Raw genomic sequence first — 144,179 nt, forward strand, 5'->3', positions numbered from 1 at the left:
TGCATTAAAATTACTTTACCAATCTTGCGGATAAAATGTAACTTTCTCATCAGTTTCTGAAGAATAAAGAGAGCCTTTAAGAGCTGGTGTGGTGAAAAAATATACCTACAAGATGACGTGTTCCATTATAGAACAAACCAAGGACAATTATATTAAAGGACAATAAGAGAGGTATAGAAAATTAACCTACCGCGCTTGTCCAATGCCAGCATATGTCCTAGCCGGCGTTACACAGATGCCCGAAAACTCGAATCGAGGATGGCCGGCGGTGGCGGGATGAACTGGACTACTTCTTGATGGAGTGGCCATACACAACACTGGATAGAGATCAGTGGAGAATTTGGAGGAGGCCTTGGCTCAGCAATGGGACACGTCAGGCTCCAAATAATAATAATAATAGTTTTAAACAACATTAAACAAAAGGTATGATCATATAAGTATAAAGTAAACAACTATATTACGTGTGTATTACACACGGTATATAAGTATTTGCAGTATGGTACACCCTTACAGGGCCTATTAAACACCATTCAACACAATCGTCGCCGTAAAAGTAGTCGTCAAAATAACGCGCCATCTTATCGGGATGATTTCATTTCATAATGTTAACGCAGACAATTATTGTAACGATACAATGGTCGTTTTATGTCGTATCGTAAAGCTTTAACGACGGATCTCCGAACCCGTGGGGTGGTTTGGCATCTTATTGCATTCCTATTTTCAGCTCAACTGTGTCGGGCGGGTTTGAGTCGGTAGCCTTATTGATTCAAAAGTTCGGTCTTAGATGGCTAAAAAGTGCCTAGTTATGAAATCTATCTCGCTTTAACACTAATCTTTAGATGGGTGTTCAAAAATAGTTAATAATGATGCATTAATGCGTTACACATTGTATTGCTAGTGATGTAAGAATTGCGATCATACGATCTTATCCTCCATCCGATCGTTACTTAGTAAAAACAATCGTTACTTTTCGAACGTAGTCTGACATCGGAATGATATTTATTATGCTTTTTGCATTTAACGACGCATTTAAATAGTCTTGGATTTTTTTTGTGCTTACGAGTATCTATATGGTTTTTGTGCCGGACGTATAAATAACATTGGTGCATCTTCAAAGTCATTCTTTGTTGCATAAGCGAAGTGAGTTCATGAACCCAACATAGCAGTTGTTACAGGTAATATTTTTTTGGTTCCGAGTTCTATCACACACTGTGTGCGGAATTCATTGTAAATAGGGTTTTTGTTCTCTAGGATACATATTGGCAGTGGTTAGTAAAAAAAAATAACTACTCGTTATTGCTATTTTTCTGTCCGTGTGACAGATATAATAGTATCTTTTCTATAATCCATTTAATACTAGGAAATTGGGTTCATTTTGCGTTGTTTGAAAATTGAACGAAACAATGCAAAAGCGACTCTGTTCCAATTGAATATGATTTAAATTTCATCGAACTGATGAAGTAGGTACTATAGGTAGGACCTTGGGCCTTAGGAAGCTATTGCGAACTTCCACTTGCAGACAGATTTAGTATTCTGTGAGCGCAAACTCAAAACATCCAGGCCAATTCGAACGTACACTGACATTGACATTAGAATGATATCTATAATATGTCATTTAGTTATCGTGCGTCTCGCTCGCGCCAATACATGTACGGACAAAATAATACGAGTGAAATGCACGATAGCTAAACGACATCCTTCCGATATCATTTTGATATCGGTGTATGTTCGAATTGGCCTGATTATTACGGATTTGACTATTTTGTAAGGAACGATACTTATTTACTGTTTATTTAAAAAATTGCGTCAAAATATTTCCTTGTAGTGAAATGCTACATTTTGTGTAGTAAATAAATTTTGTGTAAATATATGACTTTTTCTTCTTTCTATTGGTCGTGGTCTCAAGTCTTACGGTTGATGTTCGTCCTCGGTCTTCTCCATCTTTTACCTCAATTTCCATCTCAAACTTTGTCCCTCAAATATATATTCAAGTACTTTTTCTAAAAACCAATGTCTGACAGTAGCTTTTATTTACTCCTCCGGAATTGCCAAGATATGAATTTCCAAATCAAATTCGTGGTCTTTTGACCTCTGGTACAAACAGTTGTCATCATAATATATAATTGTTTTTTTCCAATATGCTCGTAAAAAGTCGCCTTATTGTATCAAAACGAGTATGAGAAGATGTTCATTATCTAAAAATCACATTAAAAAAGAAAACAAAATCATTACTGTACAGTTTTAGCGGTCGGGAAGTTATTACTGTCACTGTTATTACTTTCAGTTTTTTTCAGGTCAGCAACATTTCAAGCTATAGGATAGAGTGAGATAGTAAGATATAGAGTTAAATGACCTTACATGTCTCGTTCTTACAAGACCGTTGTGTATGATCGTGCGAATACTGCCTAATAAAATCAAAGACTACTCGTATATAACTTTTATATTTTTTTAAGGATCTCATGCGTGCACATACAGCTCATATTGTACAATTATATTGAATTAACGAATATTGAATGGTACGGATTAACAGAATAAGTTTCCTTTACTTTTCAAAAATAATTAAAGAGGGAAATTGTTTTTCACGTTTTTGATGTGATCGTTCTGTTTGAGTGATGGTTGATGCTTAAATTATAATTATTTTACCTCATATCCTCGTATGTTTCGAGAAAAGCACTATATATGCCTCGGCAGGAACAGCAATTCGTGGGCGCGTCTTCTTTTGGAACTCATCCACGTATTGCCCTTTCCCGGCCTCTGCAATAATTTACTATTAACAGTTTGTTTCCTTATTTACGGTTATTTTAACTGATCTGACAAAATAATATCATCTTGTTTGTATTATAAAGGGAAAACTCAATTAGGTATTCCTTAAATAGAAAATAAATAAACTCGCAATTATGATCCTACTGTCTCATACAACCTTCTCTAAATTATCAAATTTGATTAAATATCTCTTGTGGTAAACAAAGGGAAAAAGCTCGTACATCGGAATATTTGTATAGCAAATCAAAATTAAAAATACCAGTCGAGATAGGAACGGAGCGGTTGACTTCTTGCCCTCATTGCGGTAATCTTGTGGGAAATCAAGACAACCGCGACCGAACAATCTGTTATACTCGTATTGCGAATAAACCAGCGGAATGAGATCCCTTCAGCGCCTGTCAACGCGAACAATGACAGCCCCTCCAATAAATACACATGAATTAAGACATATTTCATTGTAAACGAATCCAATTGTACTTTATGTTTAGGAGCCTTTGAAATTAAAAGAGCGAAGAATAATGTAATTAAGTTGTGACTAAATATTAAAAACGACTTAATAAGCAGCCGATTCTAGTGAACGTGATATAAACAATAAACCGGTTCGAACTTTAAGATACGTCAAATATTAGGTCCAGATAAGATATGGATCAGATATGTCAGTGTCAAAAGTGACGTTTTTGTTTGAACAAACGTCACTTCACTTATTACACTGATTTATCCAAGTTAGACCTAATTGACGTATCTTAATGTTCGAATCGGGCTGTATATATTTTATTCGAATTACTAGATACAATTAGGTACAATATATTAAATAGTCAGTTAAAATTTATAATTATTAAATAGTCAGTTAAAATTTAAGGAACGTAAGGACATTGTATCCATGTCTGTTGAGCGGACTATAGAACTAAGTGCAGTAGAATTGGAGCAATTTATTGTTGTCTGTGCGTATAGGCCGCCTTTAAGTAATTTTGAAATATTTGAAAGCATAATGGAATCCGTCCTACTTAAAATATCACCTTCTAGTAAGAAATTACTTATATGCGGCGACTATAAAGTAAATATTTTGGAAAATTCAACAGTAAGTTGTAGATTGTTGAATCTTTTCAAATCATGTAATCTCAAGCACATGTTTATGGAGCCTACTAGAGTGACTGCCACTAGTGCCACCTGTATAGATAATATTTTCACTGATATTTTTCCTACCGCTAAAAATGTAATCAGCAAGTTAGAATCAGACCACTTAGGCCAATTAATGGTGTTTGAGGCTGTAAGGAAAAATACCTTGCGAAAACAAATAACTTTTGTACCAGTAACCTCTGACCGCGTGGAACGAATGAAACAAAGTTTAATTCAGGCGCTACCCTTTCTGTCTTCCAACATGAGTCCTAATGATATGTATAATTCATTCTTTCACACTTTTATGGAAAATTATAATGCGATATTTACTACAAAATCGGTCATGGTTAGTGATGCATCAGTTTTTAGTGAGTGGGCTACTGCAGAGTTACATCAACGAAGACGTGCATTGTATGCCTTGTATGAGGAACGGCGGTTCAATACGAGTGATGAATTTAAGGAATATGTTAAACAATATTCGAAGAAGTTTAAAATAGATTGCCATATCGCTAAGCGTAATTATATAAGTCAAACAATAAAAACTAGCTCTGATATAATTAAAACAACGTGGAATGTAATTAATGTGGAGACTGGTAGATCAAAGCAAAGGATGAAAGATCTTAAACTAAAAATTGATGACAAAATCGTAGATTCCAGTTTAGATGTAGCAACAGAATTTGAAAAATTCTTCACCGAGGTACCAGCTTCCACAACAGAACTTAAATTCATCACCCTCGTCTGCCGTTACACTGTTAGAAGAGAATGTCCCAGAATGTACTAGAAACCTTAATTTTGAACATGTGAGTGCCTCAGATATATTAAAGGCGTTTAAATCAATTAATGTAAAAAAAACTAGTGACCTTTGGGGAGTCTCCGTTCATACTGTCAAATCCTTAATAGAAGTTGTAGCGCCTGACCTGGTAGTTATATTTAATAACAGTGTTGACTGCGGTGAGTTTCCTGATCTAATGAAACATAGTAAAGTCACTCCTTTATTTAAATCAGGTAGCACATCCGACCCCACTAACTTTAGACCGATATCAGTGTTACCAACATTCAGCAAAATTTTTGAAAAAATAGTTTTGAGTCAGTTATTGAAACATTTTAACATTAATAATCTAATGCACAACAAACAATTTGGTTTTACACGGGGTCGCTCAACAACCGACGCTGGTGTTGAGCTAATTAAACAGATCTTCGATGCCTGGGAGGAGTCACAGGATGCTTTAGGTATCTTCTGTGACTTATCTAAGGCCTTCGATTGCGTCTGTCATGAAACATTGATCAGGAAACTGCACTATTATGGAGTAAGAGGCTCGGCACTGAATTTAATAAAGTCTTACTTACACGGTAGAATACAAAGGGTTGATGTGAGTGGAAAGCGATCACCGGGGTCATTGGTCTCTATGGGTGTACCGCAGGGATCAATATTGGGGCCGTTCCTGTTCCTTATCTACATTAATGACCTGCCTTACCTAGTAAAGACCCACCATGACATAGTATTGTTTGCAGACGATACTTCACTTATTTTCAAAGTCAAACGACAGCAACAAGCTTGCAGTGATGTAAACAATGCTATTTCTAAAGTAGTAAATTGGTTTAATGTTAATAATTTATTGTTAAATGAGAAAAAGACTAAGTGCATTAAGTTTGTTACAAGTCACATAAGGAATGAGCAAACAGGTGTCATTGTCAAGGATGAGGAATTGGAACTAGTAGATAGCACAGTTTTTCTTGGTATAACTTTAGATTCTAAACTACAATGGGGTCCCCATATTGCTAATCTCTCGAATAGACTGAGTTCTGCAGCTTTTGCAGTGAGCAAGATCCGTCAGTTAACAGACGTGAAAACAGCTCGATTAGTTTACTTTAGTTACTTTCATAGCATTATGTCATATGGTATTTTACTATGGGGTAGTGCTTCAGAGATAAATACCATTTTTGTTCTGCAGAAGAGGGCTATTCGTGCAATATATAAAATGTACCATAGAGACACACTTAGAGATAAGTTTAAGGACATTAACATAATGACAGTACACTGTCAATATATTTATGAGAATATTCTGTATGTACATAAAAACATTGCCAGTTTTAAGAAAAACTGTGAAATACATAATATTAATACTAGAAATAAGCATAAGCTCGCAGTGCCCTTCACTAGGCTCCATAAAATTAAGAAATCATTCATGGGTAATTGTGTAAGATTTTACAATAAACTTCCTAATATTATAACTGAATTGTCTGTTAGTAAATTTAAAAATTATGTAAAACGTAAGCTTATCTCTAAAGCCTATTATAGCACACAAGACTACATGAATGATGAAACACCGTGGGATTAAGTGTGATTGTAAAGAATGAATTATTTATTGTTATGTTATTAATGATGAAATTGATAATTCAATGTATATATATACCGTATTTTTTGACATTTAGATTTTATTCTAGAAAGGTTCTAGACTAGTATTTTTATACAATTTTGATGTATGACGATCTTTTTATGAAATTCTTATTATTAAGTTTACCATATCTATAATAGTTCAATGTTTTTTTTAGAACAATAATAACTGCATCAATAAATTGCTCTGATATTTAGATTAAGATGATATTTGTAAAATTTGACGAGTGCTTGTTGCTAGGCCTATTTGAATAAAGAATATTTTGATTGATTTTTTTTTTATTTTTGAATAGAATTATTAAGGTTTAACTGACTTTGTAGAATGTCAAATTTGAAAATTATATAAATTGTATTTAATGCGCGATTTTTCGAATTAATTTTATACCACTGATATTTTCAGATACAGAAGTGTAATTAGGTCAATTTTATGTAATAATATGGTAGACTGGGTACGGTTGTAACAATTTCACTTTAATCAGATATATTTTTGCAATTACAGCTTTCGGAAATAAGGAAGACTTTCTACTGAAGTACTTTTTTAAGGTAAAGTTTAATTTTAAATTCAGAACTTTTTTACAACTAGACGTGCCCGCGGCTCCACTCGCATAATTGATAAAGAGTTTGTCTTATGTTTAAATACCAACCTTATATTGTAAAGTATAATTGAAGGGATGTTTACAAACATTACTACATTTGGCATGATTTTCCAGGAGATCGATATGATTAAATTTCTCTTTAAATAATATTGATTAAAGCTTGACTTTCAGGGGCGATAAAGATATGTAGCCACAATTACCTCAAAGTTAGGAATATCTCTTTATTTGTTTGGCAGCTCTTACTTTTTTGGAAATATATGAATTAAGCTTTGAATTCAACCCCACCAAGGTTTATTATGAAAACTAATATTATTCAGGGAGCATTTTTTTTGTAACAGTTGTATGATACTTCTTATTTGTATAGCGCCAATTACACCTACACTTCCCGATAACAGGCCCGAAATCAGTCCCGATTTTGGGCCTGATAATCGTTTTCCGTTTCACGGAATATCACATTGTTAGCAGGTTTGCTAAAGTTTTATGAATAAGGGGTTTGCAAATTTGTCAATAAATGATATGATTAAAAAAACAGAGATTTTATTTTTTTCGTATGGGCATAGACTCAGGTTGATAGCACTTTTGATTTTTTATGTACATAGTAGCCCAAACATCCATTAAAGGCGATATTACATTGGAAGGACGGAATATCTTCCACAAACTATCACACAAAGAGTAAAAATATCACTGATCACACTTATCGTATGGGCATAGACTAAGGTTAATAGCACATTTGATTTTTAATTTCACTTCGAGTAAAAACACCGATAAAATTACATACCAACTTGACAAACATACTTTAGGGTACTTGAACTTACGTCAAAAAAATTTACGGGCTGTTTGGGCATAGACTAAGGTTGACAGCACTTTTGATATTTAATTTTACTTCGAGTAAAAAAACACGGGTAAAAGAGCATACCAACATGACGAACATAATTTGGACTACTACTTAAACTTTGTAGATGTGTAGTGAAACCACCGTAACCAACCGAAAGTTGCCGAAAATGGCCGATCGTCGTAAAATGAAGATTTTTATGAAAATTTCTTTAGCTGATTGTGAAGTAAATACACAACGAAAACGGTAATTATGCTCTTGTTCTATTCTCATATTTAAACAATGTATTTGCATAGTTTTTTCTCATGATACGTGCGCCGTATTAGAGAAACGTGTCACCTAAATTCCTAACATTATGTAAGGCGCCATCTTGCTCCGTCCTTCGTTTTTTTCCCTTTCTGGCATTTTTAATTTTATATAGTAGATAGTTTTTTTTAGCGAGTCATTTATCAATTTTTGTACCATTGTTACAACCGTCCCCATGCCGTAGTCGATTGTAATGTAACATGTACAAATAAAAACCAAAATAAATTATAGGCTAGATGACAATTTATTATTCATGGTATCAATCGATCAGGTTTGTTTTTAGGGTCCAATGTCTATATGAGACCCATCGCATTAAAGCAATATAAAATTCAGGAATGATAGTCAAAGTCCGACAGTCATTCTTCACTCGCGAAACGCTCCTAACGAAACTATAAGTGAACGTGACGTCACGGTCACTTCTCAGTCCAGCCCATCTTGACGTACGGAAAACAATAAAATTGCGATTTTGTCGGTGAAATATTACGTTTATGTAATAGTTGCTATACAATATTTTTTTTGTATAAAATGTTTGAATCGAATCGTACCCTTACTTATTGGTCGTTATCAGAACCTTAAATTTTGAAACTTTCAGGTCCTGCATTTTTTATCATTTACATAATTATATGATTTTAATATCTACATTGTTGTGATAAACTGTTCATTTCACTAGATTTTGTTATACAATTCAACATGTGTCATCATTAATATGAGTACTGACAAAATCGCATGGTACAATTTAAATACCGTACACTATTATCATTTACTTTAAGGCACATTTTGAAGACTATAGTATTTTTAAGCAATAATAGCCTCGTAAGTCGTCGCCTACCTGTAGGTACAGTACAAATACAAATAAAATGTAGTTTTTAACTTTTATAGATAAATAAAATGTTCCAAATTTATGAATGCACAAAATTGTCCTAGATTTTAAATTTATATGGAAAAATTATCGACTTTTTTTATTTGCAACTTCAATTTTTTTTTTTTTTTTTTTTAATTGTTCCTAGGAGGGACTTTCGATTAAGGCGTCATTTTCCTCACTTGAAAACACTTATTTCATGGTTTTAGACGGCTGTAGCATTTGTTAACCTTTTACATTGTTTTCTACAACATTTTCACAACTACAATGTAGACAAAAATATTATTTTTGTTACAACCGTAACCTCAAACATCGTTACAATCGTACGCAACCGCGGAATTGCCATAACGTTTGAAACAAAATAAGAAGATAAAAGTCCGTTAAAGTATGAAGAACACCTATCTTTCTGTCTGTGAACGGTATAATGTTTTGATAATTAAGATATTTTAAAAATAAATCGAAGAAGAATCTTACCTGTGATGCAAAAAATACAATGTAGGTACCTCTCTGCACAAATATTTACCTCTCGTAGGGTGCAGCATCGACAATCATGTTTATGACTACGCACCGCTCCTCTTTCCATTGAAACCATCACTCTCCTATAGATAGTTTCGTAAATATATGCGCTGTTTTAACCGTACCCAATATACCCTATTGTCAAATTATTATTAAGTCGGGTGATTGTTTTAATATTAATACCATATTTTAAGACGAATGCTGCAAAGAACATATTTCCGTGATATTAACTTAGAAATAATTCAGATAGTCATTGGTTTAAAGAAAATCGAGATTTAATCCAGTGAACGGTTTCCTGGAACGATGTAACATGTGCAAAATGTTAATAAATTGGAGCACACCATGTCGCAATTACGTGCGACAATTTTAATATGAATATTTTATTTGAACGGTCGATTGGCTGCCGGACAAACATTTGATATTCCCAGTGAATACGAAAGGTTTGCTTATTAATTGGATTGTCGTGCCACGTACCCGAGGCCGGCGACAGAAAATCGCCCGATGTGAATTGCTCTTAATTCGGCACCAGGCTACCAATAAAATATACGAGGCTTTGCTTCAACCGCCCTGGAACGAGCTCTGAATAATAAATAAAATACATATTAAACGTCAGATTAAAGTGCATGAGATTACCTACTGATAACGAACGTGATTGATAACTATTTATTGGCGTATGAATCATTGTGAGAGCATATACCGACTTTTACAGGGCATACTTGGTATAATGAAAGCTTTGCCTAATACTTCTTTATAGTTCGTTCGCGTTAAGTAACCAACCAAATCGTTCCTGTTTAGAAAATCAAGTTCACAGTGACCAGTTGAAGGCATACTTTCTAATTAGGAACGATTTGATTGATTACGAGCATCGCTAGGCGTACCCAAATGGTAAAATGGGACCCTATTACTAAGATTCCGCTGTCTGTCCGTCTGTCACCAGGCTGTGTCTCATGAACCATGATAGTGTATTTATGTTGCCGCTATAACAACAAATACTAAAAAGTATGAAAGCTTCGGTGGGCGAGTCTGACTCGCACTTGTCCGGTTTTTAATATGGCTTTGGTTCGTGAGAATAGGTACAATACCTTCTTTTCCACAACTACGAGTACTTTTGCTCTAATCGAAATTACTTACTTAGGTACCTATAGTTGCGATGTATTTCTGAATCAGTGATTTAATGAAAAGCCGGAAAATCCCGTAAACTTTTTCGCGGTTTGCCGTTCAATTTAACAATTGACGAATTGCCACAATAAGTCATTAAAATTCCAACGTCAATCTATTTGGAATGAGTGTAGCGACGTAAGGAAAGGAACTCATAAAACTTTTTAATGAGGGTCTCAAGTTCTTGTCCGACCCGCGGTCTCTGGGTTAATTATTTCGACTTGTCATCGTCCATCTTGAGATCTCCCCGTTTATGCCCGTTTTTTTAATGTATAAAATTTACTTCTATTTCTCTGCAGGTGACGATACCTAAAACACTAAGCTCAAGAGCTGATTAAAATATTCGGCCCGATTCGAAGAATAATTAAGACACGTTTTTCCAAACGTGTCTTAATCTGATCTTTAAAAGATCGATAACTAAACGACATGTCAAAATTGACGTTTATTTCGATTCCACTGTGATCCCAATAAAATCTATCTACGATATTTCTAACGTTAAGTGACATTGTTTGCTCGAATCGAGCTGCTTCTGTCAATCATACGACATACAAAAGATATCTAAATGAGAACTTATCTATACCAGCGGCGGTATCATGGTTTCATTTTTATCACTTGTCACTATGCCCGTCACTTTCGCGCTTACATACTTGTTAGAACGTGACAGGTATAGTGACAAATGATAAAGAGCCGACCATCTTAGACCTACAGAACTTATCGTTATCGTATCTCATTCTTCGAATCGGGCCCATTGTTTAAATAGTAGGTCGGGAAACGAAGGGTTGCAGGCCAAGTAGATATAGACCTGTATAGACGGATAGGGATACGCGGCCGGCAACCTTGTTTTGAGATGTGTACAGTGCTTTTCTCGAACCTGTAATGAAAAAAAAATGTAATCAATCAATCAATCAATACGTTTATTTGTAAACACAGGTACAGTCAGCGTCAAATACTTTGTAGCAGTCAAAGTGGCCAAATAGTTCGGTACACCATACTAAATATATGGTGTACCGAACTATTTGGCTACTTTGGTTGCTACAAAGTATTTGACGCTGACTGTACATAATCAGGTAGGTAATTAATTTGTTTTATTCGTAGGTTTACACAGCTAAAAACAAATTACAAATCTACTACCAGGCTGACGCAACTAGGAACGAAAAAAGTTTTATATGGAGTTTGTTTCGCTAATCTTTGCCAACGAAGAAAAATAAAATGTCAGTGCTATTTATTTCGTAAAGTTTACATCAAGTCAATTGTCAGCCTAATTGTTTTATTTGTTATGAAGGCTTCAATGTTTTGTTCGGGTATTTCGTGCAATTTCTTTTATATTTAGTGAAAAAATCGAAAATAGTGAACCGTGATCAGAGTAAAGAGCGAGTTTGTTACAATGCCACCGAGAAAACTGTTTACTAAGTGTGAAATATGTAGCAAGCGAGCCACTCGAGAAAATCATGAAAAAAGGAATTTTATGGCGAAATTTTCCTTGGATAAAGACCGATACGTATTGCTTTAGATACTTTTGACCTTATTTTGGTGCAGCAGGCTTTAAGCACATCGAAAATTTGATATTCTATATTCTTTTTAGTTGTGAACTAGGGATGTCTCATTCAATAGATCTTGGCAATCTGATGATTTGTTACTATGACGAGGATCACCCTATGTATGGGGTTTTCTTGGAAAACTGTATTTTGTTTTTATATATTTTTCGCTCATTTCATTGAAAGTTGCAGGCAGAAGGTTATAGCAATAATGTTCCTACTATACATACATATATTTAGGCCAGACATCTTCGATTTTCCATAACACATCGAGACAAAAAAAACCCACCAAATGAAAAAAAAACCCCGCCAAATGAAAAAAAAAACCGCCAAATGCAAATAAATGTCAAACCTAACTTTTATTCTAAATAGTATTTCTGAATTTTCCTTATCAGAGTATCATTAGGCATACAGAGGGGCTACCGCGAACCACGTTCGACGTGTTGCCTCCCTGTCACACTTACGTAAGAATTTACGAGTGCGACAGAGAGGCAACACGTCGAACGTGGTTCGCGGTAGGCCCTCTGATTTTATTCTGCCAGCAGAACTCTTAAGTAATGTAATATTAGATGAATTTTGAGTTAACATGTGATACTTAAGTGATAATATGTCTAATATGTAAAGTAGTATTAGGTATTGTAGATATAAAAAATATAAACTCTAAGCGAATTTTTGTTTTTCTTTTTTTAAGACACATAGTTTGTTTATTATTGCCAGTAACATAATGTTTCTATAACCTTCTGCCTGCAACTTTCAATTAAATGAGCGAAAAATATATAAAAAGAAAATACAGTTTTCGTATAATACATAAAAAGTTAGAGCATTGATAAAAGGTTGTTGATAATTGGATGCCAAAAATACATGATTTATAATCACTTGATCATCTCATTAGCAAACACTTGGAATATAAAATGTAGATAAAATCATGTTTGTCCATGGCTGTCTGTTTTCAGATGCAGGCAGTGGGTCAGATTTGTTGGGAACGAAGACCTGATACATTTTCCCATAGAAAAGTTCCATTTATTGAAACATGTATGAGCAGATCATTTTGAAAATAGAGCTTTTAATGAATAAAAAAAAATAGCGAAAGATATTATAATTACATTCTGAGTGTAGCGAGGTATTCTAAAATAGAATCCTAGCGTAGTGAGTGTATTGCGTCTCACATTTTGCTTAATTTTCTTTTCCGATCTTTCTCTTTTACTCTCACTAAGACGTAATTAGAGTGACAGAGAAAAATGTCCGCATTCGACGAACTTCGATTTTCGCGGTTATTAGCCCTGGTACTTGTACTCTTGCAATCATGGTTTAGGGCTGGCAATTCAAGTGCTGTTTATGGTTATTACTTCATAGGGCTTTACAGCTGAGGTGTAGAGACAGCAGTAAAGCGGTACTTGTTTAATGTTAGTTTAAATTCAAAACAGCACTTTTATGACATGTACCTACATAACGCTTTTAGGGTTCCGTAGCCAAATGGCAAAAAACGGAACCCTTATAGATTCGTCATGTCCGTCTGTCTGTCCGTTTATGTCACAGCCACCTTTTTCCGAAACTATATAAAACTATACAGTTCAAACTTGGGAAGTAGATGTATTCTATGAACCGCATTAAGATTTTTATACAAAAATAGAAAAAAAAACAATAAATTTTATAAATTGATCTTTACATCTTTGCTCGTACATTTTTTTTTCATTTTGTATGATTTTTTTATAAAACTATTTTCGTGTAATCCAATTTCGTCTTTAGCTGTCAACAGCTTGTCTTTATTTCCTAGTTATATTGAACCAATAAATATTTAACATAAGTACCTATCATGTACAACTTTGAGAACAAATCAAATTATTTTATCAAATATTTTGAAATGCGTATTTTAAGTAGTCACACTATTATACACGGTGTCCGTGAGCATTGCGAGAGATTTTAACCATGCATTTCTGAGGCCAAAAGAAGGAAAAAATGTAATATAAGTTTAGGTCAATTTCACAAAAAAAAAAATTTCGTATATTTCATTTTTATTTTTTGTATGTTTTTATACATAAAATTAAACGCTATTTGCATAGTGTTACTTGTGACTTTTTCACATCTATCAATAAGGATATTTGGACTAGGTGCCATACTGGCAACATAATCAAAAAGGCCATATCCCGGTCGATTTAAGTCTAGTCAAATATGACTGATAGTAACTAATAATTTTCCCTTAATTTTCATTTCCTCATTAACTGTTATACATTGCACACACCTAAAGATACAATGGACTTAAGTATATAGTTTATGCAAAGTGCAAACATTTTATTAATAAATGAGTGTATATTGCTGCAGGCTAAAAGTAATAATAAGGTACATAATTATTTTTGCCGAGATAACAAAAAATTATAGAAAAATATAACGTCACATTTCAAACAAACAATTGCAGAAGCAGCTTCTGATGAAAGGCTGCTTATCATACATTTTCACTAAATACACATTGAATATTGTAACAAATGATTTGTGTTTGAAGCGAGCACTTAGTTACAATTTTATGAATGGTTTAAGCACCGTTATTTATTTAACCTATAGGATATTTCATTTCTAATCGTATAAGCAACGTTAATATTGGTAAGTCAACTATATTAAATTGACTTCCCTATTTAATACTAATACTTAAATATCTACAGAATTTTTAATATAAAGCATAAATATCTATTTGTCTGATGTTTTGGGTAGCTACATAATGTCGGTTCAAATGTCTGTAATAATTTAGATCACCATTGATATAGGCAAATATGTGGCAATTGAAAAGTACAGGCGCCCAAAAGGCCTATGTTGTCACCGCGAGTGCGAGCGGGAACGCATCGTCTAAAATGTTTTCCTTTACATTAAATCATCCTTTTGTAACTCCTCTGTCGGTTATTTTTGTAATATCAGTCATTATCACCCTGTACCAAGGTAATAAATCATTCGGGTATGACGGAGTTATGAATGACAAACGATAATGTCGCTACACTTTTCGATATCTATGTAAGAGTAACTAATTATTTAAAAAATATATAATAGAAAACCTTTTTATCCAATATGATGTATAGGGTGACTGCTAGTACTATAGTTATTGGCCCCTCCATAGTATTTGGCCACTCTTAACAATAAGACTTAAATGTATTTCCTGGTTTCTTTTTGCCTTACTATGGAGTAGGTACTATACTTAGATTCGATTTGTTTATTATTATAAGGTGCTTTTAAACATTTGTATTATATTAGGTGCTTTTAAACATATGTATGGGATTTGTTTATTTCCTAACTCTTATAATAATCAAAAAATCGAAAAAAGTTAAACAAAGGGGCAAAGCTATGCTTAATATACAATAAAATCTGTAAAAATAGTTTCCATAATGTCAATATGACAATGACGTTTGTATGGAGTAGCAATTAACCATTATCTTCTTCAGTGCCTTAAATAACAGAAATTTGAAATGAACTGTACCCCTAGTGTAAATAAATTCGATTTCCAAACGTGACGTACGCGTTTGCGTTTAGTCTCATTTTGTATTGGATTTCGAAAGAGCGCGCCAAGCGGGACGTTTTGGAACCTCAAAATCCTATACAAAATGAGACTTAACGCAAACGCGTTCGTCACGTTATGATGTCGATCAAAGTTACACTAGGGGTACTGTACCCCTAGTGTAAATTTAGTCGATAGCGAAACATGACGTACGCGTTTGCGTTAAGTCTCATTTTGTATGGGTTTTTGAACAGCGCGCCAAGCGGGACGTTTTAGAAAGTCAAAAATCTCATACAAAATGACACTTAACGCAAACGCGTACGTCACGTTTCGCTGTCGAAAATATTTACACTAGGCCCAACTAGCAAATTGGTAATAACATCTGAACCTTTTACGACTAATTCATCGTAGGTGCGTCGTAAATAAGCAAGTTTTAAAACGTGATGTTGTATAAATGTCATTTATACCGCACTTTAGTTTAAATGCAAATTGTTCTTAAATCGCAGTTGTACAGACGTTTGTATAACATAGTAATAAAGCAATTTAATCACTGTCGTACAAAAGTTTTAACCAAGACCTTTTCCCGGTTTTACAACCTCAATATGACATCTTACAGCACTTTGGTCATAGAAAAGCTTTATAAGTGATTACTGTACAACTAATCATAACATCAGCTTTTTACAGCTGTTAAATTGCTAAAGTGCCATACAACAGTCATAAACACGACCGTCTTATAGCTAAAAGATAGGGATTACGGCTTATTTGTTTCATAAATTTTCAGTTCTTAATACAGTGTTGATACGCAAAATGTTAAAATTAGATTGGAAAAAGTGGAAGCAGTTCAAAAGGAGCGGTACTTATAGATGCAAAGTTCGTCTGAATTGTGCTTCTTTACTTACTAGCACAGACTTAACTTTAAAACTGTTTGTTTCACCTATTAGGTTCACCAAGTTCACCAGGGAACCCTGAATTAGGGTGATGGCGGCCGTATCGTGTTGGCTTAAGAGTTTTAAGTCGTAAGCTAGTGCTTTTAGTTATAAATGAGTCATATAACTACTCATAGATAAAAATTAAATTAATTAATTTAATTAAATATAATAAATAAACTATATTTAAAGGGGGCATTAAAATTTTCTTAGAAAACCTAGTAAATTCGTCGAAAATATTATGTTCGCATGCGTATCTGATTTACCCATTACCCATTTTAGTTGCAGTAATAGATGTCGAGTCGGTTATACTTAAGTACTTAAAATGGTAAAAAGTATAATACTTACTGTTTTTCACGACTTGATTGACCGGCAATCATCCATGCACAGTACACACAAACAGGTAATTATATTATGATTGAAACTGCTTCGCTATTGCATTTCACCGACTCATTAGTCGTAGAAACGTCTGCATTATGATCACTCTACAAGCAATTGCATTTACAAATCGAGAACTTACGATACTTTTCCGACTAAAAAGTCGTTTCATATATTTTTTTATGACAGCTGTAGGACTAAATGTGCTTGCTTATGACGATTGAGTGACCACTCAACGACTATTTAGCCATAAAAACTGCGCCAAAACCGCGTCATTTAAACGTTTGTATGCCTTAAATTGCATACCATCAAGTTTTATGAAAAACGTTTGTACAACATTTATATGACATATTTTTGCTAGTTGGGGGGGTACTGAAAACGTAAACGCGTACGTCACGTTTCGTTATCGAATAAATTTACACTCGGGGTACTGGAGGCCTACCGCGAACCACGTTCGACGTGTTGCCTCTCTGTCGCACTTGTGAATTCGTACGTAAGCGTGACAGGGAGGCAACACGTCGAACGTGGTTCGCGGTAGGCCCTCTGTTCTATAACGATTTTCACGTTAAAGCATCTCAGCATCTGCACGTTAACGCCTTCATTTGCTATGTTTGCGAGTGCTATAACTAATTTATACGTTTTTTGTAAGATAAGTTGGAGGGTTTTAATGTCAGCCTTAATTTTTGAGAAATTGTTATGCACTTCTATCCCTATTTCATATTTTATACATACCTACTAACTATGCAAGTTAGTATGTAGAAACTTTATTTATTCACTTAATTGCAGTTAAATGAACACCGGAAGAGATTCTTGAAAATCGATTAAAACTTAAAATTCTGCTGCAAACGTGGTGGGAGTCTCACGTCTTTACTTATTAAGTAAATATGTTTGACGACCATCTACCCTCACAACAATACTAAATTCCACAGAAAATTTTGCCCCTTATTTTCGCTTACAGTGGCCTGCGAGCCTCCCAGTACTATAGGAAGGTCCAATAATGTCGAGGGCGGGATAACGATGGTTCAAAGTTTTAATTAAATAGGGCAACATCTGCGTGCGTCGTTACTGACACGACAATTATTGTTACGAGCACACACAAAAACACATATCGGAGCGGCAGTATGGCGGCACGCACTGTTGTTCCTAATGCTTTTCAAGTGATATTATGAATTCAAAGTATCTGTTTTGCAGCGTCTAATATTCCCCGGCTATGGTTAAATGTAATTAAAATCATACTGATTAAAATGGCCAATGAAACACCGAGGTTAACCGGATTTCAACTTTGGGAAATGTCTTGCGGGAATAATAAGTAGCGGCGTAATAAAAGGTTTGTCGAAACAGCTCCGGTTGAATTATGGTTTGTTTATGGTATCTCTGTTTACAGAAATGTCAATTTTACTGTTATACGCGGATATTAAAAGAATGGGACACTTGCTCATAGAATATCTGATTTATAAGATGACCGATTTATGGACTTCAAATTGATAGGTACAGTTAGCAATACTATTTGCTTAGCACATTTGCATTTGCATGCACACTTTTTTCTGCAGTTGACTGTACAATGTACATAAATATTACTTTAGTATTTTTCAATGCGTAGGGTGACAGGTGTCATCTCCATATAATTTATAACCTAAAAACGCCACATCTCGCAAAATTGTATTGAAATGACACCTGTCAGTGTACCCATCGAGTTTGAAAAATACTTTAGCTGTAACATTTTAAGTATATTTGTCCATTTAATTCCTAACGATGATTGATATGCGGCCTTTTTTTATCAATCCTGACAGAAAACTGATCGGAATCGTACTTAAAGTCGAGCTTTCCAAACTTGGACAGAAACGGACGCCATTACTTCGCCTGCATTCAAACACAGATAGATGTGCCGGTCGAGCAAACATTTTATTGCACGCGAGCTCCGTCTTGGTCCGCTTTACATAGAGGCTCTCTGTGAGCAACAATTTTCCGGAACATTTCCGCGCGGCTAACGAACGGAAGCGCGGGGGACGCGCCCAATTGGCGGATAAATGCAGCTCAATTACTACATTGTGGCCGCATTTTTCCCCTAAACGTTCTGGCTTGAACAACGAAAGCCTTTATTATTTATTTCGCTTCTGCATTGCATTATGTGGATTTTAACAGCTAAATGTCTTGAATATTTTAACGACCAGTTTGGCCTAGTGGGTAGTGACACTATTAGTGACCCTGCCTGTGAAGCTGATGGTCCCGGGTTCGAATCCCGGTAAGGGCATTTATTTGTGTAATGTACACAGATATTTCTTCCTGAGTCATGGGTGTTTTCTATGTATCGAAGTATATATGTATTCATATCGTCGCCTAGTACCCATAGTACAAGCTTTGTTTAGTTTGGGGCTAAGTCGATCTGTGTAAGATTGTCCTTAAATATTTATTTATTTATGTAAGAGCGTTAAATGACTGACTGTCTCGGTTGTGAGTTTAAGTTCTTGTTTTAAAGGTTTCAAGATTAGAGAATTCATTAAGTCAATTAAAATATTGCCACCATCTTTTTGTTAATGAGATCCTTAATAACAATTAGCAGATTGTTATTACCAGATCTTCTCATTGAAGTTGTTTCCATGGTCTTATCCTTAATTAAGCCCTTGGCCAAAATTTATGGGCCTAATTATTAGGAGGGAAAAATAGGAGTATAACTAAAATAAAAAATTGTGAATGTGTATACCTAATATTAGAAGGTACATTGTGCCTTAAGGACTGGTTGTAGTTGTGGGACTGATGGTGTAATTATAGTTTTATTTCCTATGGTTGTATCTGTATTAAAAATATACGTATTTTAGACCAAAGATTGACACATAGAAGCCTTAGAGCCAAAGGCATTAAGTCTGTGAAAAATATGATAAAAAGTACTCATTCGAAAAGATGAATGTTTCATCCATGACACGGTTAATAAAAAATTGTAAATTAAGTAATAATATTGTAAATTATAATTCATACGTGCTATTTAGACGAAAAAAGTTTCTTCGTGGAGTTCATAACTAACGCGTAAATATAGTGTCATCTTAATGCTTGATTAATTATACATATAAGATTTAGTTGTAAATGTTATAATTTGTAAATATTATTAGTTATTTTAATCTTATTATGTAAATATTTAATGTAATCCTGACTTGTAAAACAACGATTTTACCAATAAATAAATCAATCAATCAATCAATATCTTGATCAGTGAGTTTGCTGCAGACCTGAGGAACCCAATGTCTTCGCCGGTAAAAAAATCGACGATAAAAAAAAACCACCGGCGTACTTTAAGTTATTGATCCTAGTTAAATTATTAAGAAACCATTTTATATGGTCATTCAAAATGAAAAATGACCAAAGAAACCTACCGATGATTTTTCAATTCCTATAAAATAATACTTGCTTGATTTAGGATTAAGACACAAAGGAACAAACATACATACACAAATACACTGATAAACACATGACTCTCCTTTGCGTCGCGCTGTCGAATAAGAAACATATCATTATCGAACCTGCTGCTTACTAATTATGACGAGTATGGGTTGATGCAACCTCTTAAGATATCACGTGATCGTCCATACAAAAGGACAAAAAACGTTTTTCCACTTCTAAATATTTTCCATTCTCCATGATTTTTTAGTATGTTAATGAGACAATGGAAATTTAGGTTATCCTTTTTTTTTCAAAAATTTTTTTTTTAAGCGAAACCTATAAACCTAGAATATACTATGCTGAAGCGATCGATATCAATATCAAGTGATTTATTAAGATTTCATTAGTGAGCAACGTTTTTTCTGGAAATGGAATTTCATAGAAAAAGAACCGTTATTTCGATAGGATCGCATAGCTATTCTTCCCTCTTAAGAATAATAGCCGGACATACAAGTATGAAACGGAGACAATTTATAAGTAGCTAATTGTAATAAATTTTCGACAAAAATGTCAACAGAAAGTAAAAATAAATACAGGAAATGTAAGTACAGTCAACCAATTTGATTCCTAGGCCACTATAGAACCATGCCATAATGACTTCTACGACAGTGCTTATTGAGTGATGCGTGTCAAGTATCTACATAGTAGTTAAAGCGACAAGGATCTATAGTGGCTTAGGATTCGAATTGGTTGACTGTACAAGCTATTATCACTGCCTGTACTTTTTTTTCTACAGGCGATTATTTTTTTCTACAGGCAACTGATACTCATCGAGACAATTCTAACAACCTCAAACACAATTAGTTTGCGTTGTTTTATTACAGAGTTCCCAAAGCCACCTTCTGTCTCCACCATCAGATCAGCTCCATGTCATCATAATATTTCATTGTCATCCGATTTACACATGTATGCAAAATTTCAGCTCAATCAGAAATCGGGAAGTGGGTCAAATTTTTCTTCCAAGATTGGACAAACATACATACATACTAACAGGGCATGTTAAATAAAAGCTTGTAAAAAGAACCCCTGCGAATTAGCAGATAATTGCTACAACTTAAACCATTAACTCAATTTGTAACATAAAAATAACAAATATTTTCTCAATGAAAGCCTTAAAGTGAAATTATTTCCTGCAGGGAAGGAAGTAGGAACGACAATGAACTCACTTAGACGAAGGGCGAAAGAATAATGACCCGCCGCGACCTGCGAGCCCGAATAGGGCTGTCGCGGCCAGATAAACCTAGCGCCTTATTCTCAAAACCGTGTTGGACGTATCAAAAATGATATCTTAAACGCATTGGATGCATGACTTTGGTAGGTTCCTCAGAATGTTGCACCAAACACCGAATTATATTTTTGCAAACTAAGATTACATCACGGTAGATCTCAATCGATGGTTCGACCAAATCAAAGCCAACACAGGCCCATCCGTCTCTACTGCACTACGCATAGCTGATTAGCTGAAGAATGGAATGGAACATGGAAGTCCATAATTAAGACGTATATTATCCGTTTTGTTGTACTTTTTAGTGTGCAATAAAGTTTGAAATAAGCCTAATAACGTAGCGGAAACCTCTCATAACGGACACGGCCTTCAGAAAAGAAGAAAAACGACAAAGAAGTGATGCGAAATAAATAAATATAGTATAATCCTACATAAATAATCACATAGAAGTAACGTTAAATTTCTATTTCAGAATATGGCTTGGTTGGACGTTACATTATTAATTGCCAACGTTGGCAACATAATTGGTAATTTAATGAAATCAATTTGGTCATTAAATATGATATAGGTTGTGGATTAATCATGTTAGCTTTCGCACTCCTGCTTGTTTATAACCAAAACCAAATGATCTATTTCGAATTTACCGATTTTTATATTCTGGGGAATGTCGCTTACGAAATGCTTTTGCCTTTTAAGGCAGCTACTTCAATCAAATGCGTAAAGCTCGAGGTTATACTGTCATTTTGTTCACTACGTAAGTCATGAAATATTACTAGATCTAATATAGCTTTCCGAGATCTAATATAGTAAGCGACATTCTTGTGGAATGCCCTACCTATGTAACTCGTGTTGCTTGATGATATGGCGAAAATTGTTTTCATGTGTCAACCCTATTTGTGTATTATTTAAAACTTATTCCCTACGAACATCCCGAAGGCACATTACGTGAAATGTGAACGCTGTTTTTTTAATGAATATATCACTTCTTAATTGGTTAAGCCAACAATAAATGAAATCAAACAATGTTTTATAATTTTAAAAACAATGTAACGTGGTAATACCGTTCAATTTGGTCGAGAATTAATTTTGTATGTAATTGCTATCTGACAAGACAGAGGGCCTAAGCTCAGCTGCCAATCATTTGCACCGTAGCGAATGAAACAGAAATATATATTAGTGCGACAGAGAGACATAAGCGATCTGTTTGCTACGGCGCAAACAATCGGCATCTTGGCTAGGCCCAGGTGATCTTTTGCGTTATTCAGATTTTACAATTCGTTAAAGTTATGACACGACTCGCTGTGCTCATTGAATGTGAGCGAGATGTGTTATAATAATTCAGCGATCGTATCATATCACTACGAAAACTTTAACAGATATTAAGATCAGAATACAGCTCTTGACATGTTATGTATGTTGCTAGTCAGCCACGGCTATTAGTCAGCCGGCCTCGAACCAACACTCCAGGACCTAAGTAACGACCAAACCTAATGCGTGCACATTCGTCTCCTATTTTTCAAGTTGGCCAGACTGAGGCAATAAGACGCGGGTTGTTTCGCGGATAAATGAGGGGCATACTAGTTAGGACAGTAGTCTTGCGCTTAGTGGGGTGATTACGTTAAAATAACAAATTAGGAATATATCTTTGAACTATTAAATAACACACCGACTAGTATCTACACTAACTACTTATACCAGGTGTGGCCGGTAACACGAGCAAAATATTAAATTGTAGACGTACTTCTCAAACTGACCAACATTTGTTCAGCGACTTAGCCTACGGTTAAATTTTTTGTTCGTGTTACAAGCCACACCCGGTATAAAGTACCTATAAGTACAGTAAGCTGCAGAGGTAACTGACCCCTCCCGTAAACAAGTTAATGTGTAGGGGCGAGTCAGTTATCTATGCAGCTAACTATGCATATATCCCATGTTATCTCCACAATCAAAACCTATAAAAGAATACAAGCAAGAAGAATATTATGTATCTATGATGTAATCCCATAAAAAACAAGCACAATAAAAAAATTACGTCACTAGACCACATTAAAGCGCAGTATCGGAAAATGTATTATAATTTTGACAGTTATACAGTTACGAGTTATACAGTTACATACACCCGGAAAACATTAATAATCTATATGACCGTCAGATAAAATATAATATAACCACCGACCACCAACATTTATTTTTGTTATTTATAGTGAGTGCATTTTAATATCGTTTCATTTACTTTGCATATACATATGAATATGGTGGGGTAATATTGTGCTTAATAAACTAATTACTTATTCCTACAAAAAGTATTCGAGGCACGCGATCATTATTTCCTTTATCTAAGCGGAGGGACTCAGTTATTGTGACGATAATAAAATAATGTAAGCACAATGAAAATGTAAGAGTCTAGTGCAAGCAAAGTTTGGTAGGAATCGGGGACGCGCGAGATATTTATGACTTCCTCCGGGCCCCAGAGGCTCTCGAGGTTCAAAAGCTAATAAAACGATGTGACATAGATAATAACAAAATTTTACTGAAAATTCTAACAAAACCCAGCGCAGATAGCTTCACTGGAAAGCTTTATATAACCGGATTTTTAAATAACATGCCAAACTATTTCGCTAACATGAATAACTAGAGTGAAGGGTTTAACTGATATTCAACTGAAAACCACAGTTGGAGTGTTATGTTACATTTTTTTATGACTTCACCGTATGCATGGGTCAGGACAACGCTGTGGCTGACAACAAGCTGCAATATTCAATGAATTAATTGAATCATACGGACTTTCAGGCAACGCTGAAATGAAACGAACTTTGCGAAAAATTGGAAATTCATAAAAATATTGCGTTGGATCGTAGGTATTCATTTTAAGCACTCTTGCGGAACGCGTAGTACGCGTGGATAATCTACTGCATAATGAATATAATGATATTAAATTTGTAGTAAGTGAAGTTTTAATCATTTTATATTTAAGAATTGCGAAACATAGTTCAAGTTCAGCATCGCCTATTAAGTGATCTTCAGATAAAAAACAAGTGGAATTAGGATTTTACATATTTATTTATATAGTGAAAGTTGTGAATCATTAGCGATGTGGTAGTTTTTTTTATATCACGAGAAGTCACCGCAGCCTATGGACGCCTAATTTACGAGTAAATTGAAAAATATAGTAGTCTCTTAAAACCTTAGCCTCGATATTAGGTATGTGTATCAGAGAAACAATAATACCATGTAAACAAGGTTTTTTATTATCTTAGTAATTTCTTTACTTTCAATTGTTATTCATGATTAGTTGTTTATATGATCCAACATTGATCAAGGAATTGAAGCTAATATTTTATACGGTGTTATATTTACTTCTTTTACATGCGCAATAAATGTTGGATTTCCATTAAAAACTCACGTATTTGATGACAAATAAGTCATATTAAAAACCAATAAGATATTTATTTCTTTTTGCCTCAAATTCACAAGCAGAGAATTCATGCTTACAACAAAGGCGAACCGTTATTCAAGACAATTATCATAAGAAACTATTCGCTTTGGTCCTTTAGCAAACTTAGTAACTGTGAAATAGTATCTGATTACCCGAAGATGTTCCAGGTGAGGTCACCCTCGGGGTCGTTTCCTCTGGGAAGTTCAAACGCGAATATAACGCAGGTACAATGAGGTCGAAGCGGCGCGATTGTCAGTAACATTTCTTATCTCTCCACGTATTGGAGCTTTTGCCGTTCGCCGCGGCGAATGTTCCACATTATTGAGCCCTCCCGCTGATATTGGACATAAATGCGCTTGTACTCGGCTCTTTGAAATTGCATACTTGTATGTTAATATAATATGATACCTAATACGTATTCAGCACATATCAGCAATTGAATTTTAATTTGTATGGTAACGTTTTCCATCATTTTTCAATATTATTAAAACGCTCGGAGTCCTAACGCATGGATTGTACAACGCAGTTTCCCAAATAAATAGTACCTAGACAGTTATAGTATTACAAAAGTCTAACTACTAATCTTAAAAGAACTAATGACCTAGCTCTCTTCACACACCTAACTAAAGTGAGAAAGCGAGACCCAGGGGCCTAGTTAGTGCAGCCCGCTTTTATCGTCGAGCGTTAGCCAATTGTCGTCAGTCTAACTGGCTACGGATCGCTAACTACAATTATGCAAAAGAGACACATTTAATCTAATACGAATAAAAAATTGACACACATAAGGATGATATGTGTTATAAACTTTCATTAATAATATTTTCACTTACGAACCTTACCTAATTTCATCATTTTACAGATTCGTGATAATATATTAAGTCACTCAGGGTTTTTGATACAGGTCATAATTTTTGGTACTACATATGTGCGTACCAAAAAAAACAGTCTTCAAGCATGTACCGTACCTACATTCCACAACGTAGCGCGTAACATAAATTTATTTTTTTGGCGTTCTGGGCATGACAATTCACGTCGTGTTCAAGGTGTTGTTGGGAGCTTAAAAAGTTTTCAATTTCTAGTTTGATTACAATGCCTATAATAGCAAAGTTACTATTGAGTCGTTAGTATGGCGGAAGCATATTGCCAGCATGACTACGTCAATCATTCCCAAGAGCCAAGTAATTAAACTTTTAACGAGTTCCTCCCAACCTCAAACCGTTTCGTTGTCATTAAGTATTATCTGTAGGTACATACGCCGTATTATTAAACTTCTTCACCGTTTCTGGATGTTTGGAGTAAAGAAAAAGTATTTGATGCCATAAACACTATTCAATTAGTAATTACAATTTCAATTTGAATTGTTATTTAATATACATATTTATTTGTAGTATAAAATTCAAATTAAAATAAAATTTACAATAAAAAAATATGGTGGCAATCTTATACGGATCGACCGACCTAGCCCCAAACTAAACAAAGTTTGTCCTGTCGGTATTAGGCGACGATAATAAATAAATACAAACTTAGGTAGAAACAAATATTCGTGACGAATTCATATATGAATGTGTATATCGGGATTCGAGCCGGGGACCTTCTGCTTAGCAGGCAGAGTCACTACCGACTAAGTAGGCTAGGAGGCCGTTCTCAAGACGTATCCATCCCTTTAAGGTGAAGAGTTTCAATCACGCCAAGTTTTCAGTAACGCCAAAAAACAAATGTTCAACCACGAATTATATAGTACAAATTAAAAAAAGAACAGGGTAGTAATTGTAAAAATTTTCAGATAGCCAATTTCAATGCTGTTTTGATGTACCTACCTGTTACCATTTTATTAATGAAACGTGAACGTAATACAATTTGCCATCCCATTATTCGGGCTCACAGCTCATTGCTGGTAAACGGCGGGTGTATTATTATAATACATGCTGCCTTTATTACTTATATGCAAAATTGCACTCTAGTGATATTCATATATATTATCAATTAAGGTAATCTGGAAGTCTATGACTTTTTATATTTTACACTATTATATACGTTAATATTATATGATGTTTTCTCTTCCCTTAGCCATAGATATGTACAAGCAAGCCGGGCCGTATGCTTGTTTGCCACCGACGTAGTATAAAAAAAAATTGTGGTTCTGTGAGCTGTACTCGTATCGCGTGAAACTTAATGGCTCCGCTGTTTTGGAATAAAATGTGAAAACAAAAACAGAAAAATATTGATCCAATTAAAAAAAAATGAGAATCGGTTGAGAAGTGCGACCTGTAGAGGAAAACATATAAAACGATTTTTGCCCAAGCTAAAACGAAGACGCTTTGCAGTCAGTCGGTCAATTGACTTTGGTAAAATAATTAGGTACCTTTACATAATTATCTCCTTCAGTGCGTGATATTTGTGCTGTATTTCATAATTAAACGTGTTTAAATGTTGTATATTAACTTGTTGCACGTACATTAATGCCCCAAATGCGAGCGGCGCCGTGGCCAGAATTGGCAGCAGTTGCAGTTGTCGCAAGTTGCCGCAAGTTGTCAGTTGCGAGGGCCTTGTCGCCGAGCGGTTGTTATCTCAGACAGTTGCTCGACTGCGGCCAGCATTATAACGATTCACCACTGAAGGGGCTAAGTGTATATGTTAACTAATACGTACCGGCTTTAGGTTAGTAAGTCAGATTAACGGAGGATAACTACTTAATGGTGTGATTGCTTTGAATTGCAGAGTTGGATTAGCCTTGTAGGAAGTTCACGATTGCTTTAATTAGCGGCAGGTGATGTAAAATTGAAGTAGTTACCTCTGCGTCGTATATAATTACTGCAAGTAGCAGAGTATATCTTCTTTCAGGCGGAAAATCACTCCGTAGTAAGTAGAAGCTGCTGGGAAAGCAATAAATATAGTCAGGGAACCATGTCAAGCGCGACCAATGTGCAAGCTAGGTAAAAAGAATAATTTTCATCGAATTTAACTTTGTTTTGTCCCATTTTAAGTCCTTTTCCCATTTCGATTATATCGTATGTTTGTGAGTATAATTGTTCAATTTGTATACAAAATTCCATGTGCGCTCAATGATGCCTGGAAAAAAACTGACACGTTTTTGTGTAGAAAGGAGATTACACTACAACTTTCGTGGTTGCTGAAAAAACAATTTACCCGACTACGGCAAAGCAAAAGCGAGGGTTATGATTTTGACCGGCATCTATGTGAGTATGTATGTACTCTCGTCATCTGTTCTCTCGTCATTGGTCTTTTCTGTACAAAATATAAAATAAATGGACTATAAAGCCTGATTTTCTTGCTCGGCTCTTATAGGCATGCCTTTTACTTATAAAAAAACTGTATGATGAAATCCTTAGTAAAATGTATTTAAATAGGTAACTATTATATTAGAGGAAAGAAGTGTATTATCAAATCACAGTACTTTTTTCCGTTTCAAGTGGCAGTAAAACACTAAAAGATTCCTTAAAAGCCCGTCATAGGCAGTTAAAGGGTAATAAAAGTAAAGTGTGCAATAAATTCTCCATTTCTCTTCTTTTCAGGACTGTAAAACAAGCTTGCAACTATTGTCATTTTCAATTGCTGCTTTTTGCGTCAAGTGGCCTACTTGAGAAGAGCGGGGCTGAACGTCTCCGCCTTAAGGCAGGTAGTCTTGCTATTTTCTTCAGTCACAAACGTCACAATAAATTCAAAAACCCAGTTCTCTGATTTCGAACTTATTAGTTCTAAGCTTTGGGGTAATACGAGTACATTAAGTACTATGCGTGGGTATTGGTAAAGCATCGAGTGTATGAATAAAGTTTCAGACCAGTATCTGTTGTATTAAGTAGAATAGTATGGTAAGGAAATAATATATGTTTGTTTTAAGCCATGTTTGAAATCTGAATATATCAACTAACTATTATTTAAAAATAACGAAAAAATACCCGAAAATGTCACAATTTTGTTGCGTACGTATTTTAACGGCATCACACAATACATCAAAATATAATTCATCACTTTACAAATCTGTGGCAGTAATGATATTATAACAAAAGATAGGTTATAGACGTTCCAAAATTGAAGAGCTTACTTTGTACAAATTGTACAAGTTGCCTTTATTCGCGCCTAGGCAAGCGATACATGTGCACGTGCTAACGAGCTCCCGGTTACCGAAAGAGACAAGCTTATGTTTAACAACGAGTATGACTATAAGATTATAAAATTAATCAAAAGTGCGGAAGACCAATTTAGTGTTTTCGGGTGTGGTTAGAGCTAGCTTTGTGTAAAAGAAGGTAATGTATTTTTATCAATAAAAATACGTAGGTAGATATATAAGTAATATTATTTACTTGTGTACCTTATTTAAATGAAATACAGCCACACCGCAAATAATATTTTTCGACAATACTACAAGAATCGAAGAATTGTGAAATATGAAGTTATTGCAACTAACATCTAGTGTATAATCATCATAATCATAATCATTTATTTGCACATAAAAAGGGTTTACATAATAATAAATAAATATTATAGGACATTATTACACAAATTGACTAAGTCCCACAGTAAGCTCAATAAGGCTTGTGTTGAGGGTACTTAGACAACGATATATATAATATATAAATATTTATAAATACTTAAATACATAGACTGCCTTAAATTAACTTAATTACTAAACTACATTAACTTAAATTAAACTAAAATAGAATAAACAATAAGTCAATTTTGCAGTGTACAGTTCCAGCAATAGATAATAAAATAATTAAGTACATTACATGTCATGGTATAGAGTATAAATAAAATAAATTTTACTAATATTAATTTTATACATTACTATCCGCAAAAAAATCATTAATAGAGTAGATTTTTTTTCCAGTAGCCATTTAAAAAGCGCTGTTTTAAATTTAGTATATGGCAGATCTTTTTTATAGTCTGGTAGCTTATTCTACACAAACAAACAGTATATAAATATAGTATACAGATAATTTGTTTCGTAAAGAACGCTATAATAATATGAATAATTATAAGTACTTTGCTGTATTACTCTATACTAATGTGTGGATCTCACACATTCGAAATAAATAAATAATTGAAATCGGATTGAAATATTTTATCAAGCAGATACTGCAGCGTCTGCGGTCGATACAATTTCTTTTTTATTAAAGGATAAATGGAAAAATTCACCGCTTCTGGCACGGATTGCAAAGGTCGCAGGTTCAAGTCCTGCCTAGCGGTGAATCTTACCATTTTTCCTTTAATATAAAAATTTGAATTGGAATTGTTAAACGCGGTTTGGTACTAGTTAAATTACTATTTTATTGCATACATTGCGTAATCAATACAAAGTGTTTGCGTTGTTTACTACATACTCGTAATTACGTATGAACGCAACTTTAATATTTCCAATGTAGGCTGGTTATGATTATAAAGAATTCTGACGTCTCATGAAAAACAGGACAGTACTGTATGTATAACAGAATTCTGACTACCAATGCGAGGAAAAATAGAGCAAAAATAGACACAAAATGATGATCGATCACTGATTTCTACTTAAAAACTAGTAAGTACTCTTAACTTGTTACTCCTATTAAAGAACTGTTTGTTATACTTACTGCGTAGTGGAAGCTGCCGCCAGTTATGTTGCTTCAGCTACTTAGGAACTTACCTCCAGCTCTATAGAAGCAGGCTTCACGAACTCCGAGATTTAGTTGCTAGATTAACACCTACCTTGCGCTATTATTCAAATGCGAATTTACGTAATCAAATTGAAATCCGAGACCTGCTGAATCATGAAACATTAAACGAAGTGATCAGCAGGGCAATCACTGTGGAATGGTGTTCGATCCAATGCAATTAATGAAATAGTCCTTAACAAAAAATTAAAGTAATCCGTAACTGTAAAAACATCAGCAATTCCATTTCATCAAATGTCCATTTCCGAGAAAACATCAAATTATCACGTAAGGGTTGACCTTCTGTGAAAAGGCAATGTCCTTTTCCCAGAAGGTCACTCTACTCGTAACTCAGGTGATACCAACATGAACGGCTTAATTGATTCACTTTATTACACATGTTTTCATTTCTTATCATGCCTGTGTGAGCTTTCACTACAGTTTTTTTTTTAAGAATTTTACTTAAGAAGTCACAAATTGTAGTTCAGTTCGGACAGCAGCCACAACAGGCACAATAAGAACTCAAATTAAAATATAGTTTTTATTTAACAACAACATAATAGCTTGCCTTAAGATAAGATAACCTTACTGCTTATGACCACATGCATTTCCTGAGCTGTTCCATACATCCTCGGGTTAGTTCAAGTAAAGGCAAGAATAGTGCCCGCTTACACTATTATGCATACCCAGAGCGATTTCTGTTAATCCGTGTAGTCCATCACCGCTCTCAACATGACGCCACGACAAGAATTCTTACCTTTCCTATATTGGTGGCTCTGGTTTCTGGCCTAAACCTCCAGAGAGCTTCCTTGTGACGCAAAGTATGATCATAGTGAGCGGTCGCCCACGTATATGCCCACGCTTTACGCCGCCTCTCTGAAACGCAGTTCACTGGATATGGATTAGAATGGAATTTGATTAATCAGCAAACTTTTCTGTATATACGGACGTCGGCACATACTACAAAGACAAACAGCTTGTAAAAATATAAAATTATGCTTATCAGCGTGAGCATCTCTTTGGCCTCCACTTTGAAATTAAAAAGAGATAATTAAAATAACAACCTGCGGTTAATTAAAGTTACCGCAGTTCTTTGCCAACATTCCATGGAATGAACCGGGATTTTATTTACAAGTGGCCTTTTAAAAGTCCTGTTGGATTTCATATTTTAATGTTATATTTTATAGCTTAGTGAAATAAGCAAAAACTTTGTTTTTCGTTGCTCAAGACACTTGCATCATCGCATTGATTGTGCTGCAAAGTCGGTCGACATAACAGCACAACAATGTGATTAGGCCTAAGAGATTTCAAGTTACCTACCTATTTAATAAATGCTTATCAGCTACTTGCTCTTATCACATAATAGCGTCATGTTATCCAATATTGTTCAATGGAAAAGATTTTAAATAATTTATTAAAAGTAGTTATTTTTATCGGATCGGTCTGTCAGACAACTCTAGTTGTTTACACTGAAAAAGTCTATAAATAACAGCAACATAAAGGTGAGCGCAAATACAAACAGTCACGCAAGCTCTGAGCTCTCGAGCCAATCGAGCACGTTTCTCTAAAGCAGTGTAGTTTTGAAGTCTGCGAGATAACAGCTGCAAGGCGCGGCAAATTCTACTTGAGAAGTCTCCTCGAGAAACGCTTACAGGCCGTCCTCACGCCGCGTCCGACTTGCGAGCCCGACCCATGTTCACATTTTTTCTTTATAAAATATTGGGCGTCCTTTGTAAAATAATAAACATTGGCTAATATTCGGCATTCGGAAAGAGTTACAGTATTATTGAATATTGATGAGATTATTTTTAGGTATTATCTATAAAACGGGTCTCTGCCGCCAAAAGCAGAGGCACGAGCATCAATCGTAAACCATAGAGTAACTTATATGTATAGTATACTATGCCTTAAACAGTTTTTTTTCTATTTTTTCAATTTCACAAATTATTTATTACGAATAAATATGACAATGATGGATCAAGGCGGTTTGTTTACAGTTTGTGCTAGTGACGATGACGATTTTGCGTAATATTCCCTATTGATATTCACATAAAGTGATAAAAAGGTCTGACAATTATTGCAATTTCGAAGTCAAATACTATGACGCTTATTTAACTTAAAGAATAAAAATAAAAGGTTATATTAGTATTTATATTATTGAGTTTCACAACAATATCGCTTTCAGTGCTGAGTAACTCTGCGCGTGACGATTAATGTCATCTTCACAATATTCAGCGAAGTCATACGGCTTAACTCTGAAATAGGCAAATGAATTCGGAACTGAACTATAGAAACCCACCAACGGCGAACAACAGACAGAAAATTTACATATCCGTTCAGTAAACTTATAAGTTATGCAACTGGCAAACAAAATGTCTTCATCCAATGAACTTCTGTATCCCAAAGTAGTTTTACAACTACATTAAGATTTTCGAATTATGAAGATTTACATTATATTTTATTGTAGCCATAATCTAATTAAACACTTATCTGTAAAATTGCTTGCGTTACTACTTTTAAGTATTCGCCAAGTCATTTTAATTAAAGAATGAACTATTTCGTATATAAAAGAAGGGGAGTTTGATTTATTCGGGCTGCGGGCACGAATAATTTGTCAATACCAGTGATATTACGGACGTAGTGTGAGAGTATTCTAAAAGTTTTCTGTCCCTATTACCTATTATTTTTACATAACATTGAAATGGCTCAAAAATGGAAACTAATTAAGTTAGCTATAGGTACAGGCAGGCTTTTGCAATTTTAAACACTCAACATCTTAGCAATTTTTCTCAAAGCGACATTCCTGATTCGTGATTTATGCCGTTTACCGAAGCTTTGCTTACGTGAGACAATTTAAATTCTTTCCAAACGAGAAAGTAGGTCAACAATAATGTTTTGAATAGTTGATACTGCCGGAATCCGATAGCGTCCGTAAAGGTTAGTCCATCGGGAGAGGGTGAGTAAAGACAGACCGCTTCAATGGGAATAACCCATTTCTCTGCTTATTAGAACCTACATTAATTAAAAATTTAATTTCAGTTGGCGGTAGTCGGTAATAGTGGTCGTGATTCTGTGCAAGGCGCTCTCGCGAGACTGCCCTTTGTGCGACCCTCGTTAGCGTCGCCGTTCAAAGCCATTCACAAAGCGCCCTTCAACTACTCGCAGGTACCTACTTCCTACGCCCAACCCTTTATTGTTCTTTATCTTTATTAAGTGATAAATAACTTGAGTAGCAGTCCCGGATGTTTTATCCTCAAAGCCGTTAGAGTTTTGTCGTGCTGATTCGTGTTTTATCTTTACTCAAGACGATTGCATTGCTAATTACGTACCTACTTCATAGAAATTATTAATATCATTTTAATTTCCTTCATTTCTGTCACCTACAATGTCTACAAAAGTTCCATTTCTTTAATCATCTAGGTTCCCTTAAATAGGGTTAAAATAAAAATAAACACAAGAAGGCTGTCTCTACTGTCATTTACTTTATAGATTGTTTGATCAAAGTTTTGGTGCCTTTGTGTACTGCCTTGGTGAAAACTAGTTTTGAGTAATGGTTCAAAAAATAATTTCAGTTAAAAAATAGTCTTGGCTAGACTACACACTTAACATTATAAAAAACAAATAAGTCACGGTTAACCTATATTTTTGCACCGAGACATTTTGGAAAAATATTTTAATTACTGATAACGCATTTTCACTGACGCTATACGGAAAAGTAGTTTTAACTAAGGATAAGATAAGACAAGCTTTACTATAAGATAAGCTATGCTATATACTTTTTACCCAATTTAAATAATATATTATTAAAATAAAAAATTTATTGCACAAAACAAGTACATATAAAACTTAAAATCTAAATCTAAAAATAAATAAAACTAATCTTAAAATAAATAATTAAAAAATATCCCCCTGCGGCATGGTGCCGTAGATGCTGGCAGCATTTCCTCGTTGTATCGCAATACTTATTCTCTGTGCGAGGAAGCTGCCAGCTCTACGATCACCGGTAAAATAAAATTGGGTAAAAAGTATTAACATGTTATAAATATAAAGGTAACAACAATTTTGCCAGTACAGTATATCTTATATTACTAAAAATGTCTAAGAAATAATAATAAATAGCTGGTCTAAATTACAAAAAATACTCATTTAAATCGTAATAACATTTATACAGCAGCCAATCTTTCAACCTACGTTCAAATTGAACTCCATCCAACGACTTAATACTTTCAGGAAAGTGATTGTGAAGGAAAACATGTTTTCACTGGGACATAATATAGTTACCTACTCTAAAGGGTAAAATAATATATATAATATAAATTCAAATAATAAAGAGAACCTTTTGGAGAAAATTTGATCCTTTTTTTCCGGCACAGTCGCTATCAGTTATATCGGAACGACCAAGGAACTTAAAAATATCTGAACATGCACTGAATCGTCTTGATAATAGAGGCTTCGTTCAGATATTTGTGAACACCTTAGCCGCTTGTCTGATGGTGACTGTGCCTATGAATAACTTAAATTTTATTAGTTATACATATTTCTAACTTTCATTTAGGCAGTTACAGAGATAAAAAATATCTTGAACTAAGGAATATTAATATTTGTTTCGACATCTATTCGAATTTAGATATAATGAAACTCGAAAATGTCTTATCAACAAGTAACAAAATTCTTGTTACATGACTATCATTCTTTAGTTTTGAAAATTTTATCGGTAGAGTCTGTGCGGAAAGAGAAGAGACGTGGAATGTATGGGGCTCAATGCATTCCACGACTCTTCTCTTTCCGCACAGACTCTACTCTTGAACCGTTAATGAGATAATAATAATAATAATAATAATAAAATTCTTTATTGCACACTACATAAAAAACAGATACAGAAATTGATAAAATATACACATTGGTAGGTAACAACAGGCGGACTTATCGCTAAACAGCGATCTCTTCCAGACAACCTTCAGATAGTGAGATGGCGAACGAAGCGAAGTTAACGGGTCGTGCAAAAAAAAATAAAAATAAAGAAAAAAGTATTAAAAATACAATATAAGTAATACATATACTACACATATAAAGTTAAGATAGACTACATTTATTACTATATACAAAAAATATATACATTATAATAATCAATCAATAATAATATATGATAGTAATATATGATTATATTAATCAGATATGTATCAGTTGATATATATCTTATATTTTTGACGAGCGGTTTGGCCTAGTGGGTAGTGACCCTGCCTACGAAGCTGATGGTCCCGGGTTCAAATCCTGGTAAGGGTATTTATTCGTGTGATGAGCATGGATATTTGTTCCTGAGTCATGCGTATTTTCTATGTATTTAAGTATTTATAAATATTTATATATTATATATATCGTTGTCTAAGTATCCTCAACACAAGCTTTATTGAGCTTACTGTGGGACTTAGGCAATTTGTGTAATAATGTAATATTTATTATTTATTATTATTATTTTATATCTGATTATTGTTACAGGTATTTGTTTATTTCACTTTACACTTAATCAAACAACAGCTCATGACTAAATAATAGGTTCTGATGAAAATACCGTGCTTAAAAATGCTTATTTTGCTTTTGCTGCATAGAATTGTAAATTAAAGGAAAGGCGTTATTTAATAGATAAAAATAAAATAGCAGAATATTTTTATACTCCACTAATAGTTATTTACTGTTGCAGAGAATGTTTCTCTGTCGCACTTATATTTACATAATATTGGTTAGTAAATTCCAAAATTCTCCAGTACTTATTTGTGGTAAGACATACCTACCCTTAAAGCGAAAACTTCAAAACAACCACATGCTATTTACGCACTGACCATTTCGACGTTGTGGCTTGAAGTTCGTCTCTTTTTTGTTTAAAAGGCACGTGTAACCTATTATTTATTTTTCATTCAAAACATGAAATTAAATATTTTTTTACATTTATTCGTATTCTAGCTTAGTTGCATTTCATCAAAGAATAACTTAAGGAAGGCTCTGGTATAATTATTTTCCTATTTTGTTTTGTAAGATAGTTTCCTACATTGACCCGTTTCTGTGGGAGAAGCAGGCAGCCGACCGCCCTGTATGGAGATCTCAAATGATCCTGTCTATTTGTGGAGCTCGATATCAGACGGGATGAGCTGAAGGTCCACCCACCAGCGGCTATTACGTATAATTAGGTCAGTGGTGTGCTTTCCCGCGCTTCATGTGCACACGCAAATAAAATCGGCTACGCGAGCCACATGCGAGCACACAAACGTATTCAATATTCAACAACGGAGCCGAAACAGCCGCTGTGGTCGTAACCGGCCAGAGAGTATATCCTATTTAGAACAGATTTCACAACATTAATTACAATTAGCAGTTGGCTAAAATAGCAAAGTAAATTCTTACCGTAAGCAATAACGAGTAAAGAAGACTGCCAGCCTCCACAGAACGCTGCGTACTTAATCATTTTGTAAGTTGCGATATTTACTATTCTTTTGCACCATAGCTTGACTAACTTTGAAACAGAATATTGAACTTACCGGATTGTTGATATAGGCACAATAACGCAATAAAAATATTATAAGTACTGCAAAGAATTTTAGACTTGGATTTTATTTAAAAGTGAAAATTAAAGAGGTCTCTCAAAAAATTTAAACGTAAACGGCCCTTTTTTGTAGGACTCTTTGATGTGAAAGATATTTAATATGTATTTTGTTTACATGACATTTACCCAAGGCCTCTGTTTTTCATAAATACACAAGTAAAACAACGGCTCTCTAAAATTACTAGGAAATTAGTCCAACCATTAACCCGTATAAACGGAACAAACAAACCAAACTCACCTTCGCGTTTGTGATATTAGTAGGTAACAGGTAAGGATTTTGTATATGCGAAACTAAAATGTCCTAACTGTGTGTTATGTGAGGGATATTAAGGTTCCATTTTGTTAGGAGTATCCAACAATTCAGTTTCGAAACGAACGCGCAGTCGGTATCCGGCCTGTCTTTGCCTTTTCTCTCTCAGTGCGAGGAAAATTAAAATATTTTTATAAAACGCTGTTTGCATCGGCCTCGGAGACCGGGGCTTAGTTTTTGCATCAGGAACGGCGCTTCCTTTGCGGCTTTAATAATAGTGTTCTTAATCTTCCAGAATAACTTCCAACAGCTTTAATGCTTTTAGAGTGCTTAATCGGTTGAAAATCTAATAAGTATGAACGAAACCAGACACAAAGTTATTTCTCGTGAAACTTAACTGCTTTTATGAAAACTAAAACGCTGACCGATTTCAGCGTTTGAGATAAATAATAAATCATAATAGTTAATAATTTTTCATGGTCATCACCACCATAATATTCAATATAATCTTGCTAATATTAGAGCAATTGATATAAACCTCATAAACGTCACCGTAATACAGTACGGCAATCTTAAAGGGATTTATCTACCCACTCGCTTCAATTAAACTATTCTGAGTATAAATCTCCACTACTTACTTTATCGTGGAATTCACATAAAAGCTTTTTCAAATCTGAACTAATAATTGCAAATATTACGATCGACTTTGACGACATGGAGCAAAAGTTCTTGTTTGACTGTAATTTAAAAAGACGTCCACCTGCTAGACTGAGTACTGAAGTTTGCTCATTAAAAGTTTGTAAGTTTATTTGAAAAATTGTTCGACACTCTTACATTATATATTCATTTTGCACCGCGCGTAACAAACTGTTAACGCAACTTCTTAAACTTACTTATTCCAATGAAGCGGTTTCAGTAACTAAAAGAAGTTCAATGAATTCTATCCTTTTTATCTCTACTAATATTTTAAATTCTATAGTAACTCGGTTATCTTCTTCACTCTTAAACTTTTTGAACGTCATAGACATCATAGTCGTTTTTATCAATCATCATCATCAATCCACACAGACCAAGTCGCAGGCAGAATTGCCCTATAAATTTTGATTCCCTAGAGGGTGTCGAAATATACGTTTATTGTATAGTAGAAACAATTGCTTTATAAGGCAGAAATGCCCTTAAGCAAGCATATTATAGCAACATCCATAGACTACAAAGACCGATTAGCGTTGCTTGTTAGTTCCATATGGGCTACTGTGGCCAAAATCGACAAAAAAACTGTTCAACAGTATATTTAATCTAGGAAGGAGCAAGTACCAAGCCCTCACGAGGTGTCGTTGACCAGCCGGCCGCGCTGGGGCGCGGAGTATGAAGGTATTGCGACTGCTCGCGTATCTTAGCTGTATACTTTTGGTTTGTTTACCTATATGATTTTACTAGTTTAAAGTATTTTTTCTACTCGTCGACTGTAAAGGTTGAATTAAGATGTCGTGCACCAAACTATAATTGCGCACTTTTCAGGTATGACCTCCCAGCTCAACTGTAATATTTATTTCGATACGCTGTAGTCAACTATAAAATTTTTTGACTGATAACGTGCCATCGCGCTCCCATAGATAAGACTAAACGGCTGCAGGGCGGACAAAATAATCACGCGTTTATGTCTTTTGTACTACATTTTGTCAACTGAAATACTTACCAATTTTCATTAATTATTTGGGTTTTATAGTAATAAAAGTAATATTTTTAGATGACTCGTAGAAAAAAGTATTGTATACAATAGTGATATAATCTCGTACCCACCAACACGGTACGCGACTAAAAAGCTCTTCATTATATTACGATTGTATAAAATACTATTTTTGCAGTTTAAACGACCGTATCTTTTTTTACGTTAACATAGTAGTTTTTTTACGCCTTCAAGGGACTTTAGAGTTTACGCGGTGCCAGATAAAGGGGTTTGACAGACGGACGTACGGACAACAAAGTGATCCTATAAGGGTTCTGTTTTTTTTCTTTTGAATACGAATTTTATAACAAACTACAAAGTATACATTATGCTCCAATCTTAATCATAGTTTTCAAAACGTTATATTTAAACAGTAGGTAATATTACATTATATATATTGCAAAAATAAAGAGTCATTTTTCCACAATTGCAATACGCTTGATTTTTTATTGCTTCCGAACAAGTTCTCGAATACAAATATTCTTTGCAAACAAAGAAATTAAATTTATCAACAATTTGAACAAACTGCCTTGAAAAGAATTTCATTTGTAGCGCTTTGATAAAATGAATGAGCAATAATATTTTATTACGATGTCGGTATAGATACTAGTATTTTACTGTCTAGTAAAGTTACCGTTCGCTGATCGACATGCTCCCTTTACCGATAAAACGTTTATGTGATTCATCACATTGAGGCTTACTATTGAAAACATAAAAAACCTTCACATACACGTGGAAATACTTTACCTAGGGCTCGATTTAATTCAAAACCATATAAGACACGCAGATTAGTGGAAATTTTGTTTTGCGAAATGTATTTTTAGTAAAGTATTATGCCAATAATCAGTATATCACACCCTTTATTTACAGAATGTTTTCGTCTAATCATCTCCATATTTTATTTTGCGATCATTCGCATGCCGCGCCGATAGAGCGTGCATCAATTCTCTCCAGACCCTGAGTTCCTTTTGCTAATAACTGGCGAGTAGAACATTGACGGTAACCAATAGAACTGGACCTCGTCATTCATGTCAATGGTTAGTAATTGGAGAGCGCGCTTATCCTGGCTTGCCTGAGCTCTCGACTGACAGTACAGTACGACTAGTGCCACCCCAGTCGTGATGAATATTCAGCAGGCTCGCATCACTTAGCGGGCTAAGCTTATAAAAGCCATGTTTCAAGTATCTATTATTTCGAAAGCAATTATGTACAGGGTGCGGTATTCACATAGGTACTCATAGAGCTAATTCAGAGATGAGCGGGTGCGTTGAATTACTCGACATGACTGTGCCGAATAATTTATGTGTGTGATAATTAGGCGAATGTCGCACTTGTTATGAGAAGTGATTTTTAAACAAAATTTTAGGTGAAAGAAGCCGTTTTTAATGCCGACAAAATGCTTGGTCTGTAGATATAGTTGTTATTCCATTCTGTTATTTTTTATATTATGTGTGCTAGTAGTTAGTGGTATCTTCATTGGTTTATTTATTAATTAATATTACTATTTAAAGTAAGAATGATTGTACTGTTTGTGCCCAAATAAACATTAAAACATTACTAGCCTCCGCCCGTGACTTCGTCCTAATAGAATTGACTCGTATCTTAAGTAAGTATAATTTAAATTTAATAAAGATTTGTTGAAAACATTACGTACGAGTATACACACACATCAAGAACAATATTTAAATTAATAAAAAACCTATAGATTTAAAAAGTTTCTTTCTGACTACCTATTTGTCCAAGTATAACTTCTAAAATACGAATTCTGAATAGCTTCCTTTGACATCCAAAATTGGACCAATAGATAGACGAATAATCTAGCTCAAACAAACGAAACTGTCTCCAAAGCAGATACCGATATCTGAGAGAAAATGAGGTGCGGGGATGAAAAAGATAGTCTGATATATTTAGATGAGTGGGAGAGGGAGAAAAGCTAGCCATAATCCTCACCGACACAACTCACTGGCAGACTTAGGAAATGAAAGCCAGGCGAACCCAAATTCATTAATGTTATCGTGCTCCCCATCCTAACACTGCACAGAGCAACGAGAGCTGCAGATTATTCTTATATAAGTGGCTTTTACGTCGAAATTCTCGCATAATTTATGGAAGTTGATAGGAAATTGGATGAGAAGATGCATTATATTGTAGCTTATACTTGTAATGCATGTTTTTATACCATGTTAGTGGCAAGCAAATATATATTATATACTTACTGGCCGTCCGTTGTAGCAAAGCAGTTAAAGAGACATATATACCTATTCTGGGAACATCAGCGGAGTCACATATATGCGCTTTATCAACCTTGTTTTTTTAAACTACACATTCCTTTCTTATAGAAGTCTGTACCTAGTGTTTGATCGTTCTGTTACAATAAGTAAAAAACTACATCTTGCATAGGTACTAAATAAATTATTATTTACAAGTACGACTGAACGCATACATATCAACACTCTGAGTGCTTAAAAATATTTGTACTTATTTACCTGAAAATAAAGTCGTATTCACAATTTTGATCGTTGGTTCACTCCTATGTGTAAATCTGAAAGCGAATACAGCATGTAATTTTTTAGATGCAAAATCTTTTTTTTTTTCTATGGGGTAGGTCGTCCAAATCAGCGAACCCTCCATATACAGGCCAAAAATTTTTTGCGTTTTTTTTTAAGATCTACTTTTTCCTAGTCGGAACACGATACCGAATATGTCCTTAAGCTGATCCGCACTATTTTTGTTACACTCTGTATATCTTTGTATTTATGTATTATACAACATTCTTATACAGATTGATTAAGATAAGATTAAGATTTATATGTTGTAGAATGTGAATATTTAAATAAGAAATTAATAGTAGTTGTTTATGGGCTTACGTATCTTCAAAATTATTTATCCAAATTTTAATCAGCAGCCCAACTTATCTGGATTTTGAGTGACGCCGGCAGCAGCCCCGTCTAAAATATCGTGTTCCAGTTATCGGCGTTAATGAGACCTGGCTGGCGAGGAACCGGCCATATAACTACGTTTCCAGTTGAATTTGTAAATTGGTGCTCTTCACAAAATGTAATAACGGACGATTAAAATTCTATTAAAAGCCAACTTGCCGACGGCTTGCATTAAAATAATTGAAATGGCATGAAAAGAAAGTTTGTGAAAATGTAAAATGTAATGCGAATTTTGAAGTGTAAAATAGAAAGTGAGTTTACTTATTACTTTTTAGTAATATACACTAAAAATAAATGAAAATGGGTCATATTTGATTAAAGTTATTAATGTCATTTTTCAAGTGCAATTTTTGAGTTAAACTAGATCGAAAATAGCTGCTTATATTTAAAGTGAATTCAATATAAAACCTACATATGTACTTTTAATTTAATGAGATTTTCAGAAGTAACTTGGAGCGATAACAATTCTGTGGCTAAAGCCAACAAATTTTAACCAGCTTCCGTAGAAGTCAACTGTAAAATTAGTCACACTAATAATGGGGTTTTTTTTGCACGGTTATACACTTCTTTCTATAGATCCCGATAACAGAACTCTTAAAAAAAGGAAAAAAAAAACATTTACAAGTTTTACGGATCGACCAATTTAAATAAATTTGGAAATAGAAAAAAAATCTAAACGACATTAATTATAACATCATTTAAAAAAGGTTATACAATAGCATAAGGATAGTTGGATAAAATAAACTTTTTATTTCTTATGAAATAATTTTCTATACAAAGGAGTTTTTTTATGATGTATTTTTATACGAACATTTTAACTATAGGTGCTGAATTACCATTAGTAACGTAAAGTCAGGCAAGAAAGTGGTTTACCACTTTTCGACTCTATTTGTCAAGTAATAGAGTCGAAAAGTTGTACACCACTTTCTTGGCTGACTGTACGTTGTTGTATTCATAGACTGTGCGTACGGATTAAAGCTCTCCTGATTACGAATTACTCCAACCAACTCCAATATACTGAACGCGAGGGTGCACGTTTCATCAATTGGTATCATCTTCACATAACCATGTACACATTAAGAGACTAGGAGGAATATGAGCGTGAGTGTGGTGCATAAAAATCGAAATTAACTTATTATTTCTCATGCACTGAAAGTGGGTCATTGTTGTTCTATGAAGTGTGCAGAAATTGATATGTATATTAGTGGTGATATTGATAAGTATAATTGCACTAGAGCAATTATATTCCAAGTATTTTTTTTAATAAGCATAAAAAATTTGGTTTTATATGGATTTGTTGGACAATTGAAAGTACCCTTAAGAAGTTCAATTCCGTAGTCACCTGGAAGGAAAGGCTTTGCTGGCATCCAAAAAGCTCGGTGTGCTCAATAAAGCGAGGCGGTACTTTACTTCGGGGCAAAGACTTCTGCTATATAAATCGCAAGTCAGACCTCATATGGAGTACTGCTGCTATGCTGTCACCTTTGGGCAGGAGCACCCAGCTGGTATCCAGATACCAGCTTGGTCTCTTCGACTCAGTCCAAAGGCGCGCTGTACGAATCGTCGACGATTCTAAACTCACAAGCGGTATTGAACCTTTAAGTCTAAGGAGACGCTTTGCCTCCTTGTGTGTGTTCTACCACTTGTACAATGGGCTGTGCTCCGAAGAATTGTTTGACATGATACCAACGGCCACTCTCTATCACCGCACCGCTCGCCGTCGGCAGGGTGTTCATCCTCACATCCTAGTATCGAAATGGTAGCGTACTGTACGGTTTAAGAGAAATTTCCTCCCGTGGACGCTCCGGCTGTGGAATAGGAATTTCCCGAGTGTCTACAGTATGGGGTTCTTCAAAATAGGAGTGTACAGGTTTTTAAAGGGTCGGTAACGCGCATGTAACGCCTCTGGAGTTGCAAGCGTCCATACGTTGCGGTGACTGCTTACCATCAGGCGGTCCGTATGCTTGTTTGTCACCGTCGTGGTATAAAAAAATAAAAGTACTGTATAACCAAGTGCCTATCAAAGTTCAGATGAAAGTTAGAAAATTAAAACATACATCAAGTAGAGAATACATGCTTTCTCACAGATTTTGCAATACCTAATTCATGTAGGAAGTACAAGAATTTAATAAACCCATAGAATGGCGCTGTTTTATATTTTATTGATAGTTACAGCATTAATTATTTCAATTCAATCTCATCGGCGTCTGTGGCAGTAAATAGGATAAATCGAATATCCCAATACCTCATTTGCTAAATAGATTCACTCAACCACATGAACAAATTGCCATTTGCAGTCACTTTCAGGAAATCATTGAAAGAGCTGTATGTTATTCTGTATATTAATTAATATATAAACTTTGGTAAATTTTTTGTTGGTGTTATTTTGGTAGGTTTCTGAGCAAGTTGAGAATAATGTTCGTGATTGGAATCGAAAGTAACAAGATATGATTTTTTCCATAAAAGTGATGTCGTTATTGTTTAGTTGATTGATCAACGCCTTAAGAAAGCACCTTTTAAATTAGCTTTTCCTATAAACAGGGTTATTTCGGTAAAAATAAAAATGGTTCATTGCTATGTATGTCATAATAGTTTTTTTGGCTTTTACCATAGCTTGTAGAATAATGCCATTGTGTGATCGAATACCAAAAACATGCCGGCAGGCTCCTACTAACTGAAAGAAAACAAGCCCTGACGTAAATCTCTTCAAAAAACTACTTTACCTTTAATCTTTATGGATCAAACGCCGTAAATTTTAATATTATCCTATCAGGACCACAGTTCAAAAGGAATCATCAGTACTAACTAGAGTGATCGCATTAAGTTTTGGTTCGTTAGACGCAGACAGATCCAACGTAGACGAGACAGTCAATCTTTGTGCAATTAACGAGTCAATTTACTTCTTTTTGTTACAATAAATAAATGACCAAATGACTTATCCAAATACCTGTGTATATCTTTCTATTATTGCATAAAAAACAGCATGCCATGTTCAAAACACGTGCGCATATAATACACATAGTCCATTCAAAGTGTTCCAAATAAGGGATTTGCCTTACACCTTCATTTTGATGTAAATTTAGTCTGCTTTAAACTTTCCTTCGTGACTTTACGGGAAAATTTTCAAAAACGAAAAAAGATCCGAAAATTTTGTGCTTTTTCAAGTATTTGACAACGATGCAAAAGACAATGGTGGACTGAAACTTGAATTGACTGAAACTAAAAACAGAAACTTGAATTTAAGAGGAGCATTTTGTCTCAATTAATATATTAAAAAAACCAATCGACCCTTAAGGCATGCAGGAATATAGCAATCAGTTATAAATGGGCTAACATCTTCTTCTTCCAAGTGCCATCTCTGGCCGGAAGTCAGCTATCATGAGGGCTATACAGAGTTTAGACACAGTGGCGCGGAATAATGAACGTGTGCTCTGTTTAAACCATGTTCGAAGATTTTTGAGCCATGAGTTTCCCTCGGATAATTAATTGAAGGAGTTCATACTTGTCGTTTCTAGCGTAGCTTGCGTTTTTTTAACTGTCTTTAAAACCTCGACCGCTTTATTTACTAACTACAGAACTCTTTCCTTGGTTATTCTATCCGTCCATGATATTTTCAAGATTCTTCTGTAGATGCACATTTCGAAAGCCTCTAAGCATTTACACATATTTTTGGTCAAGATAAATGGGTTAATATAGAATACATCAAATAATAGTTTTAAATAGGCACTAAAAGTTGGTGGATCGGTCTACAATATTGTTGATATTTAGTTTTTTGTTGTTGAAAATTTTATTATGAGCAGCACTTACTGATGCAAATAGTTTCAAATTAATGCAATTGATGTAAGTATTGAAATTGAATCAATTCCCACAGTCTTAAATTTTCATAATCAAATCAGGAGACATTTAACGTTTTTTGCAAGAGAAAATTCGGCTGCCCCAATTAACGTGACACAAAAGCACACTTTGCGTTCAGTTCGAAAATCATTCTATACAGTAAAAGCAAAAGTGGGCATGCCCCACATCACAGTCATTGCCAATTAAGTCTTTAGCGACTAAAAAATAAAGCAGGTTACTAATTGTCAACGGCCATCACGTGGGGTCCTTCACTTAATATAAAACTTTTCTCCCTCAAAGGGGCCTTTTTATATTACGCAATGCAAATAAACATCCCGCGTGGTGGTAATGCGACATCGTAAGCTAACCTTTCATATGTTCGTTGTAAACTCTTTGTAATACGACATTACAAATTTATTATTATCTGCTATAGTACTTCATTTAAAATTGTACATGTATATCTGCATAATCTACTTTTCAAACCCGTAAGCATACCAACGATACCTTACCTTGTAATACCCGCACCTTTCCGGGCATTATAGAGATACAAACAACCTGACGTCCCTACATAATATTAGTTAAGGCGGGTCGAGGCGCCGTCGAAATCCTAGCTAATTGCAACCTTACAAATTACGGGAACGTCGGATTAAGATCTGAAGCACCTTATCAGCCGTAATAAGAATTTACGAGCTTGCTTCACATGACGTTACATAATTTACGCACGTCAACTGAACTAGACAGGGCTTTGATGCTGGCGGAAGTGAGGATATGCGTAGTTGAACTTCATGAATTTTGATAAGTTTGAATGGATTAAAATATTTACGCCATGCAGGAAATACTTATAAATAACTTAAAACTAACATATACATCTTAGCCCGAGAGGCGTACGATATTTTTGAAAATAACCCAAAATCAGTAAATTTTTTGGGGTGGAAACCCTGGGGCCTTGGGGGCCCAGCGCACGTCACCACTACGAGGAACTGTCAAAGCGCCTTATCGAGGCTTCTGGTGACCAGAGAGCTGGCCAATATTTTGCCCAGCGGATCAGCATTGCCAGCCAGCGGGGCAATGCGGCCAACCTTCTGGGCACTCTACCGAGCGACTTCTTCGGCCAAATTTTGTATTTATAAGTTTTTAATATAAGTGGTTTTGTTATGTTTTACATACTTGTTTTTTGTTTTTTCAAGAAAGGTGGATATTACGTAATTTTTTTGTATACGGATTTTAAACGCAACTTTAAGGGCTTATAATTTTGTATACACCGATTTCCGGTTCCGGAAGGTAGCAAAAAAAAGTTGTAATTGTATATCGATATCGTACCTTAGGGTAATTCATAGTATTCGTGACATAGTGCATCGTGGGTCTTCATCCATTACCTGGTACGAGCAGCATAATGGTAGCTGTCCAAATCAGGGCAAAATAAAGTGGATCCCTTATGGCATTGAATTATAAGAAAATCTGCTTCTGTAGACACTATTTTATATAAACAGCTGTAGTCATTGTGGAGGTGGTGATGAATGCTGTCCCGATAGTATTTGAGTTTGACATAGGTGTCATCGCCTTGTCTTAGCACTGCTTATTTTTCGTTAAAACAGTGTCGTATAATTTTCGAAGAGAACTTTTTACATTAGCGGTCTTTTGTCTTCGTTTATGTTTCCGATGCTTTTGATTGGTCCTTACGTTATTTCACTTCTTCGCTATTTGGACCATACCTAACGAAGTTTTGTACTTATTGGTTACGTCTCTGATTGGAGCATTGGGCGATTTTTAGGGTTCCGTAGCCAAATGGCAAAAAATGGAACCCTTATGGATTCGCCATGTCTGTCTGTCCGTCCGTATGTCACTGCCACTTTTTTCCGTAACTATAAGAACTATACTGTTGAAACTTGGTAAGTAGATGTATTCTGTGAACCGCATTAAGATTTTCACACAAAAATAGAAAAAAAAACAATACATTTTGCGGGTTTTCCATACTTAGAACTGAAACTCCAAAAATTTTTATTCATCAAACCCATACCTGTGGTATCTATGGACAGGTCTTAAAAATGATATTGAGGTTTCTAATACCATTTTTTTCTAAACTGAATAGTTTGCGCGAGAGACACTTCCAAAGTGGTAAAATGTGTCCCCCCCCCCTGTAACTTCTAAAATAAGAGAATGATAAAACTAAAAAAAAATATATGATGCAAATAACTTCCACCGAAAATTGGTTTGAACGAGATCTAGTATAAGTAGTTTTTTTTAATACGTCATAAATGGTACGGAATTCTTCATGGGGAGTCCGACTCGCACTTGGCCGCTTTTTTTTATTATTTGGCATATTATTGGCCTGCTTTTTGGCTTGTCTTCGAAGGACAGATCCTGCCCATACTTTGTATACAGCAGATCGACTCACCTTCTCGATTTTCTCGATAATTCGCATCGAAATACCTACGCATTTTTTTCGTGCTGTTTACCTTCACTGAAAGTCGAAACTACAAATAAGTATATACTCGTAGTTTGCAGACGACCCGCATAAGTGAAATCCTGTACCGCACGAATCCTAGATAAATATTTCCTATGTGTACTACAATACTCCAGAGACCGAAATATAAAGGTTTATTCGTAATAAATGATTTCTAGAAAAAACTTTATAGTCCTTACATAAATATGATGGCTTATGGCTATGGGATAAGAATGTATATACATACTTTGCAATTTTGACATTGTCATACCTACTAAGCCTTTTAGGTAGATATTACATAGTAGGATGAAAGAATGTGTAGCTTCTACATTGATATTTATTGTTTCCAACGTTATTTTTAATTTTATTTTCTTAATCTCACGAATCAAAGATTTGTAACACAGGTATTGGCCACTTAGTTGGATAGAATATCTAGTCCAATATCGGTACAGATCAAACACGGTTTAAGGTCGCAATTTGATTCTATAAAAATCTGTTTTAATATTTAAACATGGCCGCCGGCTGCGCACATCAATAAATTATTATGATAACTTATTCATGACAAAAAACTAGCATCGCGCCAAACACGACTAATTTAGCTGTTACTTTATCAATTAAACAATAAAAATTAACGTGCGTGCCTACTCATTAATTTAAGTAGGTTATTTTTATTTCATTTAGAATAATGCCACAACGAAGTTACTTTCAGCATAAGTACTTTAAGGATAAACGACTACTTATATCTGGATTTTATTTAGAGATTTTTTGTATATACCTTCATGGCAACTAATTTAATCTACACTTGGCCTCTAGTGATGCGATTATGCCGCTAGAAATTTCCCTTTTCCTACAGAGAAACCTACTGGGAAGATTACCATTTTTCCAGTAAAGTTCTTCAAGCACAGCAACATTGAATTAATGCGCGACATGTATCTGCTATCTACAGAGCAACGTATATTTGAGCGAAACGTCATTCACAGCGTAAACGAAATTCATGGCATTTACGTTTTATGCAATAAAACGTTACGTTAGACACGATAACAATATAGATTTTTTAACATGGATCTCCAAATTGTATTAATAGATATCAAATGCCAATAATGGAGGTAGCGGTAACGGTAAGGTCTCGGTAGCATTCGGAAAATACTCGGTAAAATTGGAAATCTTCTTTTGGAAGAAACAAATACTTTATAATCTAAAGACGTTTCGGTTTGGAAAAATGACATTTGGAATAAAATGTATTTAAATACATAAGTACTAATAACTATGAATTTGAAAGCAGGGAATCTTACCAGGCACGTTACCGGAAAATTACCAGTCTTGGGAAAATTTGCTAAAAGGCCATAACACTAAATGTTGATCTGCTGATAATCGGTTGCAAACAAAAAAAGTAGACGTCCACTAGCAATAAGGGTAAAATAATTAAATTCTGACACCCCACTATGTGACGGCGATGCGACAATGGCGGACATGTGGACATTTATTTGGAAATAAACAAAGATAAAAGCATCATTTATTCATTCAAGGGAGCCAGAAGGCACTATATATTTTGAAGAAAATCTCCTTGTTACTCGTTAATTTTACTGTTACATACCTATTATTGCAGCATTTTTGGTTAGTCTAAAAAGTTTTGAATTGGTCATGTTTCTGTAAATATTTCAGGAATTGTTTCCTATTTGGCAGGGAATATACCAAATCCGAAAAATAAAGCTGCACAATCCTGCAAGGATTCAATGTGACCATAGCTCACAGAAAGCTAGCACATGACAACAGAGTAATAAAGCATTTTGATACATGGGATTGATTCCAAGTCTGGTACAGTTTTTGACGACTAGAAATAAATTATTTTTGGCAGACAGTGGGGATGAATTTGGTAACATGGTCAGAAAATTAAAATCAATTTAAAAACATTTGTTTATTGTTTATTTTACGCTGTAATAACGGTTACTTACCTACATAAAGTTCGTCAAGCAAAACATCACTATTTTCTTAGAAGACATTTCGTTAAATCTAGTTATTTACAAGTATAAAATTCACTACAAACTTTCGACTCTCCTCGCTTTACCTGCTTTGATTTCGATCGTTAAAATGTTTGTTATGCTAACACTGATTTTAGATTTGAAAAAATGTAGACAAGTTATAGTTTTAGTTAACGCCCTCATCATCGGATAGTCCTGGAACAAAAATCTGTGTTAACGACTGCTTATTGAGTTTTCAAGCTTGGAACACCAACTTCGTAAGTATACAACAAAGTATATAAAAAGTTCGCAATTGATTTAAGAATTTCAAGTTGCTTTTCACTTTTCACGGTAAACTATTAAATAAGATTTTGCACATTTACTTAGTAAGAAGTTTAACTGGATACCTGGAGATAAATTAGGATCACATCTTATATCCAAAATATACCGGGTGTTTCCTGCTACACGAGCAATTAATTAAACCATATATTGTACATCTAAAACTATATAACTTTTGATTAACAACTTTTAAAAATGATGAAATCTTTAGATTTTCTCTTTTTCATGCAAATGTAATATTATTTTCAATGTACGCTGACATCAGTGTGTTTGATTTGACGTTGCTTGTCACGCTTTAAACATTACGAAATTCGCAATACATTGCGTCTTAGAATTAACTTGAATATGTAATCAAAATCTAAACATAAGTTATTTTTAAAAGTTGTTAAACAAATGTTGGTCAGTTTGAGGAGTACAGCCTGCAGTTTAATTTATTGCTCCTGTTACAGGAAACACCCGGTATAGATACTTGGTTTACGATTACGGTAGGTAAATAAACCCTGCGGTGTGGTAGGTATAATATAAGTAAGTTAATTATACTAAATACTTCTTACTCTAAGTACTGCCTTGCTATTAAGTTGATCGCTAGGACAAATTACTAAAAGCCCCACTAAATCTTTATTATGCTGTATTTATGTACTAATCCCTTAAATGAGCATTAAGTCGTCAGTTTTTCAAAGGTTTGAACCATATTATTTTAAAAGCGATAAAGATCAAAATAAGGTGGGATTTATATTCTCAATCTAAGGTTATAACCTTGTAATTAGTAAGTTAAATTCTTACCAGTGTCTATATATTAAACAATTGAGCATCGCTACGACTCCGACGTGCGATGTGGAACGCCGTAGACCTGTGAAAGAGAAATGATATTTTATTTAGTAGACGGTTTATCGAAATCCTTGTTTAACCGTTCGTATATCGCCGGAACATGGATCCGTGCAGTAATTATTAATTAAAATTCAATACCTAATACTAACGTGGATCAGCTTTCTGGTATACGAAAGGATAATAAATAATACCATCCAGTACGATATAGTTGTTTATGTGACAGCGTGCTAAAGACAGTGTCTGTCTCTTTCAATCGCCTGGTGTTAAAAAGTGACACTTATATTATCACATGGACAAGCCCTTTCTTAAAGAGCTTAAAATTGACATTAAATTTTACCATGATTCGCGGTAAAACTAACATTTATATGATGTATTATTTATTTTGCTTTTTTTTGTATTTACCGTTCAATTTCGTTGACATATCATTTTAAATAAAAAACAAAATATTTTGATTTTCGCCTTTAAAATGGTAACGTAAAGTATTAAGGCAATTAGATATAAATTGAACTATCGTAATAGACTCAGTTGATTTCAAAGCGCCCTCATAGTACAGGATATTCTCAGTTATTTTGTATAAATAAATAAATAAATAAATCCGTCCGTAGTCAACTAGGAACCCTTATAGTTTCGCCATGTCCGTCTGTCTGTCTGTCTGTCTGTCCGAGGCTTTGCTCCGTGGTCGTTAGTGCTAGAAAGCTAAAATTTGGCATGGATATATAAATCAATAAAGCCGACAAAGTCGTACAATAAAATCGAATTTTTTTTTTTTTTAGGGTACCTCCCCTACCCCTAAAGTGGGGCTGAACATTTTTTTTTGCTTCAACCCTACAGTGTGGGATATCGTTGGAAAGGTATTTCAAAACTAATAGGGGTCTTCAACAAACATTTCTTGATAAAGTGAATATATTTGGAGATAATTGCTCCGAAAGAAAACAAAAATGTGTCCCCCCCCTCTAACTTTTGAACCATAGGTCCAAAAAATATGAAAAAAATCTTGGAAGTAGAGCTTAAGAAAGACATTAAATGAAAACTATAGCGGATATGATCAGTTAAGCTGTTTTTGAGTTATCGCAAAAAGTTTCCCCTTCATAGTAAAAAGACGTACACCCACAGTTCATCCCTTGGTTAACAATCTACCATACTTTAAGCTCCAGTTTAGCTTATTGTGATGGAAGAGTAACTACGGAACCCTATTCTGAGCATGGCCCGACATGCTCTTGGCCGGTTTTTTATAGTAGGTATTGACGTAACAGTCAGTAAAATAGTTATTTACGATACAAGTGCGAAACATGTATCGTACAACGTTCTTCTTCTCTCGTGTCGAGGTTCCCCTAAACAGTGGATGACCAGAAAGCAGCGGTACTGACAGCCCGGACCGTGGCATCTCTCAGGTCAGATTCAGAGCACGAGTGCGGGCACGCGGGGCAATCCAGCAGGTGCGCCATGGTATGTGGTGCAGTGTCGCAAGCACATTGGATAGAGTGGCCACGAAGCAGTCCCCATTCGACCATGCTCTGTTTACAACGGCCAACCTGAGACTTGCCTGAGCCTGTTCATCGCCTGTACAACGTTTTACAGTACATATGACCCTTTAAATTTTCGACATAGTTACATAATGTGCTAATTTACGCACTAGTGCGGAAAAGTAGCACCATATGCACTATAAAAACAGTATTTTTAATGTCTTTTCATCGCGCTTGCTAGAAAAATATCTTATTTCATACAGGTCTACTGAAGGACAAAGGCCTATATTGTTCCCGCGGAAGTTATGGAATGTGAAAAAAATGCTACAACTCCCTAGGGAGTTTTTTTTTTCAAAATTATGGCACTAATTCATACAAACCAAGTAGCTTAAATAAGTTTTACTTTTAAAATACTGACGAATATTATTTAATATTTTTGTTTATGTTTAAAATATTTAATTTGATTACTTTAATAGCTGTTTAAAATATTTTTACATAATTTTCAATCGCCTTCAAATGCCTAACCTGTGAAGAAATGACAATATGGCTGACGAATGATTGATATGTCACCGTATTTAAGAATTATTTCGGTTAAAATTTAGTTTTTTCTTCGCAAGTGTGATGAAAAACATTGTGTGTAATTCCGGGGGTAAGAATATTGCAAACTCGGGTCTTTGATTCCCCCCAGCCTGCGGCTGTAAGGAAATACCACCCTCGTTTCCAAAATTTCACTTACCCCCCTCGTTGCATAATGTACTATTTTCTCATCATGGTGATGTTCACATTCGATGTGGATCCGCACGCCGATCGAACTATATAAAGCGCCGTCTCGCCGCCTCGGCTACGAAACGCACGCTCTAAGCGTGCACACTCTGCTCTGACGCTGGCCACCATTCATGTATGTTAACCAATGTATGGCGGTTAGCGTCAGTGTTGAGAGAATTAAGCATTAGTAGGGTATTTCATTCATATACGAGTAGAACTACGTTACCTGAGTTGGAGTCCCGGCTGCCCATAACGGGCGCGATCTGTGGCCTCTCCTCGTCCAGAAGCAGCGCGTCGCTCGTCGCCCACACGGACAGCACGCGCGCTACGCACGTCACGTTCAGACGACCCTGTTTCAACGACATACTTATTGTTGTAGGATTATATTCAACTCTTAACCAAATTTTGCGAGGTGATTATATAGATTATTCTGATTACCGTTTACTCTAAGACCTACCCCATAAAAATAGCTCTTTTATACATTTTTGCTGACCAGATGTCGATGATGCGAAAGCCAAAATTTTTTATCTCATTAGCCTCTCGCGGTCGCAGAGCAAGTTTTACTGCATTTTGGCCAAACGAAGACCAGATGGAAGCTGGACAGTCCTTATTAGGAACAGCGAAATTGAAGAACTCACAGACTCAGTTTGTTAGGCTATCTTGAAAGAATGATGATCGAAGTGTGAAAAGAGCGTACCTGGGTCCTGGGGCCTGTCGGGCGCCCCAGGTATCGCCGAGCCACATGTTGGAGGCGGATCTATGTTGGCTCGGACAATTGGCGAGAAGTAACGCAGGTCCGAGAAAAGTGGCGCTGTCTTTTGTGGGAGTTCAAGTCTCATTAGAGCAGGTAAACATTTTGGCTGACCAAATGTCGATGATGGGAAAGCCAAATTTTTTTCGACACTGAGGTATCATAGTAAAAGTGACTCAGTGTAACATTATCCATCTTTATCATCATTAAAAAACTTTTACTAACCTCAACATCAATAACAAGTTAGCAGTTATTAACTTTTGAATTGACAAAAGTTGACCGCCATTTTTTGGCAAGCTAAAGGCTACACGCTAGCTACAGTCAGTAGTTAGCCAAAAGGACCGGCCCGAACGGCTGTCTATTAACGCTTGCAAACCAGAACAACTTTTTACTTTTCTTTGAAAAACACAATTTCAGTGGCGGCCACAAAATGGAATTCATTTTAGGAACAGCAGTCGCGGGCAAATTTACACGCGGAGTTGTTTAATATTTGGACTTGCATAGTCCGTAAAGTATATAAGTATTAGTATAACTTACTTTCTACTGTACGTTTATGAAATTCATTGTCATTGCAAATACTCTTCATATTAATGCAATATCCTAACACTGAAAAGAGTGATGTGTTCAGAGAGCAGGCAAAGATTCGGAATATCTTATGAGTTTGTATGTATATGTCATTAATGTATTGGTACAACATACAAATAAAAAATATTAATGGCTATTCCTACCTTTTTTAATTTTGTAATGTGTTTCCCGTACAAAACTTAGTCAAGTTAATAATACTTAAAGAAGATTGTAAGGATATATCCGATTTAAAGAAATACCGTCGTAACAAAAGGTTAAGCGGCTTACTTAACTCACATCGATTTATATTACCACCAGTAAAAAATGTCTACGGTATGAGATCTAACTATTACTTGCTTCCTAAAGTACTAGACAGCCTTCCGAAACATTTACAAAATTTATACCTACCCAATCCTGAATAAACTAAAGATGTAACATATATATATGTTATATATTTTATAAGGAATAAGTGGAATAACATTGATGTAACATGTGTACAATATTATAACATACCTAAATATTGCATTAGTCTGAACTCTGACTGTAAACAAACCATGTCTGGCTTAGCAGTTACGAAAAATGAAACTCTGCGATTCATTAGTTTTTAGTACTTTAATAAATAAATTAAAAAGGTAGTGCTAACAATAAAACAAATATCAAATATCTTATAATTCGTGGCTAATAAATAATTTTATTTTACTGGGAATATTTTGTCATAGAATGTAAAACAGGCTTAGTAATCAAAGGAAAACAGACGCGTTTTATCTTGCGAGACTGGCGGAAAATTAAACTCGTGAAAACGTGTAGATACCCACATTTGTGAAACCCCTATTCAATACGGATTTAAGTAACGTTTTATGTCGAGATAGTTTCACACTTTAATTTTATTTTGTGCTGTTTGGTCGTAGTTATTATTTTTAATGTGAACTCTTTAAAAATATATAATCCATATGATGTTATTGTAAGTTATCTTGGTAGTAATCTTCTTCAAGCGTAGCGCAAGTATTTCAATATTTTTTGTTATGTGTTCCAGCATTGTAAAAATACGAAGCGGATTGCTCAAATGCAGATTTTATTAGCGTCAAATTAAATTGAATCTCATTAGCCTCTCGCGGTCGCAAAGAGCTATGCGCAGATTGTTAGTGCTTATTATGCGCATTTTTATTTTTTTTCTTGCTAAGCTTTGACACATTTCGCGACGGAATAAACCAATATAATTATTTTTATTTTATAATGCGGGAAAGCTGGATTCGACGACAGGTGCGATAGATTTACTAATAGGTACTATTTCCGAATTTAATCAGTGGTTACAAAACACAGCTCCACGCCGTGTCAAATTTCAAATTTAATTTAGCGTTGTAATTGCTGTTTTTAACCATGGTAAAATACCAAAAGTTGATTTTCCTACCTTGGAATGATTCTAAACTCTAATAATAGCATTTTTCAGTGCCCACCTTATAACCACATCAACAAATCTGCTCTTAATTACTTTGTATAATGTTTTTGGAACTGAGTCAAAATTTTAAGTTACCTTATGAAAATGTGCAGACTGTACTCTCATAACGAGTTGGCTGAACGAACTCGACTTATTAGATTTCTCTTCTTCAACGCTGCTGTTCAATTTGTTGGTTATTTGTTCAGTTCGCGGCGGGCGAGTCGTAGTCTCCGCTTTCCGGTTATCAGTGGCGTCCAGAATGTCCATGTTTCCAGGAATGTCTATCACGTTATCGGTGACCGCTTCTTCGTAGCCGGAGATTGCATCCCACGGGCTGAATATAATTCTATTAGCATCCTCGAGCGATGCGTCGGTTATCACAGGGTTCCTCCGCAGCGAGTACGGGTCGTGTGGCGGAATGTCGAGGCCTTTTACCTAGGAAATTAATGATGTTAGAGGGTGCACCGAACTTTAATGGCAAAAGTAAAGTATGTATTACAATTTCCGCTTCCACGTAACGTAAATTGGGCATATATTAATGTTTTAAATTTAAACCTCTCTATATTTTACATGTAAGCGTTAAAGAGAGTAAAAAGTTTTTTGTCTTCTTTAATCATTTTAAATAGGTATTCAAAATTTCAAAAAAGAAAAATACCACTTAAAGTGAAGATAGGTAAGTTTGTTCAAACTTCGTTTTAAAATAAAACCGATATTTAAATAAAATGCACAGGTTCTCGTAAATGTAAATTAAAGTAAATTGAATAAATAAATATCAAGGTGGTTGCAGAAGTTATATATACAGGTGTATATGTCGCAGCCATCTGGTTTAGTTAGCCAGCTCAGTCGCCTAGGCCGATAGAAAATCACTCAACGTTTAACAACTTGGCGTATTGAAAGTCTTTGAAAACGACTGGTTCACTCAGCCAAGTGATTTAAATGTAACAAAGGCTAGAGAAATGAAATAAAATATAATAAATAAATAACAAATAAATTAACAATAAAATACTAACCGAGGTTAGCTGAACCTAATCGAACCGAACATCAAATTCATCAATGTTCAAATTAACTAAATGACTGGTTGGCTGGTTGATGATCAGCCAAATAATTAGCTGGCTAATTTAAACAGTTGGCTGGGACATATACATTAACACATTCATTTAAGTGTCTGCACGACCGCTGCTACGATTGTAGCCGACAACACGGGAAACCCGCATGAAGCGAAAAGTGCCTACAGAGAACCCGCCTAGCGGGTTGCTGTAGCGGGTGGGTTAAAAAAGGTTTCACGGGTACAATTGGAAAATTGTAGCCATCAATTAATGTCAAAAATATTCAAAGATTATGGTATATAGCTTTATATGTATTTACTGTAGGCTTCACGAATAATAATTTTGGCTAATTTTATTGCTCAACGCTCTATGGGCATTTATTAATTCTGTATGATTAAAGCCTTAGTTAAATGTGCCCAAGTTGTTTTTATTATACTGTCCACAGAAAAAACGCTTGCCTTTAGTCTGGAACGTTTTCGACTCAAAAACATGGTTATCTCACCTCTATACCATTAAGGAGCCAAGTAATATTGGCGGGTGGGTCTGCAGGCGGAGCCGTGCAGTTGGCCCGCAGCATGTCGCCGGCCGAGTACCAGCTCTTCTGCGCTCGGACTCGCGGCCCGGACGCGGGCAGCTCTGCCACAAATAAGTACATACGTCAGAGGGCCTACCGCGATCCACGTTCGACGTGTTGCCTCCCTGTTACACTTACGTGCGAATTTACAAGTTCTCGGTAGGCCCTCAGAAACAAATGACTCCGACGGAAGATCAGCGCTGGCCAACAGGCCAGCACATGCTGAGGGGAAACATTTCGTGCTTACAGTCTTGTTTATTTCTCAGTTGTATTGTATTGTATACCATGAATATTTTTTTATTATTTATAGTCCAATAACATATCAGTAAGGGCCGGTTGCACTCAACAATTGACGGACCGATTAACATCAATCAGCAGTGAACTTTTGCAAACTGACGCGAATTTATATAAAGGTCAGGAAAATGACCGTAGTAAGCTGTTATGCGTTACAATATTAAATTATGATTAAATCCCGGAAGTTTAAACGTAAGCAAAACACGGCAAATACGAATGTTTTGTTCAGGAAGTATTAAAAAGTATAAACAATGAGAGAAACGCGAATGTTTTATTTAAAATCAGGGTTTATCTACTAGAGATTTGAGGTAGCAAGTCTTTCTTACCTGAAGCAAAAATTTACTAAATCAATTAAAGGGGCCAAACCAAATTCGCTGATTTACATCGCTATAGCATGCATGAACGTTGTATAAGCAACGAAGTTATGTACACAATATTTTAGCTTGGTAATTGTTCTTTAATCATGTCCACTGATATTTCAAAAAACATATCGTATCACAAGTAAAAAAAAAAATCCGTGAACCCTTTTCTCGAGTTAAAATCCGTATATACTCCCTTATTATGCAACGCTTAGACACTAAACTGTAACCAATCGTGAGAAATCGTGTATACATCAATTATGTTTGCTGATTTTTCAATTATATAAATAGTTTTTGAGAAACCGATACTACGGGCGAGTAGGGGCAGTCACCGCTTGACCGTCGGATGGGAAACTTGTGTCACTCGACGCGATGCACGCGCAATTTTTCTCTGTGAATCGTTCGTACGATTTTGAGTTCTGAGTGATACTGTTCATTTAAAGTGAGTGTTAAGAGAGCAAACGAGTGATACAGTATGCAGCATTGATTACTCTTTATTTTCGAAAATTACTGAACAGTTCACACGTAGAATAGATAGATATTTATTATGCTGACCATACGAATAGACCCGCGAACGTAAGCTATAAAACCTAGGATACTTTTTCGAAGTACGATTAAGTCCAGTTGTAAATCAAAATTGTGACACAAAAATAATTAAAAAGACCGTTAGGTGAATGTTGGTCATTTATTACTATTATGATTGTTATTGGCAGATAGTTCCATAGTATAGCGGAAATAGGTAAAATTTTCGTGAGCATGCCACCCGTTTTAAAGGATTAGATCTAAACGACCAATGCAAGTTCAGCGCACAAATACAAAAGTTACACAACACACAATGGCTACAGCCGCGGTGAAACCGCAAGCCGCCTCTGTGAGCTTTAATCTTTACGAAACTACTAAAGCCTAATTAAATTACGGGCCCAGCATGCAAGCGGAATAGAATTGTTCGTGTGCCCGGCCAACTGGATCGTATAAACAAAGTTGTGGGCCACTAAAGAAGGAAAAATACTGATCGCAATAAATTACACGAGTTGAGTCCACACCGGGTTCAGAGCGCGATGTCGGCGTCGACGTTGCATATTCATCTTTCATACGCGCTCGTTCCATTTTAGTTTACCGCAGAATTTTGCAGAGCGCGGTTTAAACGCCGAACAGAGAAAATGGCGCCCGAACTAAAACTCTGCTTGCTTTTGTTTGCCAGTAGCGCCCTCTATTACGACGCAGCGGCGGAACTCGGCGCCGAGCAAAGTTTTAAGTGTTTACATTCCTGTTCTGTCGCTTTTTGCCAATTCTACTTAATGGGAACGCAGGGAGTTCTCAGCACCTCGTTTAATTCGGCCATCGTGGGTATATTTTAGTGTTTATTTAATCCGTCAAGATTCTGCTACTCCTTACTTTATTAGGAAAACAACTGTGTTTTGTTTCGAAAGATGTTTGAGTTTCTAATTATGATAAGACGCGAAGCAAAGCAGCCGGAGCTAATTGTGTAAACACGACACGTTAATAAATTGTTATTTTAGGACAATTATTGCTACCGCATATTTTAAATAAGTTTACTTTATATCATTGTGTATTTTTATACTTTTGTTATAAGTTGAAGAGGTCTTAACAATTTGATGACGAGTTCAAACTTATTTCACAACTTTTCTCAATCTTCACTCAATTATGACAGCGGAATATTCCGAGATAATGTAGTAAGAGACATAATTAATACGTGGTCCCAGAATCCCTTGAATGAGGTGTCAGACGGTACGTAATGCTAGATCGTCCTAATTTAAAGTTATATTGCAATTAGAAGCGCGTTTCTAGAAACACGTTCAAGTGTAGCACTCCTAAACTTAATTATTCACTATAACGCGTAGTAGTATCACATATGTGACAAATAGGTAATAATGTCATGTCACTGAGGATCGCCGTGGCAGCGGTAGCGTCACACTACGCGCACCTCGCGGGTCTCCACAATAACCGTAAATTAACCAAGATAAACCTTAATCAAACATCCCTTGTGTTCGATTCCCCACATTTATTGCCCAACAATAGTTCTGATTTACGATTTAGGATTGCACGAGGCCGCCACGGGATCGTCCGTATTATTTATACTTACGATTGTTAGGTACTTACTAATGCCCAGTTTAGTATTGAACAGAGCCGATAACAACAACCTATCGCTGTAGACAGCTACTGTAGCGAATTTAATTTCCTGTCTGCGAAATCAAACAGTTAATCTAATGGCAGATGTAAGTTAGTTACCTAGTTTGTTATCTATTTCAATAGTTTTGTTAGATCAACTTGTCTAATATATAAACTGCTGCTATCTGCTATTTAGTTTTGCAAGTTTGCCTTTGATTTAAGACAGATCTACGAGAACATTAGTTGGATAAGATTTAAATATATGTTCGTCGCAAGCTAATGAGCATTGCGTTATAGGGACATTATTTACTTTAAAATTCTACCATTCACATGATGTTCACCTTTTTCCGATTCTGATTAAGAATTCAATCCCCACGTATTGCCAAGCTTGCACTTTTGGCGGACGCTAGCAATATCAAGGCAATAACCCATCGCGAACGTAATCACGTGTTCTGCAGTTAGGTTTATATTGCATTGCCTTTCCGCTCCGAGCTCTGTCCCATTTAGAGTTGCTCCCAAATTTAAACCCATTTAAACATAATTTAAACACTCGCTGAAACAGGATGCAATTTGATGGTAAAAGCCTAAATGTTGCGCTCGAATGACTCTAATTACAATCACCAAGTGTATTGAGGTGATAATAATATGGAGTGAGTTTAAACTTGATTGCCAAATAATGGTTGATTCTGGCACGTATGCCTTTACTGCATATTTAACGAGGAATATATTTGATTGCGTTATTGTCAATGTGAAGGCCTATAATAAGCTGATTCGAGAATTTATTACTTCACACATACACATTATTTACTTCCTAGTAACTCGTGAAGCTGAAGGTATAGAGAAGTAACCTTAAATTACAATGCTTCTTTTACAACCCACCCATAAGAATAGTTTAGTACATAATAAATAAAAGTTCATCATCTTCCTAGCGTTATCCCGGCTTGCCACTGGTCATTGGAGCCATGGATCCGCTTGGCAACTAATCCCAAGAATTCGCGTAGTACTTTTTACGAAAGCGACTGCCATAACATAACAAAGTCCCCCGCCGTGTGTATCAATAAACTCAAAAACTCCTAAACGGATTTTCATGCGGTTTTCATCCATCAATAGAGTGATTCTTGAGGAAGGTTTAGGTGTATAATTTGTTAAGGTTTTCCCGTGCGAAACCGGGGCGAGGCGCTAGTAATAAATAAAAGATATCAAACGAATTTTTAGAAAATCAAATAGTGCATAATTTTCAAAAAGCATTATTGACACGAGTACGATGCTCTCGCTATGACGGCCCTAATTGTACACTTTCACGGTAAGCCTCGATTATTCGTTTTTATTTGCGTTAAAAAGAACTTCGCAGAAGTTGTGCTTCCAAATCGGTCCACGTCCATAATTATCAATTAATAAAGAGCCTGATAAAAACTGCACGCTTCTTCGCTTCTGTGGACTTCTTTTTCAAATGCTAAAAAAAACGAAGTATAGAATACCACTTTGTCACAGTAACGAGGGGCGTTGCATCTCTTTCTCTCGGGCATGGGAGCCATAAACGTGTCTCTTACAGGTGGAGTGTTTTAAGAAAAAACAGGCACGGTCGTAATTATGTGACTTTAAGTTCCTCACCTACTACCCGCATGTAGGAGCTTTTGTAGACGGTATGGAAGTACGGTGCGTCGGCGGAAACTTCGCAGCGGTATCGTCCGCTAAGCGCTCGCGTAGCGTCGCGTAGTACCACCTGATGAGCACCCGAGTGATATACCTGTGAAACGTAACAATATATTAGTGTTTTAGCCTCTTAACGATTCTTTATCGCGTAGAAGACGTTACTGCGCATCCAGGGCCTATTATTATTTTCGTACTATCTATTGCAAGTTTGCAACCTCCATTGCGCTACCTTAGAGGAAAATTTTCGAGAGAAAAAGTATCTTTTGTCCTTATTCAGCTTATTCATTATTTGTGTGCAACATTTCATTCAAATCCATTCAGCCATTTTTGCACAATGGAGGAACCAACATCTAAATATCCAAACATACAAACTAACTTTCACATTTATGTTAGTAAATTAATTTCCAAAGACTCGATTTTACCAATTTATAAGTGGATTGCTAAGTTTATGTTCATATTTAGACAAAATTTATTGATTCCGTTTGGAACAAAATTTTGACATAGGTGTTGTTACAAACAGAATGAATACATTTATAACACGTGAAAAGTCAATCATTTAAATTTTTATGATGTTTATAAGTATATTTAGAACAAAGCTTATTGCGGATTTTATGTTGTACATTAATGACGAAGCCTGTGGCGGATTTTCACTTATGTAAATTGGACGAAGTTTGTTGCGGATTCTGTTTTGTATCTATGCTTTTGACGAAGCCTGCGCTGTGGATGACATTGACTTGTGACTTTTAATTTATGTCTGCCTTCCTAATTATATTTAGAAAGTTGATCAAATATGTTGATTAACTATGTACAGTCACCATGAGATATATCGGAGCGGCCAAGGTGCTCACAAATATCTGAACACGCACACACTAGTGCGTGTTGAAATAATTTTGAGCACCTCTGTCGTTGTTCCGATGTATCTGATGCATTGAGGTATAGTACTAGAGTAGGGCGTCTCTAACAAAATGTTTCCGCACCTCAATGAAGTGCCGGCACTTCATTGCGTTTAGTACGTCTCCGACTACTGGCGAGATGCCACGCATGTAACGAAAATTTTAAAAAATAATATAAATTAAAAATGCCTCTGTCCGTTATGAAAAAGTATTCTAATAATAGCAAGAAACATAATAAGATTAATAAGCCATTGCCACATGGCACATGGTAAGCCATTTTCTTTGGCTCATAGATTACATTTCGCAGATATAACACTTAGGTTCTAATGATTACCTACCTTATTCTTTGCAGAATATATACACAGTAATAATATATTGCTCTTTATCTCGTAATTCTTCGTAGTGTTTTATTATATTTAAAGAGTATATTATGCCATAAGCGCGATTTGATCAAAATTGCTATGAGTACGAGAGTTAAATAGAAAGAGTTTTATGACTATTTTTTATAAATTTTAACATCTTCAGTGTCACATATAAAAAAAATTAATATACTTGTATAAGGAAATTGATAAGGAAATAAATACATAGATCTTGTCATAACAGTTTCACTTCTTTGCTACGCTTATTCTTTAGCTTAGTGACAGACGTCAAACGCCGAAAATGGCGGAGATAATTTGTTCTCGATAGCCTATCTAGTACAACTATGTCAGTGATCTGATGGCGACTGTACAAAATTTTGAAAATCGTTATATAGCTCTCCATATTTGTCACTTAAATACTAAAGAGTGCAGAAGATAGTGACAGTTGTTTAATAATATTATACCAACTGGGCATGTTTTCGGTTTTCGAGCTACTTTGCACGTACTACATAACGCAGGCTTTAGGATTTATTTAAGAAACGCCCTGTTTCTGTACATTCATTGTAGAATAAGCCGACTTTATCCGTTGATTCACGTTATTGGCGAAACCGACAAAAGAACTGGAATTGTTTTACCTTTCTCTTTAATCCGAGTTTTTGTAAAATAATATTTTTCTTAGAACTTGTCTTTTCAAACGCGTAATATGGTAAATATATAGAAGTCCGCCTCCTTTAAGTCACGATAAGAGGTATACAATCTCTCGCACAGAGGCAGGAAATAGCGCGTTGATACACAAATGACTTGAACTGACGACTTCAGGTTACCTTGGTAACGCGCGACGTGAGCTTATTGTGAGAAGAATATTTACTATATCGCAGTAATATTACAGAAATATGATCAGATATTCGTGTGATATTGACATTTTTATTAACGTGCTGCTTGACCGGGTGCGAGCTTGTCAGTTATGCTCGTGATAATCCAGTAAATACCTACCCCCTTATTCATAAATGTCTACTAAAGTTGACAAGCCGCTAATAATCCTTTTTCCCTTTCCATCATACCAATACGTCGGAAAGGGACTAACGATTATTAGTGGCTCGTCAACTTTAGTAGACGTTTATGAATAAGGGGGCTACTCAATATTGATTGTGTGAGAGCGCTATTAGTCCGAGACTGATACAGTGCCTTTCACCCGAGTTAGTACTTTAAAAAAACCGGACAAGTGCGAGTCGGACTCGCCCACCGAGAGTTCCGTGCTTTTTAGTATTTGCCTTTATAGCGGCAACAGAAACACACCATCTGTTAAAAATTCAACGGTTTTTAAAATACAGCCTCGTGACAAACGAACAGACCGTTTTACTCTTTGGTTACGGAACCCTAAAAACGTAACTAAGTTTAATTTTTTATAGTATTTCTTGAGGGTACTAATAAAAAAATAAAATAAAAATAAAAAGCATTTATTTCGGACAAGGTCCATATGCCTATACAAAAACACAAAACAACCAACAATCAAAATATTTCCATATAAATTACATAAAATAAAATTAAAATATTAATTAACTAATACAAACGGGTAACAGTTTCGGTAAAAGTATAAGGTAAGGCCGAACTTGTTTGACCACTGCTGGATATGTAAAAGGTCCAGGTTAAGTTTCTCAATGCAAGTCTGAAGGTCAGTCACGGGACACTGGTCATAGAGTTGCAGGTCATCAGCATACAGATGGTAGGTACAGCAAAGGTTAGGTGAAATAAAGTTAATAAAGGCGGAAAATACAAGTGGGGATAAAATTCCTCCTTCAGGCACGCCAGTAACCAGGTCACACCAGTCAGACAAGGACCGGTCAACTCGGACTGCCTGCTGGCGGCCCCTCAGGTAGGCTGCGAACCAGTTAAGGGCTGTTTCCGAAACGTTCATGAGTTTGAGCAGAGCAAGGAGAATGTCATGGTCAACGGTGTTGAACGCGTTAGAGAAATCAATTAGAACAAGAACCGTGACCAATTGACTCTCCATGCCCCGCCTAATGTCTTCTGTCACTTTAAGAAGCGCAGTACTGGTGCTATGACTTGGTCGGAAACCTGACTGCACGGGGCTTAAAAGGTTATGCGAATGGACAAATAGCGAAAGTTGCTTATGAACAACCGCTTCGGCGATTTTCGAGAGAAAGGGGAGAATGGAGATGGGTCTAAAGTTATTAAGAGAGGTGGGATTACTAATTTTAGGTAGCGGAATCACAAACGCTTTACGCCAAAGAGAAAGGAATTCGCCAGTGACCAGTGAGGAGTTTATGATGTCAGCCATCACAGGAAGGAATCAAGGACTGATACAATCATGTAACGGCTGACATCATCACAACCCACGGCCTTTGACTTGATGGCTTTAATAATGGCCTTTATATTAACTACAGAAATAGGACAAAATGAGAATGAATCTGTGACAGGAGAGGGCATAGATAATATAGTAGAAAGAGTACTGGTCTTAATAGCAGTGTCAACACGAGCAATCTTCATGCATTCCTACTCGTACAAGGTTCACGAAGACGCTTCGCTCACGCACAGGTGTGGTGTTCAAAGATTCAGACAAACGGTTCGAATTTACATAAATCACCTGTGGCTGCAGTAATGAGAGACGGATTTTTTTTGACACGACTTCTATGTACATAATATACGAGTTGGACGGAATGCCTGTTGAACAAAATGTGTATTGGACGAATTGCAATGCTGTCAGACGAAATATCTGTTGGCGTAATACACGTTGGACGAAATGCTGTTGGACGAAATATGTGTTGACGTAATACGCGTTGGACGAAATACGTGTTTACGTAATACGCGTTGGACGAAATGAATGTGTGACCAAATACGTGTTGGATCAAATGCGAATTGAAATATCATTAGGACGAACTGCGTATTGGACGTACAGCTAACAAATCAATATTGATACTCAAGCAAGCGATAGATTCCAAAATTGAATCGCGCTACGCTCGTGGAATCTTTATAGTGGCGAGGGTTTCGAGGCACGAAGATTAACCAGGTTTTGCCACCGAGTGAAGCACAAGTCATGGCAAGCGAGATTGGGTGATAATTTGCCGTATCCGATTAGTCTCCTGTTTTGTTTTTGACTACTGGAACCACTATGGTTTTCATTAAATCAGCAGGCAAGTACGAATGGCCTAATGCACAGATTCAGGAACATGGAGAGCAGTCGTGGTAAATGTTGCTCAGCATATCTAAAGTGCTCTATACTGAGTCCATCGTGATCAGATGACTTTCCCCTCTTCATTTTACTAATCACTTTTGCAATCTCTTTAGAGGTAAAATGCACATCACGCAGCAGCACGCAGCACTTTGCCCCACATGTGGTTGTATGCAACTTTCTTATCAGTTTTTGAATAATCCACAGAGCATTTACCAGCTGGTGTGGTGAAAATTATAATTTACGTCACTTAAACGTATCCAACAATTTAGTTACACAGTAAGTAGCTGAGGCTAAAACTGGAGCTAATATAATATCTATAGCAGCTTTTAGACTACGCAAGAAAGTTCCCAACTTCGGGGATTATTCCAAACTTTGAGATAGAGTTTACGGATCTTACGAACCGAGCAAGAAATATCAAGAATTCAATGCATTCTTAAACACGTGTTAAATTCATTTACATTTAAACGAACGTTACTAAGTGGTTCTGCGAAAGCAAGCGAATTGCCAACTCGCTAGATACGGACGGAATCTAAGTCAGGTCTAGCGGGGGTGATTAGCTTTAAAATAGTTTAAATACCGCCTAACTAATACCGGAGACTGGAATGAAATGCTTTAGCAAACTATCCGCTAAGTCGGCAAATGCCAATAAAGGATCCAATCAAGACTTTGAATGCATTACATAAACTTGAAGGTAATAATAATAACAATATAGGTCGATATAGGTAAAATGAATCAAAATATTTAGTTTAATTCTAAAGTAGTGTAATATAATTTGCTTCGCGAAACAAGGAGCTGGACTCCAAGTACCTATTAATAAGCTTTAAAGAAAGAGTCAGTAATCTTATCGTAAGTAGTTATTTACCATCGAAACCTAGATCGGGTAGAAGTAAAGTTGTATGTATGTTTGACGTATTGGAATTAAAAATGCACTTCTAAACATTGTTTATGCTCATACACTTGTGCTAACTCAAATATGTAAAGGCGCGAATAGTGATGTGCCGTTACTGGGAATACTAGCCTGGAAACGTTCTCAAGACGGGTAATTTAGTTAATTAAATTTAATTTTTATTTAATAAAATATTTATTTTGTTAAAACATTCAATTTATTTTAAAAGTCTTACAAATAATTACACAATTACTTACATTAAGTAACTAAGTCATACCCGTTACTTATCGCTTCCGGTGCAAAAGTGCCCATAATGCTCACGGTATTACCCCGCTGGATGGCTATGGACAGCCTCAGAGCACCAGAAACTATTCGGAGCGGGAGTCCTCTCCCTTTTGCCTAAGTCGACGGCCTATCTCCCGCACAACCGAGCAACCAGCCGTTTCCACCGCAAAAGGGACGAAAATATACTCGAGCCCAATGGAGCATACTTTTGGCGCTTTACCGCCGTCTGGTACTCGACCGCCGCTCCGGCCGCGCGTGCCGTGCGACTGATATGAGAGGCGGCGAAGGTGCTGATGCACGTAGCGTCCCAGACCAAGCACCGTCCTCTCTCCCACGGCACTAAGGTTAGGCCATCAGGCCGCTTGCCGTCCGTGCGACTTAGACCCGGAGGTTCAAGCACGGATGGAACGTCCGCTGACCTGAGCGCCCTCTGTACCACGTCGTTCAGGGCATGGTGACGCGGATGCCTGCATCGCCGGCAACTCAATGCATGATGACCGTCAGCCCCCACCGTGGAACCGCAGATGCATACATGTGATTGACATACATAAAATATTATTTACTTCTTAATTGTTTCTGTATTTTTTATCCTTTATATTTATTGTATTGTATATTAGGTGTGTAATAGGTATATTGCTAGAAAATACCTCATTCATTAATTAAATTCCCGGTAACGTGCCCGGCACTTCAGCATTCAGACTTTTCAAGAGTGAATTGAATGTTTTTCAATTTAAATGTTAGATACTAGGAAAATTGGCATTTAGTAATCTAAATTCTGGGAAAGCGAAATTTCCAGTGGTAAGTAAATTTAATTGGTTGTCGCAATGTGAAAACTAAAGTATTTATTTTATTCAAGTTTATTACCACTTTAAAAAAAATCCACTTAGCATGTAAAAAATGCATGGAAAATTAAATCCATAAAAAATAAATAGTTACTTGTAGCTGATGTATGGATGGGTTTATCCTTTAAGTAAGCTTTAGCAGTTAATCCGTTGTATGTAGTATTTACTCTTAATTCATTCTCTACATTAACTTCTACGTACCAATAATTTCAATAAAATTGTATTAATATTATACTCACTGTATTTCAATGATAATGTAAGCATAAAAATGCTACAAGTATGTAATTTACCTTTATTTGATGAGGTTCCGTTCTGAAATTTCAACAACATATATTTAATCTATATATTAGTTTAATAGATGATTTGTTTTGTAGTTAATAACTATTAATTTCATTAGCATCTAAAATATTTGCAGTCATTATAATATACTCGTATATAAATAGCGTGACCAAATATAGACTAAAATTATACAATATGCTTTATTGCTTCGAAAAGTTGAATTTCTTGATATCAATTAGTATTTTTTTATGGTTTAAGGTTGAATGGTTGCAGACCGCTGACAGATCATATAATTAACAAATGGATAACAAGAAATGACTATATCTACATAAGCCTCCTGAACGGTATTCTGGTTTTTAAATTGGTAAACCTTAAAATTGGTAACATGTATTTATAAGATACGATTGCTCGTTGTGATTGGTGCACGCGAATGCATTGTGACCTAGTATATGCTATTTATGACAGACTAGGCGCCTTTGACCAACTCTAAGGGCGGATACTACGTGCTTGGACCTCCTAAACGAATATATTACGGGATTACGGTATAGTCTCGCTATATGCGAGATGGTGCTGCCATGGTGATGAAAGTTATGATGACCGTGATGGTGATAGATGTGTTGTGTAAAAAACCTATTAACGTTAAGCAATAAATCTTATTTTCTGGCTGGGTGACCTCAATATATCTCTATTTCCATCTATTAGTTTGCAACTGGGATGCAGTGGACATCTTGTTGCTACCGCAAAGCTATTTTCTGGTACGCCGCACTATAAAATAAGATAAATTGGATTCAGAAAGTATAGGGCGGTAATACTTTAAAATGTGTTTCATAGTTTAATAGCCGTTATAACGGCCAAATTTCTAGAGATTTACTAATTTTATTCTTTAGTTTTATTCTATTTTCGATGACTACAAAAACAATCCAGTTATTAATCAAATCCATATTGGTTCGTAATTAAAGAAACACAACATTATAAACAATATAAGCAGGTACCTAACCAGAATCAAATTGCTCTTATGTGTGCTTGACATGAGTAACCATTTCCTTATTAGGCGACATTAACCTTACCTATACGTAATTCATACACGAGTCAGCGGGTTCGGCCATTACAGCCTGTGTGCACTTTAGCGTACGCAGCTGGTAGCCGAATAGAGTTAAAAGCTTCGATCCATCTTACGGAAAGTCGTCCACTTTGAGCAACCGCCGAACTAAATCATGCCCGTCCCGCGTTCGAGATCTCTGACCCGATTTTCAAGGGCCGGACTGCGTCACATTTCGTCTTAAGCTGAGTATGTATGCTTTAGACGTGCAGCCGGCGAGCTGTGGACGAGCGACCGCTCGCTCTGTTCGTCTCCCCGGTACCGTCCGCAAATAGCACGATCTGCTTCACTACAGGGCCGCTGAACGTCTTGAATCTCAATATGCAAGCGAAGCGCTCTCAATCGATGCATGTAAGAACTCCGTCACGTGTACCTAGATCGTTTGAACGTTTATTACCCCATACGCCATTCCGATGCAAAGTTAAAGTATTCGCTATTCTCTGAAAGGGTTTATAATGTATTATTTTGGCACAATGTTATATCTCGGCAGTGGCATCGTGCCAACAGCTAAAGGTTTAACGTGCCCACTGCTCCGCGAGATTCTTAAGTGATTTTTTGCATCGCACTCGCCGGCGGCAGTTTAACGAACTAGCAAGATGTTGCAGAACCATTGACCCATATATAATCACGGTTATGATGTTGTTTATCGCTTGCCGTAAGCAAAACTATCCAAGCACTTTGCAAAACACTTCGGCAGTTTTATTTGATTTATGCTTACTTATTTTACGATTCTTTTAGCTGTCAGTGTAGTTAACTCTGTGCATCTATACTAATACCCCTAAGGGAGGTCAGGCGACTTACAGTGAATTAAGTTGACTTAGTAAAGTTTGCATGAAACTCAACGGTTAAGCTCACGTTTGGGCTCCTTAGATCACCTTAGACAGTAACAGTTGAGATACTTAGTTTACCTTATGCCACGATGACCAATAATCGGCGATTTATGTATACTTTTCGTCAACTTTCATCATCTTCATAACTAGGGAACAATAGTTATTTTTGTTTTACGAGTACAAGGAGACAAAGTTGTTGTTTAAATGCTCGTACTAATATCGATACAGACTTACTTGGGTATCAAGCGAAAGATTTCAAAATTGAACCACGAATGTAATGGCTATCGTTAGATCGTTACCGTACCGTTACGGCTACCGGCTACGGTTACTAGCTACGCTACGGCTACCGGCCACGGCTACCGGCTATGGCTATGAACTACGGCTACTGGCTACGGCAAACGTCCCGTAACAGGTAACGTTACATCGGAATTCGGCCTCAGCCACTGGTTGGCTTGGACACTTTTTCTTTAATATATGACATCTATTTCAATTTATGAGTATAATTTCATCATTTACTAGTAAATAAATTAAATTGGTTACCTGATAAAATAAAATACTCACGGCACCCACCGTGTAAAAATTCAATGACAGACTAGTTTTATTCAGTTTTAAAATATACCTACAGTTTATTAATCCTAGTCCTGACCCAGTCTCCTAGCTGATGTTTGGTGCGTTTTATGCAAATAAAGGAAGGAAATCCATATTATTTTTTATCCTGTTTTGAATTTTATAAAAAGATTGCTTCCCTGTTTGCTGGCCACCGGGAGATGATTATTGTAAACTGTCATGTACGAGCTAATGTCAATCAATCAATTTTTCGTGTTATGGCTCCATCAAGGTGTTGATGATTCTGCCAATGTCGAGGTTGGATAACCTTACTTGAAAGTGTGAAGGTCATTTTGACAACGTACGTCATGACACCTATAGTTGTCCTTGGCGCTGTGGGCACGACTAGTTACGACGCCTTTAGGGGTTCTTAAAAAACCGGCCAAGTGCGAGTCGGACTCACACAGGAAGGGTTCCGTACCATTATCTATAAAAACGGTCACCCATCCAAGTACTGACCCCGCCCGACGTTGCTTAACTTCGGTGATTGGATGAGAACCTCGAGATTAGAAAGAAATATTTATTTTATTCTATTTTCAGTATTTGTTGTTATAGCGGCAAAAAAAAATACATAATCTGTAGAAATTTCAACTGATTATCTTGCGTTTAACTGAACTAATATTCATGCGGTTTTTAGAAAAGTGTTTGTTACATTCTGGAGAAGGTTTTAGTATACAGGGATGGTTTGAAAAACAATTGGACCTGGTAGGTGGCGCTGCTATCGGTATATCGTCAAATTTGATTTGCTGAAACCGATTCAGATGAAATTTTGTGTAGATATATATTTCAACGATTTCCTGGATAGTTTGGAAACATCACTGAATCCACCATCCACCCATTGGTGCCACCGTCGTGTTTTTATCACCGCATCTCCCGCCAAAGAAAAAAAGTTCATCCTCACGTTCTCGGAACGTGGCAAACCAAGAACAAGTGGGCATCTCGCTCGTTTTTACCCAGAACGTGCAAGTTGTGGAATAAGCTATTTTCTGAGGTGTTTCCCTTGCGCTATGACATGGGTTTCTTCAAGAAGCAGGTATTTAGGGTTCTTAAAAGTTGGCAACGCATTAAGTGGCTCCTTCGATGTTGCTTATATCTATGAGCGGCGATGACTGATTCCCATCAGGCGGCTCGTCTGCTTGTTTGCTGCCCTTTACCCTGAAGCTAAAATCACTTCTGCAGAAGGCCTACTATTCCGTTTCTGAATTTCTAACGGAATTAAATAGAAAATACTTTTTAATACAGTTGCTCAAAAAGTGCAATTTTACTTAGCTGTTTCGCGTGCGTAAATTTGGATTTCGCGAACTAGTGCTTTTTACTTTTCCACGTGTTCCAATTCATGACTACTTATTGATGAGTGTTAATGTTAGTTTCCTTTAAAAGTCGTAATCAACATAAAAACCTACTGTTAATGTATAAATAATAAATTTAAGCATATTTCATATATTATTACTTACCTCTTCATCATTATAACACGTTTATTTTTTAATATTGAATATTGAAAAACCGTTCTTGATGGAACGGAATAGCTGCCGAAACGCCTGTCAAAGCAGAGGCGTTTTTTTCTCACCGCAAGAATGTTTTAAGTTTCCAAAGGCAACATTCGATATTGTTTTCATACAATTTAAATATACACAAATAATCGTAAATAACGATACTTAGGTAATAATAGTATAATATTTTATATTTACAATTGTTTCTGTCTTATAGTACATGCATAAAAAAGTACTTACTTGTTGTTTTTCTTATTTTTTCGCAACTGTATTAAAAAACGTCGTTCGCTACACGTACGGAAATGTCATTCTTCACTCGTCCCGAGTAGATATCTCGGTACTCGCGAAGTAATGACATACTTTCCGCACTAACATCGAAATGTACTATTAATGTATAAATTATATTATGCACAATAATGCTGAAATTTACAAACTATTTTAATTCCAAATAATTATATTGACCATAATTAATATATTACCACAATGACTATTTTTCCTTATGTTGTAAATGTTAAATTGAATTTGTGTAATTGTATATTTAAAATTACCTTACAATGTTTATTCAGTACTAAATAAATTAATATGAATAAAAGGATAAGAATATGAATATGAGCATGAGTATAAGTATGAGTATGAGTATTAGTATGAGTATGAGAATGGGTTTGAGTATTAGTATTAGTATGAGAATGAGTATGAGTATGAGTATTAGTATGAATATGAATATTACATAAAAAACAAAAAAGGTAGTAAAACATTTTTCTTTCAGAAAGCATCCTTAACAACAATTATTTCTTGGAATTTCAATTATAGAGAACCAATTCTTTTATCTATGATTCACCTAATGCTATGCATTTTTCCCGTTAATGAGGATGCATTGAACCGTTATAAAACAAGATTTGTGGGATGTCTGGCGTAAAGGTGTGTAGCACAAGCATATACTGTATAAAAATATTTGTGCCTGTGTCTTCCAGTGGCCATCTGAATGTAACCTTAACCTATTTACTACCAGCGAGCGCTACCCGTAGCCGATTACGTAGTTTATCCGCTTTGTAGCGAAAAGCACCAGCCCAAACGAGAAATGTATGGGGTATAATTACTAAAATACATATTATTAACATTATAACACAAAAATGGATTTCAGAGAAGCAGTTATTTTATCCAGTCTTTACCAAATGCAATAATGCGTTTTTCGGTTTACGAGCTCACATTGAAACATGGTTATAATATATGATTTGTGCTATATTTGACGCAGGAATACATTCGGTTGGCAACTGCAGTATCCATTACTGTTGCAAAGTTGATGCGAACGTAACAGTAACGTGAAACCGTAACCCTGATGTGGTCGCAATTCGAAAATGTCACTATTAGAGCGTTAACGCTGACTAGCCGGTTGCGTTATTTGCAGCATCATAAACAATATTGAAATGTCGATTCATTGACACAAATAGGAATGATTGCGATTGGCCGCGTGAACTGTGGAATGCACCCGATCGTATTCGATAAACACGAGCATCATGATCTTTATCGTTCTATAGAGAGCCCATTAAGGCACTTAGTTCCACTACAGCTTCGTAAATTGTACTTTAAGTCAGAATATTGATGAGTGAGGATCAAATAATCTACGTAGATTATTGTGTATTTATATATTTATTTATTGTAAAACATTATATAAGTTGACCTCCAGCGGCGTATTTACCCTAGGGCCATCCAGGCCATGGACCGCGGCGCTAATCCGCCAAGGGTGGCGTAATAATGTTTTTTTTTTTAATATTTAAATCGCGTTTTTCCTTGATTTCTGGGGCGGCGAAACTTATTGGCCCAAGGTGCCAAAATTTAAAATATGCCCTGTTGACCTCAGTAATTGAAAACAATAAATTTTAATAAGTATTTAATAAAAAAATATTGTACGAAACCTATCCCGTAGCTGTCATACGTTAGAAAGTACAAAGGCAAACTTATGCTTATACGGGATCTCTTCCAGCTAACTTAAAAAAACTATAGGTTTGACGACCGGTCTGGCCTAGTGGGTAGTGACCCTGCCTATGAAGCCGATGGTCCCGGCTACAAATCCTGGTAAGGGCATTTATTCGTGTGATGAGCATGGATATTTGTTCCTGAGTCATGAGTGTTTTCTATGTATTTAAGTATTTATAAATATTTATATATTATATTACATATCGTTGTCTAAGTAACCTCAACACAAGCCTTATTGATCTTACCGTGGGACTTAGTCAATTTGTGTGATAATGTCCTATAATATTTATTTACTTATGTACCTATACGTATACCTTAAGTAATCTTACATCAGTAAATGTAAACTATAAAATATAGATAAATACATACTCATATCTATAAATGCTATAAATATAAATTACATTGTATTTTTGTTAAAGACCTCAAATATAACTTCTCAATGATGCTTTTAGAACACTGTAATCATCACGTAAGTAACATTCGAAAATTTATTCACTGCATTCTCACGTTATAAATTCGCAGTCCTGAAACTGATTTTACAATGTCACTTACGGTTATTATACGTGGTAGGAAATATTGGCGGTATCATATTTTTTATGAGAGAGTGCGTTGACTCATTTTACTTTTATCAATATAAAATGAGTTCTCTTGACCTACAATATAACTATCTGATATTCCGGATAACTTTTCCAAATATAGATAAATCTCTAAAATTCACGATCAAAATTATATCTTTTACCGTTCTACGTATAGAACCATCACTTTATGTTAAACTGTTACAGAATGCTGACTGTACCTATGCAAGTAAGTATTGAGACACGTGACGTAGTATTTCAAATAGCACAGCCTCTATTTACAGTCTTCTACAGGGTTGGTGGACCTCACAAACTTCTATCGGCCCAATTGGAACAATGCTTATAAGATGTCACACCGATACGATACCGATGTCACACCGATACAGAAATGACATTACTTCAATCAAAAAACGTCACCTTTGGCACTAGGGAGGGTGACCAAATGTCCCGTATTTTACGGGTTGTCCCGTATTTCAGGCACAAATTTTTCATTGTACCGTAATATGGCGAAATCAATACGGGACAGTACATTGTTCCGTAATTCTATGTTTCAATTGCATTTAATGATAAAAATACCTATATTGATTATTTCACATTTTCCTTTCCAGATAATTTAAAAATGGCTGTGGTTTAAATATTTTTTTTTTAGATTTGATACAGAAATTTGACTGGTATAGGTTAGTTCATTTAATTGATTATGCCAAATTTTATTAATAAAAAAAAATGTTGATTTTAATAAAAAGCGGCCCGTCCCGTATTTTAACCTTGAATCCCATATTTTCAATACAATTACCCCGTAAAACCAAAAATCTAATTTGGTCATCCAATTTGACACTGACAGATTGGTATCTTATCGGTGTGACGTTTAATAACCATTTTTCATCTCAGTGGTAAGGTTGCGAACCCTTAATATATGGTCTAACATAATAGGAAATCATCACACAACATATATGGAAAAGGTATATGACGAATTTCCACTGCTTAGGTCGGGCATGGATCAGATTTACAAACAAGCTTTCTTCCACAAAAGATACAAAATACAGTTATATGAGAATGACAATCACGAAGGACTCAATCCCCGGGACCTGAGAATCTTCACTCCAAAACAGACAGTGGGCCGGGCTCCAGAGCCAGAACCTTCTCAGAAGACCCGAACATGTCAATCACCACTCCGCTAGGAGCCCATAAACTCGGTATGCTATGATGAGAGCATAACAACAGGTCATATAGACCGCGGACCAGGAGCATATATCGTCAATCATCGCCTCCCGGCTGATATCTTGTCGGATGATAGTTTAGATGCTGTTTTAAATTTAAAAACCGTCAGCCAGTTGTATCGCGGTAGAAAGACCGTCAGCTATTCACATGAACATGTAAAAAATTCGCGCCTTACCACCTTATGTCCGCAAAGTATGCGCAACGTGTAAATTGCGTTTGTGAAAAAACTGTGTAATCAGTTTATTTGAAACGCCTCATGGAATGCTACATGCAAAGTTTCATGATTTTGTTATTAGTAACATAAAATGGTATAGCGCTTATATTTTACATGTTTATGCGATCAGCTGAAGCATTAAATAAACAATAGCATCTGAATTATTATCTGACAAAGTATCAAGCAGGAGGCGATGGCTAAATTTTTTTTACGAGTTTTGGTGGCTGCCATTCCTCAAACCACCAATGGAGTGACAGCTGACGTCCACGAGGGTCATCACATCATACATAGCCGTTAACCACTATACGAGTTTTTGCCCGGGACACGATTGGTCATGGAAATCTGTTCCTGCACGGCTAGCACATGACGGGCGCGACAGTCGACAGGCGAGAAAATGCCGCGACATAGAGCTTTCTCGCGAATCGGTAGCATAAGACGCGCGCGACAACCCGCTGTCTGGCGGACAAATGTCAAAGCGACATAATTTTGTCGTTTGACAGTTCCACGCGGGATACTCTCGAAACTCGTAGCACAAGTGCACTATGGGAGAGAAAATATCCCGCGTTTCAACGTCAAAAGGAGAGAAACTGTCTTCGAGGCTAGAGGGTCGCGAGAAGCATATTTTGTCGAAGTTTTGTTGACTTTGGTCCTAAAAGAAAGTTAATTTTCTATATTTTGTATTTATTTCATACTACAGCAATAATCTGAGTAATTTTAATATGAATCCTGAGTTTTATGATGTGTCCGTTAGCTAGGTAGGTAAGGTGTAGGTACGTGGTATTGCTTTATAACATACCTATTAAGATACCTATATCTATATATCATGCCGGTAATAACAAAATGATTGTATTTTTTCACATTTACTTGTTTGTTCTCTTAAGTTAAATGAAAACCCGACAGAAAAATTAAAAGCCTAAGATTGTGCCACCACATCAACAAAGCAAACAGTTTGATGGCGAATTGACTGGAGGGTGATTAATAGAAATTACTTTGTGGAAATCCGTATTAATTGATACAAAAATATTACTTCGCTATCCACGAAATAATTAAGTGCTAGTCAATCAGTGCTAACTCGTTACACTTACACGCGTATTTTTACAGTCAATGCATGCAACCTACCACCTAAAAAATATATATACGCAAATAGTTAAATAAACCACCACCTAAGTACAAAAACTCGTCACGTGCTTCAATTGATTGTGGGATATAAACCGCGGTCTTGGGGTTTAATTATAGGTATATCCGGGTACTAATGATTTATAATATGTGTACAAAAACGCACCACCTAGAGAGGATGGGAGAGGATCGTGCTGTGAGAAGAGTGTATGTGGTGCACCCGGGTGGAAAACGTCCGTCTGGGCGTCCCAGATACCGCTGGAGTGACGAAGTCCTAAAAGACCTGTTCGCCCTCGGAATACCCTACTGGCGTGAAGTGGCGCAGGATAGGGCAGAGTGGCGCTCTCTTGCGTCAGAGGCCAAGATCTTGTTTGGGTCACTGAGCGAGTGAAGTAGTAGTAGTAGTACAAAAACGCAATGTATTTTAAAACTTTGGAGAAAGCCTTCAGATTGGGTAAGGTAACCTACACCTACTGTACTTAGGTACCTATTACTTACCCTAAGTAGGTGTCTAAGTACACTTTTGTTACTATATGCATTATGCATTATTTTATTATACGCAGATAATAAAATAATGCAAAATAATGAATCTGGCAGCCCAACTCAACCTCCACCTTACAAAAGGCCACGGCCGTAATACGAGTATTCTGTAGTTACCACCCTAATGTACGATTCCCACCGACTGGCTGGACTCAGGCCGCACCGGAGCGCATTTTTAATGTGCCTATATATTATATATCGCAGAAGCGATAGAATCCGTCCGGAGGCGTCTCCGCGTCCGCGAGCAGCCGACCGGCTTGCGGCCACATAAATGAGAAATGCGATCCGACTCCGCCCGTTCGGTGGGAGTCGTAGTAGTCGTACTTAAATCTAAATATCTAAAAGAGGTCAGAGTAAATAAAATAACTAAATGTTTTTTTGTATTTGCAATATGAGAAAACTTAAAAAACTAACGCTGCATCGCTAAAATACAAAACACGCAAAAATAACTCATTGTTTTTAACATTCGAGTGTGGAGTAGGTTCCCAACATGAGCCCTTCTATGTCCTCCGTGGCAGGATGGCTGCACCCAGCAGCAGCATGCTGAGGTATAGGCGCCGTGTTTGATGACAGACTTGTGCATGTCATCAATCTATCTTCAAAGCCAGCGGTGCAGCAACTAGCCAGCCACAAGGAAGATATGTTGGGGATTATCATGAGATCTTCAGTCTTCTTCGTAAAGATGGTAGCTAATTAGCCAACACTTTCGGGTAATCTCAATTATCTTTAAAAAAACACCAATCATTCGTAAGGAGTGGTATTTAATTATTAGGTAGGTAATTATCTTTAGATATAATAATGTACTCCAACTTGTAACGACAAAGCGAATCAAATTATGATTGACACATTGACATTTCCGACTTCAAAATAATATTTGCTATTTCTTTAATCTTAATACTGCGAGAAGGAGACAAAGTTATCGTGACTAGGGACGCTCCGTTTCTAAAGCTGACTATTCATTATTTTTCCGATTATGTTAGTACCGATTCAGTGTTGCCACGAAAGAAAAGTTTGTTCCAAGTATAAATGGCCACACTGGCTAAGTCGCGCGCGGGATGGCTCTCTCTCGTGGAATTCTTTTCTCGATCTGCCAACTTATGCTACCAAAATCGAGAAACTGACAGGTCGAGATAGAAATTTGTGACACGCGACTGTTGTTTCTCGCGGCGCGAGTTATCCCGCGTGTAATCATGTGCTAGCCGTGCTGGCTCGCAGTCCTCTATTGGACAAACATCTTTTGATAACAGGTGTCACAGATAGTCCCCTATGCCGAGGACGCATGGAGACAGAAGAAATAGCCTCTCACGTAATGCTGGAATGCAGCGGAGTAGCTCCATATAGGGCTAAACATCTCGAATCTCCGAGGTACTACTACTCAACATCAAAACGAACTGTTGGTAGTGTTTTATGCTGATGCATTATTGTATAATTGAAACACTTACGTCAACGCTGATCCCAGTCTGCGAGAAAACCCTCGTGTTGGGCAGCTCCTTGGGCACGAAACGGAAGAACTCCTGCGCACCGTGGTACCACTTGACCGTGTACAGCTGCTCGCCAGGGTCCAGCGTCCAGCGGCAGCCGAGCGTGGTGCCGGCGCCCACGCCGATGGCTTCTGGCACGCTCAGGTGAATGTCGCGGAGGCATAGGACACCTGGGTACCAAATAAATAAGTAAATAACTATGGAACAATCCTACACTTAGCGTTTGGCAAACAAATTTTGTCATAATATTGAAGTAGAAGAAAAAATATGATTCTCTCTGCCTATGCTCCAGTGACAAGTGACTTTTGTCATGCCATATATACATATTTATATCTAAATACATATTAAGAGTAAGATATATTATAAAACATCCTCATGGATTCCTGAGTTATCTTAGGAATGAATAATCCTGATAAAGACATTAATAAATGACCTTGACCTTACTTGAACCTGGCTACCAACGAGGCTAAGAGGCCGTTACAAAACAACAAAATGCGCTTTAGTTTGAAGAAGACCAAAAAAAAGTCTGGATATATTTTTACAAACTGTCATTATTTATTATTTAACTACAACTTTACTAAAATATCCTGTTTTACTGTCTAAATTTATTAGACCGCATTTATAGTAGGTAACTTGACCATGACGTCATCACTTTGACAGGACGAAAAAAGAGTGATTTGACTAAGCAATCAACTATCCTGTTAAGCGGGGGCGTAGCCAGGAATTTAGAAGGGAATAAAAGATAGGGCACGCTGAGTGAAACTTGCGACGGAAGAAATAATAACCGTCGCGCAGGTTTTCTCCTTATCTCATTTACTCTGAAAATTTGCTTCTGTTTATAATTTTACTGATAAGATCCTTCGGCAATGTCACTAGCTATCATATTATTAAATGTAAATTACACATGGTCTCGCGTTTTTTTTCTGTCAAGCCAACTTTAACCTTATAAGGTTTGGTTTGAGTCCTTGCAAATATACCTAGTCTTTTTCCCGTGACAATTATTTCATGGCATTTGCCTTTTAGTACGTTCATGTTAAAATTCGAAAATGCATTTTCACCTATGTCTGATCCACCGAACCTTGCTGGTAGTATCATTGTAATTAATGGTGGGTTCCTTCTACATCGAGTGGTTTGGCAATCCATGGAAAAATGTATCTCCCAAAATTCACAAAATATATGCACACCTCCTGGGATTGCGCAACCTCGGATTACACGCATTTAGGACCAAATGAAGGTATTAAGACGATGTCCAGCTTGCTGGGAATTATTCCACAAAACGCTTTTTATGGATCTAATATCATTCGCCTACTTAATAAAAAAGGAAAATTCCATATAAAAACCACAATTTTGTGTCAGACCCTTCTTCAAACTCGTAACACATTAGTTACTCCACGTGAAGAATTACATTACATTTACAACTGTGCCGAAATATTGCACACACAAAAATAACAAATCTACGTGATATTTTATTTATTTCTTTTATCTATTGAACAAAGTTTTAGTAAAGGCTGACCTATTTAAAAGCAAGATATACTCATGCATGGTGTTTTTAGTTAATTTCTCAGTGCTAGTTCCCCCACTTACAACCAATTTTGACAATCAAATTGGTATTTGACTTTGTTGATTGATAAGAATTAATATGCAGGCTGTCAAAAAACGGAAAAAGCTGGGAGATTTGAATTTTACCATATGTACCTTTTATGTAAAACCCTTTTTATTTCCAAAAAAAATATTAGGTATGTTTGATAAAAGGCTCATTCAGTTCTCGTGCATTTTTTTCGTACTCCGTACATGTATTGGCGCGGGCGAGACGCACGATAAGATACATACATTAATTAAATATCATTCTGATATCAGCGTTCGAATTGGCCTGTATATTACTGGAAACCGGATAAATTATAATGGTTTATTTTGTTAAATTTGTAACAAACAGCCCTACAATGATTTAGGAGAATTCAAGAACTATTTGTATCGATAGAATTTAAGTAGGTACTCGAGCCTTCTGAAGCGTTGTGTTGCTTTGTTGATCTTTAGTATTGGAACACGTGCCAAGGCAATTGTGACTTGTTTTAATGGCTGTCGCGATATGGTGACAAAATAACTTAGGTGAATTAATGACTAAAATTTTAAATATTATGGAAATCGGTATTCATAAACGAGTAAAGTGTTTTCTTAAGCCCACCTGTTACAACTTATTTAGAAATAGTCCATACGGGGGGGGATTGAACTCATAAAATTGGAACCCCGTTGACTAAGAAACAATCCCAGTATGGTCTCTTTACAAAAAAGCCGCCCAAGGGTAAGTGGGACTCGCGCCCCTAAGGGTTCCGTAAACACACATTTATATATATATTTAAGATTTTACCCTTTTGCTGGTATGGCTTTTTATCGTATCTTCCCGGCACTTACGTAGTTTCAATAAAAAAAAAATAAGAAAAGTCTTTTGGATAAAACTCATTAACGAGTCAACGATCATGTTAAAAATAATTTTCGTGGAAAGTATTTATTACACTTTTATTCTTGGTTTTTTCATATTTTTTATACGCCCGGTCCACAACTTAATGGAGGGGAAGGGATACATTATTTTTTTATATTTTAAAGCAATTATTTGAAAAAGTATTTACTTAATCAAAAAACTTTTTTGAAATCTAAACTTAATTTTTAAAGACCTATCGAATGGTGTTATCACACATATGCCAACCTTAAAAATTACTATTTTTGGTGCTTCGTACATACTTTGTTCATGAAGTACTTATGGGATCATTTCGATTTTGCAAATCGGTTAAATGCGTTATTTAATTTTAAGTTCTAAACTTCGTCGGCTTACAAACTACACCTATATTCATAATTTTGTTTAAAAATACCTTATAGTAAGTTATTGAGATAAATGGCTGTGACGCCTGTGACATTCGGACTGACTCTTTTTTAGGTCTTCATGTTTGCCATTTTGGCTACAGAACCCTAAAAAAGAGGGTATCTTTTTCATACAGTTAAAAAGTTACGATAGAGTATCAAAAATTATTAGGAATATATTGAAATGGAAATGCAAATATCACGTCACAAACCGTCAAAAACCGTATGCAATTGCGTAGGTACGAAGCAATGAACGACGTTGCGTTATACATACAAATATATCGATAGAATTTAATTGTTCGACCCTTGTGAATAGTGTAGTGTTGATTTGTTGATCCATGGTATTGGGACACGGACGGATAATTGAAATGCTAATAATGTCGGGACATCGCGTCATTTCGAACGCGATCGCTCGCCGCTCGCCGATGCGCGTCACGCGCCGCGGACCCTAAACTTTGCTAAACGTTTCGGCTTTTGGGAAGTGAAACGTAGACGTCAGTAAAAGTTTGTTTTGATGGTAGGGATATGAATTTCGTTACTGTTGGTAGATTTACATATACATATATCAGGATATGCGAGGGTAATAATTACCGGCACACACCTATTTCACAGAATGACTCTGTGTCTCGAACAATTGAGAAGTAGTTTTAATTGTATAATGTTCCTGCGTAAAAAGTAGGTAAAATATATATACGATTTAGTACAGTAGTGCAAAATTATGTCATCGGCAGTCCCCGTCAGTTAGCAGCTTGATAATTACTAGCGTGGTTTACGAGTAAATAGATCCCCTAAAAGGAAAACATTTCAAGCTATACTTTTCGACATGTAAATAAGTAACCCATTTCTAAATATGATATATCAAATTCTTAAGTAATGTAATTAAAACTACGAGTATTATGTTTAGCTTTAGATCTCAAAATGTAATATATTTCATATCAATTTATTTTCATGCCCCTGTAGACATAGACATAGTATACAGCCGTCCACTAAAATCTAATAATAGCATTTCCTATTACCTCCCACCTACCCAAAAGGCGAGCGGACTGAAAGCACGTACCGTTTCGCACATATAAATTCAGCGAACCTTGTTTTTACCTCTCGGATAGAAAACATTATAGTAAATAAGGTGGAACCTTGCTGTTGATCCGTTAGCCGTCCCGACCAGAATTTCACGTAAGTAATCAAATCCTGGCCTTCATCTGTGGGTACCACAGGTTGTCGGAATACATAAATCCAGAGATACGTGATCGAATTCAAGATCGACTCAATACACAATCCTGTCGGCATGAACTCATTACACTGTAACCAAATTCAATTTACTGTTCCGACCACATCATAGCACATATTTCATATAGGGAGCCAGTTTCACGTATAACGAGCATTTATTTGATCGCTGTATTATGTGCAAATAAAAAATATATGCGCTATTTGAGTTCGACATATTAAGTTTATGAATATTATGCTATCTCCACAAACGTCCGTATTATATGTCGGTATAATTTCCGGGAAAGGACGTACCTGTATACCTGTCCGATATTTGCTAGGGCTTGTGATAATAACGTTTCAAAGTTGTATGTATGTATTAGCAATGACTCTAATGACAATTAATTTGGGGACAATCTTACACACATCGACCTAGCCCCGAATTAAGCAAAACATGTACTATGGGCACTAGGCGACGATATACATACTTATATAGATAAATATACACTTACATACATAGATAAATAAATAAATAATATGGGGACATTAATTAGTTAATTAATTCATTGGGGGGAATGTGTATGTATTCTTACACACTTCGGTAAGCTCCAGAACACTTGTGTTGTGGGTACTCAGACAACGATATAAATAATATGTATACTTAAATAGATAGATAATATCCATGACTTAGGAACAAATATCTGTGCTCATCACACAAAAAAATGCCCTTACCGGGATTCAAACCCATGATCATAGGTTTCACTACCCATTAGGCCAGACCGGTCGTAAAGATAATATAGATATCATCCATAATTCAGGAATAAATATTCAGGGTCACTAACGACTAGACAATTAGGAGGCTGTTCCTGGAGCTTTTAAGACAAGAGAGCAACTTCTCTTGTCAGCAAGAGAAAGGCTTAGTAATCTCTCGGCGCATGTAACTGACTCTGTTAGTCTGACTTTGTTAGATCCTGCTTTGCTGCTCCGAGGATCACGTACATCTTACGCACAGTGCCTACTTGGCTACACCCCACACACATGGACTCCTTTGACCTGGCGCTGAAAGAATCTGCTGTCTTTTAAATGTGTCCCTCAATTCGGACCAGTGGGACCAGGCCTCTTTACCAATACGCAATGGCGTATTGGGTATACGGCGCTCACGAGACGTGAGCCTTCCTGCCTTCCTTGCGTCGGCGGCTGAGGTTGTGGATCTTGTCACTAAAATTTTACCGTTAGATGGTGCCAAGGTCACAATATCCTATGCCGCCGATGCTTTGTCGGCTTGGAGGGCTTTTAACTCTGATGCACCTGTACCCGAAAAACCTTGCCGCCAGCGTTTATGGGACGATGTCGTGGTAAGGAGGCTATTCGATAGTCTTATAAATGCCCTTCTGGTGCTGACAGAGCCAGGCTAATCGCTGCCTCCAAGCCTGAATCTGGGGCCTGGCTACACGCTCTTCCCTCCCCAAACTTAGGCACCTTACTATAGACATCGACTCGATGCGGGTGGCCGCTGCTCTCTGCCTGGGTTCTGATGTATGCCAACCCCACCAATGCATCTGCGGTGCCAATGTGGAGAGCAACGTCCACCATGCCTTGAGCTGCTGCCGCTGCGCGGGAAGGTTACCACGGCACCATGCTCCTAATGACATCATTAGGAGGGCCTTAATATCAGCAAATGTCCCTTGTATGCTGGAGCCGCCGGGCCTCAGCCGATCGGACGGCAAAAGGCCTGACGGCTTGACCCTGGTGCCGTGGGAAAAGGGTAAGTGCTTACTATGGGACGCCACATGCGTCAGTACTTTTGCCATCTCGCATCTTAGCCGCACTATGCAGTCGGCAGGAGCGGCTGCTGAGCACGCGGCGTCCCTTAAAAAAGATAAATACTCGGCGCTGAGCGGTTATTTATTCGTTCCTCTCGCTGTTGAGTCTTCGGGGTACTGGTGCGCTGAGGGTAAGTCCTTCCTCCGGGATCTGGGTCGTCGCCTGCAAGAAAGGGGCCTTGGCCCCCGCTCTGGATTTTTCCTGATGCAAAGGCTATCCCATCGCAATCCAACGCGGCAATGCAGCGAGCGTGCCGGTAGCCAATAGTTAGGTAGTTATTTTATACATATTGAACAAGGTTGTACCAGGGGTCCTTTTCGAAATTAAAGCCGTTTGAACTTTATAAACAACTATAATGATCTCCTAAACAAGTCTCACAAACAAGATATAAAAATACACACTTGATATTCTAAGGCAAACAGTCGTTAGCTGGTTTGAGCAGGTGACAGCGCCATCTCTCGGTGCATTTAGAAACCAACCACCACGATATGTGTGATTAAAGTTATGAATTGGACACATATTTAGTTCATATTTATATTTAAGTTCTGATATATTTAGGTTTAGTTTTTAATTAGTTTTATGTCTAGATATATTTTAGTATGTATTAATGAATTAATCTAATTGAGTCTAAAACTGTCATTTTTGCGATTTTGGAAAAAATAGTTAAAAATTAGTTGAAAATTTTCAGGAAAATAAAAAAATTACGTGCGAGATTGCGACAGTTATCAAATTTATATATTTCTTGTAGAATTTAATAATGTTTAACATATTTTTTGTCGCAATCTCGCACGTAATATATTAAATTTTCTGAAAATTTTCAACTCAATTGTTTACTATTATTTGAAGAGATAATTCAATATATATTTTTTCAGAAAACGACCTTAATTATATATACAACATACCCAAATTACAAAGAAATCGGATTACTACTTTGGCTGTAATAAAATAAAAATGTTTTTTTCTTTTTTTGCATGTTTTTTAAACCTGGAGCATTTGAGGCTTAATTTTTGGTGAAAGCGCTACATATATATAGGTTAATAATCCAGTAAAAGGAAATTATTTTTTTCGCTAAGGGCAGTTTGGCCATGCTTACCCAAATTGTTGATTAAATTGATGTTGTGCCCCTGAGTATAAATGAAATGCTTGTCATCAATTGCCTTTAATAACATTCATCAGAAATTTATCAGGAATGTTATATAAGGTTAAAGTTGAATTAGGAACTTCTCCGATATTTGCAAATTGGGGACTCGATAATTGAATTACCTTCGTACGAGTATAATATCCTGAACTAACCCCTCTTACGGATCGCAATGTCAACAATGAAATGTGTAAGTAGGTATAAGTAGCTAGCAACGATGTAGACAGTAAGTATAGGTATGTGCCGTTTTATTTCCTTTCTTCAGTAGGTAAATGTATTGTATATTCAATATGGAACTCCGAATTGAGTAGATAATTTAGCCTGTGTTCGGGATGTTTTGGCAGGAAGTTTTTTTGCGGTAATATTGAGAATTTACTATTAGAAGTGATCAACATCAAATGCAGAAGTGTCGGTTACATTCTTTCGGGGTGAAATCTAGTATTCGCTTTTTTGAAATTGATGACAGATATAATTAAAACTGAAATTTCGTTTATAGTATTTTATTTCTTGAAATATTACTACACTACACACACTAGGATTCAAATTTTGTTTATATACAAGGAAGGAACTTACGCAGTTTAGGAATGCGAAATTACCACTCAATAGTTATATTACCTATATTCAAAGAAACAGCTACGTCTATTAAAAAATCATTGCACTAATCAAAGTAAAGTAAAAAGCAACTCATTTAATTAAAGCGCTGTATTCGGTTTTACTGCTGCAAAGTGCAGTCCTACATTAACTAACTCAGCTTTATGTGTCCACTGGCGATGGCAGACACTTTTTATGACCTACTTAGTTAATACTTTAGTTTTCAACTTTAACTTCACATTCCATTCATTTCTGTTCCAACCCTTTTTGTAATAAATTTTTCCTAAAATAGGTTTATGGCCCGCAGTTCCTGTCTCATCAACAAAACCTCTTCCATAATATACTTAATTTCCAAACACATTTTTCTCTTTGGCTCCCATAAATGTCGTGATAGAAATAATTCACGGAAAGTTTTTTTCTTCAGAGTGGCGATTTCGATTGTGGTTGTAAAGTCATGACGAATAAATTGTACCTGTTCCTACATGCTGTAGTTAATTTTATTGCTAAAACATATAGTTTTGTAGAAAACAACTTTGCAGAATTGCTTAAGTGGTTTATGTATTTTTTATTAATTTTATAATTTACTTTAAAATAAATAAAATTAAATTATTGAAAAAAAAATATCATTAAAATAGACAACTACCGAAATGTAGGTAAATGAAAATCATTATATTATCGAGCTTTGCAAAGACATTTGGTTCAAGTTTTATCAGCTATAGACATCGTTATACATTGTGCGTTTTCCTCGTCCAGTCAACCAGGTCAAGCACAATCATTCATCCTGAATCCATCGAAATCCTATTCCCGTAGATCAGATGAAGCTTGTAGGAGGTCTCGTAGAATATTGCCTTTCGAGGTCCCGACGTAACCTTCAATAGTATCTAACGCACCAACATCCAACCAACCAACCAACAAAATGTATTGTTGACACTTGCAACTCGAACTCGGTTGACGGATTAGTTTCGTTATTTTGCATGTCATGTCTTCTGTATAGGATCAAATCCAACATATATCTCTTTTACATGTATAGAATTATGGTGTTTATAGTCAGGTCCAGAAATGTCACTGTTGACACCTGACAGGTTATAATTATAATCATAACCGTTTCATAATAAGAAATTAAAATATGGATCGGGATCGGGCTCCTAGTGTTTGATAAAAACTTTATACGCATCAAAAGGTTTTTTAAAAAATCATTTAAGAAAGAGCAACTTTCTGCTGATTTTATATGTACTTATAAATATTACAATACATAGGTAAAATTATCATTTCAGCATTTTCAGTATTTTTTTCATACCATTCTTTTTGTACAGTATGTGGGACAATAGATACCCAGTGATTCACATGCAGTCATTGCAATTATTGCAGATATATAGCATTACATCAGAGGTGTACTAACAACGGCAATATACACCTTGCTGACTTGGTGTCAGCGTTACGTTTCTGCACCATGTATAATAAATGAATCGCCCTGCGTGTTCCGCACCAATAATTCTCTACTCTGGCCGAGAGAGATTGGCACTTTACAGAATTTTGCGAGAACTGCGGCCTCTTCGGGGAATTCCGATAATCAGCTTTACTTAAGGGATTGGATTCGAAAACTCGATTGTATCCGGAGTGATTTTAATAATTCATCAGTCTGTATATTCATCCCGTCTTAAAATAAGAAAGGTCCAATCTTTGAGTAAACGTACTGCATTAGTCAATCTAAATAAAATATAAATAACTTAATTTTAATAGCTGAATACGTTTTCTTTGACAAATATTATAGGGAAATCTTATACAAACATAATAAGGCCCACTGTTACTCCTACACATAAGGGCAATTAGATTTAAACATCCATGATTTAATAATAAATATTTATGTTAAGGACACAAATAAATCCCCTTACCAGTCTTCAAACCAAAAGCCATCAGCTTCGTATCCAGAGGTACAACCAATTACATGTGAGCTAAACATATTGGCCGTCTAAAAATGTCAGCCGACATTTTAATATTTAAGAAAAGGGTCTTTGGTACCATTGGTTGTGAGATATTCAATAAGTGTAAAAACGAGCGATATTTCACCTGTAAGCTTGCAATTGTTAATAATAAAGATTACGGAACACAACCGAACTTAAAATACCTTTTTATTTTGGCAGATAGAAAGATAATTAATTCACAACGCAATTGTTCAATAACTAACTAAACAGACACAATTATCAAAAATATTTTGGTTAGTGATTAGTTTGCTTAACCATTTCCCAAAACCCAAACTCAATCACTTGTTTTTAATTCTACAACATCCTACATTGAATTTCAATCCTATTGCGACCACGAAAACCACATAAATGATGAACACATATTGTATTACGCTTTAATTACGATATCGGTACAACAAACAAATATTTTTTTTACAATTTAACACAGAATAATTCTGTTTGGGTTTGAATTCTCGAACCTTTATGATATAGGTACCTTTTCTGCTCAGAATTCAAATGGAATTAGGGTAGTACCGAAATTTCTTTTGAGTCAATTGTAAGTAGGTATTCAACATAACTAATCACGAATGGACGTTGCTGAGGACTGAAATATATTATTATGACGACAATTATAAGTAAACATGCACTTACTTCCACCAAGCCATAAAACAACCGCAGCAAAAATAGAAGCCATGGTACCGATGCGTGTGTTTGTGTGTGCGTTAAGCCGCGCTCACACGTCACGTCATCACCGTTTCGTGGCGGCTTCGCCCCTTCCGATTCTTCTTCATTTTTAATACCACTTTCCCAATATTGGAAACTTCTCGGGCATCGTGAAATATTACAAGCTATTGAGTGTGCGCTCGAACCACCTCCGTGTTCTCAGGTGACCATGAGTTCTGAAACAATAAGAAAATTGGAATTTGATGGATGTATGAAATACCTACCTTTATTTATGGGACTTCTTAGACTATTTTAGGATTGCATTATGTAATTTCAGTTAATACTGATTTTCTAAATTTAAAATTTTCGCAAGAATTCCGGCCTTTTGCAGAGTTTGGGGCACTGGGCATAGTCCTCAAAATGTATAAACTCTCATGTAAATAAATAAATAAACATTATAGGACAATATTACACAAATTGACTAAGGCCCACGGTAATGTATATATGATATATGTATGATGTATATATAATATGAGTATTATTTGTAAATTTGTAGCAGAGTACATAATACATACATAATATAACTAGTGCTATTTTTCTACAAAGCCTGCGTCTGAAAAACATATTCTTTGTACTACGTTTTCAACTGTAGTTTATAAGATTTTAAATAAGTATTTATAAGTACTCGAAAAAGTACCTCAATCATAATTTTTACATTTAATTAAAAACATTGCACATAATGATATTCTTTTATTCTATTATAACATATTCTCAGCTCTCGTTAATTTATCTACAGGTGTTTACCCCTACTCGTCAATAAGTATATTGCATCCCGCCTTTTAAAACAACACATTCAAATAACATCCAAGTTAACCCTTTACCAGGCCCCGAAGAACCAGCGTGTCTTAATACGTACTTTATATGCTGTTGCAACCGTATTGAACGCCTTGTAAAAAATGTATTTATGAACGTCGGAGATCTTCCTTTAAAACAGAAATAAAAATGTGGGTTAAGGTTATCCCATCGCCTGTCTAAGTAATGAACTGTCATACTAGATTTTGTCTTATTATATTCTTGATCAGGCCAAGGGATATATTCCACCCACATCTTATATCGGTTATAATAGTCAAGGTTTAACTCCAAATCTCCTACGAAACATTATATCAATCACTGAAAAAAAATCACTTACTTACGTGAGTTTTTATGACATGACAAGACAATTTACCGGGCCATGGGAAATATAGCTCCCACACAGTTAAACTCTAATAAGGCCATGGGATAATGTCAACCCACATCCTAATTCTGGTCATACACAATAATGCATGAATATTTAGCAATGTTTCCGATTACATTAGCTTTCAACACTCAAAATCTACAAAATATCAAAAAATTGTTCGACCTATGTACTTCTGTTTCATAGAAATTATGAAAAGTGTTCGAATTTATCCGTAGTTTACTGAAATTAGCGTTCAAGTGAATTTAAACGGCTGCCAAAGATATATTACGCAATTTAGAAGCGTATTGTGAATGAAGATCATAAAATAATATTTTCAGGGATTGACAAAATATTTTGTAGGTGGTTTGGAGTTAAAACCTGACTACGGTAACCGATATAAGATGTGGGTGAAATATATCCCTTGGCCTGGTAAAGGGTTAACCTAAATACCAGAAAAAAACAAATTGCTAGCACGGTTAATGCCGCCAAACAAAAGCGAACTGTTTTCAATGGCAATAAAAGTAAAAAGATCTTTTCATTAAACGTATTGTGGACGTGTAGGATTTATCGCCTCGCGAGACACTCCATTCACGTTGCGTTTTGTTGTCTCGAGATCGATTGGCTCCGAATAAAATACATTCGCCGTTCGCCAATTGAATGGCGTACCCCGGTGCTATGTTTCAGGGAAGCGACACTTTTTCAGGCAGCGAGAGGACTAATGGGCCGCGCTAGCCCCGACTTTCAATAAATGCTCCACGCTGTCCCCACGCTAATCTATTCCCCCTCCCGAAATTATGTCTGAACTTTCCTTTTTTCAGTGATTTAAAGAAATGCGATTTGAATTTAGATTTACATTGTTTGTTTTGCTTAAGCTTGTCTTACTGCGAATTACGTCGATGTTCTTTTATATGTAAACGGTTGTAAGTGCGAGTATCACGTTTGTAAAAAGTGCAATAATGCGATCCAAGAATAAATTATGTATTTAATACACGATCATTTATGAACTTTATTTGTTTGTTTTTTGTTTTAACGTGGGACCAAAAATTTATTGAAAATTAGTTTATTAAAATATAGGTAAAAAATATTTTGTAATATAAAATACATATAACTAGTTAGTGTATAAGGTTGACTGGTAGAGAATGCCTCATGGCATTAAGTCCGCCTTTTGTACTATAAGGTTTTCTTTTGTGCAATAAATATATAATGAGTCTTCACACTTTTCATTCAGTAACTATTTTGAGCTCAGTTTTATTGATATTTATTTATGATGAATTAAATGCTGTATCAGTGATTAATATAATAATTAATAACATTGATAAACGCTCTTCCGGGCCATGTATGTATGTATGAGTATTTTTTAAGTGGTACTGTAACATAACACTACTTCCAATACGGAAAGTTTATCCAATTGCTTGCTAGATGGCGCTAGGGTCGAGTGAGATCGCGCAAGCGTTAGTCTTTCACAGTTTCATGGCATGTATTAGATTAGTATGCAAACCGCTCGCTAGGTGGCCATAGCGTCGAGATATAATGCGCAAGCATTTGCCTATCATATGATAGAAGAGTTAAGTTTCTAAGTTTGATTTTTGTTAATTTAATAGATTCGGTAGGTGACACAGATTATATTTTGCGAAGATTCAGCTATTTACTCTGTGTACATTCTATCTAGTTACTCGGAGCTTGATTACTAGGTGTATTTAAACTCGTAGTTTAGTTCGTGCTGAGGGTGTTTACTCCTACACACTTTTACACGAACAGTGTTCTTTTTCGTGCACTGTTACCAAGTCTGTAAAAATCTGCCAAGTTTAAAAATAAACTGCTTGTCGTCTACTACTGTATTTCGCTGATTAGAACGCCACATCGATCGCGCGATTTACAGTAGTTTAATTACCGAGTTAAAATAGGCATGCGCTTTATGAATAATTTCGATAATATTGTTACATTAAATATTTAACTTCAGACAACAAATAGACTGGCGTTAGCCAATTAACGCTAAAGCGGTTAACTCCGAGTTAGTTAGCTAACCCTGGAACGCGCGAGTGCCTCTAAGCTGAATATGATATATGTATACGTTACTATTAAAATATGAAATATTAATCTAGAAATTTAATATTATATTAAGTGATAGACATAAGACAATAACAGCTTAGCTCAGCGACATTTACACGTATATCACATTGTGTTAGAAATTAGCAACATACTTTACCCTCATTATAGTTTACCGTATTAACGCTACCCCGCAATGTGCTAGCAAGTTTCCATTACGGCAAAGTTGTAAGTAAGCACCTGAGCCACCTAGATCCTGCGTTGTGGCGTGGTACAGCAAACACCCGAGTGGGGCGTCGCTGTTTGGCAAGCTGTCTAACTAATTGCCGCTCTACCAGCATGCTTCGCTCTATCGCGTGCGGTGGCAAGTGAAAAGCGATTAACCGTTTTAGGTTTTTTTTTTAAACTAGGTATACACTTCAAATATCTTACTAGTACCTGTAACATTGCTCAAACACATACCTACGTACAAATAAGTTTACATGCATGTAACGTAGCGAAGCGTTCGTGTTTGGCAAGCTGTCTAACTAATTGCCTAGCCACCAGTAACTCTGGTGATGACGGCTGTAAGTGAATAGCGATTGTAATTTTATGTTATAAAAGTCTTGAGTGTCATTATCGGAAGAGGTACTGTAAATTTTCAATAATATGCAGTAGCACATTGTTATCGAAGATTTTTAAAATAATTTGGAATGTGGGTGCCATAGAATGAAAAAAAGATGGAAATTTTCAGCACGTCGAGAAGCATTCGGCAGGTCAATTAGTTGGCTAATCCGTATTGAGTACGGGACCCTTATAATAATAAGGGTCATCGGGGAAAATAATTTAGTCGTTTATGGTTAACATTTTCAATTTGTTTATTCCCAGTACTCATACCGTCCATTAAACCATGTTAAGACGCCTACTCGTATGCATTAAATGTCCTACTTTTAATTTAAAAAAATATTATATTTCTGGAACACTGGTACCAATGAAAAACCTAAAAAGTAGTTGCATTTGTGGACTATCATGGCGACTTTTAATTTATTGACAATTACCAGATAACTTTAATAAATTCCTGAACAGTAAAAACATTAATAGCACCAAAAAACAACAATTTTACTATTAAATATTTACTGGACTTATTTTATTACATGTAGATTACATTTATTACATGTACATTACTTAATAAACATGTTTTCCTCAACAACATCCAGTTATCTGCTCATTACTTACGCCGGCGCACCCGGGGCCCAGCTTGCTGCATTTGAAAGTTGTGTGAAGGAGTTAACAGATCTCGAACAGGTGCTCCCAGCCTCGATCGCACAACGTATGGTGGCTATAGTATTCTAAACTTTACCAGTTGCCACTTTGCAGATCGCTCACGTACTCGCGCTGTTGCAGGCAAAGATGTTTCTACATTGTCTTGCCACGTAACTTTATTTGTTACGTAACTACGTGTAACGTGAGCTATTGTTATTTATATTATACAATAAGAACCTGTATTATATAGGTAGCAGGTACATCAAATGTGGGCACATTATAACAAGAGTTTATAGGCAGCAGCGTAAATAAAACGTAATATAAATAATCTCTCTTGCTATCATAAATACAATGGTCTGTCGAAAAATAAAAGTGTATTTATTGTGTAAGTAGACTTGCGCATAATGGAATAAAATATTATTCATATATGCTTCTAAATATCTGTTTATACAAGCTGTAATTAAAATAAACGCAATTGAGCTCTAACTATAGTCTGTATCTTTAGGTAGTTAAATAAATGTAAAAAATGTGTTTTTATATTTTCAGGTACTTGAAACATTTATCAGTTAAAACCAGTTAAAACCAGGTAATCTGTTCCTTCATCGTTTTGACTTTAACCTGTTTCATTCAATCGTTTAATGTTTTCATCTACCTTCATGCCTACTATGGATATGTTGAATCTGTTTTAAGATATGGCTTGATTATTTGGGGAAATGATGGTGATATAAAGAGAGCATTTGTCGCCCAAAAAAAAGTATTCGCCCAAAAAAAAGTATATGTGTGGAGTTAACGCTTTAGAATAATGTAAACCTTTGTTTTTAAATTGGGTATTCTATCTCTTCCATGTTTATATATTGAAGAAGTGTCTAAATTTGTAAGAAAGCACAGATCACTTTTTAAAACAGAGATTTATATCCACGGAACACAAGTAATTGTAATCGGCTTGTCGTTGACAAACAACAAAGAACAAGTCGATTTAGGAAGAATTGTACGGTGATGTTGTGTAAAGATTTGCTATTGATTGATTCAAATAGCTAAATGTTCGATCTCATTTTAGGTTCTTTACTAGGGCGAAGTAATAGCAAATAATACAAAATGAAATTACTATTGATTAATCAAATCATTCCGATATATTCCTATTAAAAAATAGCACGATTATACCAGCTTCGTTGTTACGTTAAGTAAGTAATATATCGTAGTAAAACTTCTGCAAGTTTTGGCACATAGTGATAAATTAATAAATTTGAAGAATTTTCTTGCCCAATAAAATACCTAATTGTGGTTTGTTTACATTCTTTTAAATACCTAAAGATACAGACTATAACTAGGTCCACTTTCTTCTCAATTAATATCATAGTTATCTTTACTTTTCCTTAAATAAATGTTTGGATTGATAAGTTTTACCTTCAACTAAATGGTCAAGCTGAGAACATTTTTAAATTCGCTACCTCTAAGCAATTCTAACAGTGTTCCAATTTAACTTGGCTTGATTCGCAAATACAAGTAATTCAATATTTGCGTCAATTTCAGCTCGAAGGCGAGCCGCAAACAGTTCACAACTTACTTGTTACCTGCCCGTTACTGCACTCACTGCAGCGGGATTTACTTGCATCGATCGTGATTCAACACACTTGTACCACTTACAAATGTTATGTAGGAATGAAATGTTATGTAATCATAGGTTACTAACCTATGAATATTGTAGAAACATCGCAGTAATATAAGACAAAGATTCCGAAGGTGTTTTTAGAGTTTCAGTGTATCAAACGAAAATTTCACGCCCTTAGCGAGTAAACTAAGGCCCATGTATATGTACCTTACAAACTAACATACATACAATAAAATATCATATATATACATACAATATAAATGTTGGCGACACAGTTTTCTGTTGCGGTGAAGGATTCGGCAAATTCCCACGGAACCGCCGAAATACAACCTCACATTTTTTTCTTAAACTTTACACCACAATGTAACTCTTTGCTAAGCTCCATAAATAAAATTTTTGAAATTTAATCCTTGTTTACGTAGGTGTTGTTTTCTAACACCAACCTGCATTCCTTTTAATAAAAATCTTAATAACCACGAATATCGACTTACATTGATTAGTCTTATTAAATCGCTAGCCGAGCTAGGGCCACATGTTGTCATGTGTCAATGGCAGAGCAATGGCTGCCAGCGCTGACCCCTCGCCCCCGTCGATACGTCACCGACACTTGACACTTTATTTTATCACCCACTCGTTCACACTTCAACGAACCGTCTGCGGAATTGCAGACAATATCTCAAGATTTAAAAGATAGAACATGCGACTATTAAAAGGATCACAACGATATTTCTACGGTGATGCGAAATAAGATAAGAAATATTTAAAGCGTCTCCAACTGGGTGTAGGCGTACAAGGTTTATTTGCTTACCGCTTATACGCTGGAAAAAAAGGAACAAAGGTAGAGCAATATGACAATAAATTTTAAAATGCTTAATTTATACGTAAGAATTTATAGGGGTAGCTTGATTGTCTTATTTATATTATATAACCCCGGCTCGTACCAATGAGTTTTTCGGAATTTATGTACGAAATATCATTTGACATTTACCAGTCGCTTTTCGGTGAAAGTAAACATCGCGAGGAAACCGGACTAATCCCAATAAGGCCTAGTTTACCCTTTGGGTTAGAAGGTCAGATGGCGGTCGCTTTCGTAAAATACTAGTGCCTACGCCAATTCTTGGGATTAGGTGCCAAGCGGACCCCAGGCTCCCATGAGCCACACGAGGAACGCGAGGAAGAAAAGAAAAAAGGCAAGCGTTTCTTATTTATGTTTCTTATTTTATATACGTACGTATTAACGTACAATCGTTAAATTTAAAGTGAGGAATAAGAGATTAAAAATAATAATAATATATAATAATAATTCAGCCTATATACGTCCCACTGCTGGGCACAGGCCTCCTCTCATGTAAAAATAACAAATATAAAATTTAGTAATAACGAAATGGTTCAAAAGTAGTAGTAGTTAAACTCTTTATTGTACAAAAGTACATAAGTAATTAAAGTAGCTTACTATTAGGAAAAGCAAAGTACAAAGGCGAATTTATCCCTTTAAAGGATCTCTTCCAGTTAACCTTTGAGTTTTTTAACATACTTATTTTTATTACTAAACCAACTCGTTTCTATCTGATAACCTCGATCGGTATGATACCGATCAGTCAGTGCCAAAAGTGACATTTCTTCAACCAAAAGACGTCAATATTGATACTGACGGATCGGTATCGTACCACTGTAAATTATTTTTGTTCGAACAGGCTGGTAGTAGTTCACGCTATAAAAAGTCTAGATAATAAACAATGTGTACCGTTTATCTACGAAATATTCGAATCAGTCGATTATCTTCAAAAAAAATTGTACATTGAATAGAAAACTTTTCAAGTTGCACGGTGCACCATATGTCCGATGTCAGCACTTCGACGGATAACTTTATTTTATTACAAGTTTGCGTAACTCGAGCATCTTGACGTGGCCCGCGAAACTTTGTGACATGTTAGACACGTCCCGAAGTAAATTCGACTCCTGTCAATAAAAAGAAATGTACTGTGAAAAGACGGTTAGTTGCTTTAGATATTCTTTACTTATAACTTTTGTTACGTTACAGCTGTAGATTAAATTGAGGCCGATTCGAACTTATTAATTATGTTGAATTAATGTAATTCGTCACAAGTCATCATTCTCCTATGCACCTTATTCGTACATATATTTGTGCGAGCGAGATGCACTGAGTAATCAAAATCAGACCGATTTCAGACCAATATCATATATATGTCGAAGTCGGAAGACGAGTACGTAGATACTTGATGAACGCCAGCTAAAACGATATAAAACATAAAAATATAAATTATAAGGTTGACTGCGACACTTTCCTATTCCAATCTGACTGACGATGCCTCTCAGGATGCCAGCTCTTTTCGGGCTGTCATCAGAATCAGCCAGGAACCAATCCATTAAAGCAGCTGTTCGGATCATACAAATAAAAGTCACTGTATCGCAGTCAAACACATGCACTCAAGCATAGACTATTTCAATTCTTGACATTCCATCAAACGCAGCCATCATAAGAGACGGTCTGCGACATATATGTGTGTTCTATTAAAAGATAAAGGTCCCTTTTAGTTTTCCATAAATAACTCCTAAACGGTGGCCCATGGCATAAAACGTTCCTAAAGTAATTTACACATAAAATTATTTTCAAATAAGATTCTGTGCACTTTTTCGGTAGGATCATTATTCAATGAGATATAAGGAGGGAAGTTGTCTACTTGCCATGGCACTTCCTTAACAATTGGGTGGAGGAAACCCTAATTCGAGAGTCATAGAAATCAAGGAGTCTTTGCCTAGCAGTGGGACGTGGGGCAGTTAGATTGGCTAGTAAAAAATGGAGGGAAGAAGGTAAACAAATAAAAAAGGCACGTATAATTTTTTAAAACTAAAATATTATCATTATCGCCGTCGTCGACGGTGACTTCGATGGAGGCTCCGTTAGTGCATGAGCCGCAGCATAGAACCAGACACTAGACTAGGACAGCATGTAATTCCTGCTTTCCGTCAGCCGCATCGAACCCCACACCGAGTCGTGCAACGGCAAAATATTACGATAACTTTCCCCCTTTAATATCTTCAATTATTGACCCAGCGAAACAGTGTTCAAAAAATCTTTTTTGCAGAAAATTGTATGTAGTACTTAGGTATATCATTTTTTTCCTATTGGCCACCGTTTACCAGTTATATACGAAAAAGTAAAAAAAAGGAACCTGTATACTCCTTTCTACTCGTTAGTTTCGCCCCTATCCATCAGTACTTTTAATATATGGGTTAAACACCATTTCCTACAAATTCGCTTTTTACATGATTTTGTCCCCTATTTGGGAGTTTTTGGTTTTCATTTGGTGAGCTACTTCTAGCTCCATCATCAAATCAGCTTGCTCAATGGTACCAAATTATTGTATTGTCCTCTATATTAAATATATTTTATATACCTGGGAACCTAGCCAAGATAGCAATCATTTGCAGCGAACGAAACGAAACGCTATCCTTACCAAATATTCTTAACGATTATATTAGCGTTTTGTTTCGTTTTCTGCAAACAATTGTCATTTTGCGAACTGCGATTAATTTCTTGTGGTTTCAGAACTGCGAAAAGTGTAACGTACGGCATGCTTCATAAGCGCACTTGCAAGACTAAAACCACAAGAAATTAATCGCAGTGCGTTCTGAGCCTTAGGTCGATACGATACGATGAATTTTATTACATATGTTTGTTAGTGTGGTTTGCACGCAAGCACGTACTTTCATTATAGTTAGTTACAGTAAAGTTTATAAGTTATAATAAGATACATACGAGTGGTAAATATTGAATTAGTTTGATTAATAAAATATAGTGTTTACGTTTCAAAAACAGAATAAGTGAAAATATGGACTCTTGTATGACAATATGAAATACTGAGAACCTTTCAAAGATATTAATAAATGTATCAATATATCCCCATATTGATATCATGCGGCAAAAGTATTGAATGCTATGATATTACAAAGCGTAGGTAGACGGGAAATTAATATTGGCGGTAGAGCTTACCATTCCAATATGTACCTGACGTCATCAAGTTATGAATAAACTCTGGCAAAATTCTTTACTTTTACCTTTACATGTAGTTTCATTGATTCTTACTTATTACATATCTTTAGTATATAAGATGCCTACAAAATTAAATATAACCTTTCAATGAAGATATTGGCCTTTATAGAAATTTATTGATTATAATATTCTTGGGAAGGACTAAACTTATAGGTACAGTCAACTATAAATGTAGTGGATGAGACCAAACATCCAAAGTTTAGACCGTGCTAAAACTAATTAATATTTTAACCGCCGTAACCTGATATATGAGACACTATCCAGCTCAATTCGCCGCAGCCTGATAAATAAGACAAAACTTTGTGTAACTTCGTATTCGTACCAGCGGCGATACGACAGTTAAAAGGTTAACAAGATTCGAGCTATTAGAATCGACACGAGAACGCTCGATGAAAAATTCTAAGCGGTTAAAAGGTTAACAAAATTCGAGCTATTATAATAGATTTACAAAGAAGAGATAAGCAGCAGCAGATAATCCTGGTGCGTTGTATGTACGCTTGGTACAATTGTTTCTGATTGTACTTCCACTACAAGACAAGCCTTCAAAAAGTTGATTTAATTTAATTTTACTTAGTTTTTTTTTAGAAGTTGATTCAATTAAATTTTTCTTAGTTTTTTTAGTACTTTTCATATTTTCAATATTAATATTGTATTATTTGTACTAAATGTAATTTATTACTCCAGCAAAAGCTTTTTTCTCTCCATTAGAAATGAGGCTATTCGATTACTTTGTGTATTTACTAAAATTAACAATACCGTTAGAAATTTGAGTCTATTCTTGATGAAACAGTTTCAAGCCCGTTCATGTAAAACCACTTCGGTTAAAAATGTTGTTGAATTCGACGATTTTTATTTCGATATCTCTTTGTTTGAAACCAATAGGCCTACAGTTTAACATTCAGTAGGCGATTTTTCGAGATGAGCTATCTTGCGTGACATCGGTGGCCAATTTTTTTTATTTCCTTAAATCCTTAAATTAAAATAAATAGTAGTAGAGGCCTCCATTAGACTTTAAAGTTTTTGAAATATTTATCACTATTTTATATCGATGGTCAAAAACTCCACCGAAACCTAGTAAAATCAACAACACCGATATCAAATTTAATCGCTATTTAAAAATTACAGAAATAACAAAAATGATACAGAGGAGATATAATAATTACAAATGTATGTACTTTTGGGGATTTTTTAATCACTTACAATCGCGTTCATAAATATGTATACATTTCTTCACCTTAATCCATTGCAATAAGGAGTAACAATATATACATATTTATGAACTCGACTGTACATAACGAAAACGATACATGCACTAACCCTGTGTAAGTAAATTACTAAACAGATTTTAAAAAAAACATGGCACCAAACGCGCCGAATGACGAACACATCTTTAAAAATCGCACACTGACTGCACCTCCACTTTGTTCAACGGTTAAAGTACAACTGAAACATGGTGTATTTGAGCCCCTGAATACCCTAGTCTACTGGTTTCCTGGTACTTTGTAAGAGTACCGACACATTTTACATATTCCACTGAAATCAGTCACTAGCCCGGGACACATCGTACATTTGTTTTTGTTCAATGAGTTTAGTGAACCCATTATCTTGATATAAAAATATAATAAGTTAGCTTTTAAGGTATTAGTTATCATATTCTTCTATATAGAGATCCCCAGTATAACTCCAATCCAATCTAAAGCCCCGTCTTGAGTAATGATATTTTACACAAGAAATATGGGTACCTTATTAATATTTTTTTCTTGGATTCTACAAATAATAAATAAATAGTTTGATAGTGTCCCAGACAGAATAAAGGGTGAAAGATCACGCCTGAATTTATTCAGATTTATTGAATAGTAAATTCTACCATTTTTTGCCCCGACACGTAAAAAAGCTGCTCTGAAGAAATGTTTGTAGGCGGCTGCCAAATATTAGGGACCAGAAAAAGATAAGCATCCTTACACCACTGGAGACCATAGGGCTGGCGCTTATCTCTCCCATCGTATATCCCTGGCAATACAGAGAGGTAACGCGGCCAGCGTCATGGGATCTATGCCGCAGGCGGAGACTTTAGAAGGGTATTCTTTTTATAACTTATTTGTTAATTAGTATATCTTTTAGTTTTAGTTTTATTTAATATTAGTTTAATTTTTAAGTAGTTTTGTTTTATGGCTAGTTTAGTTTTAATTTTATACCTAGTTGGTTTTTAAAACAGTGTTTAATTAATAATGCATTTTATGAATAAAATAGTCCTTACTGATGAATATAAAGTAAATAATATAATAAAGTCAGTGAAAAAAAAAATTAACATATTTTTAGGCAACCTTTTATTTATTTATACCAATGAACATAAAATAATTAAATTAAATAAAAAGTAATATTTTATTAAGACAATATTATGCAGATCGACCTCGTCCCACATCTGGAACATATTTTATTTGTTAAAATATAATTTCCATCCAGTAAACAGATCACTGAAGGTCGACCTGACTCGGGATCTTGGACCAATATGATTGTTGAACTGACATGCGCTGCCATTGACTGCTAATTTTATTTTAATTTTAATTTTTGTTTATTTTTAATTTATTTTATTCCTTAAATTAACACTTACAGTCAAGCTACACATGCCAAAAAGAGTGTCATTATATAAGCATTGAGACTAACAATTTTGATAAACAAACTGTTGTCCTTCTTAGTAGTCATATCCTTTTCCCAGTGTTCGTAGTCTAGATGATGTAACTATCAGTACTTGTACCATGAGTCACTGACAGTGTCAAAATTGACATATACGCTATCGAGAACGTAATTTACATTCTATACTTCTCGCTCGCACTTATATGCAAGTACGAGCGAGATGCATAAAAAGTAAGTTACGTTCTCGATAGCGTTTATGTCAGTGCCGAACTGATGGTAGCCACACTTATGGTCTTCGTCTACTTTACTCTCCACTTGGAAGCCGCTTTGTCAGCTAATCCACAACATCTACAGATGCATCGTAACGAGTATCTACTTATTGAGCAAATGGAAAAACACGTTAACTATGGGTCTGTTAAAAAGTTTTTGGCCTGTGAGATCATGATTATTACAAGGTTAATTTAACTTACTTTGAAGAAATGGAACAATCATTTAATTTCAATTATTTATCGAATCTGGGAGATCCATATAGTGTTAGTAGTACAACAAATCTTTAATTAAATACAAAATCTTAAATTCGATTTAATTATCGAAGTCAGTTTTTAATGAAATCACAATTCGGTTTAATTATTCTAAATATTTAGTTATATTAAGTTAATATTGTAGGTGGTTCAACCCTATAAGCTAGCTATACAAATAGCTAAAGTTATGCACAGATAACTATTGATAAAACTATCATCATCTTACATAAGTAAGTAACTTAAGGTATAACACAAATTCTCCTGAGGCATACACTTTAAGGACTGTTACATTCTTTTGCCCGTTTTCCATACTAGCTTAAGGTACAGATGACTTGAGATAAACCTTGATATCCTCAGCTAATACTTTCATATGCCGTTCCCTCCAAGGACCAGTAACATTTTCTCGTCAGCTATCATTGCGTCGGAATTGCCGCGCGGAGACTCGAGGGAACGTGACAATGGTGGCGGGACTCGAGTGCCGCTTTGTATGTAAAGTATCTATTATTGCTATTCAAATGTCAATCTAAATGTAATTGTGACACTTGCTGTTTTCGCTTGCGTTTTAATATTTGTTGTGGTGTTAATGGAGTGACTTAGGGTTTATCTGGTGGTTATGATAATTTGCTGTCAAATCATAAATGCGGCGAGGCCGATGAGACTTGAATAATACTTTGTATGTATAGTAAATAAATATATATTTATATTTTGTTAATTTTCTATATGTATTATTCGTGGATAGTTCTTAAATGAACGAAAGAAAATAGTACTCATATATAAGTTTTGTATATGTAAAGTATCTTTATTATCTACTACAATGATGTACAAATTTACCACGATGCCTAAAATTAATAAAATGAAATACTTTTTAAACATCAACTTTATTCCCAACTGCACTAAATACGCCTCTAAAGTATTGGATTGATAAAAACAAATCACACGATCTCAAACTAATGAAGTTTACTATCGAAGTGTACCTCAATTATTTTTTTTAATATTTAAAAGTCTCTCATCGAATCTCAAAATAGTTTGATGTCACCGTAACACACCCTTTTATCTATTCAAGAGCAAATACAAAGGGGTATTTTGTATGTAAATTGTATGTAAACTTGCGCACGTTTATATTGCTTTTGATTATTCTAAATAACTTTATGCGTAGGTTGGATATGGAGTGGGTAGAATGGAAAAATCTACTGGTTAGTAGGTGGATAACATACAGACCGAAACATTGTACAAGGTAGGTACGTTTCATTTTCATTAAAAATAATATATCCCGCGGTAATGCAATTGTAATTGGAACTGAACCTTTGAAGTGACTGTATTTTTTACAGCAAGCAGCAACTACATTTCACCGCATTGTAAATTGAATCAAAATTTAAAAGAATACTGTTCGATATGAAGTGTGAGTCGTTGTCGCTATAAATGTTACAATCGGGTTGTCAAAGCAGCAGCATTATTGTCACAATGTTGCTGGTGCAGCTTTGCTGCAGCGAAAAATAGGGACTGGCTCTTTTAACCCTTTAACGGTCAAGATTTATAAAACATACGACTTAAGCCGCATCGCCTCCTTAAAGTCCAAAAAAATTTAATGTTGAAAATTCAAGATAATGTTGTTAAAGTTTGCCTTTAAAAGTATTTTATACAATCGTGATACAAAAGAGAGCTTTTAGTCGAGTACCGTGTGGCAACGAAGCTTGCTGAGTTGCCTAAGTAAGGTACGAGATTGAAAAGCTTGATTATATCACTATTTTATCAAGACTTTTTCTACAAGTCATCTAAAATAACACATTTTTACTATAAAACCTGAATGATTAATGTAAAATTGATATCACAGTAGACAAAAATGTAGACATTTAAAGTTTCAATATCGTCATAATCAAACTCCGTTATCAATGTTGCAGGTCATTATATTGTATTTGTAAGTATTTGGTATAGGTATATAACTGTAAAAACCCGTTTTAGTGAAAACACGTTTTCCCTAGTTAAAACTAGTTTTCGCAAGGTGCTTAAGTGGAAACTAGTACTGTAGCACCTCCTTAACCTACAATTCCACACAGACGTGTAGACACACCTTCATCATACACACGTCTGTGAACCTCTTAATCTTCATACACTCACCATTCATCACATTCACTCTAAATCAATCACTCAATCACCTCGCGTGCGCCATATCAATAGTTCGTTTCCGGCATGCGTTTGAGATGCAACGTGCGCGCGACCTCATAGTTTTCCCAGCGAGTGCTCTTTCCCCTTACGGCTGTTTCGCGTAAAACACAGGACCCTTATTAACCGTCCCCGGTTATACGTGGCGCCCAGCGTTCGGATTGTGTTGTGAGATAGTGTAGTGAGTGGAAATCGCGTGCGAGATGCCACCCAAAAAAGACATGGCTGCCGCTGATCTTAATACCGAAAACGGTGCGAAGATTAAAACATCTTCGACGTCAGCTACACCGGAGCCATCTTTTAATGTGACGATGCCACAAGAATACCTAACTATGTTGTTGCAACAAATGCAGCAATCACACAACGAATTGTGTGAGAAGTTAGTGACGGCGACTCAGGCTACAACGCATCAACGTGACAGACATTTTGCCGGTTGCAAACTCAGCTTTAGCGGAGCTGAAGAATCCGTTGAAGACGCCTTAGAGGTTTTTATCGATGGTATTCAGACATACAAAGATTGTGCTAATATATCCGATATATATGATCCGGTTATAGTACTAACTAGGATTTTTCAGACAAAAATAGTTTTTAAAAAGTGCTTCCGGGAAGAACTAGTTTTGACTACTGGTTCAATAATTGAATTCAGTGAAAACTAGTTTTGACTAAACGTGCTTATTGGTTACTGCCAGCCTAACACGCTCTTCCTTGCTTCTCTTGTCATCGCACCTCTTTTGACTCTGGCAGAATACTATTAAAACAAGTTTTAACTAGAAACGCGTTTTCCCTAGTCAAAGCTAGTTTTAACTAAAATTTATTTTGAATAATTAGTGAAAAATTGTTTTCACCACGGCGTTTCAGAAAACTAGTTGTATATATATATATATATAGTATTTTTTAATGTAAATATTTAGATTATACCACATTTTATTTTAATAAAAATATAAGCAATACAAACCTTTCTCTGAAATCTGTTTTTACCTTGAATATTCATATTACTTCGTAAACATTTGTAGTTGATCAAATAATAATACGGCAATTTTCCTGTTATGAAATGATTCGGTAAATACTTACTTGTACAACTTTACGGACTAATGATTTTGTACCGCCGTAATATATTTCTACGAAAATATCGTAGTACATTTATTTCAATATGATGTTGTTAACATATAAGTATATAGTGTCATTGACGACGACGCGTGCCTTGACTCGTAATGTCATGTTCTTAAAGGTTAGATTTGACAAATGTGCGCGTCATCGTGGATGACACGAACTATAGAGTTGCACGGTGAAGGCGTCGTAACTACTTGAATCTGAAACCGACATCCAGTGGGTTCTGCGAATTCCCATGTTATGTGGTCTTCAAAAGCATCATATCTAGTTTTAGTTAGTTCATTTATGTATCTTTAATATTTGTTTTTAGTAACAAATTAGTATTATAATATATTCTTTAAATGTGCATTAATGATGATTTTTGTTATTTGAGTAGAGAAGCGCTTGTGGCCTTAGCGGTAAGAGCATGCGACTTGAATCCGGAGGTTGCGGGTTCAAACCTTGTTCGGAACTTATGTACGAAATATCATTTGATATTTACCAGTCGCTTTTGGTGAAGGAAAACATCGTGAGGAAACCGGACTAATCCCAATAAGGCCTAGTTTACCCTCTGGGTTGGAAGGTCAGATGGCAGTCGCTTTCGTAAAAACTAGTGCCTATGCCAATTCTTGGGATTAGTTTCCAAGCTCCCATGAGCCGTGGTAAAACGCCGGGACAACACGAGGAAGAAGAGTCTTGACTTATATAACGTAAAACAGATAACCTTCAAAAATAAAGTCTAGTAAAGTCTAAATTACACATCACATACGTTATTACGTATACAATTAAAACTAAAATACAACTAATATCTAAATGTAAAAATAAATAAAATTATCCTTTACATTAAAATCTACAGCTAAACATAGATAAAACTAATCTTAAATAAATAAATTAATACAAATTGTCCCCCCGTGGTATGCTAACGTAGAAGCTGGCAGCATTTCCCCGCTGTATCACAATACTAAATCATTTATTAGACAATTAGTATAAAAATTAAAGTTTTATTTTTAATGTTGTCACTAACCATTAAAAAAAAAGTTATAACTATAAAAATTCCTACAAACTTACCTTTCAATTATCATGCATCCAATTTAATCAAAATTAGAGTCCAAGCACAAAAATATTTAGCAAACACTATTCAGTCAGTGAACAAAACCACCCTGAAACTTGTGATCGTAGCGGCTACGGCGACGTAGACACGCCTACGGCGTAGCGAACCGGCGCGGTCGAGCGTCTACGAGCAACTGGGCGCATCGCTCGCCGCTCGCTCGCGGTGCAAGCCCGGCGCGGACCATTCTTTATTCCTTCCAACTGCACCCAATACTCACTCTTAATTGCTCATGCATTTGATATGCGTACTTAATAAAATATTACCAACCTCACGCATACATAAGTTTTCACTTAAAATATTTTAAAACATTTTTACCGGGCGTCCTATCTCGTACTATATATAAAACCTAACGGGCTATTTCTTTTTATTTGGGATACAGACACAATTTCAAAATGCTGTATTTGCTCCCCTTTGATCGCCATACATTAAAAAGGGTTTAGCTTTCACGTTAAATCGAAATTTATTTCCGGTGCGTTTTACAGAGCAAAGCTTTATGGCGGTCAATATACTTGGTACATGTTTAGTACCAGACGGATAAAAATGGAGAAATTATAAAAATAATGCTATACATTTCTTTGAGTGAAACTGAACCACATGAAAAATAATATCCCATTATGATATTAAAGAAAATCCCCAAAGCCACCGGTAGCTTTATGAAAGAATTTTATAATAAAGAGAAGAAAATTATTCAATTTTCCTTGAAAACAAAGATGGAGCCGAAAGAAATTCCGTTCCCACCTGGGGCTCGGGGCTAGTCGAATTTATTAGCATTCAAATGATTTATAACTAGCGAGCAGCAGCTGAATATTTTCTGATTCGTCTTAAATTAAATTCTTTCATTCCTTTGACTGGATTTCATTAAGGGTAACGAAATGCCGAGATGAAAAAGAGATAATCTGACGGCGCGATGCGTGCGCGTGGCGCGCCGCCCGCGGACCCGCGGAGTCGCGGACCTGCGGGGGGCGGACCTGCCCCAAACTTATTCACCTATTTGCTTTAGAGAAGAGGCTGTGGCCACAACAAGGCACTTAAACCTGAAGCAGAATTTTGAATTGACATCTGACCAGAAATTGATCTATTCTATGAGTTATGACATTACTCGCAGTGCATATCGCTCGTACCAAAGTTACGAGTATATGGGGGAGAGTCAGCTGTATCGTACCGCCGGTTAAATCGTATAATTTTCCCACTAAACAACTTAGTTTATTTACACATAATGCACCAAACAGTGCTCTAATGGAATTAAGCTATGGCATATCTAATCAGATATGGCATATGACTACCATCGAACAAAAGAGAGAAGAAATATATTTTTCGTCAGACTTGATCTAACTTTTAATGTGTATTGTAATACCATAATTTATGGTCAAGATAAGTTAAAAATACCAAATTAAAAGTATGTTACTATAAATATAAACGGGCTTACTGTGTAGGTGTTAAAAATTGTCTAGTTTTTATACTTTGGTTATTATACTGATTATTTAATAAAAATAGCTAGTCGTTTAAATCGTACTATAGCATACTGGCATAGGTACGATTTAAACGACCAAGTATTTTTGAGTCGTGTAAGTATGATTTCGGATTCCCGTAATAAATATTTGTTATTCAAACCTAAAATAAGCAATAAACTTGCAAAATGTTTCATAGATACAATTTTATTATGGGTGGTACGATTTAACCAACTGGTCGAGTAAATCATACCGATGGCAGTGCTTCCGAAGAAATGCGTTTTGACTTTGTTAATTTAATCTCGGAATGCTCATCTTCATAATGAATGTAGCCTAGTAACTGAACTTTTATATGCACAGTAAAACATATTTGTAACTACCTCCAAAAACTAAATATCCAAGTTTATGTAAAAACTGGTACGATATATCCGACTCTCCCCTACGAGTATATCTTTGCTCGTACTAATGAATTACTCGTACTATTGAGAATATTGTCAAACCAGTATCAAATATTAAGATTATACCATAACAGCTGCCGCCCGCGTGGAATAATGATGATGATTAATAAAAACCGGACAAGGCGAGTCGGGCTCGCCCAACGAGGGTTCCGTACTTTTTAGTATTTGTTGTTGTAGCGGCAACAGAAATACATAATCTGTGAACATTTCAACCGTCTAGCTATCACAGTTCATGAGATACAGTCTGGTGACAGACGAACAGACACAGACCAACGGACGGACAGCGGATTCTTAGTAATGGACCCTATTTTTACCCTTTGGATACGAAACCTTAAAAGCTGTTTATAAATACCAAATTTGTAATAAATCGTTTCAGCTGGCAACAGACAGACAGCAACGTTTCTTCAAACAAAAACGTCACTTTTGACATTGACATATCCGTTTCATATCATATCTAGACTTAATATTTGACGTATCTTAAAGTACGAATCGGGCCGAGAGCTACTTTCGTATTTATGACATTAGTAGGGATTTAACTACTTTAAATTGTCTAGGGACCTGGACGATTCGACGGACTTAATAATCTTGTTATGAAACAGTTATGGTTATGATATGTCAGCTGTCAACGGTGATATTACTTCGACCAATATTATTTCATAACAAAGTATAGCAATTTTAATAGGCCTCCTAGAGCGGCATTTGAACTCTCTTTGATTGACCGAGCGAAAGCGAAGGTCTCCGTTCCATGTTCTCCTCTACAGGTCGCATTTTTTAACCGATTTTGGTGAAATTGGTTAGCAGGTTCATAAAGTATATAATTTATTATCGATTTACATTTTGGATTTTTTTCAAAAAGCTACCGGGGTTCGCAAGGTCTACACCTCACAAAGCCACTAGTTTTATATTCTTCCAATATTATCATTAGTGTTTATTAGTATGATTAAGATGCACTGTGAGTAACCGCTGCAGCGGTAAGAGCGTGCGACATGCAATCCGGGGGTTACGGGTTCAAACCCCGGCTCGTACCAATGAGTTTTTCGGGACTTATGTACGAAATATCATTTGATATTTACCAGTCGCTTTTCGGTGAAGGAAAACATCGTGAGGAAACCGGACTTATCCCAATAAGGCCTAGTTTACCCTCTGGGTTGGAAGGTCCGATGGTAGTCGCTTTCGTAAAAACTAGTGCCTACGCCAATTGTAGGGATTAGTTGCCAAAGGGATAATGTCTAGTCTGTCTGCGGTAAGATTGCTAGCCAGATTGCAACGCCAAGTGTGGCGTCCGAAAACTAATCGATGTCCATGGGCGGCGGTAATCGCTTACCATCAGGTGATCCGTCTGCTCGTTTGACTGCTACCTTATATTATAAAAAAAATGAATAAGTAAAAATATACCTCTTGTGAATATTTAGATAACAAAGGCTAGCAAAATGACGTGCTCAAGTCAAACTATTTACAAAATCTGAATTGTATACTAGTTAAAAATCGAGGCAAAGTGCAGCTTTGAAATTATACTAGGTAAATCGCGCGAAGAAAGATTTTGTGTATTTTTTATCGTCACTAATGCCACTATTGTATTAGAAAAAAATAAATTAGCTGAAGAAATAAATTGATAAAATTATCATAATTTTATTTATTTTATATACTTAAAATCGGAACCGGGAATTCCCGTTCTCGTCACACTTATTCAGTACAGTAACGAGTAATGTTTAGCTAAACATAACACAATTTTATCTATAGATAGACAAACTACCTACACTAGTTTCCTAGAAAATCTCGAACGGGTAGCCCAGCAAACACCGCACTGCACACATTGTTTTCTATATTTGTAGTGAACCATCCCCCACGCTAGTAAGTAAGTAGGTTGATCCGAAGTGTTCCGCGCTGTACGGCCCCACTTGCTTGCCGCGCTTTCCCCTTTTAACTCTTCTTTAAGGGCTTTATACACTTTGAATATTTATTTATTAGTCAGCATTCATACTGTAAGCTTAGTCAATTTGTGTAATAAAACATTATTACACAAATCGACTAAGCCCCACAGTAAGCTCTAAAAGGCTTGTGATGGGTTATTAAACACTTAAATACATAGACAATTAAATTTTAAATTTAATTTTACCAGGCTACACTGAAAATCAGCGTCACGTAGTGTGTCCTAGCTAAGACTCACTTCGTGGCATCAAGCCGAGAGAAGACCTTTTAGTACAATTTTCTGTTCGTTTGTATATTGATTTGTGTATGATAATTAATGTTCATTTTGTGCTAATAAATTCTTCTTATCTTATCTTAAAACACCCACGACTCAGTAACAAGTATCCGTGCCCACCACACAAATTTTATGCCCTTACCAGGATTTGAACCCAGGACCGTCGCCTTCATAGGCAGGGTCACTAGCAACCGACTAGACCAAACAGGTCATCAAACTAGTAAACCATGGGCTCCGAACCCGGTAGTAATAACGCTTATTGAAGTAAATTGGCTATTCCATGGGGTAATAAAGCGTATTTTAAACGGGTGTAAAATCAGCTTCCATAATAGGTCTCAAGGGTAAACTTTATTAAAAAGCTTAAAAAAATACAGCCCTAAACACACTGAGAGTATCGGCGTGCGAGCAATTTTTACTAGTATTAGACTTTTCAAATCGTAGGCTAATCAGTTTTAATATTCACTTATTTCTATTTCATTGAGAGCCGTAGTAGATAGGTACTATATGATATTCACCTAAATACACGTGCTGCACGTGCAAATGCACGCGCTGGGTCCCAAAGTGTATAATAAATTACCTAAGGAAATCACCATGATAGAATCTATCAACTAACGCGCTAACTAAAGAAATTACTCCTCTCCCAAGCCTTTTACAGTGGAATGACTTTTACATTTTACAATTGAATTGTTATCTCATTACAGCTATAAAATTTATCTGACCTATATCACCCTTAACTGTAATAATAATGCAGGGGTCTCGGCGCCGAGTGTAATTTTATTCCATTCGGTGTCGAGACCCTTGGTCCGTGGAGCCCTGGCGCTCTGAGTCTCTTCAAAGATCTGTCTAAGACGCCACAGGAGATCAAAGAGCTCGCAGCTTCCTCGCTCAACGCATTAGTCTAACGATCTAGCGAGGAAATGCTGCTAGCGACGTCGGCACTATGCCGCTGGGGTCATTTTTAGATTTAATTTAGTCATTATTATTAAATTTTAGTTTACGTATAGTTTTTATTTCCTTGTAATAATTTGAATAAATCTGACGATTCCATAATATTAATTCAATTTATCTAATTTAATTTCAATTTTTGACGGACCTTTAAGCTAGGTGTGATTCAGGCTGGTTTATTTTAGATTTAATTCTTAATCTGTATTTTATTGTATTTGTAATATTTTCATTTCGTAATATTAGAAATAAAATGTACTTGTAAATTGCAAACAAAAAAAAATATTTCACGTATAATATGTCATGATAATATTAATAAAGGAGTATGAGTACTTCACCTTTAAAAACAATCTTTTGTCACGACTATAACAAAACAGTACCCCTAGTGTAAATAAATTCGATTTCCAAACGTGACGTACGCGTTTGCGTTTAGTCTCATTTTGTATTGGATTTCGAAAGAGCGCGCCAAGCGGGACGTTTTGGAAACTCAAAATCCTATACAAAATGAGACTTAACGCAAACGCGTTCGTCACGTTATGATGTCGATCAAAGTTACACTAGGGGTACTGAATTAAAATACTCCCTTCGAAATAAGTAGATCACAGCACGTAAGTGGTAACGCCAGACGTGTCGAGCTGACTGACCTTAACTTGCATGAATAATGCACAATAACTGGTGGCTGACTCGCGCAGTGTGACGGGCCCTTAACCGCCTCCTAATTGCATAACTGCAGCGCTGCTAATTTCATATTAAAAGTTTCCCTTCGGATATTTTATGACAAACAGAATTTTGTCGCGAACTTTTTCTTAATTAGATTTTTAACACGTGTTTCGTTTAATTTCTCAATGTATGAAATGAAAGTTTGTACTTTATTTTAAATTGTTTTTTTATTTAATTGTGTTCAATTTAAAACTGAACTTATATATGGAAAATAAATGTGGAATTTATATACACAATATATGTTAAGAGGCCTTAAAGTCAGCAAATTAGAAAGGAAAAAAAGATATAGCGCGCCGCGAAAAACTTGCGACGGAAAATTTGGCGATCGCGCGGGTTTAAACTCAATAATTCTGAACGTATACCTACTTCTGTCTAAAATTTTCTTGGTGACATCCCTTGCCTATATTACCTATACTAACTATTTTATACTAAAATTACATTGCTGTGGAATGCAAGGAAACGCTATAGTTACAATTGAAAATACATAAAAATTTGATACGATTTCGTGATTTATATTCTATGGAGCCATATTGTGAGTTCACTGTGATAATGACTCGACGAACTAAGTATTTTTCACTTTTACATTTTCTAAGCTTATCGCGAGGTCTACAGCTCACAGAGTCACAAGTATGTATCTATTAGGCAAACCTGTTATTGGCTTCATAATTGTATCCTAGTTATAAGTTTATACTGATTGTGAAAGCTGTTGGTCTTCTAATAAAATTAAAATACTTGTTATGTCAGCAGTCAGCATTAAAGTAGCGGATAAAATAAGGCGTCAAAAGTGTGTACCATTTTGTCCATTCTGTAACAGCTTTTCAAAAAATGATGTATCTATATATCTAGAACAATTGAGACTGTAATAGATACACTTTTAATCGTAAATTTTAAAGATTTATCTATATTTGGAAAAGTTATCCAGAATATCAGACACTTTTGGCACGTTGTTTTGTCCGTACTATTGATGCTGACTGTACAAGTCGACGTTGTATGATTTATATGAGATAGTTTGAGTATCGGGAAAGGATAAAGGTTAGTGTTTGTCGCGAAAATCATCATTCTACGCAAACAAAGTAGCGGGCAGTAGCTAACGACAATTTGTATGTAATACTTTTACTTTATCTTGCCATATTTTTTCGTATATTTTTAATAAAATTTTTGTAGTTTGTAATTCTGATTCAGAACCAATTCTCAATAACGTATTGTATTGAAATTGAATCGTATTGTTTCGGGATCGCGTATACGGTCGAACTCAAATGTGACTGTAACGCACAGATTTAATTTAAAATTTAATTTCCCGAGTTGGTTGTCAGTGACTGCAGTCAGAGAGCCCAATTCCAATTTACATTCCGATATCAAAATTATGTCATTTTGTGATCATCCGCCTGTGCGTTTTGCTCGCACCAATATGAGTACATGTACAGGACATTTGCCGTAACATTAAGGTAGTGTATACATATTGTATGTATTTCAATGTGAATGTAATGTCGAACTGACCTCAGAGTTTGTGTGTGTCTCAGTGCTGAATGCCCACACTGCTTCATACGTTATTACAATATTTAACGAGCGAGCATAGAACAAAAGCAACCTTGTGTTCGTGGTCCGCTTCATTAAAACCGGCTATTCGTTGACTTCGTTAACTATAGAAACCGCCGTGCGGTGACGGCATTAATAGAAGCCGCGACATGCGGTTGTTATAAACTCCCTGCTTGCAGTAATATGCGAATCCAGTAACATAAGAAAAGGACAATGCCTTGCCATAAAGCTTTTTCTTTTTTATTTGGTTTAAAAAGTGTTTTTTTTTTTATCTTAGCTATGAATCTCAAAAGTACATTACACACCATTTTAGTTATTTCTCTTTATTTTAACCCTTGTATACTGTAATATAAAAATTAGTATCACACTAAAAAACCTAAATACTAATTCAGATTTGTTTTAAAATTCTTACTCGCCGCCCGCAGGCCTCTAATATTTAAAGATAATACTTGGTAATATTATTATTATTTCAAGTATTATCTTTAAATATTAGGCGCCTTCGGGCGGTTTCAGACTAGCGTTATATACAAGCTTACGCGCGTGCAATTTCGTAAAAACCAAATGTAAGGAAAGGTAACGCGCGTGTAAGCTCGTGCCGCCGAAATGACCGTATACGCGCATAAAAATACGCTAGTCTGAAACCGCCCTTCCTGCTTCGTACAAAACCCTTAACTCAAGTTGGGAAAATAAATCCTTAGGCTACTTATTTCATAGTTTTCACCTATACGAGTAAGCATAAAATAAGCCGTTCGATTCTCAGTACATATCGGAGCAAATAGACTTATCTTCATTAACTTTAATAATGTATAGGTGTAAGTTAAGAAGTAAATATTGACAGTTATGAATTTGTCCCTTATACTCGTATTTACGAAGCTAAGACCTACCGTTTAACTGATAGCCTTAGTGTCATATACATAAGGGTCAATCACAACTGTCAAAATTCACTTACTGTACTCTGACTATAAGCACTTATTACGGTTTAATAACATTATCATAGATTACGCAAGCACTTGAGCACCGGTAATGAGTAAAGTAACATACGTATACGTGTACTCGTGTACACAGTAATTGGAATATCCTGTTATTGTACTTTTGTACGAGACGAGGTGGCCTCAGCCTTAAGGCGGTTTACGGGAGGTAGGTATATTCTATTTGATTTTTTATCATAAAAATGTAATATTTTTACCAAGCAGCTAGAAATATATTGCTACATATAATGTTCCCTAGTACCTACACGATCACATAAAGTTCGCTCGATAAAATATATCGTTAAAAGTAGGTAAGTATGTACAGTGAGCTGCAGAGATAGATGACTATGCCCCTCCCCCTCTGCAAACAAATTTCTGTGCAGGTGGGGAGGAAGGTCACTTATCTCTGCAGCTGACTGTACAACAACGCTAAGAATTGAAGGTTTTTTTTACAAGCGAAGCCTAACACGTAAACCCCCCCCCCCCCCCCCCCCTCGTAATAGACGATTTACTAAATGTGATGTGACACCAACCGACGAATATCTATAGACTCTCGGGGGTATGGGACCCAAGGGACGTCACTTACCATTAAGCTCGCCATAAGCTGCCCTGGGGATTTATTATTATTATGAATACTATACAGAATAACAAAGTTATATTTCTAAAATACCTACTTCTAAATATATAAAAGAAGAAACTGACTGACTGACTCACATATCAACGCACAGCCTAAACCGCTGGTTCTAGAGATCCCAAATTTGGCACGTAGGTTCTTTACAAGGTCTAGGGATTCTCTAAGAAATGATTTTTCAAAATTCACCCCCTAAGGGGGTGAAATGGGGGTCCAAAGTTTGTATGGGTAATGTAAATTAGTTAAACTATTTTATTCGAAACTTTACAAGAGTACCTAACGATAAATGAGTAAACACGTGTTTCAGGGGGAAATATTGTGACTACGTCTAAAAGTCAACATGAGTATTATTTCTATGGTTTATAGGGTCGCTGATTACGAAAATAACAACGATTGTAAAATCTAATGAGGTGGACGTGAAATATAAATCCCCTGTTGGGGTGCGATGGGGTTGAAATGACTAAATATCAATATGGGTGTCGTTTTATGGTTATTGGACGTTATTTGCGAAAATGGCATTGAATGATTTTAAAATTTAATATTGTAGACATGAAAAAGGTTGAAAGTATTTTTGCCAAATTGCAATTCCATCGGTCCAGTAGTTTCGGAGCAAATCGGTTGTAACAGATGGATTGACAAACAGCCACACCTATAAGGGTTCTTTTTTAGCTTTTGAGGTATGGAACAAGACCCGTGTTATCCTAATAGATACTACGACAGGACTGTTTCTCCCACGGTCATTTCTATGTGGCGTGCTCCCGTGTAAGTTCACCTCAATGTTTAGTTCTATTGCTACCACTTTCAAACATGGCTAAAAATGTAGTTCATAAGGAAGTACTTTAACAAGTATAAAGTTGTGGAATACTTCATGCATTTTTCAGAACATGATTCTAAATCTTTTAATCGCGGAATACATGATTTCATACAAACTTACGGCTTAAATTGAGAACCTTTTTTTTGCTTTACGCGGGCGAAGCCGTGGAATAAAGCTAGTTAATACATATTTCTAAGGCCAAATCCATTACATGAAACCTTAAGATGATAGGTAAATACTACGTACAGTACATCATAACTCATATAAGAATTGCGGCTAAGCTATTTGTTTTGAGAGAAAGTTCGAAAACTAATCTAAGATTGTTAGTAAACTTTAAGTACGTAGCCATGTTTCATCTTATTAATTTAAGGTTAATAGAAAATACGAGGAAAGTTAGTAATACGATCCTGGGCAACAAAGTACATATAAAACATTATTGAACAGTAAGCATAATGTTGGTGTCTTTAATTTATGCTGAAAGATGGTTTTAGGGGTGTGTAATGCTTAATATAATTATAAAAAAACTATCATACATTTTTATTATACGTTTCTTTTGTTATATTGTGATTTCATCTAAACTGTCATTATTATAATGCCTTTTGTAATATAATTCTTAATCTTTTATAATGACTTTTGTTATATTATATTATTGTATAACGTAATATTTTATATAATTTTATCAAGTATAAATACATATACCGTAAAACCGGGTTTCTTTAGCCCTAAGGGTAAAGATTGTCCCAAAAAATTAAAAAGATTTAACATCCCGCCACAAAGCCAAAAGACGTCCGATCGTAGCAGTTACCTTCTAAAATCATAAATGGCACTACCTACCCGCGACGTGGTACCGTTTCCAAGTTGCTTGCGCAGGTTTCAACTTGTCAGTATCGATCAAGCGTGAGGTGAGACGTACGTACATAAATGGTGTCTGCAAACTTTTGGTTAAAACAGCGAAATAAGGTAAGTTAGCTTACTAATACCTGTATCTTGATACAAAGCATGTCTTTGAGAATGCTGCAATTACAATAAAAACTTATTTAGTATTTTCTTAGAAACATAAAGTTCGTTAGTATAATCATAGTAAATATTGTCCCCCATTTCGGGGAACTTTAGCCCGCGGGTAGCTAGCCTACAAGTAATACCCATTGATTGTACCCATCGTATTAAAATGACATAATCATACGATTATGTCATTTTAGACGAAGATCAGTTGATAGTTTTCGTTAATCCAATGATAGTTTTCGTTGAAAGACTGAATTCATTAAGTGCTGGTATCTAAATTTTAAGTTTTTCATGATTGATGTGAGTTTTTGCTCTCCATAGGTTTAAAATAAGTGTAAGTGAGTCTTAAGTTACAAAAACGAATTGTTAGCCTACTATTTCCAACAATTATTTTCGTTAAAATGCTGTGATTTAAGAATTTGTTACGTTTCAGTATTAAGTTTTACTTGACTGAGATTTTGTACTTTTATTTTACTTAGAGGTAAAATATTACCATATTATAAAAAATGACACCCTGAAGATGTGCAAAATGTACAATTCTAAACACTCTGAAAAATTGCGCGCCAAACACCTGGGACTCTGTACATCGAGGGAAACACCTATCTACGTCTCCGAGCAGTTGACTCCGAAGGCTGCCCGCCTTTACTTCCTGGCCCGCGAGCTAAAGCGACAGAAATTATACAACTTTTGCTGGACGGCGTATGGCAACGTTTATATTAGGAAGGATGAAAACTCGCCAATAATCCAGGTGACTAGTGACGCACAAGTTACGCAGCTTTTGAATCAAACTTGACTATATTATGTAAGTGAAATTAGTTTATACATTTATACTAGCATAAAAAATAACCCCTCTCATGTCCTGAAAGATTACACATTGTTTACCCTTTACATATATTTAATGATGTTACTTTATATTGCAAGTTCAATCACAACCTTCCACACTAATATCGCGCAACTCCCCACACTCAATTTTTACTCATTCAATCCACACACACTCAACTTCAAACACAAACACAAACGTTACGCAACATCGATAAAGTTCCTAACTATCGGTCTACACACTATTTTATTCGTAATATCACCACAAATACTTTCATCTAACTATAATCACTGTTATTCAATATTACTTGCTATAATATATATATTAATCAACACTTCCCCTGTAAAGCTACCCCACGCATACTTAATCAACTTTAATTATGAATTGTAATCAAAATATTTTAAAAGAAATTGATGACACAGAGGTTGCGGTTTCTTTTCAATGTCACGTAAATGACCTAAAATCCCATGTGCCCTCGACGAATCTTAAACTAACGGTTGCTTCGCAAAATATCAGAAGCGTATATGGGAATTTTGATGATTTGGTACTTACCTTAACGGCCCTTGAAGTAGACCTTGATATTATAATACTTACAGAATGTCGCATATGTGCGTATAAGCCTATTCCCCATCTGGATAACTATATTTCTCAATCCACTATAAATAATCTAAACCAGAACGATGGAGTGGTAGCTTATGTTAAATCTCACTTAAATGCAAAAACTGAGGAAATTAAAATTGACCACTCAACTTGTATCCAAATTACTATACAAAACACTGTAATTCTTGGTATATATCGCTCACCCTCTAACCTAAACGCTCAACTTTTCATTAATTCGCTAAATAATCACCTTGAAACGCTAAAATCATTTAACAACATTATTATTACAGGAGATCTTAATATTAACCTCATTCCTCGAGACAGGGAACCAACTCACGAAAACCTAAATAGACAATACTACCTCAATATGTTATCCATACATGGTATCCTTCCCGGACACACCATACCTACACGACTAACAAACTGTCTAGACCACTTTATGTTAAAAATAGATACTCATAAAACCACCGCCCATATAGCTATCCTCAACACCTCTATAACTGACCATCTTACTATATTCTTAGCCCTAACGACTGATAAATTGACTGACTTTGCTCCTAGGAATATGGTAACTATCAATTACGAGAAAGCCATTAAAAATCTATTAGATAAAAACATTGAGCTTCTATTTTTAAGTAACGATCCTTATTACGTTGTACAGCAGCTGATTAGTAAAATGAAACAATCTCTGGATGAGAGCAAAACTACTAAGCCGATACCAAGAAACCAACGCGTTATCAAGCCATGGATCACCCCAGGCATCTTGCGATGTATTAAAAACCGAAATAAGTTACAACTAAAAGCTCGTAACGAACCACATAATGACATCCTGAAGGTAACGTTTAAACGATACCGCAACTTCTGCAATAACTTGTTAAAAAAGCTAAAACGCAAGTACGAAAGAGAACAATTGACTAGTGCAGCTAAAAACTCTAAAAATCTTTGGAAAACAATAAAAAAGATAACTAACTATAAGTCTACAAAAAATACGAATACAGAACTACTTAATATCAATCTATCCCCAACCGATTCTGTTACATCTGTAAACAACTTCTTCGCCGAGATTGGCAAAAAACTTGCGGAGGATATCAACAACACGAATAACTCAGCTGATAATCTGATATGTCTAGACCAGCCCCTGTCTATGACTTCATCCTTTGTCTTATTGGACACTGACCCTTACGAAGTGCTCGCCATCATCATGAGCCTAAAATCGGAAAGTGCTCCTGGTTGGGACAGCATACCCACTAAATTTCTCAAACTACTAAATAACAATGTTGCCCCTGTTATTAGTCACTTAGCTAATCTCTGTTTTAACACTGGTATCTTCCCCGGCCCACTTAAACAATCTATTGTCTCCCCTGTGTACAAGGGTGGAGAGAGAGACGACGTCAACAACTACAGGCCCATATCTGTACTCCCAGCTATTTCTAAAATAATTGAGAAGCTAATTAATAATAGATTAATAACATATTTAGAAAAATTTAACCTCATTTCTGACTTACAATTTGGCTTTAGGCGATCTAAATCGACAGAAGATGCGATTCTATCACTTACAAATTTAATTGTTGACAAATTAGAATCTGGAAAAAAATGTCTGGCTGTATTTCTTGATTTAAAGAAGGCTTTTGACACCGTCTCTCTCTCAACACTTGTACACAAGATGGAGCTTGTTGGCATCAGGGGAGTCCCCCTCAGTTTGCTGAGTGACTACCTACAGGGTCGCACTCAAAAAACCAAAGTGGGTAATTATGTAAGTAACGAAGTTACCATCACTTTTGGTGTCCCCCAGGGAAGTATTTTGGGACCCACATTATTTTTAATTTATATTAACGACTTGATTACCCAAAATATTAACCATGGTAGCATCCAGGCTTATGCTGATGATACTGTCATCGTCTTCGATGGGGACTCTTGGGAGGCGGTGTTCGAGAGTGCTAATGCAGGACTTAGCAAGATATCCTCCTGGTTGAAATCAAACCTTCTAACATTAAATGTCAATAAAACAAACTACGTATGTTTTTCTAGGTACAATAGCACGCAACCACAGATCAACTTAAACCTCAAAATACACACCTGTTCACGTACCAATAGTATATTATGTAACTGTAAGGATATTGAGAGGGTTAGTTCCACAAAATACCTTGGGGTCTTATTAGACCAGCGCCTCTCATGGCATCCACATATTGAGTTTGTGAACTGTAGGATAAGAAAGCTTGTATGGATATTTAAAATGCTAAGACATGTTGCCAACAAGACCCTTCTTGACCAACTTTACACAACACTAGCGGAATCCATCATGTCCTACTGCATTACTGTCTGGGGCGGCGCAACCAAATCCAAATTCTTGGAAGTGGAGAGGGGGCAACGATGTTTATTAAAAGTAATGTACTTCAGGCCATACAGGTTTCCCACAAATGAACTGTATCAGACTAGTGGCCTATTATCTATGCGAAGGCTGTATGTCCTCCGTACAATACTAAAATTACACCAAACGCTAAAATTCACTCCTACGCAGCCTTCAAGAAGAAGAATGAACATTGTTGCCCCACTCACAACATATAAATCCTTGTTTGCTAAAAGGCAGTACAAGACACAATCCGCTTACCTTTACAACAAAATAAATGTAAAAATTAATATATACGAACAGAGAATACATAATTGTAAAAAATCCGTAGTGGAATGGTTGAAAATACTTAGTTATGAAGACACTGAACTTCTACTTAATCTTGCCCTTAACTAATTTGTAAATCTATGCTAAATAAAACAAACTGTGTAATTCTGTATAATATTCTTTAATTAAGCAAGTACATAACATAAAATGAAATTGTAACATTAGTTAAACATTTACATGCACACACGCAGACACATACGCGCGCGCAAACACACACACACACACACACACACACACACACACACACACACACACACACACACACACACACACACACACACACACACACACACACACACACACACACACACACACACACACACACACACACACAGACGCACCCAACTACAGGTTCCTATTTAGCCGTAAGGCTATTATTATTACTACAACTGCTCTGTCGTCGTAATGAGTACTTCTAGTTTTTAAGTTATAGATTATTAATCAGAAAGTTACGATTGTTACAAACAACCATTGTTTATTATGGAGGAGCGGGACTTCCTGACACAGGTATTTCTTACCTACTAGGAAGACCCAACCTTGATGGTCACATGTGTACCCAACAGTTATGAAATAAAATCATTTTCATTTTCATTTTCATTTTCATATTCTTGTTACTAATAAAGGTGATTATTGTCGTATATGTTGACTAATTCTAATGATGATTCTCATTAACAGGCTGTTAATTAAGGTTTTGTTAAAATTTGAACAACTTTTATTCTATCTCAGAACTGAAAAAGTTATTTTTGTTTGATTTTTGCTCAAATAAATGTCAAATATTGTATCAAAAATTAATTCGTTTCATTTACTAGCCTACCTTAAAGAGTTTTCTTGGGTTTCTTTGTTGTTTAGATTAATAGTGGGACTTTCTGCATGAAAATAAGTATAAAGTTCAAACTTACCCGCATCTAAGATCAACTTTGGCCCAAAAATGAAAAAATAAAAAAAAATACGCGGAAGGTTTTTTTTAACTTTTTTTTTTACGTTTACTTATCCGACGTATCCTTAAGATGCACCTAACCGTAACTAAAAATTCGGATCAAGGATAGAAACGTAATGATCTAGAAGTATATAAAAAAATACAAGAAAAAAGGGTCATGTAACCCGACTTTACGGTATTGTATAAAGTTTTACATATTTTTTATAATAAGTAGCACGCAGGCCGTATAACTAAGTACAGATTATCATCCCACCTAACCCAACCTAACCTATTCTTTCAAGGTTTTTGATTATGCGGGGGCCGCAGTTCAAACCTAACATAAACCACATTTTTGCAAGGTTTTTTATTCTACGGGGGGGGTCGAAGTTCTAACCTAACCTAACCCTCCTTTTGTATTTCTGAATACTCTGTCACGCTTGTATCTGTCTTCTATCAGATAAATAAAAAACTTGAGTCATCTTTGTATGTCGGTCTATCTATAGATTATATTTTACATGAAAAATTAATTAAATTATTTTTTTATTTTAATGTACTGTTTTAAGTGTAATATCTTTATGTGTATGAAAAAGAGAAAAAAAAATCATCTGATACAAAAAGCTGCATTACTATTTTTGGGGACAAAAAACAAGACAACGAAAAGAATTTTGACCCAGTTATTCGTTTGTGCGGAGTCGCAGTTCCAACCTAATCTAACCCATTCAAGGTAGAAGTACTACTGCTCGACGCTGCACTAGTCACCGACATGGGCACTTTATTTCATGGAAATATAGGTTAAATTTAAACAACGAAGATTTTTCTGTATTCGAACTTAATCCTTGTCACTTTGACATAAAGTGCCCATGTCGAGTACTAGTGCAGCGTCGAGCACTAGTACTTCTACCTTATGTCATGTACTCATTATGCCATACAAATAATTAAGTGATGTCACTTGTTAGGACAAATGATATGCTTTAGAGTATGTAATAATTATGGCAAAGTATATTAGACGAAGTGTAAATATACCTTATGACCATTATACCAATAATAGCATTATTTTTGTATTACGTTAATTAGGTATTACGGTAGTATGCCATTTATTACGTTATTCAAAATAACGATATATCAAAGTATAATATATGAAAAGTAATTATAAAAAATGTAGTGCACCCGGTTTTTAGGGTGCCTTACCCAAAGGGTAAAACAGGACCGCATTACTAAGACTCCGCTGTCAGTCCGTCTGTCTGTCCATCTGTCACCAGGCTGTATCTCATGATCAGTGACAGCTAGACAGTTGAAATTTTTACAGATGATGTATTTCTGTTGCCGTTATAACAACAAATACTAAAAGTACGGAACCCTCGGTGGGCGAGTCCGCCACGCACTTTTTTTATATTTGATATTTGATTTTCTACTTTATTTTTATAATCCTACAGCATCAGACGATATGGTGGCACAGTTAATTTAATTGTTTTTAATGTTCGGCTTACCCGATGCTCGTAAACATTAAAAAAATGGAGGAGCCACTAGTTTTATTCGTGTTAAGGTAGTAAATCAAATGGATTAAACCATTTATCAAGCACATCTTAGCATTGAAATTGCTTTAAGGCATTTCCTACCATTTGAATTGTTACTTTCACAATATCGTACCACACTTCCATCTTGCAGGCTAATTCAAACACGATAACTAAATAACATGATATCAAATATCATTCTGATGTCAGTACGTTTGAATTGACCTTTTGTGGTCTTAAGGTATGAAATTAATTCCTTTCGCACTAACGGACGAACACTTGAAGGCGTTCTTTAGTCTCAATATTTTATGATATTCCAATTCCTGGATGTAAGCACAAGCTATCCGAACGAAACGATGCTGTATATTAAAGCTACTCGTCCAGTTTCAGCAGCGCTGTTTACTGGAAACCGTTCGAACATTTTGTTAAATTAAATACTGTGTGAACTCGTTTTAACGTGTCAAAACGGGGGTAGTATAAAGTCCGAACTCTGTGAATATTGTCTTGAACGGCTTTATTTAAAGCTGCCTGCAAGTTTATTGCTTATCAAGGTAAGATAAAATAAATAATGGATTTGGCGCATATGTTATGTTATTACTTGTTATATGTACGTACGGCTAAAACTGCTTTCGCTAAAAGATTTATCGTATATCTCCAACCGTATATCTACAACAAAGTTAGTGCAGCAGTTAGTTTTAAAGATTGTTCAATTGCAGAACTAAAACGCAAAGTCAAAAGATGGCTTAATACGCTATCCTACGAGGAGATTGAAGAAATACCGAAGATAAACACATGGACTAATCTATTCACTTATACACAAACATAATATACCAACGAACATAATACACATACACACACACACACACACACACACGCTCAACTGGATTCGCTACATTTTAGTAAGGTTAAACAATAGTATATAAAATATTTGACTTAATAGCATCACAGGTTAGATCAATTTATTTGTAAATTATTTAAATAAGTCTCTTTTCAATAATTATTGACTAAAATAATCTATAAAGTGTCTGATTGTGTTATGTTAACTATGCGCGCGTCCAGCCGTTTGAATACTCGTAACTGTGTTGGCTACCTACAGGACAGGCTTTGCCTAGTGTAGGAACCATGTAGAATTTAGTCCTTGTTTATGTTATTCGAGTACCTGCTTATCTCTTATGCCTAATATTTATGCCCATTATCAATCCATGTACTGAAATAAATAAATACTTTACTTTACTTTACTTTATGTTGAGTAAGTTTGATTAAAAATTAGTTGTCTCAAATACGGCAAATGCTCAAATAGTCTAAATAATATCTGTCCGCGCTGTAAAACACAAGTGTTCAAATTACTGTTTTGTATTCTACTGTTTTTTACAGATTTCTTGATATCGTATAAAGCAGTTAATCTTAATGTAAATCACGTTAATATGTGCTCGATAGATTTTTTTTTTTCATTGATATTGATATGTATTTGCAATTTTCAAAATTACACGGATATCAAAGTTACCCAAATCCACCTTACCTACATTAGTAGTAGCACAGCGCCAGCTTATTACGTGCAGACACCAAACCATGTTATGTCAAATGTGGCATGCCAGAGTGACATGAAATAGAAGCTAATTGCCTGCACCGTATCGTGATCCACCGGGCGATGTGAGGTGTTGTCGTGTGTCGGCGTCCTAATTACCCCGTGGTGCGCTTTACAATCATGGGAACCAGGAAAACCTTTGGATAACGCATTCCAATTACAATTTGTATGAAATTTTTTTTGAGTAAAAATAATTTGAATAAAACGTATGCCGTGAAGTCAAAAGAAACAAGGCTGAAATGATAAAGATCATTTATCAATATCAATAATATTGGTAGAACAATGACAATTAAATAGCTGGCCGCAACCGATGTATTATTGGTTGTATTTGATTTTCATCTTTTTATTTGAAGTGATTTAACATCTTGCACCGGAAAAAGATTAGTCAAGATGAAGTTCCTGATTCTATTATCTTATAATTATAAGTAAATTTAACCAATTATTTAAAGCCGTAACTATGAATCACATTCGACGAGCAAATAAATCCAATATGTAATATGTATTGGTAAAATATTACCCGTGCTACTGGAACCAGGTCAGAACTTAACAAAGAAATATTATGAAAACGTGATGGAATGTTTGCCATTTCCCGGGGGGAGTAAAAATTACGTTCGTCGAAGTAAAGTGGAAAGAAAATCTTCCAGCAGAGCAACAACGCGTTAAACAATCGGTACTGTGGCAGAAATCTGTTTGGGGAAGCGAATATTATTTTTTACATATTACGATATGTCGGTGTATGTATTTTCCTGCTCACTTTTCTTTACTTCGCACGATACTGGCTGGACATCCACGTTTATAATCCTATCCAATCCTGTTTTTGAACATGCATATGTCAGCGGCCGATCGTAAGATCAGGCAGATCGTAATGTTCCTGAGTAATGTTTTGACGGGAGTCACATTAAACCAATATATAGGTAAGATATTTTCTAACTGTCCAGAAATATGAGCCCCACGTAACTCCTGAGCTCCTGGAACGAGACAAAGATTTTCACGTTTCGCATATGCCTAGGAAAATCCCAATCTGCCTCATTTTACGATCGGCCGCCGACACATACACGACATCTCTGCTTCGATCGAAGACTCCTTATAAACGTACGTAATTTACTTTTCCTTCCGAAATGCTAGGGTTCTTATGATATCTAATATTGCGATATAATAATATGTAAACGACACTATAATTCAGTGCATAATTAGTTACTCAGATTTAATTTTGGAGGAAAAAAATTACCACTGCTTTTGAGGTTATAAAATTTCTAATCTGAAAAAAATGGGCTATAACGTCAATACCAATATCTAACCATGATGCATTATTTTAAACATTATCATGACTGCGTGATTATTATCTGTACCGTACATATGTTGCTACTTTACCGCCTTAGTGCGGTAAGTAGCACTATACGTGCGTATGTAGAAAATTAAAAGGGCCATATTATGTACTGTAAAACGTTGTATAATACACGTGCGAAAAGGTAATTCGCAAGTCATGTCGATTTAAAACACTTCCTTCAGACGTGTTTTAATTTATTGCCACTCGTTGTGAATTTCTACTTTTTGCACTTGTATCGTAATGTACTATCTGTTTACTTCAGCAATACACAATATACTTATAATGTAAATCAAATATTATTTCTCCGTTCACAGCGTGACTGTAAGAATTATTTACTCTGAGCATACCTACGAGTATATTGGAAACGAACTTAAGTTAAATTATTTTCAATGATGACTTAGGTCCTCACTTTAAAACTTGTATAGATTGTTACAATTAGATATTGTTAGAATTTGGTTAGTTGAATACAATTTCAACTTTATATTGTGAAGTTATCACAACTGTAACAAATTGCATGAAAAGTTACATTCACTTACATTCATTCGCAGCTCCGATTTTTACTTGCGTGTTTGGCCTAATGAGGCTGGGGCACAGACAAGCGGCCGGAATGCCGATCTGCGGCCTCGCCGCCGCCGTAACGAGCTTTCCACAGTACCCCACTGACGAACACCGCACTGCCAACTCTTCCTAACGTTTTGCTGCACACAAGCAAAACTTGCTAACATTTTTCTGATGGCTACACTTGTTTGAAAACTGAAAACAAAACAAGTTTTAAGTTGCGCGGATGCGCTGGGGATAAACGCGCGTGTTCTGTTTTGTTTTTCTATGTTAATTGTTTGTAGTCATATTGGTGTGCAAGTAAGTATGCACATAGATATGTATAATATCTTCTTAGAACAATGTACATACCGGGTGGGTACTGTAACAGGATCAATAAATTAAACTATCAGTTGTACTACTCAAACTTTAATAAATTATTCTAAGATGCACTGTTACCTATTACGAATTTAGTCAAGTATGAAGCGTGACAAACAATGCCAATTTATTAGAATGATGATACGAGCTTACCAGGAGATGAACCCAGAACCATCGGCTACATAGGCAGGGTTACTACCCACTAAGCCAGACAGGTCGTCAAGTATACTAATAAACAGTGATTTGTTTTACAAGGCGACAATGTGTTGTTTAACTCTTCGTGCCAATATTGATACCCGAGCAAGCGAAAGATTCCAAAACTGAACCGCGACCGTAAAAGTGGAATCTTGAGCGTTGCGAGGATTAAACCGACTTTGCTACCAAGAATAACACAAAAATGTTCACCCCGCCAACGCGATAAAAATGCTAGCATACATTACATACAATACTAATACATTTTTTATTATTATTTTAAAATTCAAATCAGGCAACAAGGCCCATATTACAAATACCTTACAGACTAAAATATATGTATATGTATTTTATAAACTTAAAAACTAAATACTATTAAGGCGACAAAACAGTGTGGCTCCGTTGAATCGTCTGGTCTTGTGTCAGATTCGGCATTTGCCCCGGAACCTCCGAAACACAACACCCTTGGGCCAGAAGTCGACGCACCCGATGGTCCCCTGCAGCCGTCGCGGCACGCGTTCACAATAGGTGCACTCTGTCGCGTCACTTGGCTAAAGCCGGCCGAGCCGCCCTAATTTCGCAATGCATAAAATTAATTTATCATCAATGCGTCTACGTCACAACGCGCATTGGACACGATTGACATTGAAAATCAAATCCAAATGAACTCTATTAAACATTTGTCATTCAAGATTTAGTAATTTAGAGTCAATTCCATCAGCCAACTTAAGGAAACAACTCAAAATTTGCATCTAATTACTATGCCGGTCTTTTGGATGAAATACAACATTTTCATCACTTTTTGAAGAGAGCCTTTGCGAGCTGGTGTGATGATAAAATGTAGCACCTTCACGCCGTGAAAATTCGAAATTTAAATCAAAAAATTTAATGTCAACCTTCAATTTTGATTTTAATACTCGTACGTTGATTAAGTCTCAGTATATGTGAAATATAAAACCAGTGTATCAAAACACATTTTGATCTTGTAACTCTCATTCAAAGTAAAAATTCTAAAAGAATCAATGTGTCACATTATTCTGCAAATCACTCCCCGCCCCTTCTAAAAATCCAATCTCCTGTTTCCGTACAGGTTTATGACCTGTCAATCAATTTTAAGGGTCCACCCCCACCTAATTTGTTTGAGAACGGATCCCTGCTATCGGAAAAAGGTATTTATGGGCCGGTAGATCTCCATTAATGCTTTCATGTCAGTCGCAGAGACATGTGCATTATTAACCTATCACGTAAACATATGCAAAACAAAGTGCTGCCTTATCTATAAGTATATCATTGGTATAAAATCAATCCAAAACTTGCCTAGGCGCGAGTAAAGGACAACTGTACAATTTGTACAATATGAGCGCTTTAATTTCGGAACGATTAAGATAACTTATTTGGAATTAACAATTTCAGTTTATTTTGATGATTACAAATACGACTCTATTACTTGAGAATCTAAATTGGCAATTATTTTTAGTTTTCCTAGAAAGTATCATTTGAAAAGCCATAAAGTACACAATATCGACTATGGTACATTAACCGTGGTAGTACCTAAGTACGCACTGTGGCATAAGCACCAGTAATTTGCGTTCCAAGAGCCATTGTGTCGCCGCTTGCTTTCAGGTTCGAGTAGAAATCAATGATTGTCTACTTACCCGACTGAAATGCTTAATGGACGTCGATAAACATTCAACGGAAGCAATAAAAGTAATAACTTGGCGCAATGAAGTCCTTGCTGAGTTTTTCTCGAGGGCCTAAAATATAATGTTCTTCGAACAAGTAGCATATATTAAGTACCTACAAGTAAGTACTTTGACTACAGTTTACTTCGTAAAGAGTTGTTTTAAGTCGGTTGAAAATGGAAACTATGTCACGCGAGCAACCATAAAGAATTGATTGACCTCATTGATCAAAATTGGCTGTCACTTTGACACTGCAGTGGGACATTGCCCTCCAGGGAGCGTGCATGAACTATAGGAGGCAGCACAGGAGCAGTCAGATTTTTGGCGCGAGGCGTAAATGTGATGTTTTTTGTTCCGATGTAGCCCACAAGATGGCAGAACCTACTATGCACAAGAAAACACTTGACGTGTAAATGTGCCTGTTTATGGTTCCTATTCAGACCACAAGATGGCAGACCCTTCAACGCGCACGGTCCCTATACCAATACATATTACTTAAGAGTAGATATGTATTGCGATAAATCTTAGTCCTTCCTGTTAATGGTCGGGTAAAAGGAATAGAGATTTTAAGAGGTCGGAAAAGCGCATGTGACACCTCTTGAGATGCTAGCGTCCATAGGTGACTGCAACCACTTACTAATAAACGGGCTGTATGCTTGTTAGCCACAGACGTGGTATAAAACATTCAGGCAAAATTAGTTTACTTGATATACTAGCTAAACGGCCCGATTCGAAGAATGAGATACGATAACGATAAGTTCTGGATTAGATAATTTCTCATTTAGATATCGTTTGAATGGTCTTTACAGGGTCGGCAACGCGCATGTAATACCTCTGGTGTTGCAGGCGTCCATAAACTACCGTGACTGCTTACCATCAAGCGGGCCGTATGCTTGTTTGCCACCGCCGTGGTATAAAAAAAATTTCGTATAATTGACAGAAGCAGCTCGATTCGGGCAACCAATGTCACTTTGACGTTAGAAATATCGTAGATAGATCTTATTGGGATCACAGCGGAATATAAATAAACGTCAATTTTGACATGTCGTTTAGTTATCGATCTTGTAAAGATCTTTCCAGGATCTTAAACATGACTTAATCATTCTTCGAATCGGGCCGAAAGAAGTTATACTTATAAGTACCTACATAGCTACACTTAATTATTTTACAGGTTCATAATTTTATGATTGTCCCGCATTTATAATAAAGGGTTAATTTGGAATGAATTAAAATAAATTATTATTATTTGATTATTATCGACTTGCCGGTATTTACCGGTCCATCAATCCTCTCTGAATAAAACACCTTCAAAATGAAATGTGGCCATTTGCGACTGCTATTTCGAAATGAAAGGCGAACAAACGCGTGAAATCGCTTCATAATAATGAAACTTTTTAACGAGCATCGGATTCAATAAAAGCAGAAAACAATGGCGTATGTGGGCGCGTATTGTGGTGCCTTTGTTTGCGGCCACACTCATTATAATTTCCATACTAACAATGTCTAATGAGTCACAAATATGTTAAAATACTATTAATAGTTATATCTAGGGCCTATTGTTATAAATCTGGTATTTAGTTCTTAATATCTAGGCCATATTGATTATACCTAATAATGATTATTCATTTACTTTGTAAAATACTGCCGTAGTGGGTAGTGATCCTGCCTATGAAGCCGATTGTCCCGGATTCGAATCCTGATAAGGGAATTTATTTGAGCGATGAACACAGATATTTGTTCCTGAGTCATGGGTATTTTTATGTATATAAGTATGTATTTATCTAAATACGTACGAGTATATCATCGCCTAGTACCCATAGTACAACCTTTGCTTAGTTTGGGGCTAGTTGATTTGTGTAAGACTGTCCCCAAATATTTATTTATTTAAATATTTATAAGTAGGTACCTAGTAGTGGTATTTTTTTAGATGTTCATATGCATTTGAAAATACAATAGACGATCAGTACGAAGTTCCTTGTTTACAAATAGACAACAATACACAGTTTGAATTTGAATCCACAAAAGTTACATCAATAAAAAAATATGGTCCGATTCATATCATAATTGCGGCAGTAAATGCAGCTGTAGTTGATATCCGAATGTGACCTGAAGGGTGGAGTCTTGTGTGGTTAAGTAGTAAACTGCCGTGATCAGGGTTTTAATTACTGAATTACAATAAGTGTCTTGGCCTATATTAACTATGAAAATGTATTAGGAATGTAACAAACATCTTATCAGTACTTCTGAAATATGAAGGAATTGCAACGAATTGGCCGAGCAGTGCGCAATATTCAACAAAAAGATATAAAGCGTCAAACAAATGTGATCTCCCGCATTGCACTGGAATGCCCCTCTTTGAACTGTAGGAAAGGTACATGGAGGGGGCAGGGGAGATTTTATTACAGTAGAGTTTCATAGGTGAATTTCGGGAGGTCAGCGAGGCAGTGCGGAGTGCCAGCATAGAAGCATCGCATGGCAGCGGAAATAATGACTGCCGCTCTGTAATTGGAACGGTCCGTGCACACGGACTTTCGACTCACCGTTTCGTCTCTAGACTATTTTTCTTCTTATCCACTTTAAATTCAATTACAGCGATGAAATCTGGCTTTTTTAAAGTGTTATTGAAGTCGTTTTCTAGATTTGTTTGGCCCGAAAATTCAAATTTACTCGGCTCAAGGCTTTTTAATAATTTGTGTGAGTAAATCACATGGTCAAAAATCCATTGCATGTCTAAACTAATAAGTGAATCCCATAAGCCCATATTCCAAACCATAAATTAAAACAGAAAAATTCACGCCATCAGACAAGGCTCAAACATGCGACCTTTCTGAACACTAGTCCTATCGCTCTTATCCAACTGAGCTACCGAATCTTAGCAGAAGCGTGCGAATTTGTCAATTCTTTTCGTTTACACGCCCTAGGGAGGCGCATAAAATACACTTTAGGTACTTTAATTTACTGTGTAAGATTGAGAATCATCAGAATAAAATGTAACTTCAATGTTAAAAGCGTTGGTGAATACATACATTTAAAGTAGCGTGATAACAAGATCTGCATGGTAACAAGTCGATGAATGTTTATACAGGAACAGCCCCGGTGGATTACCTAATGCAAGAGGCAAGCGCGCGCGAGGAGCGGACTGCCAATGCAGGGTCAGCGCCGTCCAGCCAGCGCAGGAAATAATGACGTCCGGAGAGCTACCTCTGTAATTGAAACATACCGGCCCGGGCACAAGTAAATTACCGCTCGGAAAACGATTTCGCAAAACGGAAATCTAGTTACACGCGCTCCAAAATAACTTCCAACAAACCATCTTGCGAGACGGTAGGTAAATACTTAAACAACATACGTACTTAAATATCATACTCGTTGTTCAGTATCGCCTTCCTCGAAACTTTGTCAGGTTATTCTCAAAGGAGAATTGTACTTTGTTTAGTTCAATTCAATTTGTCAGTTGGAAAATAAACTGATTTTGTTGCAAACTGAAATTGAGAAAATACTCGTATACTGAAACTTTCTCGAACCGGCGCGAGGTGAAATACTTTTTGAGTGACATTACACTTTAAATAACGAATCGGACGTGTAGTGAAACTGGGTATTTACACGTCGATATGTTAAATCCAAAGTGCCTTCGATAAGCTTTTGTCGCTTTTAAATAAATGGAGGTTTAATACAGCAGGCTACGTAACAAGTACAAAAATGTTAAATATTTTAATACATAGATATTGCAATTCCGTAGGTTTTAGATGGGTACTTTGTTTTATTTTGTTACTTAAATTAACTTGAAATATATTTTATACCGTTTTATGCTGACATTAAATAATTACATAAGGCTATATTTCATAAATAGTAGTTTAAATAAAATAGTTGCTAGCTTCACGGTCGTAAAGTAATCGCGCTGCGTGTAAGACGTTATAAAGCGATAGTTAACCTATGTTCCCCTATAATCCCCTTTTGGGACCCGTCCATCGCCATGCTAATATTCCTGAAATCATAACAAAATGAAATATTATTTTGTCCTTGAATTTGCAGGTTTGACCACTTGTTACTCCCTCTTGTTTATTGCTGTTATACCTACAAATTATTGGGGTCTTAAAATTCCTCCTGTTTAACTATTATGAGACCTACCTAAGTATCTTCTGGGTTAATATGAGTTAGGTATCAATAGGGACCTTTAAAATCATTAAAAATGCTTGTCTATAGGTAAACTATTAATTCTCTAATGATCAAAATAAACCAGCTCACCTTCGTGCTAGCAAACAATTATCTTAAAGGTATACTGTTTGGTGGATAGGGAATAAAATATAACAAAATAAAACAATTCAACCAACCAATTTGTGAATTAAAATATAGCTTAGGCATCACAAATCTTAAATCATAAATTTTATTGCGTATCGAGGAGTATATAAATAAAATCCCACAACCTCCCAACCTACCAATACCAGACGGAATTCTTGTAAATCATAAATTCTTTTGTTAGCAGGTACATTCGAGGAAACTACTAAACCGATTTCTTTCACGGCACAAAGCTTCCCTCTACAATTTATAGCGGGTGTTCCGCTGCGACGCGACACCGAGCTAAAATGCAAAGCGTGTCATGTGCAAGATACAGTCAGTTATTGCTGAATAACGCATATTCGTTGTTTGACCGGCTTCTTGCTAGGATCGTGTCTGCAGCTGTTTTGTTGGACACTTAGTTTTTCAAAGACGGATACCTACATTCGTGTGTAATATAAATAAAATAAGGTACTTTCTTATGATGATATGATATAAGACTTCACGCAGATTTAGGTAAATTCTATAAGCCACACCGCTGGACTCACCAGACGACATTAAACTATTTTTTTACGATTTTTAGTCACTCGCGCGATGTGTCGGAAAACCTAGAGCTCCATTTTCAAGCACTAACAGTGCTGAGCAGTAGTTAGGTTGGCTGCGCGCCGCAGCAGACGACTTCAACGGGAAACAGTGTATTCAAACATTAAAAACATCTTAATCTGTTATCAATATCGGTGTAGGTATCTTACTCCCATCTGTAGGTGTGTACGATAATATCAATATATTTATATTATTTCTAATTAAGTATTTTTCATGTCAAAAATCTGATAAATATTGACACTAAAATAACATGTAAAATAACTTACCCATTTCTTAATTTCCCGCTTATTTCTTCTGCCACTTTAAGTACTTGGCCAGAATAAAGGCAACAAACGTGAGTGATTGTGAGAGAAGCATCTCGGGTCGCACCTGCTCCCTCAGAGTCTACACCAGCTAAACTGCACATGAATTAGAGGAGCCACTGTAGGATTAACCACTACGCCTCCCAAGGCTTGAAAGGGCATGATGAGAAAAGCGGTAAAATTAGAGCCTACATGTGAAAATATCTAACATGTTTGAAAAAGAAACAACACTAAATATAGGTACGTACATAGGCTGCTTAAGGGAATATATCTATGATCTTTTAAATACAATTTTAATGCGAGTAGGTAAATTTCATTAAACTATCAATGCCAAAATAGAGAAATAACCGAACTCGCATTTAGATCCATTAACCCAACTAACATGAGTGATCGTGAGAGACGCGTCTGATTCCTCAGAGCCTGCACCGGCTATCCTGCATATGAATTAGATGAACCACTCCTTCTATATTACTTCTACGCCTCCCAAACTTTAAAGCGACATTGTATACAAGTCTTAAATTACCTGCCTACAGCTAAAATGTTTAAAATGTTATGTGATGATGTTAAAAATGTAAATATGTAACACTAAATATATATCCCAGAGATTTGCACAAGAATTAGGAGCCACTACAGGATTACCGCTTTCAAGGGTTTAAAGTAGAAGATGGAAAAAGTGAAATTAGAAACTAAACATTATTAAGTAGGTTCCCTATATGCTAAAATGTCTATGATATCATATGTGATTAGGTAGGTATATTAAAAAAGGAAATATGTAATACTATATACAAACCATAGAGCCTGAACCGACTATTGCAGACGAATTAGTTGAATAACTAGAGAATTACCGCGAACTATCCCTCCCCAAGACTTTTAAGTGCAATATATGAAAAGCGGTAACTTAGGAGATTGTAACAGTATTACTTTCAAAACCTCAAATATGGATACCTATATCGAAAGGGTAATACTTTCAGAGCCGCTGAATATAATATATTTGAGACGGAAACATTATTTAAACACTAAAATGTCTGAGATGTTATGTGATGATGTTTTAAAGGGAAAACCACTAAATATGCCAACACAGGTACATATAGCTGCAGACCAACTAGCTGAGTCAATACAGGGTGACCTTAGCCATTGGACAAACCCTGAAATCCCACGTAGGGTTACTTCTCAGGAATGCTCTGACGTCTCTGACGTTAATATTTTTTAATTAGAACAAAAGATAAAAAATATTTTTTTCGAACAAAAGTTATAATTTGCAATAATCGACAACAAAAAGAAACACTGTGTTAATCTTTGGCACTGTTTTTGACAATTTGTTCGAAATATATGATAATGATGACATTTTTCAAAAGTCAGAAGCTTATTAGTGTCATAAACAAAAAAGCGGCCAAGTGCGAGCCGGACTCGCCCATGAAGGGTTCCGTACCATTTATGACGTATTAAAAAAAACTACTTACTAGATCTGGTTCAAACCAATTTTCGGTGGAAGTTTGCATGGTAATGTATATCATATATTTTTTTTAGATTTTTCATTCTGTTATTTTAGAAGTTACAGGGCCCCCCCTGTAACACACATTTTTTCACTTTGGAAGTGTCTCTCGCGCAAACTATTCAGTTTAGAAAAAAATGATATTAGAAACCTAAATATCATTTTTGAAGACCTATCCCTAGATACCCCACACGTATGGGTTTGATGAAAAAAAAATTATTTTTAATTTTTATGACGTATTAAAAAAAACTACTTACTAGATCTCGTTCAAACCAATTTTCGGTGGAAGTTTGCATGGCAATGTATATCATATATTTTTTTTAGATTTTTCATTCTGGTATTTTAGAAGTTACGGGGGGGGGACACACTTTTTACCACTTTGGAAGTGTCTCTCGCGCAAACTATTCAGTTTAAAAAAAAATGATATTAGAAACCTCAATATCATTTTTAAAGACCTATCCATAGATACCCCACACGTATGGGTTTGATGAAAAAAGATTTTTTGAGTTTCAGTTCTAAGTATGGGGACCCCCAAAATTTATTGTTTTTTTTTCTATTTTTGTGATAACATCATAATGCGGTTCATAGAATACATCTACTTACCAAGTTTGAACAGTATAGCTTTTATAGTTTCGGAAAAAAGTGGCTGTGACAGAATCGGACAGACAGACGGACATGACGAATCTATAAGGGTTCCGTTTTTTGCCATTTGGCTACGGAACCCTAAAAAGATAATCAAAAAGGTCGAAGAAGGTTCCATGCTATTCTTTGAAGATATTACCTTAGGACCTGTATATGTTAGTACATACAGGCTGCTCCAAAGTAAAAAATGGTATTTGTTAATTTCTTCGAAACCGCTACACGGTTGTTATGATACTTTGTACACTGGTTCTAAATACCCTAATGCATATGTACATTTCGGCCTTGTCCAATGGCTAGGAACACACTGTATACTCTATTATCTATTTAGATATTAAGGGTGACGGCTGATAGCTACAGTTACCAAAAAAAGTGAGTACTAACAGGAGTACTCCTAGCTGCGCCCCTCATTGAAACATCAGAACAGCTGAAGCGTTGAATTCGAAACATTGAAGACTTAAACTTAATTAAAGGGTAAAATGTGACTTAAAACTATCGCCACAAATTTCCTAAAACCTACTCAGTACCTAAGATATTTAAAAATAAATAGCTATCGGCATAACTATAAAGCACAATTAAATAAATATCTTTAAGCCACGCCTGAACTGCATTAGAGTAGGTAGGTAACCAAATGTATGTAATCCAAAACACAGAACAGTTTTAATAAAAATATAATAAATTCACATTATTGTTCTGGAACCCACTACTTAACACGACTCTAATCAGTTACTGAAAACAAGCACTGTAAATAATAGTCGGTAGGTAGATAGGTATAAAAATAAACTTACACAAGTCACTTCCAAGCAACCTTCGTTAGCTGCCTAAAAAAGATAAAAGCTTAAATCATATTTCAAATATGTATGAGATATAACCAATTCCTCATCCTTAACGCTAACACAAAATTTGAAATATTATTATTAGCACCTCAAAACGGCGCTTATTTCCAGCCGATTATACCTACCCGAGGCAAAGTCGTAATTGCGAACAGTCATATATCACCCTGGAACTTTGTGAAATATCTGATAAAACTTCAGACTGTATGATAATTATGACAGAACGGAAACGCCGAATGGCTGCATACAGTATTCCCATTAGCTTTGATACCACAATGTGATTGTATTGTCATTGGTTTTCATAAGGCTGGAATGCTTTTTTACTTTTAGTACACGGTTAAATTAGTACAGGGTTTTTGGATGACTCTTTGTCACGACATATGATACTTGTATACCTAGTTTGATATAATATGTTTAACAAAAGTAGAAGTAAATCTTGAATATACCATAAGGACACTCAGTTAAGAAATAAACAAGCCTATTTTTTTTATTTTAATTCACTTTTAGGTATATTACCTCGGTTGTTCTTGATGTCGTTTACACATAATGTTATAAAGTAGGTAATTTTATATTTAGAAGCACGGAGCCTTGCGTATATGTAAAGACCTTTATGTACTCGTATGCAAATGTTGATGTTATGTATTAAATTATATGTCTGATGTCACATATCCTGCGTTGCGTTATTGTACACGTACGTTATATATTACCTATATATAATATAATAAAGACAGTTGAAACCGCGCAGCAAATGCATGTGAGGACTGTTGGCCTTTACAATCAAGGCTCTTGTTCGTGCTTATATTTTATCATTCCACATACAGAAATAAAATAATCGGAAATATCGTTACGGACATTTATATTTTATGATAATGTCCACATTGTTACTTTGAAACCATTTTTCATTGGACTTTGGTTAACTCTGGCAATCTTATTTGAATAAGCATGATCTATGATAGTTATAAACAACCAACGATTATTCATGAATATAACCGTCATGTCACACAGGAATTAACTCTGTTAGCTCGTAAACATGTCCTGACGTTGATTTATCGCATTAATTCCTCGACTCCTGTTGGCCATAATTGCCTACTACTGGCAAATTCTGTGACTAGAATCTAAAACTACCGGCAGAATTTAAAGAGATCAGATGAACCTATGTAATGTTTACGAGGATGAGCAACAAATTCTAAAGAATCCGTTCTTTTATGAGTGGTATATTATATAATACTGGTCATTTATTTGAACCCTGGCATCTTATGAAAATATATCCCACCGACGAAGCGTAGCATACTTAATTTAAATGAATGAGACGACAGGATGTAGGTAAAAAAGTATAATAACCCTCCTCTGACTGACTGATAATAAAATATATTCATGCTAGTTTTTGCCCGCGCCTTCGTCTGTGTAAAATGATATTTTCCGTCATAAAACTTTAACTACGCTATACTAACTATTTTTATTATTAGTAGTGACAGTAGGGATCACGTCTTCGTACCTGTTGGTATGGTACTGACTGCACAGTTATCCCCAAAAAAATAAGGATTATTGGATCTAAAATGAAGCCCATAACTAACCTTTATGTACCAACCTACGATGAAATAAATATTCCTGTCGTCTGTACTAAATTAGCATCATCAATCGCACGGTTTTAGTAAATAAAAATTTATTTACCGTTACACACTCAGAGTAAAAAATCCGCAAAACAAAATCGATTGCATTAACCCTCGAGAGAGAAATACCATACATCAACGTCAGCCACGCGGCGAAGCTAAGAAGTGATTTCCAAAAGAAAACCCGAACGCTCCGGAATTTTAAACGATTTCAAGTCCTTGTAACGTTCCGTTCCAGGGCACGCGTCGGCCCCTGGCCTATCGATACAACGTTGCCTCGACGCAGAACAACGTAATTACGCAACTACGAGCCCTAATTCTTGGAGACCAAAACAATCAGTAAAACAGAAAAGATAAAAGCATTGTCGCCTTGAAGCGTTTACGTTTTTGCCGAGGGTCCCTCGTAAAACTTTATTAGCCGCATTAAGGTCGTGGTTGAATCCTGTTTATGTAATCGCCTCCGGGGACCTTTAGCAGGAAAAATATTAAGTGAAAAAAGAACACATAATGCCAGTGGTAAGATTATAGTATATTATCTGGACCTGCTTTAGCGCTTCGGACGTTCACCGGACATGAAGGCAGGTGGACCGAAAAGGGTTTCTTATCTGAAATATCCCGTATATAGTTAGTTGGCTCGGAGACCGACGAAATAAATGTCTACCTTCCGCAATGTTCGGATAATAAGATTCTGTTTCTCAAAATATGGTGACTGTCCTAGCCCCAAATTATTTTGTCATACATTAATTTAATGTATAAATAAATAAATAATAAAAGTAGTTTTAACTGATATGAAGCTCTTAAACTTTGGAACTTTTATTTTTATTTGTCTCCCTTCTCTTTAAGTAGTTAATGCCTAACATACATTTTATTAAAGTTACTATGCCCACGTACATTCAGCTGCAAAGAATATGACAACCCAGCATAGAAGTAACTTGCTCCGGTGTTCTAGCCATTTTCTGCAACTAGAGTTTTGTACATTTTTACCTAGATATCTTTGTAAAACATATTTGTATTGTTTTCAAGAAAAATTCTACCCATCTGATCACGGATATACCAAATATGAAAATCGTATAATACTCTAAAATCAGTATAGTTTATGAAGCAAAGCCGACCCGATTAAAAACGATCTGTGAATCAAATTATCAGAACTTCAGTAGTTCAATCCAACTGTATACGAGTAACTTCCGAACTGTATAATTAGTATCGACGTGTGTATGCATAAGTTCCACCGATTTAGTAAACTATATGTTCAGCTATTTCGACAAAAAAAAACGAAATGCAAGGAGCATCAGAAACTTTCTATTATTTTTCTTAACGGGTTACGTAAAACCAAAAAGACAACAATTATTTTTTTTATGCTCAGGCTAACTCAATACTAATCTCGTTACAAAAACATCGTAATACTAGTAATACACGCCAGCCTGTATCACAGCCCGCGACACTGACGAGTAATCTGTCACTGCTACGTCTTACGAGACAGCGTTCGGTGGCGGCTTACAAGGATTTGAGGGAGTAACCGGCACGTCGGGCCTGACTGATGGTGCGCTGCGAATATGCCGTGACGCCTGCATGCCCCGATTCAATTTTAAACCACGACCCTAATCAATCTAATGAATTTCGGGAATGTATGGTTTGAGAACGTAGATTGTTGGTACATAATATACGGGACGTTTGGAAATTGACAGGCATTGTAGACACCTTTATAAAATAAAGGTGTCTACAACAATGACACCTAGCTAGAACCGCTAGTTGTCTTTTTTAAACTTCTTGCATTTTTCAGTCTTGTCACTAAAAACTACAAGGCTAAGATTTACCTAACCTTTACCTGAGGTATTAATTCAACAGCATGAAACAAATATATACGTCTTTTAATGAATGTTGATTCACCTAACACATACACTGATATTGAACACAGAATGAAAAAGCATGTATGTTAAATAAGAGACTATAACATTAAGTGCATGTTTGTCAAAACAAGGTTTTCTTTGTGATAAAATACTTGAAGTGTGCAGTGAACGGATGTAAAAATGTTTACATTCAGCAAACACTCGCTTTCAAAACAGCAAAGCCGCCGTCTGAATTTGAACGGCTTTAGCTGCGCTTTTTCAAGTTTCACAAAATATCAATAGGTATGGCGCTGGCTAGATTGCAGTTTGCCGTGGCGGAGTATCATAACGATGTATTTTTCGTAGTCTTTGAGTAAATTCCGATAAGCTATAGGTACTTGTATACATACAAGCTGTGTTGTGTGTGATTTGTGCAAGTACATGCATAATATAGCAATATAGAAATCTCTAGATATTGAATAAAAAAATTACGTATACGGTTTACCTCACGTATTTTTGGTCACTCGCGCGACATGTTTGACGACTGGTTTGGCCTAGTGGGTAGTGAGTGACCCTGCTTATGAAGCCGATGGTCCTGGGTTCTAATCTCGGTAAGGGCATTTGTTTGTGTGATGAGCACAAATATTTGTTCCTGAGTCTTGGGTGTTTTCTATGTATTGATGTATTTGTATATTATATATATCGTTGTCTGAGTGCCCACAACACAAGCCTTCTTGCGCTTACTGTAGGACTTACTCAATCTGTGTATGAATGTCCTATAATATTTATTTATTTCTGTTTCGGAGAGCTTGGCTTGCATGAACAGTGGTTACTAGTCGCGCAGCACACAGCACGTTGGGCGCCCGATATGAAAACCAGTTGGGGGTGGTGTAAGGGTAACCCGTCTACAACGAGCCGTGGCTCGGCGGTGGTGGCGGGGTGGACGGTGGTTGGGTCACCTAACACTTGCGACGATTAAACACCTCATCCTCACACAGTGAGACTCACGACCAACTCACGACAGTTTAAATTTAATTAATCCCTTGATTATGAAAACGTCTTTCAAAACCGATACTTACTTTAAATAAGTATGTTTAAAAAAATATTGTACCTACTTATTGAATAAATAATAAAGCAGAAAATATTCACTTTTTCGTTAGGCAGACCGAGAAGAAGATGGCGGGATAACTTGGAGGCATTCTATCCAAAATAATGGCAAAATGCCAATGACATGGTCGAATGGAGAAAACGAGGTGAGGCCTTAGCCCAGCAGTGGGACACTAAAGTAGACTAAAAAAAT

General features: G+C 35.8%; 1 protein-coding gene across 1 annotated transcript; it reads right to left on the reverse strand.

Moving 5' to 3' along the window:
- Positions 1-50,280: 50,280 nt before the first annotated feature.
- LOC133534236 (uncharacterized) lies at positions 50,281-108,468 on the reverse strand. The gene is made up of 9 exons (XM_061873331.1): positions 108,313-108,468; positions 90,641-90,888; positions 80,381-80,589; positions 62,498-62,633; positions 58,032-58,165; positions 56,580-56,918; positions 53,960-54,083; positions 51,461-51,527; positions 50,281-50,554 (listed from the first exon to the last, which is right to left on the reverse strand). Exons 2-9 carry the CDS (start codon positions 90,681-90,683, stop codon positions 50,542-50,544), a joined length of 1,065 nt encoding a protein of 354 aa, XP_061729315.1. The 5' UTR covers positions 90,684-90,888; positions 108,313-108,468; the 3' UTR covers positions 50,281-50,541.
- Positions 108,469-144,179: the final 35,711 nt, after the last annotated feature.

Source organism: Cydia pomonella, unplaced genomic scaffold, assembly GCF_033807575.1.
Source record: "Cydia pomonella isolate Wapato2018A unplaced genomic scaffold, ilCydPomo1 PGA_scaffold_74, whole genome shotgun sequence".
NCBI classification, from domain to species: Eukaryota; Metazoa; Arthropoda; class Insecta; order Lepidoptera; family Tortricidae; genus Cydia; species Cydia pomonella.

Bases quoted from the DNA above. Each gene is read 5' to 3' on its own strand.
- LOC133534236 (XM_061873331.1), bottom strand. From the start codon at position 90,683: ATGGCTTCTATTTTTGCTGCGGTTGTTTTATGGCTTGGTGGAA. The intron at 80,590-90,640 runs GTAAGTGCATGT...TTTGGTACCCAG, and splicing joins TGTTTTATGGCTTGGTGGAA to GTGTCCTATGCCTCCGCGAC. The intron at 54,084-56,579 runs GTAACTTAAAAT...TCGTTGAAACAG, and splicing joins AGTCTGCACATTTTCATAAG to GGTCGTCTGAACGTGACGTG.